The 144,179-nt window shown below is 37.9% G+C and overlaps 1 protein-coding gene across 1 annotated transcript; it reads right to left on the bottom strand.

The window, feature by feature from the left end:
• Positions 1–43,766: 43,766 nt before the first annotated feature.
• On the bottom strand, positions 43,767–142,413 carry LOC136874518 (centrosomal protein POC5). Its single transcript, XM_068227823.1, has 6 exons — positions 142,255–142,413; positions 136,209–136,475; positions 109,606–109,785; positions 76,115–76,272; positions 44,337–44,458; positions 43,767–44,210 (listed from the first exon to the last, which is right to left on the bottom strand). Exons 1-6 carry the CDS (start codon positions 142,411–142,413, stop codon positions 43,954–43,956), a joined length of 1,143 nt encoding a protein of 380 aa, XP_068083924.1. The 3' UTR covers positions 43,767–43,953.
• Positions 142,414–144,179: the final 1,766 nt, after the last annotated feature.

The raw sequence follows: 144,179 nt of genomic DNA, 5'->3' as shown, positions 1-144,179 counted from the left end.
CTATGTGGCACTTCAAAAAAACAAAGTTCCAATGTGTAGAAATAACAAAGTTTCAATGTGCCAAAATATTAAAGTCCCAACACGACACTCGAAGAAAATAAAGTTCCAACGTGTCGAAATATTAAAGTCCCAACACGACACTCGAAGAAAATAAAGTTCCGATGACAATATTCCAGTATGTCACCTTAAGAAAATAATAAAATCTTGTCGCGACACTTGGCGAAAATAACTAAGTTCCAATGAGACGCTCCAGGAAAAAACAAAGTTCTTATATGGCACTTTAAGAAAATATCAAAGTCCAATCACGACACACACAAAAAAACAAAGTTCCATACGATGCCCGCAGAAAATAAAGTCCCATTCAGGCACTTCAAGAATATGATAAAGTGCTGATACAACACTTTGAGAAAATACCGAACTTGGATTTCGCAGACTGTCCACTAGAAGTTCGACACACACAATACTTTTCTCCTGTCACTCGTGTCACAGAGACGGCGGAGTGACAGACACTGAATTCGTAGGTCGGGTGGTCCTCCTTTTATACACGTTCGCATGGAAGTGTCTAGAGCTCGGGTACTGTCTACTCTTATAACTTCTATAATACTCGGTGGATTTTCTTGAAATCTTAACAGATGATGTCCATTGTAAAGGCTTTTAAGATGGCAGTGTCAAAATAGCGATAAAGTAGCTCAAAATGTACTTTTGAGGATGAGCTGGAACATTACCATATATGGTAGCGGATAGCTGGCTTACGGCGGCCACGTCACTCGCTGGGTACGTCTCTGCGTTCGGCGGGCTGCCTACCTTCCACCTCGCGCGAAGTTCAACAAACATACTTCGGACTTCTCTCGTAGCGGCGTTCCTGGTACAATATATTGGAGGGTATTTGGTAAGAGTTGTCGAAGACCACATGCCATGCCAAGAGTGTGTTGATAAAATAAGTACAGTAGTATCCAGAGTCCATCTCAACTAACGTCATTAATAAAAATCAAAGACAGAGGTGGTCTCACGTCTCAGGTATCCAAAGCCAAGTTTCGTTTCACTGCTGATGAAACTGGGGCAAGTAAGGGACGAAATGTTATCGGTAACACTGTGGAGTCCAAAAATAGCACAAACATTAACCGAAATACTGTTGCCACGTGTTGCTAAAAATCCTGTACTACAGTGTGGAAAAACTGATTATCCTGAGGAACTAAGCGGAATAATACTGCAGACGTTTCTGCGCCCCTCTGTCACTAACTACTCTAATGACATGACAGATGAGTATCGCCGAGAATAATTCTCGAGAAGAAAAACAATTTATGAGAAGAAAATATCAAGAAAATGGTTAAAGTCGTTCCTTTTCACTGAAAATCTACGGTGCGGTAGTAAAAATATCTAGTGCAGACCTTATATCCTTTTAAATGCCAGACATAAATTTCGACAGTTATATGTGTTATCTGAAATGAAAATCCACAGCTGAATTGAACTCCTAGGGGTAAAAGGTGAACATTTATTATTTTCTACTTCATTCTGCTCAGTAACGTATATAATATACAGGAAGTATAGTGTAGAGGTAAATTTGTGCAGGTTTTAACTCCCGTTAGCAATGCTATTGAGTGCTGATGTGAGGTATAGATAGGGAAAGATAGGAGGTTCGGTGGTATACTAGCGCTGCAGTGGTCAAGACGCGCACTGTCAGGCGGACACTGTTTCTGAAGAGAACAGGCTTTGTTTCCCTTGTAGGCTAAGGTCCGAATAATGGTTGGATACTCAGAATACACAACCATAAATGATGCGGTTCCGGCTCAAAAGTCTATAAGGAAAGGTAAGGGATGGGATCTACTGTTTTAAGTAGAATCCGTATCAATAGAACGTTACTTCCCATTTTACAAATATGTTTCATGCATCGACTGCGATTCAAGCCTGGGCCGTCCTGATGAGAAGATAGAACCATTGGAACTGAGTTATCACGCCCGCCAATTACAAAAGAGTTACCCGCACTTTTGATGGTACCATTTGAGGTTCTAACAAGTCCCCGGACATTTGACGAAATATATAGGCCTACCTATCGAACTTAGGCATGCATCCGCGATTGTCTTGCTACTGTAAGAATAAAGAAACGTTTTCATAACTTACCGAGGATGTACATAGCATTGGCTTCTCAGTGACAAAACGGTCCCTCTTCAAAAAAAGTTACTTATATGGCACAAAATGAGGAACTAACCTGCAGCTCACAATCCTGTCACAGTCTTCCCAACGCTGCAACTTAAACACAGCACATCTCTCAACCACAGTACAACCCGAGGATCCCTAGGACATTATTGTTTCCTGGAACCGATATGCAAAAGCTGACACGATATTGTAAGCTTGCAACTGTTTCTGTCCGTCGCCCCCGTTATCTCGTTGGTCACGTTTTGGCCCCCTACTGAGTAATCCCTTGATAATTGCCCCTTTATTCATGTCTTGACATTTTTCAACACACGGTTACATTCTCAATAGTGAGACCTCTGTAGGGAAATATCCCCGCGCATCACAATCCTAAGTGTCTTCCTTTCATTCAAGCAGTACAAATATGGAGAATTTGTATGGCCCTATTGAACCCTGCTAGTAGATTCTTGTCGCTACGTTAAATTAACATTTCGGCGTACGTTTTTAAGTTTTAAGTTGTTGCCCCCCTGGGCCCCCCTGGGCCCCCCTTGGCTACGCCAGTGATTGAATCCTTTTTGCTAGACCTTTAAAAGGTCTCAAAATTTGGTGAAATGTGATCAAAATCATGATATTAAAGGAAATGATGAGGCTACTGTCAGAAATCCCTATGTGATATGGAAATACGGAAAGCAGATTTGAACTCCCTCCCGTAGGTACCACCACCTTGACGAAGGCAATATGCCATTGCCGGCTTGCATGCTCAAATGACCCTTAGAGCTATGCCAGCGGGAGCTACGGCTCCTGGTAGGGCCACCCAAGCTGGACAGCTCTAAAAGCAATGGGCCAGACTAAGAACAGTACCCTGGTCCTCCAGGTTGGGGGTTGCGCGTGGGGTCAACAACCCTACCCAGGAAAAAAACTCTAGTTACGAAACCAAAGAACAAAGGAAACCGGACGGATGTAATGGATAAACAACCCTGGCAACGGAAACGGCGTATGAATTGGTATTTTGCGACATGGAATATAAGAACGCTGAAAAAACCTGGAGGATTATTGAACCTGAAGAATGAAATGAAGAAATATTATGTGATGGTGGTAGCAATACAAGAGGTAAAATGGAATGGAAGTGGAGTACTTGCAATTGGGACACACACTTTGTTCTATTGCTGTGAAAACAGAGGATACGGAGGTACAGGGTTCCTTATTGATAATGCATATAAGAGTGTAATATTGAAATTTAAGCCCGTTTATGAGAGAATTTGTGTTCTACGAATAAAAGCCCGCGTCTTCAATATATCTTTCATATGTATATATGCAACAACAGAAGAAGCAGAGTCAGCAGAGAAGGATATCTTTTATGAACAACTGGAACTAGAATTAGCACTAGTGGCAAACCATGACGTTCAATTGGTTATGGGGGACTTTAACGTCCAGAGAAATTGCTTACAGGAAAACAACTAGTAATGATAATTTGCATGAGGTTTCGAACGATAATGGTATAAGGTTGATTGATATTGCTACGGGTAATAACATGCTTATTAAAAGCACATGGATGCAAAGGAAGAATATAACGAAAGTAACACGATGCTCCCCTGATGGGATCACAAACAGCCAAATTGATCATGTGCTTATACATTGATAGCTGTCGAGGTGCAGATGGAGATGGTGATCATTATCAATCAATCAACCAATACCGATCTGCATTTAGGGCAGTCGCCCAGGTGGCAGATTCCCTATCTGTTGTTTTCTTAGCCTTTTTCTAAATGATTTAAAAGAAATTGGATATTTATTGAACGTCTCCCTTGGTAAGTTATTCCAATCCCTAACTCCCCTTCCTATAAATGAATATTTGCCACAATTTTTCCTCTTGAATTCCAACTTTATCTTCATATTGTGATCTTTCCTACTTTTATAAACGCCACACAAACTTATTCGTCTACTAATGTCATTCCACGCCATCTCTCGGCTGACAGCTCGGAACATACCACTTAGTCGAGCAGCTCTCCTTCTTTCTCTCAGTTCCTCCCATCCCAAACTTTGGAACATTTTTGTAACGCTACTCTTTTGTCGGAAATCACCCAGAACAAATCGAGCTGCTTTTCTTTGGATTTTTTCCAGTTCTAGAATCAGGTAATCCTGGTGAGGGTCCCATACACTGGAACCATACTCTAGTTGGGGTCTTACCAGAGACTTATATGCCCTCTCCTTTACATCCTTACTACAACCCCTAAACACCCTCATAACCATGTGCAGAGATCTGTACCCATCATTTACAATCCCATTTATGTGATTACCCCAATGAAGATCTTTCCTTATATTAACACCTAGATACCGGTACTTACAATGATCCCCACAGGGAACATTCACCCCCATCAAAACAGTAATTAAAACTGAGAGGACTTTTCCTATTTGTGAAACTCACAACCTGACTTTTAACCCCGTTTATCAACATACCATTGCCTGCTGTCCATCTCACAACATTTTCGAGGTCACGTTGCAGTTGCTCACAATCTTGTAACTTATTCATTACTCTATAGAGAATAACATCATCCGCAAAAAGCCTTACCTCCGATTCCACTCCTGTACTCATATCATTTATATATATAAGAAAATATAGAGGTCCGATAATACTGCCGTGAGGAATTCCCCTCTTAATTATTACAGGGTCAGATAAAGCTTCACCTACTCTAATTCTCTGAGATCTATTTTCTAGAAATATAGCAACCTATTAAATCACTCTTTTGTCTAGTCCAATTGCACTCATTTTTGCCAGTAGTCTCCCATGATCCACCCTATCAAATGCCTTACACAGGTAAATCGCGATACAGTCCATTTGACCTCCAGAATCCAAGATATCTGCTATATCTTGCTGGAATCCTACAAGTTGAGCTTCAGTGGAATAACCTTTCCTAAAACCGAACTGCCTTCTATCGAACCAGTTATTCATTTTACAAACTTGTCTAATATAATCAGAAAGAATGCCTTCCCAAAGCTTACATACAATGCACGTCAAACTTACTGGCCTGTAATTTTCAGCTTTATGTCTATCACCCTTTCCTTTATACACAGGGCTTACTATAGCAACTCTCCATTCATCTGCTATAGCTCCTCTGACCAAACAATAATCAAATAAGTACTTCAGATATGGTACTATATCCCAACGAATTGTCTTTAGTATATCCCCAGAAATCTGACCAATTCCAGCCGCTTTTCTAGTTTTCAACTTTTGTATCTTATTGTAAATGTCATTGTTATCATATGTAAATTTTAATACTTCTTTGGCCTTAGTCTCCTCCTCTATCTCGACATTATCCTTGTAACCAACAATCTTTACATACTGTTGAATGAATACTTCTGCTTATTGAAGATCCTCACATACACACTCTCCTTGTTCATTAATTATTCCTGGAATGTCCTTCTTGGAACCTGTTTCTGCCTTCCATTTTTCACTAAAATTTGTATGACTGCCAATTATGCTTGCCATCATGTTATCCTTAGCTGCCTTCTTTGCTAGATTCAATTTTCTAGTAAGTTCCTTCAGTTTCTCCTTACTTCCACAGCCATTTCTAACTCTATTCCTTTCCAGTCTGCGCCTCATTCTTAGTCTCTTTATTTCTAACGAGGGTCCTTACCATTCCTTACCACCCTTAAAGGTACAAACCTGTTTTCGCATTCCTCAACAATTTCTTTAAACCCATCCCAAAGTCTGTTTACATTTTTATTTACCGTTTTCCACCGATCATAGTTACTTTTTAGAAACTGCCTCATGCCTGCTTAATCAGCCATATGGTACTGCCTAATAGTCCTACTTTTAAGACGTTCCTTTCTATCACATTTATTTTTAACTACCACAAAAACAGCTTCATGATCACTAATACCATCTATTACTTCAGTTTCCCTATAGAGCTCGTCTGGTTTTATCAGCACCACATCCAGGATATTTTCCCTCTGGTTGGTTCCATCACTTTCTGAATCAGCTGTCCTTCCCATATTAACTTATTTGCCATTTGTTGGTCATGATTCCTGTCGTTGGCCTTTCCTTCCCAATTGACATCCGGCAAATTCAGAACTCCTGCAACAATCACATTTCTTTCCATGTCGTTTCTCACATAGCCGACTATCCTATCAAATAATTCCGAATCCACGACAGTGCTACCCTTTCCCGGTCTGCACACTCCAAATATATAAAGTTGCCTATTATCTTTAGAAATGAGCCTTACACCTAGAATTTCATGTGTCTCATCTTTAACTTTTTCGTAGCTTACAAATTCTTCTTACACCAGAATGAATACCCCCCTCCCACCATTCCTATCCTATCTCTACGAAACACACTCCAGTGCCGTGAGAAAATTTCTGCATCCATTATATCATTTTTCAGCCATGATTCAACTCCTATTACAATATCTGGTATATATATATCTATTAAATTAATTATATTCCTTTCTTTACAATACTTATACAGTTTAACACTAACAATTTTATGTCATCCCTACTTGATTTCCTGTTTCCTGTTCCCTTATCCCCGCTCCCTAGGCCACCCGGTTTCCCTGAATGTACCTCCCTATTACACTTCCAAACAAATTTCCTAACTTATACATACCACTGCGGTTTAAGTGAAGGCCATCTGAGCGCAGATCCCTATCTCCTACCCACCCATTAGGATCTGGAAATTTCACTCCCAGTTTCCCACATACCCACATCCCCAATCACCCTCCAGTTAGTATCCCTCCTACACAGTATTCCACTAACAACAATCTCCGCTTTCTTAAACTTCATCCGTGCTGCATTTACCAGATCCCACACATTTCCAACTATGTTGGTACTTATATCAGCTTGCCTTACGTTGTTGGTACCAACGTGAAAGACTACCACCTTCTCCTTCCCCTCCTCCCTCTTTTACTTTCCTCAACATCTACCTCAACCTAATTCCTGGATAACTTTCTACCCTGGTTCCCTTTCTTCCACACACTTTCCCCACGCGTCTAACGATGGAATCCCCCATGACCAGAGCCTCAACCCTACCCACCTCATTTGATCCCCTCCCCTCCTGGTCAGCCCTATCTTTCCTGATAGCTGCAGAATCTACTTCCTCCTCCCTTTTCTCCTTCCCATGACCCTGTTCCACCTGTCTTTTCCTATCCTCTACTCTACATTTCCCTTTCTACGTTTTCCCTTCCTCCTACTTCCACACATCTCAGCAACAGTTCCCTGTCCCTCATCTTCCCTCTGTTGTTCTACCTGGAGTGACTCGTACCGATTTCTCACAGACACCTGTCTTGAATTCTGATCCTGAATAGAGCCCTTAGTCTGCAATCTCCTTCCCCTTAGAACATTTGACCACCTGTCTTCTACAACTCGCCCCTTTCCTTCCCCTCCCTCTTGTACACCTACTGTAACCTGTACATTATTTGAGGGAGTCCTATCTTCCTTCCTGTCTTCTGTGAGAATCCTAATTATCTCCCTCAAACTCTCCAACTCCTCCCTCATACCCCTCAATGTGTCGTATGTACGACATCGTAACTGACGTAAAACCTTCAATTATTTTTAATATATTTGAATTATAGTTTATTTAATGCTAAATTATCTTTTACTAAGTGTTAAACATGACTAGCATATGGTTTCTCTGTAAATATGTAGTATAAAATTGTATAACCTCAAATACGTATTGTATAACCTAAAAATCTATAGAGTCGAAAGCTGTAGGAAATTCCATAATGTTCGTATATTAGACTTATTGTACTATATTTGGCATGTCTGAAGGGTTCTGGAAACTTACAGTAAGGTTTTATTATCCAGATACATGTAGAGACATTACAAATGTTGTAGATATTTCCATGTGTGTTATTAAATAGGAAACGATCGTTCGAGTACCCATTCGACTAGCTGGTCGATGGACGTTTCGAGTGTGTTTCATTAGAGTGTTGTAACAAGACCGACTACAATATATCAGACCGTAATATCAAAACCAAGATGGTGGACGTCGTGGGCGCAGTAGCTGCTTACTGATGAAGGTTAGGGTAGCACGCAATAACTTCATTTCGACGATAAACCAACTCACGATTTTCGGAGATGTCGGAATTTAGTGCCGCAGGAGTTGTTTTACCTGCCAGTAAATTTACCGACACGAGGCTGACGTATTTGAGCACCTTCAAATACTACCGAACTGAGCCGGAATCAAACCCGCCAAGTTGGGGTCAGAAGGCCAGAGCTTCAACCGTCTGAGCCACTCAGCCCAGCGTCACATTAAATTATTGTGTTGATACCACTGAAAGAGCTACACAATATCTGGTTCAATCAGCCAGGAATTACGAAAAGATCACGTACATATTTTGCAAACGGTGGTAGGTAATTTAACATGATAAATGTAACATCATAGGGAAAATCACTGTTGCACCGATGAAAACGCTTCGCAAACAAGTACTCATCACATATAAACAACTAGAATCAGACATATTCCGCTAGAATAGATGGACAACCCCACAGCAAAAGAGAACAATAAGCTGATTATTTCGAAATTTCACTTAGTCAAATAACGTTTTCTCTTAGATTACACTTCGCTGGATAGATGGAAATACATGATAAAACTGTTAAAATAATATTTATAACATCATTTGGAATGTTTAAAAATAATTTAAGGTTCGAAATTCCTCAATTTATTCACTCTCATAAGAACTATGAAACATAACGTGTTGCCTTAGTTTCGAAGTGGTGTACAATTTCTAATGTTCAGCACTCGATGAAAATGAAGTACACCCGAAATGATTATGCCAGCCCAATGAACAGCCTCGGTGATGTTAAGCCTTCCTTACTGGAAACTCTTAAATCATATGTTGACATATGATATAGTAGCACTTCAAACCATGATGGTAAACTTAGAAATGAAGCGTTCAGACACTAAAGATATATTAGGATTTTCCCCATTGAAGAACATGAGTAAAACAACTCTATTGACTCTAAACAATGATGTCTTTAACCAACATGGACGAGCTACAATTTGGTGTAGACTGCTTTATAACAGCATGAATCGGAAGGTATTGGTACAATAAAACCCCTGAGTTAGAAACAAAGCTAATCCCTGCAAGTCCCCCCTGTGGGTGGGGGCGGTAGAATAACACCCACGGTATCCCCTGCCTGTTGTAAGAGGCGACTAAAAGGGGACCCAGGGGCTCTGAACTTTGGAGCGTGGGTTGGCGATCACGGGTCCCTCAGCTGAGTCCTGGCATTGCTTCCACTTGTGCTAGGCTCCTCACTTTCATCTATCCTATCCGACCTCCCTTGGTCAACACGTGTTCCTTTCAGACCGCAACGGTATTATGTATGGATTCCTAGGGAGTCTTTAATTTTCATGCCTTTCGTGGCCCTTGTCTTCCTTTGGCCGATATCTTCATTCTTCGAAGTGTCGGACCCCTTCCATTTTTCTCTATGATTAGTGTTATATAGAGGATGGTTGCCTAGTTGTACTTCCTCTTAAAACAATAATCACCACCACCACCACCACCACCTTAGCGAACTTAAGAATGGATGTATGAGAGGTATTGCCATAGTTCGATTTAAATCCGGTTCACAACATGATCAAAACATACATATTCTCACATGACTGCGTATAATTACAGATCTTAGCGACCACTGACCCATATAAATACACTCGCACACTTATATTCTACATAGAAACTAATACCTATCGTCAACTTACATGAAATTACTCCGACTGAATAAGAAAATAAAAACGAATAGGCTCACCATTATCGGTTGGAAAGAGATCTTCCCTAACCACAAATTTTGGTTACACACATAGCCTACGATAGTTTGGTCTTTGACTTCCAAATTTTCCCGGTGAATATTCCTTATCCATTTCTGCTGTAGAGATCTATCTTCAGGGAATTTAAAAGCTTCAGCAACGGTATAATTAGATCTACAACCGCGAACGCAGCAGGAACGACCCATTTTGTGCTATGTTACAGCACGGCAATATAAACACTATTATACATTAAAAATACCATCACATAAACTTCTAATAAAACACCATACTGATAAACCGTTATAGATTACTATTTTACCAAACATATACTTTATACTTCAATAACTCGATCAAAATAACACTCTTTAACAGAATGTAAACACAGATATGAACCAACCACATGTCTCAAAAGCTCGCCCACGAAGTCGCCATTTTCCTCCCAATCGATAGTAACATTAAGGTCTGATATATTGTAGTCGGTCTTGTTACAACCAACTCGCCCCTTTCCTTAACCTCCCTCTTGTACACCTACTGTAACCTGTACATTATTTGAGGGACCAAGACCGACTACAATATATCAGACCTTAATGTTACTATCGATTGGGAGGAAAATGGCGACTTCGTGGGCGAGCTTTTGAGACATGTGGTTGGTTCATATCTGTGTTTACATTCTGTTAAAGAGTGTTATTTTGATCGAGTTATTGAAGTATAAAGTATATGTTTGGTAAAATAGTAATCTATAACGGTTTATCAGTATGGTGTTTTGTTAGAAGTTTATGTGATGGTATTTTTAATGTATAATAGTGTTTATATTGCCGTGCTGTAACATAGCACAAAATGGGTCGTTCCTGCTGCGTTCGCGGTTGTAGATCTAATTATACCGTTGCTGAAGCTTTTAAATTCCCTGAAGATAGATCTCTACAGCAGAAATGGATAAGGAATATTCACCGGGAAAATTTGGAAGTCAAAGACCAAACTATCGTAGGCTATGTGTGTAACCAAAATTTGTGGTTAGGGAAGATCTCTTTCCAACCGATAATGGTGAGCCTATTCGTTTTTATTTTCTTATTCAGTCGGAGTAATTTCATGTAAGTTGACGATAGGTATTAGTTTCTATGTAGAATATAAGTGTGCGAGTGTATTTATATGGGTCAGTGGTCGCTAAGATCTGTAATTATACGCAGTCATGTGAGAATATGTATGTTTTGATCATGTTGTGAACCGGATTTAAATCGAACTATGGCAATACCTCTCATACATCCATTCTTAAGTTCGCTAAGGTGGTGGTGGTGGTGGTGGTGGTGATTATTGTTTTAAGAGGAAGTACAACTAGGCAACCATCCTCTATATAACACTAATCATAGAGAAAAATGGAAGGGGTCCGACACTTCGAAGAATGAAGATATCGGCCAAAGGAAGACAAGGGCCACGAAAGGCATGAAAATTAAAGACTCCCTAGGAATCCATACATAATACCGTTGCGGTCTGAAAGGAACACGTGTTGACCAAGGGAGGTCGGATAGGATAGATGAAAGTGAGGAGCCTAGCACAAGTGGAAGCAATGCCAGGACTCAGCTGAGGGACCCGTGATCGCCAACCCACGCTCCAAAGTTCAGAGCCCCTGGGTCCCCTTTTAGTCGCCTCTTACAACAGGCAGGGGATACCGTGGGTGTTATTCTACCGCCCCCACCCACAGGGGGGACTTGCAGGGATTAGCTTTGTTTCTAACTCAGGGGTTTTATTGTACCAATACCTTCCGATTCATGCTGTTATAAAGCAGTCTACACCAAATTGTAGCTCGTCCATGTTGGTTAAAGACATCATTGTTTAGAGTCAATAGAGTTGTTTTACTCATGTTCTTCAATGGGGAAAATCCTAATATATCTTTAGTGTCTGAACGCTTCATTTCTAAGTTTACCATCATGGTTTGAAGTGCTACTATATCATATGTCAACATATGATTTAAGAGTTTCCAGTAAGGAAGGCTTAACATCACCGGGGCTGTTCATTGGGCTGGCATAATCATTTCGGGTGTACTTCATTTTCATCGAGTGCTGAACATTAGAAATTGTACACCACTTCGAAACTAAGGCAACACGTTATGTTTCATAGTTCTTATGAGAGTGAATAAATTGAGGAATTTCGAACCTTAAATTATTTTTAAACATTCCAAATGATGTTATAAATATTATTTTAACAGTTTTATCGTGTATTTCCATCTATTCAGCGAAGTGTGATCTAAGAGAAAACGTTATTTGACTAAGTGAAATTTCGAAATAATCAGCTTATTGTTCTCTTTTGCTGTGGGGTTGTCCATCTATTCTAGCAGAATATGTCTGATTCTAGTTGTTTATATGTGATGAGTACTTGTTCGCGAAGCGTTTTCATCGGTGCAACAGTGATTTTCCCTATGATGTTACATTTATCATGTTAAATTACCTACCACCGTTTGCAAAATATGTACGTGATCTTTTCGTAATTTCTGGCTGATTGAACCAGATATTGTGTAGCTCTTTCAGTGGTATCAACACAATAATTTAATGTGACGCTGGGCTGAGTGGCTCAGACGGTTGAAGCTCTGGCCTTCTGACCCCAACTTGGCGGGTTTGATTCCGGCTCAGTTCGGTAGTATTTGAAGGTGCTCAAATACGTCAGCCTCGTGTCGGTAAATTTACTGGCAGGTAAAACAACTCCTGCGGCACTAAATTCCGACATCTCCGAAAATCGTGAGTTGGTTTATCGTCGAAATGAAGTTATTGCGTGCTACCCTAACCTTCATCAGTAAGCAGCTACTGCGCCCACGACGTCCACCATCTTGGTTTTGATATTACGGTCTGATATATTGTAGTCGGTCTTGGTTGTAAGAACTCTTCCAGAAGTCGATCATTTTAGATGGTTGGTCGAGTAGTATAAATATCGAGCTGTCAGTCAGTGAAAGCAGTTCTCAGTTCTAAGTTCGCATATCTTGGTTCTTCGGACTCAGGCAAGTGATGCACTGGGAGTGACTGTTGGGCTCCGAGGTGGAGTCAGTCAGATCCGTTGCCTACGTTATAATACAAGGCCTGGAAATAGAGCCCGTAAAACGCCATGGAAGTGGTTGCACTGAAGTTCAATGCCGGGCCGCTAGGATCGCTTACTTGCCCCCTGTCTACCAGGCTCGCGCCTTTAAACGTGTTCATTAACTGAGTTGGTGGTGAGTGTATTATGTATTTGTCTGATGTTGAGCATTCGCAGTTCCAGTCATGGTTTATTCACGAGAAATTAAAGGTAGTGGAATTTCGTTTCACAAGTTTCTAGTGAATGTTCAATGTTGGAAACATTATACAGAGGAAGTATTACGCATGAGATACGGCTTCAAGCTGATCGAAGTAGGCCTCTGTTCCTAATGTTTGATCGGAGTTACGTCATACGAATCGGACGATCCCAAAATTTGTCACTGGACATTTTTAAAACTATGCTACCGTGACCGGCAATCATTTGAGAGGCATCTTCAAACTCAGAAATCTTAAATCAGGAAACCAACGAGGAAAATAATTTGCCCAACAAATTTCACGAAAATGAATGTAGCAAGAGCTAAAAATATTGTATTTTTCCCTGAAACAATCTCAGGTTTGAAAAGTATGAAGGTGGTTTTGTCCCGAGAGCATAAAATACAGTTTAAAATAAGCCATTTGTTTTATGGAGCATTTTATTAAATTGTTCAATGCACATAACGTCTGCAACATTTTACATGGGACATATTCAGGAACGAGAACAAACGAGCATCTTTTAACCGGGCGAGTTGGTCGTACGGTTAGGGGCGCGCGGCTGTGAGCTTGCATCCGGGAGATAGTGGGTTCGAATCCCACTGTCGGCAGCCCTGAAGGTGGTTTTCCGTGGTTTCCCATTTTGACACCAGGGAAATGCTGGGGCTGTACCTTAATTAAGGCACCGGCCGCTTCCTTCCAACACCTAGGCCTTTCCTATCCCATCGCCGCCATAATACCTATCTGTGTCGGTGCGATGTAAAGTCACTAGCAAAAAAAAAAAGCATCTTTTAGTACTGAAGATGAACTCCTCAGTTGGTTAATTCATGATTTCCTGTCATATATTAAGAAATTTAAAATGCATTCAGAGAAAGTAAAAAAGAATCATGAGAGAAATGTATCAGGTATAGATCTTGACTGCCCAGTCCACTGTGGCCTGCGTAAAATACCTCATAAGTATACATTTGCATTATGCATTGACGAGGAACCTAACGAGCTATGACATCGAGCTCTTCTTCAGTTATCTAAGACGCAAAGCGGAATACAATGACATTATGGTTCGTGTGACAAAAGAAAAAAACAGACTGTAAAGGCTGTTTAGAACATATCTGTTCTCCAGCTACTCAAAGTCCAACATTGTGTCTTATTCTTTCTCAAGATCGAGGAGCCCTCAGATACCGAAAATCATCGTCTGTGGCATTTCTGCAGTGAACGACGGAATTTGTCACTTCCGCTACGCAGTACTTGTCCCGAAGAGAGTTACTAAAAGGTGTACGTTTATTTTTTCGAAAGACATGTTCAACACTGTGGCATTTCTGCAGTGAACGACGGAATTTGTCACTTTCGCTACGCAGTACTTGTCCCAAAGAGAGTTACTAAAAGGTGTACGCGTATTTTTTCGAAAGATATGTTCAACAGTGAAATTAAGTGTGGAAAGTGTAAAGGCGACAAACCACCTCTTTTTCTACTATGAAAATTTCTGAGACCTCTGTTAGACAACATTGTTTTGAGCCACTCAAGTAGAAGAGAGAAAGTTTTGAAACTTGATAAGAAGCCCCTCAGAAGGAAAGTTTTGAAATTTCAATGACATATCCAAGCCAATGCAGCACCGCTCTATAAATAAAGTACTGTCAATACTCGCAAAAACATCCAGTTCTTTTTATTTGGGATATACTTTACTTATTGACATATACGGCCATGCGAATACAAGGGGGCAAGACCGCGATCCTAGCGGCTGAATGGTGAACTAGGAAGCAACCCGTTTCCACGAGTGCATTTCAAGGCCTTGTATTATAGCGTAGGCAACGGTCAGATCATTGGACTCAAGTAAGTGAGGCCGTTGCCTACGTAGGCTTATCAGAATCGACTTCAGGGTAGCCTACTCCGCTATTGGATGTTGTATATAGCGTCATTTGCTACTGTGTAAAATTGTGTGTTGTGACGTACAGTGTAAATAAAATAATTTGTATAAGGAAGTGAACGTGTTCTCGTGTTATATTTATTTACGTCAAATAAAATCGCATCGTAGAACGTTAAATGCCTCGCCACACCCACAGTTCGTACACTCGCGCTCCTTAGCCATTCTTTGCGGAAAAAATGAAAATAAAAATAAAATAACTTATTTGCAAAAAATAAATGAACGGAAGGATATATTGTCTGGGATAGTACCGGTACTCAAAGATCACTCTACAATAAGGTAATTAATATACGACTACACTACACAACTAGTTAGTCGTACACTATTTTTTATTCTACAACCCCTAACAGGATAAAAACTGCTGTTAATTACTGAATATCGAAAGTAATACACAAGAACTACACAATTCCAAACTGCAATTAAGCCTATCCTAATTACAACAACAGAATTTTAGTAAGAGTTTCTACCCACGCTCTAATAGATACACACGAATATAGCAGGCAAGATACGGCACTACACCAGTGCTACACAAATATTTTACAATAATAAAATAAGCACACTAAATTCTAATAGGATATTACTCGTATACTACTGTACAGTACACTACAGTAATTTTTAAACTACTTTCAGATGTATCTTAATTACGATACCGGTACCTTATGTCACTACTAAGCACAAACAGAAATGAAATTTGGAAGAACTACCTACTGTACTCAAAGATTACCAACAAAGCTAAATGCTTTTGACAAATTATTATTAATACTACCCACGCTCTAATAGATACACACGAATATAGCAGGCAAGATACGGCACTATCTAAATGTACCGGTACTGTATACTACAATGTATCTACACTACAATTTTCAGCTGAAGTGTGGTTATATGAACTTTTACCGCTGGTGGATTAGTATTATTTTCCCTACTACGCGGGACGGAGAATAAAAGTGTCCTTAAATGCTGAGAATAAGAGGTTGTCTACTATAATTTTTGTCAAAACCACGCCGGGTGTTTGAAGTGCAATATTATTGGGATATAGGAATTTGATTATTAACTTTTACTCGATGAATAAACGAAGGTGGAAAGTACAAAGTATGCAGGGAACTAAGACTACAAATTATCGGAATAATTAATCAGCTGACTTTGTATTTATTTACACTACTATCATGTGCATGTAGCAACAATCGTCAACAATCCAAAAACTGTTAAGTACCGTAATTATCCAGTGAAATTACCGTGAATTCTCTTTAACTTAACTTTAAATCGATGTTTACAGGTTTATCGTGTTATTTAATGTAATAAATTATTACCTTTGTGATAGGTAGTTTGAACGGATATGTGTACGAAATATCGGAAAAGTAGCGGCGGAAATTACAATGAGTTACAACACCTTATGATAATCTGCCTTTAAGTATAATACTAACGAACCTACAGATATTTAAAAATATTGTTTTAAAAGTTAGGTATCTTGTAAGAGTCAAATACAAACAAAGGATAGCCAGCTACAGAGAGATTAAGAGAGTTGTTATACCCAGGTTTGATGATGCTAAGTTAAGAAAGGATGAAAAAATAGCACGTCAATATGCAATGGTTTTGACAAATGAAATGGAAGATTGGGCAGGAGAGAGTACTGAAGTAAGATGGCAAACGGTTAAAGGTATAATATACAAAATGGCTGAAACTGTTTTGGGCAGAAAGAAACAATCAAGGATTCAGCACTGGTTTGATGAAGATTGTAGGAAGAAGATTGAAGAAAGGAACGAGGCAAGAAAGAGAATGTTACAGAGAAGAACAAGAACTACTGTAGAAGAATACAGAGAGAAGAGAAACGAAGCGGACAAGGAATGTAGGAAGAAAAAGAGAGAGATTTTGATAAACAGTGGACTGAAGAAATAGAAGAGGGAAAGACTGCTCAGGAAACTAGACAGTTTTATACACTGACTGACAGTGACAATGCAACACCAAGGAGGAGTGGTTCGAAAGGGATGAAAGTTGGGGAAAAAAACAGAGACGGCACGGACGAATAATTGATGTTTATTTCAAACCGATATGCAGGTTACACAATGCGCACGGCATCGACTCAGCAGGATGTAGGACCACCGCGAGCGGCGATGCACGCAGAAACACGTCGAGGTACAGAGTCAATAAGAGTGCGGATGGTGTCCTGAGGGATGGTTCTCCATTCTCTGTCAACCATTTGCCACAGTTGGTCGTCCGTACGAGGCTGGGGCAGAGTTTGCAAACGGCGTCCAATGAGATCCCACACGTGTTCGATTGGTGAGAGATCCGGAGAGTACGCTGGCCACGGAAGCATCTGTACACCTCGTAGAGCCTGTTGGGAGATGCGAGCAGTGTGTGGGCGGGCATTATCCTGCTGAAACAGAGCATTGGGCAGCCCCTGAAGGTACGGGAGTGCCACCGGCCGCAGCACATGCTGCACGTAGCGGTGGGCATTTAATGTGCCTTGAATACGCACTAGAGGTGACGCGGAATCATACGCAATAGCGCCCCAAACCATGATGCCGCGTTGTCTAGCGGTAGGGCGCTCCACAGTTACTGCCGGATTTGACCTTTCTCCACGCCGACGCCACACTCGTCTGCGGTGACTATCACTGACAGAACAGAAGCGTGACTCATCGGAGAACACGACATTCCGCCATTCCCTCATCCAAGTCGCTCTAGCCCGGCACCATGCCAGGCGTGCACGTCTATGCTGTGGAGTCAATGGTAGTCTTCTGAGCGGACGCCGGGAGTGCAGGCCTCCTTCAACCAATCGACGGGAAATTGTTCTGGTCGATATTGGAACAGCCAGGGTGTCTTGCACATGCTGAAGAATGGCGGTTGACGTGGCATGCGGGGCTGCCACCGCTTGGCGGCGGATGCACCGATCCTCGCGTGCTGACGTCACTCGGGCTGCGCCTGGACCCCTCGCACGTGCCACATGTCCCTGCGCCAACCATCTTCGCCACAGGCGCTGCACCGTGGACACATCCCTATGGGTATCGGCTGCAATTTGATGAAGCGACCAACCTGCCCTTCTCAGTCCGATCACCATACCCCTCGTAAAGTCGTCTGTCTGCTGGAAATGCCTCCGTTGACGGCGGCCTGGCATTCTTAGCTATACACGTGTCCTGTGGCACATGACAACACGTTCTACAATGACTGTCGGCTGAGAAATCACGGTACAAAGTGGGCCATTCGCCAACGCCGTGTCCCATTTATCGCTCGCTACGTGCGCAGCACAGCGGCGCATTTCACATCATGAGCATACCTCAGTGACGTCAGTCTACCCTGCAATTGGCATAAAGTTCTGACCACTCCTTCTTGGTGTTGCATTTGCTCTGTCAGTCAGTGTATAAGGGTAAAAGATATAAAGAAAGGATTTCAACCCAGAGCAGTTTTCTGTAAAGATAAGGGGTGAACTCTGATTGGAGGTAAAGATCAGAAAGATGGGTGGAGTATTTTAGTGAACTGCTGAATAAGGAGTCATGATTTGAAGGTGAGGTCGAAGATGTGCAGACAGAAGAGAGTGGGCATGAACAAAGTAGAGAAGAAGTGGACCTGGAATCAATCAAGGAACCTTCATTGCGAGAAGTTAAAGATGGAATCAATGCTCTTAAAAGCAATAAGACACCAGGAGAAGACAACATTACCACAAAAATGATAAAATATAGAGGTGAGAAACTAACAAGGTGGTTGCATGAAATTATGGTAGAGATATGGCAAAAGGAAAAAATTCCAGAGCAATGGAATATAGCATTAATCTGCCCTATACTTAAGATACATGATAAAGCAAACTGTGGGAATTATAGAGGAATAGCACTGCTATGTATTGCTTATAAAATCTTAGCAAAAATCATAGCTGGAAGGCTGAGACCAAACGTTGAAGAATATCTAGGAGATTACCAGTGCGGCTTCAGAATTAACAGACCTACTACGGACCAGATTTTTACTATCAGACAGATCCTTGAAAAATGTTACGAGTATAACATTGATGTTCATCAGCTGTTTATTGATTTTAAACAAGCATATGATAGTATCAGAAGGGATCAGTTATGGAAGGCAATGAAAGAGCAGGAATACCTAACAAACTGACAAGATTGGTCCAAATGACTCTAGCGACTACAGTATGTAAAGTAAAGTTTGAGGGTACTTTATCTAAAGATTTTGAAGTTAACCAAAGATTATGACAGGGTGATGTACTCTCCACCCTTCTGTTTAACATTGCTTTGGAGAGGATACCGGTAATGTGAATAATACAAGGGAGCAACCCGGGTGGAACATTGTTTAATTGAGTGACACAAGACCTTGCATATGAAGATGATATTAATTTGCTATCCAGGAGGAAACTGAATCTGGAAGAGAAGTTGAGAAAACTAGGGGAAAATGGGACTGATGGTTAATCAGTCAAAAACTAAGTACATACTAATGTCTAGGAAAAAGTATAATGAGGCAGAAAAGTATGTGAATTTAAATGGGAAAGAATATTAACCCTGCAAAAGCTTTAAATATCTAGGGTCAGTGGTAGCTGAAAACAATGATATGAAGGAAGAAATACATCTAGGATAGCAGCTGGTAATAGGAGTTACTTTGCCTTAGGCAAGGTATTTAAAGCAAGGAATCTTAGTAGGAATCTGAAGCTGACTGTTTATTACACAGTATTGAGACCTGTGGTGATGTATGGTGTGGAGACTTGGACTATGACACAAGGTGATGAGGAGATGCTATGGAGATGGGAAAGGAAGATACTTAGGAAAGTTTATGGACCAATAAAGAATGGTGGACTCTGGCGAATCAGAAATAATAAGGAAATCAGAGAGCTGTACAATAAACCAAATATAGTAGCAGAAATAAAGAGTAGTAGATTGCAATGGTTGGGACATGTAGAAAGAATGAGAGAGAACAGGACAGTAAAGAAAGTCTTTGATGGGAAACTAGAAGGACGTCGTATGGGAGTTAGAAGATGGAGAACCAGACCAGTCAACAGAGAAGAGTGGAAGGAGATTGTCCAGGAGGCCAAGGCCCTACAGGGGCTGTAGTGCGAAGGAGTAAGTAAGTAAGATTTGAACTCAACACACCTAAGTTAGGTCTTCTACTGGAGGAAAAAGAAAATATTATTTTTCAGGCTAGTATTGTTGCTCTTTTCTATTTGATTTAGTTAGCTTCATCATGATAACTCATCCATCTAAATCTAGCTCACTCAAATTAGCTCAACCTGTGCTACTATCTATTACTATGAGTTTGGACTTGTAGATTGAATTCTAGACCATATTCTTTACCTTTTCAATTATTGTTGATAGCTCTTCTTCACTACATCTAAGAAAAGCCGTGTCATCAGCAAAGCACAAGTTGGTACTTTTTATCCCATTGATTGAGATGCCTCCTGCTCCAATCACTGCAGATGTTAAGTTGAAGGGACAGAATGCCTCCCTGCTTGACACACCGAGATACACTAAAGAAGTCTGAGAACTCATGGTAAATTTTTACAACAGAGGTGCTACATTCATATTTAGTGTTCATCAGTGATATCCCTTTGTGGGTCAGTGGTAGAGTGTCAGCCTCTGGATCCCAAGATCATGGGCTCAAACCAAGCAAAAGTAGTCTAAGTTTAGAGAGATAGGTTGTTGCACTTCTGGCTTACTCCATACAATTTAAAGAACTTCCTAAAATGGAACACCCCCCCTTGCACGTTCAGGGAAAGTTATATAAATGATTTAAAATGTTTAACTTCCATCAGTTTATAAACAGGCATGGCAGTTAGTGAGAACAATATTTCTAATCAGCTAGAAGGTACGTGATGATTGTTCTATGACAGAAGAAACCATGGGGACATTTTCCAATTTCCATTACACCAACGTAAAGAAACAAAGTCCTTCCAGGCCTTGTAAAGTGTGTAAAGCCCATGAAACTAGAGCAGAAGTCTACTGGCTTTGCCAAAAACATGGTGTTGCACTTCATTTGGAGAGATGCTTCAAAACTACTCCCCTGTGTTTCACTGTTAGGAGCTGAATCACACTTAATGAACATTGAATCACTGTAATGTAAATGTGTCGCATTTTAATTTATAGCCAATATATTATGTTATTTCATTTTCCAAGAAATATATATACCGTATATATATTTTTTGCTATTTGCTTTACGTCGCACCAACACAGATATGTCTTACGGTGATGATGCGATAGGAAAGGCCTAGGAATGGGAAGGAAGCGGCCGTGGCCTTAATTAAGATACAGCCCCAGCATTTGCCTGGTGTGAAAATGGGAAGCCACGGAAAACCATCTTCAGGGCTGCTGACAGTGGGGTTCGAACCCACTATCTCCCAATTACTGGATACTGGCCGCACTTAAGCAACTGCAACTATCGAGCTTGGTTTTTCCATGAAATTAATGGGAATTTTCTTGAGTTTGCTTGTTAATAATCTATTAAGTTTCCTATAGGTTAAAACAAACCTTACAGAAATGATTGATCAAACACGAGAAATTAATAGGAGTTTTCGGAGTATGCTTGTGAATAATCTATTAAGGTTTAAATAGGTTAAAACAAATTAATGAATGTAGGTTTTCGCAGCTCGTATTAAAATGAATAAATATGATTAACTGGATTAAAGCCACATATCCATATATATAAAATAAGAGTTTTGTCTGTACATTGCTCAGAATTTGAAAAGAATGGTATTTCTGTATCGGTCATGTCCATAGTAACAAGAAAATGTACTTTTTACTTTTCCGTAATTTCTGTCTGTCTATGTCTGTCTGTCTGTCTGTCTGTATGTACACGCATCACGAGAAAACGGCTGAAGAGAATTTAATGAAAATCGGTATGTAAAGTCTGGGGATGAGCCGCTACAATCTAGTCTATAAATTATTTTATTCACGCTGAGTGAAATGGTAGTTTAGGGGAAGGCCTTAAATTTAATTATCCAATATTTATATTATTAGCAGTCCTATTGATAAATACTATATAACTAAAGTTATATAGAATTCAATTTCCAGTCATTTATGTCTTATACATTTTTACCGTACCAGCTCTGATAACACAGATATTAATGAATTTGTATTTTTGTTGCTAAGTCCATATCAACGCCGAGCCATGAGAAAATGGGTTAACAGAATTTAATGAAAACTGCTATATAGAGTCGGAGATAAGATACTACAGTCTAGGCTGTAAATAATTTTATTTTCCCCGCGATGAAATGGTAGTTTAGGGGAAGGCTCCTAAAATTTAATTTTAAATACCGGTACCTATGTTGTTGGTGTTATCAAAAAGTACTACATTACAAAAGTTATGGACAATACAATTCCCGATCATTTATGTTTCATTCAGTTTTACTGTACCGACTATGATAAGAGTGGTATTTCAGAAGGCTTACAATATCCAAAGCGCTTAACACTGATCAACAATTACTTTCCATTGACCATTGTTTGTTGTGATGTTCTCCGTTTCTTATGGTGCCGCTCAACTCCGATAGATGGGATTACTACTGCATACTGTGTATAACAGCCTGATTGAACACTGGCAGGAAATAGCTGGGGAGTTGGGAAACTTTCTTCTTTAGCATGCCCCATTCCACCGGTTCATACATTTTCTGATACTGCAGGTACGTAACACACTGGTTCATCATAGGATTCACCAGTATCCAGTAATCGGGAGATAGTGGGTTCGAGCCCCACTGTCGGCAGCCCTGAAAATGGTTTTCCGTGGTTTCCCATTTTCACACCAGGCAAATGCCGGGACTGTACCTTAATTAAGGCCACGGCCGCTTCCTTCCACTTCCTAGGCATTTCTTAACCCATTGTTGCCATAAGGCATATCTGTATCGATGCGACGTAAAGCAAAACAAAAAAAAAAAGCATCATAGCATTCGAGCTATTCAATCCCTACTCTGAGGCACTGATTGGAATGAGTAATGTGCATATTTAACGGAATAATGACAGAGGAGTGTTCATGGCAGTCTGCGACCCGGTTGTTCCAGCTCTGGAACTTTGGACTGTTAGATTGGCACCATAGTACTGTTCGTTGAAAGTGAGAAAGTGTGCGGTTTTTCATTTGATCGAGTATTTTATATAACATTGCTTTCAATCACTACATTCCTACTGACGTTTTTGTAATGACCTAATTCAGTTAGGAAAACCACCAAGTCAGTCTTTCTGAGAATCCCATAGTGAAGCACGGGTACATCAGCTAGTCTATATATATATAAAATAAGAGTTTTGTCTGTACATGGCTCAGAATTTGAAAAGAATGGTATTTCTGTATCGGTCATGTCCACAGTAAAAAGGAAATGCACTTTTAACTTTTCTGTCATTTCTGTCTGTCCGTCCGTCTGTCTGTCTGTCTGTCTGTCTGTCTGTATGTATATATGTATGTATGTATGTATGTATGCATGTACACGCATCACAAGAAAACGGCTGAAGAGAATGTAATGAAAATTGGTATGTAAAGTCGGGGGATGGGCCACTACTATCTAGGCAATAAATCATTTTATTCACGCCGAGTGAAATGGTAGTTTAGGGGAAGGCCTAAAATTTAATTCTAAAATATTTATATTATTAGTGGTCCTATCAATAAATAGACTACTACATAACTAAAGTTATATAGAATTAAATTTCCCATCTTTTATATCTTATATATATTTTTACCGTACCAGCTATGATAACACAGATATTCATGAATTTGTATTTTTGTTGCCAAGTCTATATCAATGCCGAGCCACAAGAAAATGGATTAACAGAATTTCATGAAAACTGGTATATAGATTCAGGGAATAGCAGTCTAAGCTATAAACAATTTTATTCACCCTGGATAAATTGTAGTTTAGGGGAAGGAGCATAAAATGTAATATTTAAATACCTATGATATTGGTTCTATCGAAGTTATAGAGAATGCAATTTTTTATTATTTATGTTTTATTCAGTTTTACCATACCGACTATGATAAGAGTGGTATTTCAGAGTCGGAAGAAAACTAAATGTGAAGGCCTACAATATTGAAAAATGCATAACATTGATTAACAATAACATTACTTTGTCCATTGTTTGTTGTGAAGTTCTTCGTCTCTTATGCTGCCACTCAACTCCGATAGATGGTATTACTGCTGCAAAGCGAGTATAACAACCTGACTGAATATTGGCAGACCGGGCGACTTGGCCGTGCGCGTAGAGGCGCGCGGCTGTGAGCTTGCATCCGGGAGATAGTAGGTTCGAATCCCACTATTGGCAGCCCTGAAGATGGTTTTCCGTGTTTTCCCATTTTCACACCAGGCAAATGCTGGGGCTGTACCTTAATTAAGGCCACGGCTGCTTCCTTCCAACTCCTAGGCCTTTCTTATCCCATTGTCGCCATAAGACCTATCTGTGTCGGTGCGACGTAAAGCCCCTAGCAAAAAAAAAATATATATTGGCAGGAAATAGCTGGGGAGTTAGAAAACTTGCTTCTTTACCATGCCATTCCTCTGGTTAATACATTTTCTGATACTGCTGGTACGTAACACACTGGTTCATCATAGTATTCCAGCTATTCAATCCCCACTCTGACGCACTGTTTTGAATGAGCAGTGTGCAGAGGCTCACTTAGAAGTAGTAGTATGACCTGGTCTACAATTACAATTTAGGCCTATTCAAAATTAAAGTACCACAATTCAGTTCACTAAGTAACTCAAAATTCAACCCTGAAAAGAGCCGTTTCTTAAGAAAAAATTCTTCTCTTCACTTTTATTAAATTCTACATTCATTTCATTCCAAATTAGCAGCAAAGATGAGGTTTCTCCTCTGGCTTGGAGGAAAAATTTGCCTCCAAGTCAGATAGATTTTTCCGCCGCCAGTGTAGTAAATTGAGATTTTCCAATTCATTGGCACTCCTAGGACACAGATTAGTAAAAGGGCATAGTTTTTGCCCTGGGACTCTCCACTATTCGACACCCCCCTCCGAAAAAAGACGAAGAGTGTTCACAGATTGCAGCTGTCTGCTGCTTGGTCATTCCAGCTCTGGAACTTTGGACTGTTAGATCAGCAGCGTAGTACTGTTCATTCATAAAAAGTGAGAAAATGTGTGGTTTTTCATTTGATCGAGTATTTCATATGAAAGCATTGCTTTTAATCACGCCATTCCTACTGATGTCATTGTGATCTATGTTCATTTCAGTTGGAAAAATCACTAAGACAGTCTTTCTGAGGATGTAAAAATGCAGGTGGAGAGTGAGTGTTTGCCATTCTAATGAAAACTCCCCAACCTGATTGTGACTGATAGTAGGCAAGCGGGCCTACAATTACGAAGAAAATTCCCTGACCAAGTCTTCATATGAGAAAAGACATTTGGTGACTTCCCCATCGTGTTTCTAGGGTAAAGTTAAGAGCTATGCAATTTAATACAATCTTGCTCACAGGATGTACACTACTTAACCTAGAATTCTGTATACAATGTAGAATTCCATAGTAAAGCACGAGTACATCAGCTAGTTTAATACTAAAACAAAGCCAAGCTTTCCACCAAATTACATTGGCCTTCATCAGGGCATGTGAAGGTCTGCTTCTGATGTGATTGTAGAAATTCTTCAAAGAAGGTGGATGTCACGACCATACTACCCATGGTTCCCCCACTAACTGGACTCGGGTATCATTGTGCTGTGCTGTGTTGGGATTGAAGTCACTGATTCACCGCTCTCTGTCGACAGTTTCTGGAGTGCGTCGCGCTTTGCCATGATAGTGTTATGCATGTATTTATGGAGTACAGGTCTCCATGTATTTGATAGTTTGAAGCTTTCTTCCCCGTTGAAGTTATTTGGGTGCAGCTCTATCTCTATGGCTTCCCTCACAAGTTAATCATATTTATTTATTTATTTTAATAAAATGAGCCACGAAAACTACATTCCTTAATTAGTAACCTCTATGGAAATGATATATACTTGAAGATTAGCATGTCCGGTGAACTGAGAAAGAAAATATCTAAGTCAATCAACAGACTAGCCTCCTTGAAGAGATGCCATGACAGTGACATGATACCTTCATGGATCAAGATTAAACATAATCTGCAAACAACTGGAGCCAAGAAGATTGTGGTGGAAGCCAGACGTTTGCTACAAAATCAAATTCTAAAATCCAGGAGGGATTTACACAATTACACTCGTTCTTTTCATTGAGATTAACATTAAGTTGCGTACTGAACTGAGTGGTGACTCTGAAACATTTTATACAAAGAACATAGACGGAGAACGGTTAGAGAATGTAGAACAGTTTACATATCTGGGTAGCATTATTAACGGAAGTAATGAAATCAACCCTGAAATTAATAGCGGACTAAGTAAAAGTACAACATTTTATCATCAAGTCAGAGAGCTTTTATGGGATGACAAAGTACCCAAGAGAACAAAATTAACATTATAAAAACAGTAATTCATACCAATTGTAACATACACACTAGGAACGCTGGTAACTAATAAGAGTCAAGATAGTAAGATCCAAGCAGTAGAAATGAAATTTTTGAGAACATCGGTTTAAAAGACAAGAAGACAAAATATTAAAATCAGAGAAGAGCTAAATATAGGACTGTTAGTACAGAACATACAGAAAGCAAGACTGAGATGGTTCAGACATGTAAAAAAATGGAAAAGGAATGGGTAGCAAGAAGGGAATTGGAAAGAGAAGTTAAGGGAAAGAGACCATTTGGAAGACCGAGAAGAAGATGGATAGATCAGATTTGGAAGGACATTAGAGAAGCTGGATTGGATGTGGCAGAAGTAATGGAGCAGCAAATGTGGAAGGACAGAAAGGAGTGGAGGAGGTTTGTTAACCACACCCGGGTGACTTGAGTGGGACATTGATGATGATGATGACTGAACATTAGGCAATGATAGACAGGATAACATATAGGCAGACCAAACATGTAAAAGAGTATACCACAGCAACTCAAGAAAAGAAATTTCAGAGAATGGTCCAGTGTAAAACACCGGAATTAGATTATAACAAGGTCATGGAAATGTGTGATAAAGTACTAAACCAGAACTCAATATCAGTGCTAAAGAAAGGTTTCAACTTCTGTGTGGTGCGGAGAAGAATCTCAGTAGAGAAGATTGTCTCCAGGGTAGAGTGTGCCATCAGAGATTTACCACTAAACAAGGCGGAAGAAATTCGTCAAGATACATCTTACGTGTCGAAAAAAGCAAAGCCACCATGTCAAAAATGGAAAAAAAGTAAATTTAAAGAAGCTGATGTGTTTTGCAAAGATGATAGCATAATTGTAATTCCAGCTGACAAGGGTAAGGTTTCAATCATCATGAATACAACTGATTATGAAACAAAAATGAACAACCTACTAGAAGAAGAAACATATAAAAGTAAGGAATCCCACAAAAAAATTAATACACAAGTCACTCGACTTGTTAAGAGCTCAAAACTTCCAGAACACTTGAAGAAGATCATACTAAATTCAGAACCAGTACCTCCAGTCATTTATGGCCTCCCAAAAATCACAGGAATGATGTGCAACCAAGACTAGTCATGAGTAACATTGATTCTGCGACCCATGAGTTAGTCCGTTATATTTCAGCACTATAAAGAAATGAATTGACACGAGGGTCCATCTTTTCAATACAATATATCAAGTAAATTATATTACATCAGTTTTAGGACTAGTTTCACCCACTTAGTGACCATCTTCAGCCAAATAAAAATTAAACAGATCAAATGATAAATAAAACATATGTATACGAGACAAAGACAATGTTGCAGCAATAATTATAACATTAATAATAATGGCGTGAGGCCTCCGAAGAGACCTCGTGTAGGTCTTTTGAGTTGACGCCGTATAGGCGACCTGTGCATCTATGAGGATTGGGCCCTACCTGTGATGAATTCTAATGATGAAGACGGCACACTACCCAGTCCCCGAGCCATCGGAATTAACCAATAAAGGTTAAAATCTCCGACCCAGCCGAGAATCAAACCCGGCACCCTATGGACCTGGGCCTCCGAGGATGACAGCTAATAACACTAACTGTTACGCTACGGAGGCAGACATTATAACATTAAAATACATATAATAACAAAAATTATGGTTGTTATCGTCTTGTCATAATATGATGTCTTTAAGTTGAGTTAGGACCTCAGACAAAGAAGTAAATCTCTATAGTGAAATGTACAGTATATCTAATGTCAGATGAAGAACAAATACTGGCATGCTGGAGGAAGCAGGCAGGTAATGTAAACTAAGGAGTTGTTACCTGCAGCGTAAGGAAGGAATACTTTTTTCTTTTTTCTCTAGTCCTGGTTTGTACTATCCCTGTTAGGCTCCTTGATCTTCACAGCTCATGCATGCTATGTCTCCTGATGTATAGCCATTTTTCTTCATTGATGTTGTCATTTCTCTTAATGCACTCAAGCAGTTATCAGCATCTGCGACGTGCTTGTTCCCTATCCACTCCTTTGTTTACATGGCCTGCCTGCTTCTTCCAGCATGTCAGTGTTTGTTCTAGATCAGACATTAGATATACTGTACATTTCACTATAGAGATTTACTTCTTTGCCTGAGGTCCTAACTCAACTTAAAGACATCATATTATGACAAGAAGGTCACAACCATAATTTTTGTTATTATATGTATTTTGTTATAATTATTCCTGCAATATTGTCTTTCTCTTGTATACATATGTTTTAGTTATCACATGATCTGTTTAATTTTTATCTGGCTGAAGATGACCACTAAGTGGCTGAAACTAGTTCCAAGACTGATGTAATATTATTTACTTGATATATGATATTGAAAAGGTGGACCCTCATGTCAATTTATTTCTTATAATTGCACTTATGGAACGAAAGTAAAATTTATAGCTTATAAATATTTCATCACTGTTACAGCCAGAAATAGGGAAGACAGAACATCATGTTAGGGATTCGAAACACTTCTTGCAGAAGTTACATTTGCTACGGGTGGACAAAGGTAACATCCTGGTAAGCTTTAATGTTACCTTACTTTTTACTAACATACCAGTACAAGAAATGCTTGCTTACATCAGACAGTACATGTCTGAGGACTTGACCAATCTGGCAGCAGTTTTTTTAAATCCACTTACATCCACTTACATCCACTACAAAGGGGATTATTATGAACAAACAGAAGGAGCAGCAATGGGGTCACCTCTATCACCAGTGGCTGTAAACATTTTTATTGAACACTTTGAGTCTGCTACATTAACTCCACTGCCACTGAAATCTAAGTGCTTCTATCGTTAAGTAGATGACACATATGACACATACTTGGTCTGGCCACATGGAAGAGAAACATTAACTGAAATTTTGGAGCACCTAAATTCCATTTATAGGAAGATCAAGTTCACAATAGGAATAGAAAATGAAGGAAATTACCTTTTCTTTTCTTGATGTGCTAGTGTACAAGAAGAATGATGTTACACTAGGCGGTGCAAAGTACAAGAAACCTGCAGAAACCTGCACATTCTGAAAGATAGCTTCAAAAGTCCTCACACCACCACCCCTGCCAAAAAACAGCTCTCCTTCTTACGTTATTTACTAGAGTGAATAACGTTGCAGACGCTGATAACCACTCAAGTGCATTAAGAGAATTGACAACATCCATGAAGAAAAATGGCTATATATCAGGAGATATAGCATGCACGAGCTGTGAAGATCAAGGAGCCTAACAGGGATAGTATAAACCAGGACTACAGAAAAAAGTATTCCTTCCTTATGCAGCCGGTATCATCATCATCATCATGAATTCCTTCCAGCGAGCCAGGTAGGATGTTTTTGAATGATGTGTCTCCATTTATAATGGTCTTTGTGTGTTTCTTCTCTCTCTAGGGCATTTCATGTTTCTCCTCTGTTCCCTTATTTGGTCTAACCACCTTTCTCTAGAGCATCCAATAGGTCTTCGTCCCGGAACGATCTTTTCAAAATACTTCTTTGGAGTTCAAGTCACCTGCATCCACTAAACATGCCCTAGCCACTTCAACCTTGCAACACTCAGCCTTTCTTCCATGGTCAGAGTGACCTGGAGGTCTCTTCATATCTGATCATTCCTGGTTCTATCCTTCCTTGTTTTCTGTACAGCTGAGTTAAGGAACTTCATTTCACAAGCTTGCAGTTGACTTACTTCTCTTTCATGTATGATGCAACTCTCCAGACTATATGTCATGATTGGCAGGAGATAATTCTTCTGTCTCTAGGGCATCCCATGTTTCTCCTCTGTTCCCTTATTTGCTCTAACCACCTTTCTCTAGAGCGTCCAATAGGTCTTTGTCCCAGAACGATCTTTTCAAAATACTATACTTCTTTGGAGTTCAAGTCACCTGCATCCGCTTAACGTGCCCTAGCCACTTCAACCTTGCAATACTCAGCCTTTCTTCCATGGTCAGAGTGACATGGAGGTCTCTTCATATCTGATCCTTTTTGCACCCTGCTGAACACGTAGTTCTTGGCACTTCCAGCATTTGATATTGTACTCCCAGATATTTAAAGGTATTCACACTTTCAATCTTCTCTTCCTTGAGGGTGAGGTTACAAGGTGTATTTGTCCTGCTAACTTTCGTTACCACTGTTTAGCTCTTTCTCACAGTTAACTATATATAAACTTATATATATATAAAATAAGAGTTTTGTCTGTACATTGCTCAGAATTTGAAAAAAATGGTATTTTTGTACCAGTCGTATTCACAGAAACAAAGAAATGCACTAATTAAGTGTGTGTGTGTGTGTGTCTGTCTGTCTGTCTGTCTGTCTGTCTGTCTGTCTGTCTGTCTGTCTGTCTGTCTGTCTGTCTGCCTGCCTGCCTGCCTGTCTGTCTGTCTGTCTGCCTGTATGTATGTATGTATGTATGTATGTATGTATGTATGTATGTATGTATGTATGTATGTATGTATGTATGTATGTATGTATGTATGTATGTACGTATGTACGTATGTATGGGCATCATGAGGAAATGGCTGAAGAGAATTTAATGAGGGACTACAATCTAGGCTATAAATAATTTTATTCACGCTGAGTGAAATGGTAGTTTAGAGGAAGGCCTAAAGTTTAATTCTTGAATATCTATGTTACTAGTGGTCCTATCAATAAATACTACAGAACTAAAGTTAATGAAAATTGGTATGTAAAGTCTGGGAATAAGGCACTGCAGTCTCAGCTATAAATAATTTTATACACGATGCATGAAATGGTAGTTTAGAGGAAGGGGTCTAAAATGTAATTTTTAAATACCTATGTCATTGGTCCTATCAAAAAGTAGCTACTACATAAGAAAAGTTATAGAGAATACAATTTCCAATCATTTATGCCTTAATACTGATTTACCATACCGACTATAACAGAATTCATGAATTTAGACTTTTGTTGCTTAGTCCACATCAACGCTGAGAACTGCTAACATGGAATTATTGTTTAGTCATATTAACTGGCGATAGTTCTTGTCATAATTCTCTTAAGGTTTAAAACCGCATGGACATTGGTCCATAGGGACAAGGACAATTATGAAGATGACTATAAAAATGAAAATAAATCGTGAAGGAACAATCCCTTGAAGAATAAAACAAGAGGGAGTCATGAAGGAAGGAAGAGCTCTCTTTACATTTGATGCCCTAGTATCACAGAGTCGGAAGAAAACTAAATGTGAAGACCTTCAACATCGAAAGCTCATAAAACTGATCAACAATAACATTATGATGACCATTGTTTGTTGTGATGTGTTTTGTCTCTTCTCTTGCCACTCATCTCCTATAGATGGGATTACTGCTGCTGCATCCTGAGTAAAACAGCCTGCATGAATATTGGCGTGAAGTAGCTAGGGAGTTAGATAACTTTGTTTTTTTTTGGCATGCCATTCCCCTGGTTCGTAAATTTTCTGATATCTATTGGTACGTAACACACAGTTCATCATTTCAACTATTTGATCCCTACTCTAAGGTGCTGATAGGGATGAGCAGTATGCAAACTTAATGGAATATGGCAGAGGAGCATTCACGGCTGTCTGCGGCCTGCTCATTCCGTAGCGAAGCACTGGCCCGTCAGCTAGTATTCTTTAAACTTGGTGTTCCAAAGATCCAATCTCCTCTGAACATCTCTCTCAGTTTCTACGTGGCAGGTATAACAGACGGAATAGGGCGCATTCTAAGGAAGTACAATATAATTCCAGTTTTCAGCACGGACCGGAAGCTCAAATCCCTGTTTTGACCAGTCAAAGAAAAACACCAGGCATCTATGAAGTTCCATGTGGTTGTGTTCGCTCATATATTGGCATAACAAAAAGGCTTGTTACCACCAGGGTGAAAGAACACACCAGGTCAGTCAAGAAGGTTACTCTTTCATTCTCTAAAGAAAATGCTATAAGCCAGTTGGCCATAGCAGAACACTTCTACAATACAGACAATCAAATCCTCTTCGAGCAGGCGAGGGTTACTGCACCTGTAAAAGACTTCTGTGCTTTACTTGTGAGGGAAGCCATAGAGATAGAGCTGTGCCCAAATAACTTCAACAGGGAAGACGGCTTCAAGTTATCAAGTACATGGAGACCTGTACTCCATAAATACATGTATAATACCATCATGGCACAGCAAGACGTGCTCCAGAAACTGTCAACAGAGGTCAGTGAATTGGTGACTTCATTGTCAACCATCACAGCACACCGCAATGATACGTGAGTCCAGTCAGTGGGGGTGTGTGGATAGTATGGTCGTGACTTCCACGTTCTTTGAAGAATTTCTATGACCACTGTTAGAAAGAGACCTTCACATGCCCTCATGAAGGCCAATATAATTTGGTGGAAAGCTTGGTTTTGTTTAAGTAATAAATAAGTGGTTTTAATGCATTTAATCATATTTATTTATTTAGGTTAAAACAAACCTTACTGACCGGTCCCAAGTCCGGAATGAGAAAGGAGGAGGGTTTGCTGGTCTGGCACCCAGCTGTAAAATTGCCAACGCCGAGTGTTGGGCGGCGGGAAATAACCTGACTCCCTAAGGGGGCCAACGGCTTCGTGCGAATGAGCCCCTTTGGGTGGGGTGATGGTCCCCACAGTGGAGGAAATGCCACTGGAATCCATTATGCAGCGTCTGTTCTCCAGGTTAGGGGCGGCTGCACAAGGCGTCTGTACTCCAGAGGAGCGGCCTCATTATCACCTCACTGGATCACATCCAGAGTTGTAATTCGGGACCTAGTCCCACACAGGTGACACCTTGACAGTCAACCATGGAAGGTCTTTTAAGGAATACTCCACCGGCTGAACCAAGAGTTCAGAGAAGGCAGCATTCGGATACGGTGGGCTGCCACCTGAAAGATACCGTGAAGTCGGAGGCACGGAAATACCCCAGTACTACATACACGAATGAGACAAAATCAAGAATCAAACCAAAGCAGATAACATACTTCTCTACACACAACATAAACTCACTCATGCAAACCGGTAAACTAAAAGTGATCACCGACATAATGGACCAACACAAAATTCTTATCATGGGATTACAGGAAATTAGAAACACTGACCAGGATGCCTTGGAATCTCAAGGGTACAGACTTTATAAAGGTATACCCGGGAAGAGAGTGATGAAGAATGTCCCACAATTTGGAACAGGATTTTTGGTCAGCCTTAAAATAATAAACTCAGTTCAAGAATTCAGATCACAGTCTCCACGACTCTCAACGCTCACCTTAAAGGCATCTAATAAAATCTATACTATAATAAATGCCCATGCTCCCACTAATGATAAAAACAACTCCTCAAAAGACCAGGAGGAAACAGGAGAATTTTGGGACCTATTGGACCAGACCATAGATAACATCCCCAAACACCATATAAAATTATTAATAGGCGACTTCAACGCTCAACTAGGCAGAGAAAGAAAATACCGTGACATCATCGGAAAATGGCCAGCACACAAGAAAACAAATAAAAATGGAGAGAGACTAGTTGACCTGTGTAGAAACCATAATTTAATCTCAAAATCTACATGTTTTAAGAGGAAACCTCAAAAACTCAAAACATGGAAACACCCTGACTACACTAAAGGAGAATGGCAACTGGACCACGTCTGCATGGACAAATACCACCACAAAGAGATCTATAACGTCAAAGTCCTCCGAGGAATAGACACAGGTTCAGATCACTACGTAGTTAAAATTAAAATTAAACTCACTCCCCAGAGGAGACAACAAAAGCAAGCCCTTAAAACTAAAAGAAAAATAGATCCTACCCAGCTAATCAACAACAAAAATTACCAGAAAGCAACTGAAAAAATAAAAATCACAGACAAACTTGAAGACTTAGTACACAACCTTAAACAAATTGCAGAAGACCTAGCTCCAATTAAACCACGTAAAAAACACCAATGGTGGAACAGTGAATGTGATGAAACAGTGGAGAAAAGACATCAGGCATGGCTATTACATCAGTCCCAAAAGACAGAAATATCCTATCAAAAGCTAGTAAAACAGAGAAAAGAAACTACCCAAGTCTTAAGAAGAATAAAAAGACAACATCATAAGGACACCCTGCAGTTAATTGAAGAACAGTTCAGTAAAACTAAATCAAGGGACTACTACAAAACCTTCAGAAAGCAGCTCCAAAAATATGAACCCCCGACCCTACTGATGAAGGATGAAGATGGTAAGCTGGCCCATAACAATAAAGACAATGCAGAAATTCTGGCTAAACATTTCAACAAGCTTTTAAATTGTGAGGAACCTACAGAACTCCTTCATTTGGACACCAACACCCCGATAAAAACATCACCAGAAAACATCAATCCCCCCACAATAAAGGAAGTCTACCAAGCTCTGAATAAATTAAAAAACTACAAAGCGCCAGGAGAAGATCAGACCTTTGCGGAAATCTGGAAATATGCAGGAACCTCAGCAAAAGTTGCCCTCCATCAACAACTTGTCTCTATCTGGATTAAAGAAGAACTACCAGAACACTGGACAACAGCCCTCATTCATCCTCTGCACAAAAAAGGGGACAAAACCGACCCTAATAACTACAGGGGAATCTCTCTCCTAGACATAACATACAAAATATTTTCAATAATCATCCTTAATAGGATAAGTTTACAACTTGAGAAAGAACTAGGAGAATATCAAGGAGGTTTCAGACCCTGGAGGAGCTGTCCTGATCAGATCATGAGTCTTAAGTTGATAATGGACTATAACAGGAGAAGAAACAGAGATATGGTGATAACATTTGTAGATTTCAAGAAAGCTTATGATTGCATCCATAGAGAATCTCTGTTTAAAATTTTAAGGCACCTTGGACTACACCCCAAATTAATAAACATGATAAAATTGACTCTCACCAATACCAAGTCAAAAGTGAAGTTTAGGGGGGAAACATCAGAGACATTTGAAATTAAAACTGGACTACGGCAGGGAGATGGGCTCTCACCACTATTATTTAACTGTACTCTAGAAATGGTAATGAGGGAATGGTTTAGAAAATGTCCCCCCAAAATAAAGATTGGCCGAAAAATCAAAACAAATTGCCTGGGTTTTGCTGACGATTTAGCATTACTAGCAGTGGACATAAAAGAAGCAAAAACCCAGATATCAGAACTTCAAAACATTGCAAATAAAATTGGCCTCAAAATATCATTTGAAAAAACAGAAATTATGCCCCAAAAACCAACACAGCTAAAAGAAGTCACCATAAATGGTAATAAAATCAAAATAGTAACTCAGTTTAAATATCTTGGAGAAGTAATAACACATAACTTAAATGAAAAAATCTCAATCCGAGTAAGAACAAATAGATTAGCTAAAGCACAAAAATTAACATGGGATATCTACAAAAAGAAATGTCTATCAATAAATACAAAAATAAAACACTACAACACAGTTATAAAACCGGAAGCTACATATGCAGCAGAAACACTCTTTTACCTGAATAAACAATCAAAGACTGACAGACTTCAGAAAATTGAAAGGAGGATTGGAAGAACCTGTATCAACAAAAAATATCAGAAAGATGGACAGTGGCGGTTAATACCTAACAAAGTCGTGTACAAAGAGCTAGAACCCATTACAGATACTATGCGTAAGAGGAGACTGGGATTCTTTGGACATATCATGAGGATGCAGGACTCGAGACTTCTGAAACAACTAGTACAACACAATCTCGTCTCAAAAAATACCACAACAGGATGTAAATGGATCAGAGAAGTAAGAGAGGATCTGAAGGAAATAGGCCTTACAACAGAAGACACCAAAAATAAGATAAAATTGAATACAAAACTCAAGAATACAAACCTCCGCTTTACCCTTACACAAAACAAACCAACAACACGCACATTTTCAACTGAGGAAAGGGCACGAAGATCGGAGCGTCTGAAGAAGTACTGGGAGGACCGCAAAGCCCGAACAATCCCTTCAAAGAGACCTGAACGACGGACTGACTAACGTGATCCTATGTGGTCATAAAAGAAGAAGAAGAAGAAACCTTACTGAAGACTGATCAGACACAAGACCAATTATAACCTGGTATCTTGGCCACTTTGTTCGCAATAGAGCAAGCTGAACCTAGTACACACAAATGGTGTTTAATTCATCAAGATAATGTGAGAGGTTTTCATCACTCATGGAATATTACTCAACAGTGGCTAGGGTGCCTTACATCATTCACCAAATACATTGTACCATCTGGACTTATATTAGTTATAATCTATAATGGAAAATCATTTGAACATTTTTAACATTGTTATCAAAGACACTTGGATATATTCATTATATCCACGTCAGCTCATTAAAATGCAGACTTTTTCACCCGGGAGATGTTGCGTTCAATCCTTGAACATGAAAGGTCGCACTGGGTGTTTCAGACCAGGATAATTCAAATGGTGCATTACTGTAATGTACTGATTTTTCAACCAATCTGTACCTAATGTTTGTTATGAATAATTTGTTAATATTTTGGGAGTTGTTTTTATTGTTATAATTTTATTTTACAGAGAAACCATTTGTTTTCTTCTGGCAAACTTTTAGCAATTTCTTTCACACACATATGAGCTTAAATTTGAGTTGTCAAAGAATTTTAATTACGAGAACATTGTATCAGCTACCCATATTGTAACAATAATACACAAATAACTGTAACGATAACACAAAAGATATGTCATATGGCATGTGCACACAAGTTCTTATAGCCATACTTATTCACTTTTGGGACCACTTCCCCTTGCACACACTACATAACTTGAAACTATGTTCTCTTTACAGATGTACATCTGATACATGCAGCACAGTGTTTTGGTATTCTGGTGTTTGCGCCAATCACATAATGCAGAATGGCCAACCCCATTTTGCTGCCTCAATGGTGTGGGTTTTTCACATTCCACATTGGGTGCCTCCTGCTTGTTGGATTCCATTAGAATGCTGTATATTCTCATCTTCATGTCACTGGATAAGCAGTTAACTGTTTCTCAATATTGCAGGCACTGAACACACCTGTATGTACACTATGTGATCAAAACTATCCGGACACCCCCAAAAACATATGTTTTTCATCTTAGGTGCATTGTGGTGCCACCTACTGCCAGCTATTTCACATCAGCGACCTCAGTAGTCATTAGACATCGTGAGAGAGCAGATTAGGGCGCTCCACAGAACTCACGGACTTCGAACGTGGTCAGGTGATTGCGTGTCACTTGTGTCAGAAGTCTGTACGCAAGATTTCCACACTCCTAAACATCCCTAGGTCCAATGTTTCTTATATGATAGTGAAGTGAAAACGTGAAGGGACATGTACAGCACGAAAGCACACAGGCTGACCTCGTCTGTTGACTGACAGAGGCTGACAACAGTTGAAGAGGGTCAAGCGTAATAGGCTGGCATCTATTCAAACTATCACACAGGAATTCCAAACTGCATCAGGATCCACTCCAAGTACTATGACAGTTCGGTGAGAAAACTTGGATTTCATGATCAAGCGGCTTCCCATAAGCCACACATCACGCACAGGCCTACATTGATGTTTTAAGCACCTTCTTGATTACCATTGTTGAAGAGCACTTCGGGGATGTCGATTGCATCTTTCAACACGATCAAGCACCTGTTCATAACGCACGGCCTGTGGCGGAGTGGTTACACGACAATAACATTCCTGTAATGGACTGGCCTGCACAGTGTCCCGACCTGAATCCTATAGAACACCTTTGGGATGTTTTGGAACGCTGACTTCGTGCCAGGCCTCACCGACCGACATCGCTACCTCTCCTCAGTGCAGCACTCCGTGAAGAATGGGCTGCCATTCCCCGAGCAACCTTCCAGCACCTGATTGAACGTATGCCTGCGAGAGTGAAAGCTGTCATCAAGGCTAACGGTGGGCCAACACCATATTGAATTCCAGCATTACCGATGGAGGGCACCACGAACTTGTACGTCATGTTCAGCCAGGTGTTCGGATACATTTGATCACATAGTGTATGTTGGGTATTCAGCCCGAAGGCTGGTCTGATCCTCCACAGGTCCACCAAAGGCTATCATAGGCAGCCTAGGCACTGAAGAGGCATACTAGGTAAATAAGGAGTGAGGTAGTATCCCGTTGGTTTCCTCACCGAACCAGAAGTTGCTTTTACATATCAGTCTTGCAAGCCCGCTGAAATTCATGCACCAACCGACCCTATGAGTGACATTTTGCTGATGATGATGCTTGTTGTTTTAAGGTGCCTAACATCGAAGGTCATCGGCCCCTAGAGTGACATTTTCACACCATTCATAACAGGGACTGGCTGCATAAGGAATGGTATTACTAGCATTACACATACCTCAGTCACTTTCATATTATCAAAGCCAAGGTTGAGACTGAGACAGGTCAATGAAAGTAACAAATTTATTCTAGCCCATACCAGAAGACATAGTGCAGTGTAAACACTACATCTTGCCAGCAAAGGCTCATATCATTGATATATATAAGAAAACCTAAAGGTCCAATAATACTGTCTTGAGGAATTCCCTTCTTAATTATTACAGGAGCAAATAAAGCTTCACCTACTCTACTTAATTCTCTTTCTATTTTCTAGAAATATAACAACCCATTCAATCACTCTTTTTTCTAGTCCAATAGCACTCATTTTTGCCAGTAGTCTCCCAAGATCTACCCTATCAAATGCCTTAGATTGGCAGCACAACAGGTCAAATCACCAGACAGACATACACATCTGCAGTCAGAATGTGTGGGGTAACCATGAGAGTGCTCCTGCTTACAACTTTTATTATAATTTGGGTCCACCTTATTCAGTACATAAAAATTGTTGCATAGATTTAATTACAACATATATTTCAATAGTGCTAGTTTCGATGCCCTTCTGCATCATCATCAGCTGATAAAAGTTTGTAGAAAAATTGAGTCATGTAAGTTCATCAACATCAAATTGATCAAAATTTAAAACCATATTAACAACATGAAACTGTGTTAAAAATATCATCATCATCATCATTTCCCTTTATCCAGCTGTAGCCGGGTAGGGGCAAATATGGTTCCTCTCCACTTTCTTCGGTCTTTCCACCACTCCTCCTCCAACACTGTGTCCCAGTCCAGGTTTCTTTCTATAATGCTGCGTTGGATGGTATCCTTCCATCTCAATCGTGGTCGTCCACGGCCTCTCCTTCCTTGGATTTGCATTTCCATCACCTTTTTTGGCATTCTTTTGTCGCTCATTCGCTTTATACTGTCTCTAATTTCATATTTTCTACAAGTCCAAGACTTGCGAGTCTTATGCCATAAACTGATAAAAACATATGCAAACCGGTTTACTCACTTATGATATAAAGTAAATTTAAAAGAACAACAAATTAAAATAGAATAGTCTTGACGCACCATGTGTTTAATTTATTGCACTTCTTAAAACTTGACATTCCTCAGTTGCCCCTCCCACCTTCCCCTACTTCCCCTCTTCAATCCCAGCCAACCTTGGACACTTGATTTTAATCAGAACACTGCTTGCTGTGCTTCATTGCGCTTCACATGGACAGCGACCTTTTGAGGTGAGTCAGGTAAAATCAATTATGTTATAAGATGCAATTTTATATCTTGTCTTTTCAGTGAAGTGATAGTTTATTACATTCTTATATTACAGGTTGCAATGAACTGGGAATGATGTTTTTGATAACTACTCAAAGGACTTATTGCTCGTTTTCACTCATGAGGATTGCTCCATTAAAGGGACACTGTAGTTTTTATTGAACTATTTCTACTACGATACTAAGTCAAGTTTTAAGAAGTGCAATAAATTAAGCACATGGTGCGTCAAGACTATTCTATTTAAAATTGTTGTTCTTTTAAATCTACTTTATATCATAAGTGAGCAAACCGGTTTGCATATGTTTTTATCAGTTTATGGCATAAGACTCGCAAGTCTTGGACTTGTAGAAAATATGAAATTAGAGACAGTATATTTTTAACACGGTTTCATGTTGTTAATATGGTTTTATATTTTGATCAATTCGACGTTGATAAACTTATATGACTGTCAATTTTTGTACAAACTTCTATCAGCTGATGATGACCCAGAAGGGCGTCGAAACTAGTACTGATTGAAATATATGTTGTAATTAAATCTACGCAACAATTTTCATGTACTGAATATGGTGGACCCAAATTATAATAAAAGTTGTAATCTTGGTTAAATATGGACAAACAATGAAGTTTATTAATTTAACTTTAAGTGCTCCTGCTGTCATAGGAAATTGCTCCCTAGACCAGAACTCCTGGTGCAGGCCCAGTGTGTCGACGCTGCAGACAGGTGGAATGCAGGTGCTAACCTGGCCTCCTTCTAAATAACACAAGGCCATCACTGGCACCAAGGCAGAACCAGCTTTCATCAGAAAATACACTGGAGCTCCACTCCATCCTCTAATGAGCTCTCGCTTGACACCACTGAGGTTGCAGACGGTGGTGTTTTGGGGTAAGTGGAATACATGCCGCAGAGCATCTGACTCGGAGCTGTCCTTCAGGTAACTAATTTCAAACGGTTTGTTGTGTCACTGTGATGCCAACCGCTGCTCAAATTGCTGCTGCAGACGCAGACTACTGCACCACAGCCATATGCTGAATACGGCGGTCCTCCCTCTCAGTGATGCCACAGGGATGTCCGGAGCATGGTCTTCTTGACAGCATACCTTCTCGTGACCACTGCTGCCAGCACACATGCACAGTGGGGACATTACTGCCAAGCCGTTCTGCAATAGCGCGGAAGGAAAATCCACCTACACATAGCCCTATTATAATGCCTCATTCAACCACAGTGAGCTGTTGATACTGGTCTCTTCATTGTCGTAAAGACATTATTGACCCACTCACAGTCACTCTGTCCAGTCTCACAGGTAACTAATGCTCTCACACAGTACAGCCTGTATTTAAAGCAAACCTAATGTGCAACGTCATGGGGCCGCTACTAGTGCATGCTAATGCGATTTGTGGGAAATGTGAATCAACGTCATCTCTCAGATGTATAAACACACCTACCAACGTTTGTTAATCTAGCACAACCCCTTCTTGGTGTTTGGATAATTTTTTTCTGCCAGTGTATTCTGGGTGTTGTATTACATCCAAACTATGCACCAAGTCATTACATATGAGGGTCGAATCAAGGTCATGGCAACTACTTTTTTTCTCGAGACAACACGGAAAATCTAAGATATGCATTTGGAAATATAGGGCATGTACTTATACATAGTGCCTGAAGAGAAATTCTGACTTCAGGAGATTCTTGTAGGAAAGTGACAGAACACAGGCCATTGGTAAACATTGCTTTATTATGGTACAGACAGCAAATACACAAGACTATAAAGGACAGGTCTCCACTGGTTATAGACCTTCGAAATAATCACCCAAGGTTCCCACTGTGTGTTGCCAGTGGTGGGGCAAGTGCTGAATACCATTCGCTGCATGTGTATCGCTAACGTGTGACACCTCTCTCCTACCTCGCCACTGTTCTGTAGGGCATGGCATGCACACCTAATGCTTCCTGCAGCTCTGCATGGCATTGGCATGCATTTCTGCTGCGCAGAACTGCTATTTTAATATACAATCGTTGTTCCTGCTTGTTGACTTCAATTTCGTGATGCTCTCACTCACACACTGAACTTGGGGACATGCTTACAGTAGACCCACACTGTTGTTTACATACACCATCTAGTGGCATCATACGCAAGTACATATTATACATTTCCAAATGCATATCTTAGATTTTCCGTGTTGTCTCCTGTTCGCGAGGAAAAAAAAAGTTGCTATGACTTGACCTATGTACTTGCCCATCCATTGATTTCTTTGAGTTGTATTGTGATCACTAAAGTTCAAACTATCTTCACTTTCACTGTCATTTTTCACTGAACTCATCATCTGCATCCTGTTGTTCTAAATGAAACAATTTTCTTTGTATCGTCTCTTGTTCACAGACTGTCCAAGAGCTTCTTAATTCTCTCATCTTCACTGGAATCCATCATAAAATGGCAAAATCGACAGGTCATGTGAGGTGTAAATGACCAGGCCAGAAATAAAACATTTGTATCTCAAATTCCCACACAACAATAGTGGCAAGCTGGAGAAATGTACTTCTGAAATTATCCCCTATAACTAGATGAAGTATGGTGGGGAGGGAATGCTGCGATCAAGAATGAGGACACTGTTTGGAATTTCCTGTACCACAGGTATTTAGATTGATCAATAAAGGTGACATGAATAATACTAACTTGGTCTATAAGACCACTACATAAACTCTACCATGTTAAAATTACCAGAATAATACAGTGAAGCAAGGAAAGATGTGTAATACTGTATATAACAACTTACCTCAGCAATATTGGTACAGTGGTTTAGAATGATGTAATTTGATATTAGAGTTTCATCATTCAGAGAGTCTACCTCAGCAATATTGCTACAGTGGTTTAGAATGATGTAATTTGATATTACAGTTTCATCATTCAGAGAGTCTGACTCATTGGCTGAATGGTTAGCGTACTGGCCTTCAGTTCAGAGTGTCCCGGGTTCGACTCCCGGCCGGGTCGGGGATTTTAACCTTCATTGGTTGATTCCATTGGCCTGGGGGCTGGGTGTTTATGATGACCCAACATCCCTGCAACTCACACACCACACATAACCCTATCCTCCACCACAATAACACGCAGTTACCTACACATGGCATATATTTCCCACCCTCATCAGAGGGTCTGCCTTACAAGGGCTGCACTCGGCTAGAAATAGCCGAACAAAATTAATTATCATTCAGAGAGAAAAAAGAGCTCAATGTGATGCTGTGCTATACACTAACAAGAGGTTTGGAGAGGGTAGATGGAATGCCAAAATGAGCGACTAAAGGCTATCTTATATTTGGGCTTAAGTGTGCCCTGGACTTACGAATATAGTGGTGAGGAAAATGGGTAAAGGTGGGTCATCTAAAATAAGACAAATATTTATCAAAAGAAACATTATGGTGTTGGTGTGTAAGGACATCTGGAGGGAAGAGTAAAGTTGTATGTACTTCTATGCTTACTCACCTGAGTCATCAGAGGAATTCACTTGCTGATTGGTACAGTATAGTGATTGTCTTCTGAAAACATCAATGTTTTCCTAATATTGTTTCTGGCATACTGACATTACTTTTTAATAATTATTACATTTCAAATTTACCTCATTACCATACTTCATATCACAGCAAATGCTCAGTACTTCCTTTTTTTTTTTTCTAAAATGTAGCTATCTTTCAAGAAAATTCTGGAAAGTTACAACATATCATATTTTAATGAGACATAACAGAGACTGTCATTTTTTTTAACATCGTACAGCAGATTGTCAGAAATTCTATTTGTATAAGATATGTCAACATAATACCATTTCTTAAATATCATGATGTGTGCCCAATCAGACTGAATGATTAATGAAACAAGATGGCTATTTTAAATTTTCCATAATATTGTTCACCAAAATCTCAGTAATTAAAGTGAAATTCATGTTTTATTGCTGTGATGGTTATTGCTTGGATTCTGGAAGGTTTTCTTCTTAGTACTTATGACTGCTGGCTTGCGAGGTACTTTTGTTACGTTTGCTGATGTTGACTTATTGTGTTCATGACGGTTTGAGAGGAAGATTGGATCAGAAATTTGACTGCGTTGCCCAAATCTGTTCGGGTTGGGCTGTCCTGCTGAACTGTAGATGATTGTTTCTACGTTGGCAGGGTCTGGGACTGTCAGCGACTCCCGTGTTCCTGTGGATATTGCAAAACACTGACATATGCTTGCATCAGAAAAATACAACACAAATGAGAGCATTCCTTTATCATTTTTAATCTTTTCTCAACAAAATCAACTTAAATACTTTTGGTTCAAAGTACCTGGAGGTATCTCTGGAGATTCCATCATAACGACTAATCCTTTAGCTGCTGGTTCTGCAGGTGGTTCAGGATCAACTCTGTTCGCTGTCTTGTTCACTGTAGCTGCCTGGTTCTGCTGTAAACTAACAAATTTGAATGAGAAGCAATATGTAAATGGGTTAACCTTAACCTGAGTAAATTTTTATGTCTGTTCTTTTCTAGGAACAGTTTAAGGGTGACGGTGAAATTACTGAGTAACTTTCTCATCAAGGAACTAGTAGAAAATAATTAAGAAAGCAGTATGTTAATATATTTTCTCACAAGTGAAGCAGACCTCTGTTATAAAGAAGAGTCTCAACCCTGATTACTGAACCACTTAACAATGTCATAATGGTAACTTATTATTGTACTTTTTATTTTTTTTACCTGTGTTCAATTTTCATGTACCGTGCTGTACTATACATATGAGAACTTGCAACAGCCTTAGTTCTACTGACTAGTCCATCATTGTTGGTCATAATGGTGGGCTTTAATGTGCTATTTACTTCATGCACTTCATTGCAATCTTTAATTATGCAGCGGACAAAGGCAGTGGACACTCTAATCCGGAACATTAGATAGTCAAGAGTAACATTTGTAAACTGTTAGAATCTGCTATTTACAAACAACTGAAGCAAGATCCTCATCTCATGTATTCTTCAGCAAACTAGGGAACTGGTGAAGACATCATAACTTACAGCAAATTCCTCAAGCACCATGGAAGTAGTACCGACCTCACCACCACTATAAAAAGAGCCCAGCAGTTATGTACAGCCAAGGAACCATGGGACTTTTCCCCAGCTTTGGGGTTTATTGCTTTCTTTGTTGGAAGACATATATAGGAATTAACAAGCTCATTATTAACACCAGAATAAAGGAACACAGGTATCTTTGTCATCAGAACCAACCTGACAAATCTACTGTAGAGCAGAATTTGGTCAACAATCTGGACCATAACTTAAAATTTCATGAAACTGAAGTTCTGGCAACCACCTACCAGTTATATGGTTTATATGGAGAGGTTATTCCAATCCCTAATTCCTCTTCCTACAAACAAATATTTGCCTCAATTTCTCCTCTTAAATTCCAACTTTATATGTGTTCATATTATGATCTTTCCTACTTTAAAAAATTCCATTCAAAGTTATTCATCTACTAATGTCATTCCACACCATCTCTCCACTGACAGTTCAGAACATATCACTTAATCGAGCAGCTCATCTCACTTCCAAGTCTTCCCAGCCTCAGGTTTGCAACATTTTTACAACACTACTCTTTTCTTGGAAATCTCAGAGAACAAATCATGCTACTTTCCTTTGTATCTCTTCCACTTCTTGTATGACGTTATTACAGTAACAATATAAATAATTTGGGCTCTGACTCTATTCGAGAAGCAGTATAATTAAATTACGTGTCTGTATGGCACGGCTAATCTTAAATGCTAAGGCGCATGAAACATTTGTCTTCATTGTCTCCTGCATATCGTCATTGAGTTATTCAGAAACATTTCTCAGTGTTGCCTGTATTTGTTGCATATGAGACGGCAAAGCAAATTCTGACAACATCTATTCATGAACGGTATAACTAGTCTTGTGTACGGACTCTTATCTCCTGAGCGCATGATTGCTAGACACTACCGTTCTCGCATGGGCTACTTGGGAAAGGGATTGTCTCCTGTTGGAACTCATCATATGTGGACATTTTGAAGCCATGTCTCTGTCTCTATCTTCTAATATGAAGGACCATCCGACTGGCGTTGGATAAGATGTAGTATGATATTCAGTTTAGGGATTAAATGATTTTATTTCTGAAAATTTAAATGTAATCTTAGTATGTAAGAAAATTTTTAATTCGTTTAAACTTTCCTTTCTGGGTGTTACCAGTGCATAGGTCGATACTGGTAAGTTACCTTGGGTTTCTCGCTATGGATGTAAGTAATCATTTTATGATATTTCTTCTGGTCATGTAATATTGCTTTTATTTGTCATTTAATTTATTGTGTGTGCTCCTTGTGGTGAGATTTCTGGGGCGGTATTCTCTTTCTGTACACCGTTTGTGCGCCTTGTTTGTACCATATAAATGATATGCCTATTGTTGACCGGTAACTGTGGAATTCCCTTTGGCTTTTCCAAATTTTATTTTCCCCTCTCACACATCTATTTATTCTGCTCATTTGGTGTATGAGCTTGTATTATTTCCTTGATGCGTGTGTTGTTGCTATTTAAATTTTATTGCGGCTTGTTGCTATGGTAATCCTTGCCCGGTGTTTGTGTTCATTTTGTCATTCCGTTTGAGTTTATTGAGATTAATTACGTTGGTTTCGACTCCGTATTGACTGTGTGTTGACCTATGCACTGCGTAATCACTCATTGTCACAGTTTACCCTACTTTATTTATTTTAATTTTTTAGCCAACATAGGATTACTTCGTCAGGTTTATGGAGGTTTTTCTTCTTTTTGTCAGCCCAATATTATTTCCTCCTTTCTGAACATAATTTTCTTTCTGCTTCTGGAATCGCTCTTCCTATTCTCTACTTGTTGATTTTTGTTTGTAGTCTAGTGTGTTTATTTTTCAATATTTTGAGCGTATTGGTTTTGTATTTTAAATCTTCTATTGTAATATGCAACTCTCTCATGTCTTCTTTAAGTTCTGTAATCCATCTAATATTATTCTTACTCTTACTCTTACTCTTCCATAATTTTTTTATTATTTTTTCTACTGATACTACTTTCTGGTGACCGTATTAGATGGCCTAAGAATGATATTTGTTTCTTTTTCATTGTCCTAGTCACAGGTTCTATTTCTTTATAAACTGTCTCATTGGAAGCTAGTCTCCGGACTCCATTTACGTGATAATTTTTATTTAAACAGGTCCTCACTATTCTTCTTTCTGACTTGAGTACTCTATCTATTGCAACTGTGTTTGTTGTTTTGAATAATGTTTCACTTGCATATGTAATTTGTGGCTGGGTGACTGTTTTGTAGTGTTTCAATTTGGTTGCTATTGAGAGACACTTTTTATTATATGTATTCTTGGTAACATGCTGTGCTGTAATCAGTTTATCTATTCTATTTTGCCATGCTGGTTTCTCGTTCAGGTTATATGTGATTATTTCACCTAAATATTAAAATTATTCTACAATTTTTATTTCTTGGTCTCCCAGCTTAATTTTGTTTGCAAATGGAAGCATAATTCTGTTTTTTTTTTCAAATGAAATTTTCATACCAATATTTTGAGCTATTTCCTGTAAAGATTTTATTTGTTGTTTTGTTTCTTGAATATCATTGGCCAGAAGAGCTAGATCATCAACAAATCCTAGACAGTTCAAAAGTATGTTATCCTTCTGGGTTCCAATTTTTATATTTTTCAAGTTGTTCTTGTACCATTCCCTCATAACATACTCTAGATCATAGTTAAAAAGAGCAGGTGACAATCTGTCACCCTGTCTTAAATCAGTTGTTACTAAAAGTGGTTCAGAAAGTTCTCCTCTGGACTTAATTTCCCTACTTACTTATGTAGTAGTAGTAGTAGTAGTAGCAGCAGCAGCAGCAGTAGTAGTAGTAGTACCAAACCAAACCCTTGAAGGGCCTTGGCCTACCAAGCGACCGCTGCTCAGCCTGAAGGCCTGCAGATTGCGAGGTGTCACGTGGTCAGCACGAAGAATCCCCTCGGCCATTATTCTTGGCTTTCTAGACCGGGTAGTAGTAGTAGTAGTAGTAATAGTTGTTTTCATAAATGTTAAGTTCATTTTGGTAATTATTTCTAAAATATCTTAGGTTTATATGGTTTGATTATCACTATTGTTCATTAGTTTATGTTTCATAAGTTCTTATTTACCCTTATTATTTTAAAACAATCATTTACTTAAAATTTTATGTCAACCATAAATATTACTTTCCATAAGTAAATAAAATTAAATTGCATGTCTACATATTATTCATTTATTTATACTTCACAATAAGTTGGTTTATTTCTAGATTATATTTAATAACGTAATATTCGAAAGTGGCAGTTCTTTCAAAAATTATATTATTTCGTTGGGGGTTTTGGACAGTCCTTGGTGGCAATGGCGGCTCGTGGCTGTAAAGTATGGTGAAGAGCTATTACCCATTCGGTTTCGAGCGACAGATTTAGAAACTTCTTTCTTTCCTTCTTTCTTTCTTTCTTAATCTGCTTACCCTCCAGGGTTGGTTTTTCCCTCGGACTCAGTGAGGGATTCCACCTCTACTGCCTCAAGGACAGTGTCCTGGAGCTTCAGACTCTGGGTCGGGAGATAAAACTGGGGAGGATGACCAGTACCTTGCCAGGTGGCCTCACCTGCTATGCTGAAAAGGGGCCTTGGTGGGGAATGGGAAGATTGGAAGGGATAAACAAGGAAGAGGGAAGGAAGCGGCCGTGGCCTTAAGTTAGGTACCATCCCGGCATTTACCTGGAGGAGAAGTGGGAAACCACGGAAAACCACTTCCAGGATGGCTGAGGTGGGAATCGAGCCCACCTCTACTCAGTTCATATCCCGAGGCTGAGTGGACCCCGTTCCAGCCCTCGTACCACTTTTCAAATTTTGTGGCAGAGATGGGAATTGAACCCTAATTACACTAACCACTACACTACAGAGGAGGACAAGATTTAGGAACTACGTGTTGTTTTTGGTTGTTTTGTACTCGTACCTCGTACCTGTGACTGGCGGAGGGTCCAGCACGTGACCATGATTTATTGAATTTAATGTTTCGTCATGACCATGAAAAGCTAGTTCTTGCTTACTTAAATAGAGTACTGCATCAATTACCAACTGAAGGAAAAGCCTATTTAAATGTACATTTTCACTGAACTGTACAATTACAATATACAGTTTGGCATTTTCCTTCAGGACATCAGAGATCGTATTTTGGTTTGTTTCCAATGTCTTGAAATCTAGCTGCCATATTTTATGTTCTGCAGAGTCTGAGTGCTTATGTAAAGAACATGTTATGTTCAAAAGGGCTGAAAATCCTTTTTTTATTCCAAACGTTATTTTTATTGATAAAAGGCAAGCAGGCCCAACAAAACAACTTCTGTAGAGTTGGAGAGGAGCACAACCATGGAAATTCCTTAAACCATGATCGTTTGAAACTAAGATTGTAAGATTTACCGGAATGTTTCACTTCTTTTGTAGCACAAACTTGCAGTGATTCAGTAGGGCGATCAAAATGTAGAACTTCATTCTGATCTTCGTTTCTCCAACATGAAAATTGTGTTTATAATAAAATGCATACTATGTCATAAATAGGATACATATTTAAATAAAACAGCACAACACTACGAATGAACCACGATGCGTAAGTACTCGTACTTCACACAGGATGACGCAGGGAAGACGAAACATTCCGCTCTTCCGACAACTTCACTAGCACATTCCGCTATGTGGAAAGTACGCGGGTGACGTCACGGTTGTCATGGCAACCGCCAAGGCCAGGCGCTAGGAGGGAGCACTTGGGAGGAAGAGTCAGCTGCGGAATCTCTCGTCTTCACTCAGTCTCACGCGCCATACTGTGGCCGACAGCCAGAGCTTTCGTGAGTTCCCCTGGTTCTCATCAGGTGATGAGGTGCTCCAAATGGCGTACAATAAAATATTTTCTTTCCGTAAAACCAACAAATGTCATAAGAAAAATAAATTTAAGTAATTCATTATGGTAAAAATAAGTGGTGAAGTGGCACTTCACCTACTTCACCTGAAAAGCCGCCCCTGCTTGGTGGAAGGTTTCTAACGTTTGCTATCCTTATCTTTCCTTCACATTGTTGTATTATCTTATCACTGCCTTGCCCAATTATGTAACTGTGTCATTGTTGTTCTTATATTGGGATTTCTTCTTGTTCTTGCATGGCATTGCTGATGTTAGGATTGATTGTTTCGGTCTTGATGGGAGATCGTGTTTGACTCTTGGTGTATGTTGATGCATTGGGTTACTGGACCTGCCGTGTTCTCTATTTCACTGACTATGAATATTAATTTAGTTGATTTGTTATCCATTGGATTTTATGTGAGATTTATGTTTTAATTATTTGCGTCTGATCTTTTTTATATCTTGGGCTGGCTGTGTGTTAAATATTTTAGGGACGTAAATTTCGTGTGATGATTTATGGAACTATGCTTCCGACCATATTTCTGGTGTATGATTCCTTCCCTGGGGATTGTTAAAAGCCACTCGCAGTTATCCTACATTTCACTCCTCATAAAATTTGTATTAAATTAATGAATTGTCAAACCTTGTTAAGTCAAAGTTAGGTAGTGGTGCACATTTTTGTTAATAGAGTAGATTTATTTTAAATTACTATATTTATTTTAATTTCATTCATCTATTTATTAATTTTGCAAGATTTTATATTATTACTGTTCTGTTTGCTCATATTTTAAAATTGTCCTTATTTTACAATACAATTTTAAGGTTTCCAAATTTTATTTAATGTAGATTTTTAAAAAAATTGAGACATATGGAATATGTCTCTGTCAAGATGGTGTAAAATATTATAGTAGAATATTTTATTTGTATTCCCTTTATCTATCTCAATTTGGAAATGTAACTACTAGATTGTAAATTATTATTATTATTGTTCTGTGATATTTCGTAGTGTTCTGGAAAATTTTGTCACGCGGCCTTTCAGAATGGGGTGTGTCAGCCCCTGTCGATTCTAGAAGCATGTCTTTACTAATTTTGGAAGATGGGAAAGTTCGCAATTAGAGTTAGATCATGTTCTAGAATATTGTGAAAACATTGCGACGTGATAAAGGGTTTTAATTGGTGGATCTGGGTGGCGATAGGAAAACTCCTGTGCTCTGATTGGTCACTCGGTGGTCACACCAGGGCCAGCCTTGCCTTCTTAAGAGAGTGAGACAAGATATCGTGGTCTTTCATTTTCTCGTCAGTCCAGTGATCAGACGCACGTCCTCCCTCCTGGGATGGGCTACCTTGGGGTAAGCACTGTTGGTTTCAGTTCCACCTTAATTTATATTTGAATCATTTGTTTCAGAAACGACACTTCTCCAACGTACCAAATTGTTCAGAAAACAGGAAAAACTGTCCGTATTGTGTCATATCTATCCTTCCGATATTTATTATGCTTATTCTACTGTTGAAATGACTATGATAGATAGGTTTTTTGTATGAATTAGTCCAATACGTTCCTTTACAGACTTTGTTGAAAATGGTGGAGATGTGCTGTTTCTGCAACAAACACCATTAATGAGAATATAAGGAAGTGTAACATTGATTTTAACGTCATTTCAATTACAAAAGAACTTTATTAAATAAAGTACAAATTTTGTACTGAGGAAATACAGTGTTTAAACCCATTATTTAATAGTTATTTGTAAGACTTACTTATTTGCACATATTATGATTACACCACATTGTATAGAAAAATAAACAGAAGAATACTCCTTTTATGTCCCTTTCCAAAGTTCGTAAAACAAAACAACACAATATAATACAAGTAACATGTAAGTCTCTTATCTTTGAACAATGCTTCTCACTTCTATTGCGCTGATGTTGTCCATGTAAACAGTTCATTATAAAACTCATGGTGTTCTTCTGGTATGTAAGATTCCAACTTCTTTATGTCTGCTAATTTCTTTTCATTCAATGGAACAAAGCCTTGTGGATAAGCAAGTCTAGTTGGTAACACAGGGAGACAGGTTGCAGAAATAAGCAACTTGAAAGTATGAACGCGCAGTCCATCAATACAGTATTTTCCTAAGACATGATTTGCCTCATACTGAAACTCCATAAATTGATTTATATGAAACGCGACTTTTGCATCTCTTTTCACACCTCTTCCTAGTGATTCAAGTGAAGTAAAAACAACACCTCTCCAGGATAAATGTTCTTTCTGCACAAAACGAAAACTTTCATTCGTGATTGACAGGCAGAGATATATGATAGAAATGATTTTTCTGCACAAAATGGTAGCCCTTCGTGCATTAATCATGGCGGTATTAATAACTCATATAGTGTCAAAAAGTGGAGAAGTGCTGTTTCTGCAACAAACGATTCATTTAATGTTCGCTTGCATTTTCACATAGGAGTTTACCCTACTCGCCCAGACTTGCCACTCAATTACTCAGATGCCTTAGTTTTTCAGTTGGGCCTTCCTGTTTGCTTTGGAGGAATTCCCCTTTTCTTTAGTTTTGCAAAACATGTAATTTGTTGATTAATTTAATTTCCCTCGGGGTTTGCCTCTAGTAACTCCGTATTACTTGATGCATGCTAGTCTTTCCTCTGTCCCGCATCAGAAGTGTTATTGGTATGGGAGCAAGTTGAACTGGCCTCTGCGCAAAGTCTAAATATTTCTGATTTCCTCTTATTTCCATTATGTGGCGCGATTATCAGAAAGCACATTAACTTTCATTTAATATTGTATTTGTATCCTGTGGTTCCTCTTAGGCTCAAAATTATATTGTAGTAGTTGCAATTACTTTAAGATATCTTTAGTTAACCTCTTGGCCTAAGAGGAAAGCTCTCGGCAACTACATCTAATTTGTATTTTGGAAATTGCATTACTAGATTGTTTGGATAGATGGATTTTGTTCCGAATTTTCTTTGTAATGTTTATTTTGGAAAATAATATTGTGAATCAAGGGATCACCGTTGATTTTTCTGGAAACCCGCAGCCTTCATATCCCAATGGCCCTGGTAGGTTTCCCCGACCCGCTCCACATTCCTTTATCTTAGTCGTCACATTGCCCAAGCTGATGTTCATTTATTTATACTGGCGCAGTTCATCTGATGTTTTATTTGGTGCTAAGGTTTTAAGGTGCCGTTTAATTTAAATTTTCCCCTTTTCTTAACTGTGTATTATGTAACCACTGGGTCGGGAGATAAAACTGGGGAGGATGACCAGTACCTTGCCCAGGCGGCCTCACCTGCTATGCTGAACAGGGGCCTTGGTGGGGGATGGGAAGATTGGAAGGGATAAATAAGGAAGAGGGAAGGAAGCGGCCGTGGCCTTAAGTTAGGTACCATCCCGGCATTTGCGAGAGACTATTTGAATCGATCCGCGAGCCGCTCCTAGTGACAGTGTTTAAACCCTTAATATTTACTGTATATTGTGAACGTGTGGTTGAGTGTTACTTTATTCACATTGGTAGCGGTAAAGAAATACTGACCAGAACAGAAATATGTGTGTTGCTGTTATACAGGAACTAGCTTCAAGAAGATGGCATCGCCTATAGAAGAGAGAAGATTCGATCCACGTGTTGAAATCCTGATGATCATGGAGTAGATACTCATAACAGCGGGGATGTGACCCGCTACAGATGTCCTGAGAGTTGCCAAGATAAAACACATGTATTATATTTAAATGGCATGCTGTGTGAATTACAATTAATACTAGTGAGGCTTAGATTAGGGATTTTCTTTAGTATAATTTCAGCCGGATGGCATGTGTTCATTTTATAGTTGTGTTATTGTAAATACGGACAGGTCAGGTTTGCATGCTTTCTTTTTCTTTCTTTTACTTTATAATTAGCTAGATGGGATAATGAGGGAAATGATAGATTTTATTTTGATTTTGTGTGATTTATGTATGTTATTTAGCTTAAGGTTATTCCTGTGTTTTTGTTTGATAGAAATAGGAGGATTAGATAGCTGAAATCATCAATGTCCTGAGTTACACACACGCAAGTCAAGACTAAATTTTATTAATTTATATTCAGAGATTAGTGACAGATAGGATGCTTGCTGGATGCATTACAGGTGCTGTGAGACGTGCAGGGCTGAATGTGCACCATTGATTACAATAGGTTCTTATAATATGGGTTGGAAACTGTTTTGAACAATGATTAGACAGGGAATAAAACCCTGATTTGTAATGGAAAGGGCTGATGAAATTACAGGATATACATGAGAATTTAGTGCATGCTGAAATATATATATGAAGTCAATGATGCGGGCAGTGTGCATGCCTAGAAATGTTATGAGAAATATGTGAAACAAGAATAGGCCTGTGATTTTATTATGGAATATTATTGAGAATCAGAATTGCCGTGAAGTAAATGTCAGGCCCAGTGATTATTACATGTGTGATGAGAAATATAGTATGTATATATAGTAGCATGCTGGCAATGTATACGTTTTGCATATGAATCTCCAAACAGTTGTTGAAATATTAGCTCGCTATGAAGGTCAGCTTATCAGCTGAAGTCATAACGTAGTTGTGAAGCGATAAGCAATTTCTGTGATATAATCTTGTCAAAACAGTGACCAATTTCCAAGAGTAGTCTTGAGTTTTAACATTCTTTTCAGCTGATTGTCAAGCAGGAAATCTGTAACTGATGAAGGGCGCTACCCTGCGCGCCGATGTAGCAATATGAGCGGAATGCTTGCCCGTTGCTTTCCATGTGTTTATTGAATTATATTGTTTGTTTCCCTTACAGGATTGTGTCTTTATGTGATTCCATCGTGATTTTGGTTTGTTGTCTTGTTGATTAATGAGGAACTGCCCAAGAACTGAGTTCATGGTTAAGGTTAATCTAGTTCCGACTAGATCTTTTGGTGAACCGCGTTTCATGTCGAGTCAGTGTAGTTTTGTAAGTTTTCCACCCACCTGATCCAATGCAAATACTTTGGTTATTTTAGCTTGTTTTGATTATTGTAAATATAGCGTAGGGAAATGCCACAAGTATTTTTCATATTTCATATAGTCATCGTCACACTTCATCCAAATTTAGATTACGTTTAAATGCACTTATCGCGGCAACTTTCCTGAAAATAAACCAATCCATATAATTGTGATTCTTACAATGTTGTTACTCCATGTGAACAGGAACGTTGAACTATAACGTTGATCCATAATGAAACTTCACAGTATTTAATTTTGTAATTGGAATTTTCATTTTCTCTTTTATTTTGTTTTGCATGGTTAATGTTTATTTTCCATATTTCCTTGGTTGAATTTTATTTTATTTCAATGCCAGTTTCAAGTCGTTTGGTAATTTGATTTTTAGTTTGTGAATTGTAGTATAGTTCTGGTTATTTTATGCAATAAACCTATCTTACCCCATATCAGTGTTTCTCATTCAAGATAAACCTCCATTATTCCTGTCATGATACTCAGAGATAAGTTTTAAATTTCAACCTTAGTGTACAATATCTGATGATCGTTTTGAGATTTTGGATCTGTTCGGCTGTTGACCGACATTTTCTGAACCCTCCTTGGTATTAACCTATTTGATGTTCGACTGGTACTTCCTAACACTCCAGGATGGCAAATGATAGAATTTTGTAAGTCACGGGTAGCAAAGATATTCCTCTGTAGTCGTTGATGTTCTTCATGCTGCCTTTTTTGTGTAATGGATGGATCAAAGCTATTTTTCAATCTTTAGGTAGGGTCTCCTTGCTCCAAATTTCTTCTATTTGCTTTTGCAAGATATCAAGTGATTCCTCCGGGACATATTTCTGCTACCACTGAGTCTTCCCCCGGCGCTTTGTTGTTTTTAAGATGGGCAATGTGGCGCTTGATTTCATCTCTGTCGATTGGTTTTGAATCTGGATACCTGAGTAAGGGTTCCTTGGTCTCAATGGGGCTTTGCGGTTTAGAGCAATTAAGTAACTTTTTGAAGTAGCCTGCCAGAATGCTACAATTTTCTTCATTTGACGTTGCCAGTGTGCCTTCCTTTCACTCAAAGCATAGAGATAGTGGTTTATAACCAGTGAGTTTGCGTTTGAAGGCTCTGTAGTACTCTCTGCTTTCATTCATCCTGAAGTTTTAGTCTATCTTCTCAATGAGAGATTTTTCGTATTTATGTTTCTCAGTTCTGAACACCCTCGCTGCTTGGGCACGTTGGGTTTTGTAGATTTCCCAATCATTTTCTGATTTTGTAGAGTAGTATTGTTTCCACACATTGAGTCTTTCTTTGAAGACCGATTCGCAGGTATCACTCCACCAGGCATGCCTTTTGCGTATCTTGATTTCTGCAACGCCTTTAGCAGCCTCAACAAGGAGACATTTGGTGTTGTTAAAGTCAAAGTCAAAGTCATTTGGTCTAACCTTCTCCTAGAATTCCTCGACCCTTTGACAAAGTGCATCGTTGTCAAAGTGTTTGATCTGTTTGGTTGTCTTCCTTGTGTTTGCAGGAATTGGTTTGAATTTGATCAGAGACATATAGTGATCTGAGGTCACGCTGATACCTTTCTTTACTTTGACATTCATCATCTCAAAGCTGTTTCTCCTGAAGACTGTAACGTGATTTATTTGGAACTCTCCGAGAGTTTGGACGGAAGATCGCCAAGTCATCTGCTTTCTGGGTATATGGCAAAAGGGGGTCGATATGACCTGCAGGTTGTGATTTTTGCAAATGGACACCAGTCTTTTGCCGTTGGGATTGGTTCTTTTGTGAGCAGGGTAATTTCCTACAACTTTCCTGTACTACTGTTCACGACCTAGTTGGGCATTGAAGTCACCCAAAAGAAGCTTGATATGGTGTTTGGGAATTTTGTTTAATTTTTCATCCAGTAGGTCCCAGAAATCATCAACTTCATCTGGATCAGGCTTGTTCTTATTGTTTGTAGGAGCATGTGCATTAACTAGGGCATAGGTTTTGTTCACACATTTAATGAAATGGAAATGGCGTATGGCTTTTAGTGCCGGGAGTGTCCGAGGACATGTTCGGCTCGCCAGGTGCAGGTCTTTTGATTTGAAGCCCGCAGGCGACCTGCACGTCGTGATCAGGATGAAATGATGATGAAGATGACACATGCACGCAGCACCCATCCAAGCGAAATTAACCAATGATGGTTAAAATTTCCAACCCTGCCAGGAATCGAACCCGGGACCCCTGTGACCAAAAGCCAGCACGCTAACCATTTAGCCATGGAACCGCATTTAATTGTTAGTATAGACAATCTATCATTCACAGGTTCGAAATCTGCAACTGATTTAAGGATCTTGGTTCTAACAGAAACATGGTTCCAAGCATCACAGATCCATTGGGGATTCCTTTTTGTGCTTTGCTCTTGAAAAATTGGTAACCTTTGAATTAAAAAAATTATCTGGGTACTTTGTTTCTTGTAGGGCCATTATGGATATCTGATTTTCGTGAAGAGCTTTGGTGAGGGTTTTCAGCTTGCCAGTTTGTGTAAGTGAATTATCATCATCATCATCATCATTATTATTATTATTATTATTATTATTATTATTATTGAGAGGAAGTTGGATGAAAACCAGTGTGGTTTCAGACCACAGAGAGGCTGTCAGGATCAGATTTTTAATATGCGCCAGGTAATTGAAAATTGCTTCGAGAGGAAAAGGCAGTTGTGATTATGTTTCGTAGATCTAGAGAAAGCATATGACAGGGTACTGAGGGAAAAGATGTTCACTATACTGGGGGACTATGGAATTAAAGGTAGATTATTAAAATCAATCAAAGGCATTTATGAAATTGGGCTTCAGTGAGAATTGATGGTAGAATGAGTTCTTGGTTCAGGGTACTTACAGGGGTTAGACAAGGCTGTAATCTTTCACCTTTGCTGTTCGTAATTTACATGGATCATCTGCTGAAAGGTATAAAATGGCAGGGAGGGATTCAGTTAGGTGGAAATGTAGTAAGCAGTTTGGCCTATGCTGACGACTTGGTAATAATAATAATAATAATCGTATGGCCTCAGCTACCGTTTGCAGACATTTCGAATTGACGCCATCTGGCTGTCTGCTCGTCAATTTCGACGTTCCGGTTTACTCTGTCTGCCATCCGCTAGATGGCAGACAGAGTAAACCGGATCTCTCTTGGGCGTCTATGGCTGAGATTTTAATTAATTTTGTCGGGTAAATACCAAATGTATCACCAGAGATCTTTTACATGCCGACATCGTACGACATGGAGTGTCGAAAGGACTTTTTCCGCCCTTCAAAAATCCGACTACCTCTGCCGGGTTTGAACCCGCTATCTTGGGATCCGGAGGCTGACACTCTACCACGGATCCACAGAGGCAGCTGACGACTTGGTCTTAATGGCAGACTGTGCCAAAAGCCTGCAGTCTAATATCTTGGAATTTGAAAATAGGTGCAATGAGTTTGATATGAAAATTAGCCTCTCGAAGACTAAATTAATGTCAGTAGGTAATAAATTCAATAGAATTGAATGTCAGATTGGTGATACAAAGCTAGAACAGGTCGATAATTTCAAGTATTTAGGTTGTGTGTTTTCCCAGGATGGTAATATAGTAAGTGAGCTCAGTAAGTGCAGTGAGCTCGCAGTTGCGATCAGCAGTATTCTGTAAGAAGGAAGTCAGCTCCCAGACGAAACTATCTTTACATCGGTCTGTTTTCAGACCAACTTTGCTTTATGGGAGCGAAAGCTGGGTGGACTCAGGATATCTTATTCATAAGTTAGAAGTAACAGACATGAAAGTAGCAAGAATGATTGTTAGTACAAACAGGTGGGAACAATGGCAGGAGGGTACTTGGAATGACGAGATAAAGGCTAATTTAGGAATGAACTCGATGGATGAAGCTGTACGCATAAACCGGCTTCGGTGGTGGGTCATGTGAGGTGAATGGAGGAGGATAGGTTACCTAGGAGAATAATGGACTCTGCTATGGAGGGTAAGAGAAGTAGAGGGAGACCAAGACGACGATGGTTAGACTCGGTTTCTAATGATTTAAAGATGTATAGAACTAAATGAGGCCACAACACTAGTTGCAAATCGAGGATTGTGGCGACGTTTAGTAAATTCACAGAGGCTTGCAGACTGAACACTGAAAGGCATAGCAGTCTATAATGATAATGTATGTATGTATGTATGTATGTATGTATGTATGTATGTATGTATGTATGTATGTATGTATGTATGTATGTATGTTGTTGTTGTTGTTGTTGTTGTTGTCGTTGTTATTATTATGGCGATGTGAAGATTTTGACTCCCCGCACTACCTTGAAAATTCAGGACATTGACACTATCACCACTGCTTTAGATGTAGAGGAAGCTGTAAGACAGGATCTTCAGAATTTCAAAGGAGAACTGAAAGTCTCAATTAATAATCCAAACAGCAAAGGGCAAAAACTTGCTATTATTGAGATAGAAGATAAGGAGGCTCAGAAACTTTTAGAAATTGGTAAAATTAAAATAGGATGGTTGAATTGTAGAATTTGAAAAAGGATCATGGTATCTCGCTGCTTTTGATGTCTTTCATATGGGCACCATGCACAAAACTGCAAAGGTGCGGATAGAAGCAAACTTTATTTTAAGTGCAGAGAGGCCGGGCATAGGCGGTAGGTTGCAAAGCAAATCCACGATGCATAATTTGCACATACATTAACATCGACGAAGCTAATCAAAGTCATGTTCTTGGCTCAAGAGCCTGCACATTGTTTCATGAAGCTCTTGAAAAGGCTAAAACTGGTAGTAAATAATGAGGTTCAGGTACTCTTTGTCCTTGGGCAACCTGAAGCTGTTGTAGGAAGATTGTATAAAATGACTAACAATTTTATGTCATCCTTATTTGACTTCCAGCTCCCTGTACTCTCATCATCGCTCCCTAGTCCACGCTGTTTCCCTTTTTCTTCAAACAAACCTCTTAACTTATACATAACCCAGCAGTTCAAGTGAAGGCCATCTGAGTGCAAATCCCTATCTCTTATCCTCCCATTAGCATCTACACATCTCTCTCCCATTTTCCCGCATCCCCACTCCATAGCCTCATTTAAATCCCTAGTCACCCTCCAGTCAGTATCCCTCCTGCACTGTATCGCATTGATAACAATCTCTGCTTCTGCAAAACTTCTCCTGCATTGTCATTATACAAATCCCACACATCCCCAACTGTGTTAGTACCTATTCCTGCTTGCCTTACATTATTGTCAGCTAATACTGTTTAATGGCGAAACATGAAATCTTGAAATTTGGAAAACACTATGTCACTGGCAGTTAAATCCTCTTCAAAAATGTCAAGTCTGAAGTCTTCTGCTGACAAAATACTGGTTATTTGACATACTATGTGATATCCTTTTATCCAATATAAACTTTATTTCCTGTCTGACAGTGTCTCCAGTCTTACCTTTTACACTGTATACAATCTTCAGCATTCCTGACTAACTCTATGGGCTTGTCCAATGCCATGGCACTTTCTTCTAGGCAGGTTATGGTTTCTGGCAAAAATTAAAAATTTTATTTTATACAAGCCAATTTACAGTACCTTCCATTTGAGGATCAGAATACAGGTCTTGTACACTCCCAATCTGCCCTATCAAAGCTATTCACTACTTCCCTAACTATCTGAAAAATGTCACAACGGTATATGCATGCAGTCAACTAGGTACCCCAGCATGTTAAAACTGGTGCTAGGGGCAAAGGGGCCTTGCCTTTGAAATACTTAGTTCGAGACAGTCCTTGGAGAAATTCCTTCTTTACTGTGGAAACTAGTCAACCTACTTCTGAAAATTTTGATCTGACCTCTTCTACATCTCAATGAAAAGCATGGGCCAGACAAGTAACATGCACCATCTTATATAAAACTAGCTGTAGTACCCGGTGTTGCCCGGATAGTTTCTGAGTATTTACCTTTGAAGATTTGCATTACCAGTTAGTTCTGTGTGAAGTGAATTTTTATAGAATTCCTTTTTGAGTTGCAGATTGATATGTTATGATTTATTATGCAGTTTTAGAATTATTTAGATGTGTTTGATTTCAGGTTTTAGATTATTTAATTTTCGAGTAAAACTTCGTCCTTATGGAAGCTCGAATCGACTGGGGAGTATTTGATCCCATCAAAAATTAATAAGTGATAACTATATGTATTTAGCCATCGCACTATAGATACGATGTACATGATTTCAACTGTCAATGAGACTGTCCCCCTCTCGCTCCCCACCCCTAAGAGATAAAAAAAATCTGGATTGTCACCATTCATCTCAGTGACCCCGAAAATTGTAGATTCAACACTGTTTTTGATTATTTTTATATCTCACCTCAACCTCACCCCAAAGGGGGCTGAACATGAACTTTAAAAAATTTGGAGTGTCACTTTTAATTTCAGCAACCATGAAAACTATGGATTTGATACTATTCTAGATTATTTTTATACCACCCCCCTTGCCCCCTGCCCATAAGGGTGCTAGGGGTGTCTTACCCCCACACGGTTTGTCTCCTGATACTAATTGATAAGTGTATCAAGTTTGGTAAAATTGCTCCAGTGTTTAGGAGGAGATGTGTCATTTACACACCCACGCACACACATACATACATTTTTATATATAGTAAGAAGATGAAAATAAGATTTTTATATATAGTTTTTCGATTATTTTTATGTCTCACCCCCTTCGCCCCCCACTTGTACTTGTAAAAAATCCGGAATATTACTATTCATTTCAGAGACCCTGAAATCTATGGATTCAAAACTGTTTTTAATTATTTCTATATCTCACCCCCCTTTGCTCCCCACGTAAAAGGGGGCTGAACTTGGACTTTAAAAAACTCTGGAGTATTACTTTTCAACTCAGCAACACTGAAAACGATGAATTCGACACTATTCTCGATTTTTATAACTAACCCTCCTGACCCCCCCCCTCCCTGAAGGGTGCTAGGGATGGCTCGTCTTCCGATAGCAAGTAATATGTGTACCAAGTTTGGTTGAAATTGTGCCAGTGGTTTAGAAGGAGATGTGCCATTTACACATACAGTACACACATACATCCATTTTTATATATACAGTAGTAAGATTTTTATACTTCACCCCCTTCCCATCCCTGCCCAGAGGAGTCCTATGAGTTCCTTACACAACAGTATAATTTTTCCAGATAGTAACTCTTATGTGTACCAAATTTGGTTGGCAGCTATGCCCAAACGTACATGCATAATCTCGCTGCTCTAGAATCCTGGTGCTGACGTTGCCATGGTTATGGCAGTTCATTTCTTTTATCCGATTCCTAGAGCAGGGGTAGTGTCGTGCCAATATCTCCATAATGGTTGGTTTTAGGGCCTTAAAACATCGTTTTCGGGCCCATAGGGCTTACCGAGTTTTGTTCTTTGCATCAAGAGGATTAAATTGAACTTTGTCTCGTCCTAATACAACAAATTTGATATTTTGCCTATATTAGCCTATTCTTTTATATCTCCCCCCCGTGACCCCCACCTCGAATTGTTTTGAAAATAAAATACAGCCCATGTTACTCACTGGCAATGCAGCTTTCTATAGGTGAACACATTTTTAAAATCGGTTCAGTAGTTTTTGAGTCTATCCATTACAAACAAACATACAAATTTTTCCTCTTTATAATATTAGTATAGATGATTTGACAGATTTTGCTGCCTTACCCACATGAGGTACTGCATCTGTTAGGAAGAGGAGCACACTCTCATGTTGTAAACCACTAGGCCATATTAAACACATGGATTTATCAAACAGTTTGCATGTATGAGTGTGGTTAACCACTTCCAAAACCTCCGAGGTTAGAAGAAAAGTTTGTCCACGACTATTAGTTTCTAGGGTCCCTATCACTACATTACTTACATAACATCCCTCTGAATATGTAATCTTGTCACTTGATACATAGTTTACTCCCATGACACATTCACGCATTCAGATTAATATATCTTGGTTACAATTTGATAGGTAGTTTTATGCAATGTTGATTCACCTGGAATAGTAAGACCGGTGTGCTACTCAAGGAAATCACTTAATTTAGGACTGCTTAGTTTTCCTAGTGGATTATTTGCTCTAATGAACACTTTACATAATTCTTTATAAAAGTAAGATTACTTGTTACTTGTCCACCTCCATAGGGAAATGGTAAGCATTATTAGCTGCCATCCTCGGCACCTGGGTTTGGTTCCCGGTACTGTCAGAAAGTTAAGAATGGTAGGAGGACTGGTATGTGCTTGAAATGGCACATGTAGATCACCTTCATTGCAGGTGTGCCTGAAAATAGCTGAGGACACGAGTTTACTTTACTTGATATTTTATGTCGAAGCAGGTTTTTTTAACAGTACTTGGGACACTTTCCTTTCTTTCACATTTTCAAGATGTAACAACATTTTATCTTGCCCATCTTGTTGTTGCTGTACAGTGAACCGGTAATCTGCAGCTACTTTAATTTTGCACACTTTACAGAACAATACAGTTCCATTAGTTGAGAATATGTACTGTTTTAAAAGTAGACTGTTTTTTTGGCATTTCAATTGCACTGCACAACAAAACATCACACACCTGCAAAACAAACAAAAAACAAAAAACACACACTCTCTCTCTCTCTCTGTCTCTCTCGTAACTAGCTGAGTGAACATGCACTACTGCATCAGAACTAACAACAATTCGAAACTCCACACAACCATATGGCGCAGAGGGTTTTACCCAAGGTTCTTTCCTGAAACTGGTGCAATCCACTCATGCACATGAAGAAATTGGAGACACAAACTGTACACAAAAATTCGTAAAGGACAAGAAAGATTAAAACTGCTGTGTTGATAAGAAGATACTATAAAATGACTATACTATACTATAAAAAAGATTTTAAAATGTACAATTGACCATATCATCATCCTTTTCCATCAACCAACTTCCACTATATATATATATATATACTAGCAAGGTACCCGTGCTTCGCTATGGTATTATACTGAAATTTATAATTGAATGCTTAACGTTTTATATATAATCAGCCGCATTTCGTGATCGGACTCATTTTCTGAGAGAATCCGCCAAAATTCGTGATCTGACTTGTCCTCTGAGAGATTACTGCAAAGTTCCTCCCATTTTGCAATATTTCTTTCCAGCAATCGATTTAATTCTGTAATATCTTCAGTTTCTGAGATATATGTATCCTCATTAAAGGCATTCAACCCATTATTCACCCTTTTACACCCCTCTTATTGGGATTTACAGAAAACAAAAAGTACGTGTTCCTTTATATTTAAAGGAGATTCTAAATACCAATTTTTACAGCTGTAAACTTTTAAAGTTTTAAGATGTAGACACACTCATTTTAAAATTTCACCCTCCTTTTCACCCCCGTTATTTGGATTTTCCAAAAATGAAAAGATACCTGTTTCTTTATTTTTAAACTAGATCCCTAATACCAATTTTCGGGCCTGTAATATCTTCAGGTTCTGAAATATAAGTAGCTTCATTAAAGGCATTCAACCCTTTTCTCACACTTTTCCACCCTTGCTGTTGGGATTTTCCGAAAACAAAAAAATATGTGTTTCTTTATTTTTAAAGGAGATTCTAAATACCAATTTTTACATCTATAAACCTTAAAAGTTTTGAGACATAGATACACTCATATTGAAAATTCACCCCCTTTTCACCCCCCCCCCATTAATTGGATTTTAAAAAAACAACAAAATACGGGTTTCTTTATTTTTAAAGGAGATCCCAAACACCAGTTTTCAGGTCTGTAATATCTTCAGGTTATGAAACATAAGTAGCCTCATTAAAGGCATTCAACCCTTTTTCACCCTTTTCCACTCTTCCTATTGGGAATTTCTGAAAACAAAAAAATATGTGTTTCTTTATTTTTAAAGGAGAGTCTGAATACCAATTTTTACATCCATGAACTTTAAAAGTTTTGAGATATAGATACACTCATTTTAAAAATTCATCCCCTTTTCACCCCCCCCAATTAATTGGATTTTCCAGGAACAAAAAATACGTGTTTCTTTATTTTTAAAGGAGGTCCCAAACACCAATTTTCATGTCTGTAATATCTTCAGTTTCTGAGATATAAGTATCCTCATTAAAGGCATTCAACCCCTTATTCACCCCTCCTATTGGGATTTTCCGAAAACAAACAAATACGTGTTTCTTTATTTTTAATGAAGATTCTAAATACCAACTTTTACATCTGTCAACTTTAAAAGTTTTAAAAATTCACCCCCCTTTTCACCCTTCCATTAATTGGATTTTCCAAAAACAAAAAATATGTTGTCCCCTTCAAATTTGGCCTACAATAACCATTTATTGTATTTGCGTGTGTAAGACTTTATTTCATCAGCGCGGACGATATTCTCCAGCCTTGTATAACAGAGACAGCTCCCAGCAGGTCATAAACCGGTCGTATTGGCAGGGAGAAATGTACTGATTTTTCTCGGCGGAGTGATCAGCTGGCCACGTGACACAATGAAGGGAGCGAGCCAAGGTCACCAAGACACGCGGCCTTTACACATGTGAGATCTCAAGCAGAAGTAATTTCTAGAAATGAACGCTAGACGTCGACCAATTACGGACCATTATAGTGCCACACCCCTTTCCCTTGATGTGCATAAAAACCCGTGTTTCCGGAAGAAACGCTCTCTACTGCTCTGCTGCTACGCTGATACTCTACTGTTCTGATACTCTGCTGTTTTGTACTAAGATACTCTGCTGTTCGTCTCTCTGCTGCGGACTTAGGCGTGCTGTGAACTTCGAAGTGATATCTACTGTCTACTTCAAGATGCTTATTTCTTAAAGCAATTACCTAACAGTAAAACCAGCCATCCACCGTTTATAATTGAATCAACGAGCTCGGCAGATTTCTTCGCCATAAGTTACGTATTTTTCTATCATTAATTTCATCGCGCGTGTGTGTGGAGCATATTTTAAAACTGTTTGTTAGTTTCAGCCTCTACTCAACGAGAAGAGAGAAGAAATCGCCACGTATTGGAACGAGTGTCTCAACCCTCAAGATGCTGTCATATTGCGAAGAGGAGCCTGCAACGACTTTATTTGGAATACTGGTGCTACAATGACCTGCTAAAAATGTAGGCAATCTTCGTCATGGGGAGATAGCGACACCGGGCAGTTAACTGACCACATGTTCCAGACCATCGGCAAAGATCCAGTTACATCATGCATTTAAGTACACTTTAATAATGTTTATCTGTTCATCTTTGTAGACACAATGCTTTCTTATTCATTAATGGTAATATTTCTTCTAGTTTTGCAGTAGATTTGAATATTTTCACTCTTCTTTCCGATGGAAGATGGTAGTTTTTGTCATTCATGTGTGTATGATTTTGATCTATATTAGTTTAGCTAGAACGTGTGTGTGTCTTCTATGATTATTCTAGCTGGCCCATTTAATAGTCTAGAGTGCTTAAAAATCATTGTCCTTACCGATAATTAACAATTTAATTTTTTGAAAAATATTTTTTCGGATGTCGTGTGGGACAGATTTACGGCATGTTGTGTTACGCCGGATTTCTATGTAAAATGTTCTTCATGTGTGACTTAAGGCATGTTAGTGTCATCTGACATATTGTCGAATTTCAGTTTCCACGAATTTTAGATCTCGCACATCTAATAATAATAATAATAATAATAATAATAATAATAATAATAATAATAATAATAATAATAATAATAATGAATTTTCATCTCGGGCAAAATAAATGGATAAGGGTCATGAGTTTAAATATTGCTTAATTGTGTGTGTATAATGTTAATGTGTGCTCAATTAGAATGAATATGGGCCTGGAATATGGCAGATTCTCGTCGGATCATTTATTATATTTATTGACTTGTGGATGGATTATTACTGTACGTTTGTGGCTTGTGAATCCATTTATTGAGTTTTATTTGGAGAATACATTTGTGGAACGTAATTTCTTCAAGTGGAGCACGTGTTAATCGGTAGATGTGTTGCTGAGTAATAATAATGTCGTGACTCATGAACCATTAAGGCGAATGCTTATGTTTGACCTGTTCTATGTGCATTTCTGTAGTCGACAATTTCTTCAGGCATCAACCGCCGATATTACCATGAACAACGTTGTTAATTTCATCTTCTTTTATTAAGTGATGATCTAGACTTCATCATATTTCTGAGGGACGTAAATAATTTTTCTTTGTCCGATACCGTCATCGAGAGATTTCCAATATTTAGGATTAAAAATCAAAATTTAAAATTCAAAGGCTAGAATTCGCTGTAAATAGTGTGAATAATTCTCGTGTGCCTTAGTGTGAATGCTATGTGTGTGAATGATATTATTTCAGTGCATTGTAATATTTTCTTTGACCATGATTTTTGGCCAGACCATGTGTTCGCTACGTCGAGTCTTGATTATCAGCGTCGTGTTTGTGATGGCATAACTTTTTGAAATTTAAACCTTGAATGAATTTTATTGGTTATTTAAGTTAAGAAAAGTCCAGAGTATCACATGGTAAAGAATAGGGAAGGATCATTTCCGTGGACTCGGTTCACCATTTAAAATTGTAAAGCTGGCGATGTTAAAAATTTTCTCAGGAAGTGTCAAATATTAAAGAGTAACTTTTCGTTTGTAAGACGAAGTATTAGAGGAAGATTGAGAGGAATAATTATCGTACAGGCACAATGGTGCAAAATTTGAGCCCAATGGAGACATTTTTGAATAATATTTTGATAAGATTTTGGTTTAATTAGTTTTTTCCATTTTATTGAAATGACGCTTTATTCAACATCCTAACGAAGGAATAATTTATTTAAAATAGATGTTTAGATGAATGAATATGGTTATTTGACATCCAAGATAAAAGGAAATCAGATTAATTTCACTTTCATTTAACATGTCAAGAATAATTCATTATTGAGAGGAGGTCCTCCTACAAAATAAATTTTTATTTTGTTATTATATCATTGAGCCAGAATTAGGCTAATCTAGATGTATATTTTCCAGAATAATGTCAACCAACATAAAGGAAATTTGGTACAGAAAAAGGAACTGGCAGAGAAGAATAATTTTTATTTTATCAAGATTATTAATTAAATTTTGTTTTTGTCAAATGTGTTAGTTCACAATAAATGTCAAAACATGTTGTTTTACATTTTTGTGTTATTGTCGCTAGTCCTTGTCTTTTTCCCTGCCTTCGAAAATAAGTAAAGCCAGACAACGAACGGTCCACCCTCGGGACTCTCGTTCTCCGGCTGAACTATGCCCGGTAAGAAGGGGACAACGTGTTTCTTTATTTTTAAAAGAGATCAAAAGTACCAATTTTCAGGTCTGTAATATCTTCAGTTTCTGAGATATAAGAACCGGTATCCTGATTAAAGGCATTCAACCCCTTTTTCACCCCTCCTATTGGGATTTTCTGAAAACAAAAAATATGTATTTCCTTATTTTTAAAGAAGATTCTAAATACCAATTTTTACATCTGTAAACTTTTAAAGTTTTGAGATATAGATATACTAATTTTAAAATTTCACCCCCTTATTGTCGGAATATCCAAAAATCCTCTCTTAGCCAGCACCTACATCTTAATATGAATATATCCCCAAAATTTCATTTCTTTATGTCCAGTAGTTTGGCTCGGCGATGATGAATGAGTCAATCAGTCAGTCAGGACATGTTCTTTTATCTATATATATAAAATAACTTGTCCTGACTGACTGACTGAGTCATTCATCATCGCCAAGCCAAAACTACTGGACATAAAGAAATGAAATTTTGAGGATACATTTATATTACAATGTCGGTGCTTGCAAAGGAAGGATTTTTGGATATTCCATCGCTAAGAAGGTGAAAAGGGGGGTGAATTTTTAAAATAAGTGTATCTAGCCTATATCATAAAACTTTAAAAGTTTACAGATGTAAAAAGTGGTATTTAGAATCTCTTTTAAAAATAAAGAAACTCATATACTTTTGTTTTCAGAAAATCTCACTAGGAGGGATGAAAAAAGGTGAAAAAGGGGTTGAATGCCTTTAATGAGAATACTTCTATCTCAGAAACTGAAGATATTACAGACCTGAAAATTGGTGTTTGGAATCTCCTTTAAAAATAAACACTTTTTGTTTTTGTTTTTGGAAACTCCAATTAATGGGGGTTAAACAGGAGTGACAAATGTGGTGAATTTTTAGAAATTTTTAAAATGAGTGTATCTATATCTCAAAACTTTAAAAGTTTACAGATGTAAAAATTGGTATTTAGAATCTCCTTTAAAAATAAAGAAACATAGTTTTTTTTGGAAAATCCCACTAGGAGGGGTGGAAAAGGGTTGAATGCTTTTAATGAGGATACTTATATCTCAGAAACTGAAGATATTACAGACCTGAAAATTTGTATTTGGAATCTCCTTTAAAAATAAAGAAACACATTTTTTTGTTTTGGAAAATCCAATTAATGGCTGTTAAACAGGAGTGACAAATGGGATGAATTTTCAGAGAGACTATATCTACAGTATATCTCAGAAACATAAAATGTTACAGACCTAAAAGTTGGTATTTGGAATCTCCTGTAAAAGTAAAGAAACACAGGTCATTTGTTTTTGGAAACTCCACTTAAGGGGAACTAAAAAGTGGATAAATTTTAAAATGAGCATGTCTACAGTTTATCTTAAAAATTTAACATGTTGCAGAAGTGGAAAATGGTATTTTTAATCTCTATTAAAAATAAAGAAACATTTGTTTTATGTTTTTGGAAAAAGCACTTGGGTGGGGCGTGAAAATGACTGAAAATGGGGTTGAATTATTTTCATTAGGGTACTCATATCTCAAAAACTGAAGATGTTACAGAAATGAAAAGTGGTATTTGGAATCTACTTTAAAAATAAAGAAATACGTATTTTTTGTTTTCGGAAATCCACTTAAAGCGGGCGGGGTGGGGGGAATGGAAAAATTAGTTTAATTATTTCTATGAAGATACAATTATCTCAAAATCAAAAGATATTGCAGACATGAAAATTGGTATTTGGTATCTGCTTTAAAAGTAAAGATATATGTATTCCTTTGATTTCAGAAAATCCAATGAAAGGGGGGTGAAAGAATTGAAAAATTAATTGAATTAATTGTATGAGGATACTTCCATATAATAAAAATTAAAGTTGTTACACACGTGAAAATTGGTATTTGGATCTCCTTTAAAAACAAAGAAAATCATCTTGGGGGCGGGGGTGAAAACGTGTTGAATTCCTTTTATGAGGACACACATCTCAAAACCTGAAGATGTTACAGTCAAAACAATTGGTATATTTAGAAGATCCTTTACTAATAGAGAAACAAGTATTATTTTTCCAGAAAATTTACTTAACTTTGGGGAATGTGAAGGGAAGTGAATAAAGTGAATTGTGTTTATGGGGTTACTTATATCTCAAAACTGAAGGTAACAGACATGAATATTGGTACTTGGAATCTACTTTAAACATAAAGAAACACGCCTTCTTGGTGGGGGGGAGATAAATCAACTTAACAGTGGTAGGGTGAAAAAGGAGTTGAGACCAATTTATTTTACTGTGCATAATGTACTTGAATATGATCATAAACCAATCATTTTTAATCTTTCCTTGGTTCATTTTTAAGAGCCATCTTTTCCTTTGGGAACTTTAAGTTAGATTACAGTAGATTCTCGTGGCATATAAATAAAAATTTCAACACATTTGAAATAAACAATAGGAATGATATTTACCGTGCAATTGTTCACCTCTATAATAAGATCAGTAAAACACGGAAGTATATCATTCGTATCGCCAGAAATATCATGCACTTGCCTACGCACGACAATGGTGCTGGTCAAATCTCTATAGAACACTTTCCCGCCTTGTCAATACTTTACATATTTTATTATATTTAATTACCGTACAAATCAATTATATTACTAAATGGCAAAATGAATGTTAAATTTAGACATGAAGAAACATTTTATTCTCCTTAGATGTAAATAAGGACGTAAAATTAACATATAGTGATTAATTTAATAGATTTTATTTTTTATGATTTGAAAATTCTAGTTTAAAGTCTTTAACAAATGATACAGTAAAGGAGTGAAAGGTGAAACACAGACAAATATTGTAACAATTTCAGGTTTTATATATAATTGTTCTATTTGTACCAATGCACCAAGTCCAAAGATTAATTAATGTTTGGCACCGCTGAAGAAGAAAGTAGTTGGCTCTTGAAACATGTACGGTAGATAAATATAATAAAATATGTAAAGTATTGACAAGGCGGGAAAGTTTTCTATAGAGATTTGAATATAAGTCAATACGGACCAACATGGTGAAAATAATCAATTCTGAGCATGCCAGCCAGGCTAGAAAATTAATGAATAAATTTAAAAACAAATAGCCAAAATATCTAAGGACTTGAAATTTCTAAAGAATTGTCTAGCAAATAAGTTAATTCCAAACATTTTAAGTTGGTAGAGAGGAGGGGCATTTTGCAGACATGAGAGGATGACTCAGTTGAAAGTGAATCAGGTATGGTTAAAATGTGAAATTAGGTTCTTATATATTTAAAAAAGTCGTCTGAACCAGGACTTATATAACCTTCATCTGCAGATTACGAAAGATGTTTCGGGTCTAGTATGGGATGAGATAGAAGATAATTATAGAGAATTCATTGTATTTCATTCTCAAAAAGATGCAGGATACATTAGATAGAAAACTCTAATTACTGAAGGGGCGAAAAGAGGAGAAAGGAAGTGATAAAGACGACAATAAGAGATCGAATAATAAGGAAATTAATTTCTGTCCTCCAGTTAAGAAGTTAACAGATACAGAGTTTAGCATGGAAGAAATGGCAATATTAGAAACGGGGCCACAGTATAATTGGATGAAAATTTGTAATGATGATAATAATAATAATAATAATAATAATAATAATAATAATAATAATAATGATAATAAAAGGGAAATAGTGGAGATAGTAGCAGAGGTAGAACAGGTCATATCCAAAGTGGATGGTGAGGAACAAGAAGCAACAAGGCATGAAGTAGGAAAAATACTGTCCGAGATAATAGAGTACAAACATAAAGAAGCAATCATAATGAATAAGAAAATTAAAGCATTGAAAGGAAAAATTGAAAACAATAACATTACAGTAACCAAAGCAAATTAAGGTAATACGATCGTTCTAATGAATAAAAAAGAATATTTCAGAGGAGTTTCTAAGGGATGGCAAGTTCATTTTAATTAAGAAAGATCCGACGAACATAGTTCAAAAGAATAATAAAAGATGTTGAAAGAAGTAGCATTAGTTTTGGACTCAAAGGATGCGAATAGTCTAATAAATATGAACCTGGGAATACCCACCATGAGAGCATTGCCCAAAATCCATAAACAAGACATTCCCAAAAGACCGATAGTAAACTACAGAAATAGTCCAACGTACGGATTAGCCAAATTTATACAAGTATTCTTAAGAAAGCATTTTAAATTCACAACGGAGGCAATAGTCAGTAATACAAGCGATTTTTGTAATAGAACAAGGTATATTGACATGGAGGAAAATTACACAATTCATAGTCTCGATGTTAAAGACATGTAATCCAACATCCTCATCTTTAAAACAATAAATATTGTTATAAGGAACTTAACAGAGCATAGTGGTTTAAGTAAAATAGAGATTGAAAAATTTATAAAGTTGTTAGAATACATATTAGAGAACAATTATTTCGGATTTAACAACAAAATATTCAAACAGGAAAAGGGGTTGGCTATGGGTTCCCCGGCGTCGGGTATTCTGGCAAATATTTACATGGACTATTTGGAATCAAATAAAATAATTGAGAAAATTAAAGGATTAATCAAATGGTTGAGATATGTGGACGATGTTTTCATTATTATAGATGAAAAATAATTAAGTACAGTAGAAGTATTAAGACAGGTGAACGAAATAGACAAAGATATCAAATTCACAATGGAATCAGAGGAAGGAGAATTGCTGGACTACTTAGACATCAAAATAACGTGAAATGGTAGGAAATTAGAGTACCAGGCTTATAGAAAAGAACTGACCACTAGCACTATTATTAGGAAGGACTCCAACCATCCAGGCCAGCAGAAGAAGGCAACATTTTACAGTATGATCAGTAGGGCCCATAAATTTTCCTTAAAAAGACAAGCTTTCGAAAAAGAGATGACTATCATATACGAGATCGCGAAGAGAAATGGATATACGAAGAAATATGTAGATAAAATAAAGAACAAGTTAATAAATAAACAGAGATCAACCTTGGAAAAAGAAAAGAAAGAAAGAAAGAAAGGAAGAATGTAGCAGTAATAACATTCCATAACAGACACTCATACAGAATAATAAAGATCTTCAAAAAAGGGCATTGACGTTGCGTTTAAGACAAACAACAATAATAAGAGAATTTTATTTAATTTGCGTAAGGTAAATAGATCCGATAAGTTCAATAAATCAGGAGTATATTGCATCAAGTGCCAAAGTTGTGGAAAAAAATATATTGGACAATCAGAGAGGAGTTTGGAGACGAGATACAAGGAGCATGTGAATGCAGGAAGATATGTTCTTCATTAATGTTTCCGTATTGAACTGAGATCAACGATAAGATAACTATTAGGTTCAACCTTTTCAATACTAATTAGGTACGTGTTTATGTTATATTATTATTATACATGTTGTGAATAGTGAGTTACAGATTATATCTTTACTTATGTATTGTGATTCATTTTTATGGCTGATGATGGCATTATATATGTTGAGCCCGGTCCCAACGTTGAATAAAAGGTATTTGTAACATAAACACATACCTAATTAGTATTGAAAAGGTTGAACCTAAAAGATATCTTATCGTTGAATGCAGTAAGACACAAAAGGTTCTCAGCATGGATGAACAAATGGAAGAATACAATCATAATTTTATGGAAAGAGACAAAGATATGGAACTACTGCACACGACAACAAAAGGAAAATGAATGGACACTCTAGAGGAAATAAGTATATATACTGATCAGAGAATAATGAAAATAACTTAAATGAACCACTGAATGAAGAAACTGCAATGTACAGATTGGCATACAATCATATAAGGAAGAAGGAGAGAAAGAGAGAACGAAATAAATAGTTCCGGTCATAAGCACGCTCCCCCTCCCTCTCCTACATTACATAACCAGCAGCGCACCTGATAAGGTCATTGACAGCAGAGAGCAAGAACATGTTTGTTTATTCAGACTAGTGCAATAATATTTCGTTCATGGTTAAATTTGGCAACCAGTCAAACTGAAGTAAGTAAATACAATTCTCTAATCATCTGAGATATCGTCCTTTTCATAAACACGTCACTAAAGGTTGGTTTGTTGGTTGTTTATTTAAAGGAATTTGACGGTTAAAAAGTGGCTAGCATGTTCATCACATAACCAGCAGCATAGTAGCAGCTCATCCCGTAAGGTCATCGACAGCAAGGAGGACATATTGTTTGGTTCAGACCAATGTTACATCACTTTAATTTGTGGATAAATTAGATGAAATGAAGAATTGGACGGGATTAAGAGGAGGATATTCTAATTCATGTGAGGTCTCAGAATTATAGCAAACTTAAGGAAAGAAGAAAAAAGAAGAGAGCAGAAAATATTTTAAGAGAGTGACTAACTTTATAGGTGTTATTTATTATTTTACGAATTGGCTATTTATTATTTTATGATTTTAAGATAGTGACTAACTTTATAGGTGTTATTTATTATTTTATGAATATATTGGAAACTTTTATTTTAAAGGGTTCTACTAAATGGCAAAGTAAATGTTAAATTTAGACATGAAGAAACATTTTATTCTTTTTAGATGTAAATAAGGACATAAAATTAACATACAGTATAGTGATTAATTTAATAGATTTTATTATTTATGATTTGAAAATTCTAGTTTAAAGTCTGTAACAAATGACATAGTAAGTAAGTGAAAGGTGAAACACAGAGACATATTGTAACAATTTCAAGATTTATATATAATTGTTCTATTTGTACCAACGCACCAAGTCCAAAGATTAATTAATGTTTGGTACCGCTGAAGAAGAGAGTAGTTGGCTCTCGAAACATGTACGGTAATTAAATAGAATAAAATATGTAAAGTACTGACAAGGCAGGAAAGTGTTCTATAGAGATTTGATTATAAGTCTATACAGACCAACATGCTGAAAATAATCAATGGTGCTGGTCGCATTGTCAGCAATGATAATGGCCAAGTAGCAGTCTTGCATCTTGCTGCAGGGTCCAGAGCATCAATAATAATAATAATAATAATAATAATAATAATAATAATAATAATAATAATAATAATGTTCTGTACTGTCGTCAAAATGTGCGGACCCCGCTGGAAATGGGTCCTGGCCGGGTAATGACTAAGAATGACTATGAATGCAGTCCGGCCGCGGGTTCAGTACCGTCAAGGCACCCAAGACAACACCACACCAGATCTCCTCAAGGATTTGATCCATATTAAAAATGCTTACAGGAAAAGATGGCAAAGATTTAGAGACCCAAGTGACCGGGCGGAATACCTGAACCTAGCCCGGAAAGTACGAAATCGATTGCTAGAAAGAAAGATTGAAAATGGGAGGAACTTTTCTGTAATATCTCAGAAAACAAGTCAGATAGCGAATTTTGGTGGATTCCCTCAGAAAACGAGTCAGATCACGAATTTTGGCAAATTATATATAAAACGTTAAGCATTCAATTATAAATTTCAGTATAATACTATAGCGAAGCCCAGGTATTTTGCTAGTATCTGATAAAAATATGTATAGAAGTATGAACATAAAATTATGTATAAAAGTATGAACATTCAAGGAAGACCTAAAATGCACCTAAATATATTTTTAAAAAGGACTTTATTCTAGAAAGTGCAGGGAAAATGCATTTTGATGGCCTTTAAAAACCCTGTATATATTATATATATTAACATATTATTGCATAGTATACTTAACTGCCACTAAACATTGTCTCTGAGAAAAGATGACTTTTTATCAAAATCTGGCTCCAGTTACAAAATATTAAAAGCACATGGTAATTTACTCAAAACAACTTCAATATGACAATATAAATTAATTAAAACTAGAAATAACATGCTATATTTAAGTTGGCAATTAGAGAAAAGGAAATTTTCCTTACTCGAGTTCAGGATTGTTGACCTTGAGCACCTTCAGGGCCTCCATATTTAGTGAGCACAGTCCCCTCATGATGGCTTGCTGCACTGCTGACTCATATTCGCCTTTGTCATTTTGTAGCATGGCCTTCTCTTGCTTTAGTCGCTCCATTTCATACTCCAGCTGTGCATGGTATAATACAAATCCAGTATTTAAATGTATTGGAAAGGGAGCAAACAAGTGTACGTATATCTTCTATGTGCGTTACTAGGTTTCTATCTTTGATGCATATTCATACAAAAATTATTTTTATTTACTTTTAAAGGGAGGAAAAGGCTGTTCTTTATATATTATTCTTATTTCAGATATTATAAATTATATTCTGTGGTTGAAGTCAGTAAGCAATATTGCCACTGGTTAAAAAAGGTTACCAATGTTCTGTAACTGGAATTAGTTTGTGCCAGTAAGTAGAACGTAATAATCCATCCCCACCACCAAGCAATTCAAACCAATTTTCTACTTATGATTTTCATGCTATCCTGTCAAGATTATGTTTTTCAGTTTATTTTTGTGATTGTAATTGTACATTACAACATATTTTTAATAATTCTTCCTAAAACATTAATTTCAATTTTAATTTAATTTAAACTAACTTTATTTACAGGAAGAATGTTCCTTACATTTGAAATGTTCTAATGTAATAGCTTCTCAGGAAGTATATAAAATCCAAGGAGAATTATTCACATATATAATGTAATAATTTTACAGAGGTGTGAAAATTATTAGAATAATTTGAAAATTTTGAATAAAATGACATTTATTCATTGATATTTTCCTTCCAATTGAAATTAATCACATATTTAGTATTTGGTATGCATGCCCTTTGATTGAAGGACAGATTCAGTGCGATTCGTCATGTTTTCTACAAGTTTTTTGCAGGAATCTTTGATTTCCTTATCATGGTGCCATATATTAATGAGTGTATGACACATCTTGGTTGTAATGCTGCTTTTCTTCAGTTTTCTTTTCACACTGTCCCAGAGATTCTCAATAGGGTTTTAGATCTGAGCTATTGCCAGGCCAAGGAAGAGTTTTTACTTTGTTTTCACTTAAAAACTTCGTCACAGACTATGCTTTATGGCAAGTAGCACCATCGTGCATGAATACAAAGTAACCATTGGGAAACCACTCTCTCATTTGCGGCAATAATCTTCTTTCAAGTACTGTTTAATAATGATGCTGGTTCATCATACCCTCTACAATGTACAGATGTCCTGTAACATGAACTGACATAACACTCCAGACCATAATCTGGGTGGGATGCTTGACAGTTTGTGCAATGCATTGGGGCAAGTACTCTTCATCAGTGCTTCTCTACTTTCTTCTGTTATTGCAAACACTGATTCGTCGGAAAAACATACCTGAAAAATTAAAAACATATCTAATACCATACACACTTCAGTATAATGAAAATTAAATGAATAAGTTGCTTGCAAAAGGAATTTCATCCATTCGTGTTAAATTTGGTGTTATCTTACTTCAGAATACCATATTACAATACAGGTTCTTTGACAGGTATTATTCTAAGTAACGAATACTAATTTTATAATACCCTTCTCCAGTCATCTCCGAATCGTTTTCTGACGTCTTTTGCCCAGGAAAGTCTCTTCTTTGCCATTGCAGGCGTGATCTTAGCCTTCTTTCATGGATGGCGTACAGGGAGACCAGCAGAAATTAGTTTTCGACAAACAGTCGAATCGCAGATATCTACTCCGCAGTTCTCCAAACTCGGTTTCAAATCTCCGCTAGTGACTCTTCTATTTTTCTTTGCCATTTGAAGTAATTTTCTTTCAGTCCTAGGACTGAATTTATTTTTCCTTCCGCATTTTCCTACGCGAGAGTTTGCATATACGGAACCAGAATTTAAAGACTTCTTCACTCTACACAGAGATGTGTCTGAAATTGGTAATCTATCAGCTATTTCTCCTTGTGTGTAATGTTTTTCATTCAGAAGACACTTGACCAAAGCCACTTTTCTTGGAGAAAGGTCACTATTCTTGCCCATTGTCAAAAACACACACACAAAATTAACAATGTTAATAGTTCGATAAAAACCACTAAATTATAATGAGTTAGGCATTGAAATCAGCTGGGAATGGTCAGAATTTTTTTGGTGGTGGAGATGAATTATCACATTCTACTTACCAGTAGTTGCTTCCTCGATTGGCATTTTTATTTAAATATATTGTATATGCACACATTTTTACAGAGGAATGATTACTGTAACATACTGGACGCAAATTGGTAGTTCTCTCTGTAATATGTGGTGGGACGGAGAACTGAAACTATGGGAAATATAAATTTAATTTTTTTTATTTAACATGTCTGAAGGATTTCATTTTTGTTTGTAATATTTTGTATTGTAAGAAAGGAAGAAATAAGATCTCTGGACTCTGTTGGAATCCTTTTGATGTAATTGGAACATGTTTGTAATAATCTTTTTTTAAATAAGGAAACATCAAGATATATTGAACAGTATGAATATTGCAAGATGCAAAAGTGATTTGAAGTGATTTTTGTATGTACATTTTATGTAATTCTGTATGTCAAAATTGTAATCTGACGTAAAATTTTGTAAGGTGCTTTATTTTGAAGAATCCTAAACCATACGTGTGGTTACCGATGTTGAAACAGGTGATGTAATTTCTCTCGCGTCAGTAGGCCAGGAAATGACCATATATGGTCATGCAATTGTATTGGCAAACGAGCATCTAGTGGAAATTTTTCTTTTTGGTTAATTGTGATCGGCCCATTTCCGGTCTTCTGCCGGCTTTGGGAAAATGATGCGTGTGATCGGCGTCATTTACATCCGACCGCCCTAGTGAGCACTCGCGCTCGAGGGTTTCCCTCGGGAACTCCTGTTCTTATTGATGAGTGCCATTGCTATTTTCATGCTATTCTCAATGTTTTCTGATTTCATTGGATTTAATTTAACTCCTTTTGCTTTTCGGTAATTTCTCGCTTAATAAAATGTTTAAAGTTTTGTTTTAACGTGTCCGAGTTTGCCCTATATTCTCGTAGGTTGTAACTTCAAGTCTTATACCTGCATTTTAACTGACAAGCCTTGTGTAATTCTAGATACGTTTAACTTGTGTTTTACTAAGTGTTTTAAGCATCCTGATTATGTTTTCGCTTTGGTTAGCCAACCTGTATCTGTCGTCGAGTCAAGCATCAGTTGCTATGTAATTTAACTTGCTTTTTATAAAACTTTCTTTGTTATTTTAATATAGTTGAGCAAGAGGGTGTTTCTTGTAAGTCTTTTCTCCCCCATAACGTTATACCTTCCCATGGACCTCATAGGGTTCCTGCACCTTCCACAATCCTCCTTAGTTGTCATTTTTAGGCCTGTAAGTGTTCCCTTGTATATGATTTAATTTTGCGTATTTAGAAGTTTTCCGCCATGTTTCCAAGTTTTGACATGAAATATTCACCGTCACTGTGTTATTTTATGATTTCCCTATCCATATTATTAAGTGTCAATATTATCATTTTCTATTCTTTGTTTTTTATTATTATTATTGTAAGCTGTGGTGGGACAGTGTATGTAAGCTGCGGTGGGACAGTGAACTGGAACTGGATGTTGTGTGTTGCAAGAAGTTAGAGTTTGGAAATGTAAATTTTTTTTTAAAATTTAACGTAACTGAAGGATTTTATTTTGTTTGTAATATTTTGAGAAATGAAGAAATAGGAACTCTGGACTTTGCTGGAATATTTGTATATGTAGCTGAAGTATGTGTGTAATAATTTTTCTTTCAGGCAATAGGCAAGAAATGTTGAACTGTATGAACATTGCGAGATGAAGAAGTATTTCGATTCAAAAATTATGTAACTAGTAAAATGTAATTTAAGAAAACCTCAAGATTGGATTGTTAACATTGCAAGAGTGTTAAAGTGATCGGTATATCATGCTGTAATTGGTGACATTTAAAAAATGTAAAGGTGCTTTAATTTGGAACAGCCTATACCGTACGCGCGGTTAGGGATGTTGAGATAAGTGATGTAATTTATCTAGCGTCTGTAGCCCGGAAATCACCATATATGGTCATGCGAATGTATTGGCGAACGAGAATCTAGTGGAAATTGTTTCTTATTGGTTGATTGTAATCGAGCCATATCCGGTCTTCTTGCCGGCTTTGGAAAAACGATGCGTTTGTTCGGCGTCATTTTCAATCCGACCGCCCTAGCGAGCGTTCGCGCTCGAGGGCTACCCTCGGGAACTCCTGCCTTTCCGAAGTAAGTGTTATTTCAGTGCTATTTTCATGTTATTTTCAATGTTTTCTGATTTCGTTTAATTTAATTTAATTCCTTTGCGTTTCGGTATTTTCTTGGTTAATGTGATTTTCAAAGTTTTAATATTCAACGTGTCTTGAGTTTGCCCTAGATTTTCGCTTTCGTAATTTAAAGTCTTTCTCCTGTCTTTTAATCAACTATCCTTTCATTTGTGTTTTGGTTTCGTAATCATTCCGTTAGTCAAATGTGTAAAGATTCTGCTGCTCTGTTATGTAATTTAGTCTTGTAATTTTGGTTGTTTGTTATTTTTAATAGAATTGAGCTAGAGGGTGTTTCATGTAAGTCTTTTCTCCCCATAACGTTATACGTTCCTTAGACGTCGTAGGGTTTTCCAGCAGCTTCCACATCCTGTCTTAGTTGTCATTTTAGGCCTGTAAGTGTTTTCTATATTTGCTTTAATTTTGCGTATTTAAAAGATACTAGTCACGCTTCTATGTTTTGATGTCAATACACCGCCACTGCGTTATTTACAACTATTTCCTTAGTCATATTATTAAGTATTATATTATTTACTACTGGTATTTTATTATTATTTATTTGTATACGCGCTCCGAAATAGCGGTTACAATTGGTAGCAGAGCGTGGTTATGTAAGGAGCGAAGGCTTACAATGATCATTCTCGGGTAACTGTTATAAAAATTAATTTTAAATCTTAAGTTTGAATATCGGTTGTAAGTGTTCCGTGTGTATTCGTAATTCCTGGTTCTTTTTTTTCATGATTCTTGCGCGAGTTCGTCTTACCACGTGTTTTTCGTTACGCGATGTGCAGTTTTGTGTTGTGTTTCTCTTGTAATTAGTTAATTAACGGTTGGAGGAAGTGGTGCGTCACTATTTGTAACAAGTTTCTTTTGGTTTCGTTAATTTTAATAAATTTTCTTGTGTGGCAAGGTTTCGCTTGACCACGTGTTTTGTAGTAAAGTGATATTTCACATTTCGTGTGCTGTGTTCGCTTTCCAAAATCTTCTTTGATAAATTTCAATATGTTTGATTATGTCTAGCTTTCTTCCATTTGTGTTCCGATTGTAACATTTGTGTAATTTCCGGTTGTTTTAAATTGCGTCGTGATATCGTGCTAAGTTTTGTCTCGATACTGTAATTGGTACTGTACTCCCGTGGTTGAATTCATGTTTATCTTTTGAACAGCTGAAGTGTGTTGAAAACAGCTGAGCGTTTGACCCACTGCGGAGTGCACACCCTACATCCTAAGTTATCGAGTGTCGCGTTCTGCTTGTTTCCCTTCTAGACCACGTAAATTGTAGTGTGAATTGTCAGAGTGATCATTGTGTTCTGGTTAAATTTTAGCACGGAGTTGCCTTAGTTTTTCTGCCTTTTCTCGTTCGGTAAATTTTCGGCAACAATTTTGAGGTTATGTTGTAAAGTTTCGTATATTTCTTCGAGTGTTTTCCTGTTCGTAAATCTCGTGTTTCGGTAAATTATTTTCTGAATTTTGTTTCTTGTCGCCTGGTATGTTATATTTGGTACTATTCTACGAGTGTGATCTTCTAAAGTAATATTTACGTCATGTTGTAGCTCAGTATAAACTTAAATTTCCGATCATGTTGTGTTGTTTTTGGTCTTTTGCTGGATCTGGGTTCATTTTCAAGTAGGTATGGGACTATTTTGGTGATTGTTTCCCAACTAGCTGCTAAAATTCGAAAGTTTCCTACTTTGTCTCGTGCTCTTCCATCGTGTGTCTGTTTCCTTGTTACGTATATTCCTATACTTGGAGGGTCTACGTTAATTGTGAGTCCCGTAGGGTAAAACGTGCTCACCATATTATTAGACCAGCGTCGAGGCTGAGGCCCATTTTGGGCAAATTTGACGGGTTACTGATCTGCACTTGTGCTCGTGACATGTTCGAAATCTAGTGTATCTTGTATGAGATTCCTCGTAATCTTTTTCTTGGTATTAGGTGCCTAGATGGAAAATGATGTCCCTTGTTATTGTAGAATGATTACTAGGAAGATTTTCTACAAATGTTCATTTCGGTGTTCTTATGCTGAGCTATAAATTGTTGTTTAATTCATAGTAGGTCCAGGTAGTCATGATTTTCCTCTCTGTTATTTTCTATTTGTCAGTTGCAAATTTTGAAGGTATCGTGATTTAGCTAAGCCACTCAGTTAATTTTTCTGCTTGTTTTGTCTTGTTCGATTTTATCGGTGTTAAAAATTTCTTGCATTACGTATTCGTGTCTTCTAAATTTAAGTACTCAATTTGTAGAAGTATGGGATTCTGCAGACTGAGTACGATTCTAAATTTGTAGCTGAGCTGTATCTGTCCTACGATTTTCGCATATTGTGTGTGTGGATTGGGTGCCTTGGGTAGGCATGTGTATGTGTGTACTGAGACTTACGGCTTAAAGTGCTGAGAGGCCATTCCTCTTCTAGAAGTACAACATTGGCCCTAAGAGTCTCATTGTCGTGTGATAAGTTCAAGGGTACTTGAGGTCATGTTCTGATGTTCTGTCCTTTTTCTATTGTGAGTATTACTTGATGTGTCATCGCACGGGTGTTTTTGTGTGTGTGTGTATGCGTACCGTGTTCTTGTGATGTGAGATGAAGTCAGTATTGAGGTCGTCCGTGCCCTTTACCATTCGTTGGTTATGCTGATTCAGGGATCGTCGCACTTGTTTTCGTAGTTTGATGTTGCCTGTGTGTATGTAGGACAGATAAGCTTGGTAATCTTGGGTGTCGTGCGGTTATCTGGTAATCTCTTGTATGAAGGTTGTACTTTTACCTTTTTATTTCTTATATCAGTGAGTTGGATGTCTGCACGTGCACTCTTGCATCGCTTTTGTTTTTCATTTTTGAGTTCCTGTTGGTAAATGTAATATGATTTTGATATGATATTCCTGGCTTAATTTCGCCTTAATTTGACTGGTGTGACTCGTAATACATAATGTGAGTTTATCAATGTAAAAATGTTATGTGTACATGATATGGTAATAAATAGTGACTTGCTAACCTCAATTCATTGAAGGTGGTTGCAAGCCAACGTAATTTAGTACTTATGTCCCTGTTTTGAGTTCCCTTGCAACATTTTAAATTCTTCCTTTTATTTGGTTGTTTTTCTTAAGGTGGGGTAATTAAGAATGCACACGGTAACTTAATTTGCTAGTTATAAGGAATTAGTTGTAAGCAAATTTTAATTAATTGGTGCGCACCATTTTTCGGGTTCAGTAGTTAGTAATTTAGTTAAGTCACCTTAGTTGTAATGGGAAGGGTCATTTATGATCATGCTAGGTGTATTTTAGGATGTATGTTGGGTAGAATTAAGATTTTCATAACTAGGGATGGTCAAAATTTTGGGTACTAGGGTAAACTCTGGCAGATTTTCTTTTAATTGTTTAACTTATCCCAAATTCTGAAATAACACTTGCCAAGGGGGCTGGGGTATCCCAGAACTATAAGAGGGACCTCCCGAAGGAGTTTTGTTATTGTTACTAAAGTAAAAACAAAAAACCCACCCTCGAAACTCAAGGTCCATCTTAAAGTCATTAATAGTTCGGGCCAGTGGCCTAAGTTCTTCAGTTCCAAGTTTCTGCTGTGTTTGTTTATGTTCCAGTGACTGCTATATCACGGACTCTGTCCAACCTGGGGTGTCTGTTTGGAGCCTGCAACGCACCTATTGGAATTGGAAGGTGGTTCTGATGGCGGCAGTCTGCAGTGCTGCGCCAATAACCTTCGCCTGTTTTGGGCCAGTTCAGTAAGCTGGTGGGCTGTGGTGAGGCTACAAGTGAGCTATGGTTGGACTGCAATATGGATATGCTCGCAACGGCCGCGGTCAGCGCCTTCGTTTGACAGCGATACCAACGCTCTACTTGTTTTTGCCTGTATGGACGTTCCTGAAGAGAACGATGATAAGAAATTGTGGTGTGGTGCAATTTTGGCGTTGTGGAAATCTTCAGATCTCCGTTTAATCCTCCCTTTTAAGTGCATTTAAATTTGTTATTTTTTTATTATTTTATTTTTGTCGAGCAGAGCTCGACTTTGCGAGGAGGAGTAAGGGAACTCCTGCCTTTCCGAAGTAAATGTTATTTCAGTGCTATTTTCATGTTATTTTCAATGTTTTCTGATTTCGTTTAATTTAATTTAATTCCTTTGCGTTTCGGTATTTTCTTGGTTAATGTGATTTTCAAAGTTTTAATATTCAACGTGTCTTGAGTTTGCCCTAGATTTTCGCTTTCGTAATTTAAAGTCTTTCTCCTGTCTTTTAATCAACTATCCTTTCATTTGTGTTTTGGTTTCGTAATCATTCCGTTAGTCAAATGTGTAAAGTTTCTGCTGCTCTGTTATGTAATTTAGTCTCTTGTAATTTTGGTTGTTTGTTATTTTTAATAGAATTGAGCTAGAGGGTGTTTCATGTAAGTCTTTTCTCCCCATAACGTTATACGTTCCTTAGACGTCGTAGGGTTTTCCAGCAGCTTCCACATCCTGTCTTAGTTGTCATTTTAGGCCTGTAAGTGTTTTCTATATTTGCTTTAATTTTACGTATTTAAAAGATACTAGTCACGCTTCTATGTTTTGATGTCAATACACCGCCACTGCGTTATTTACAACTATTTCCTTAGTCATATTATTAAGTATTATATTATTTACTACTGGTATTTTATTATTATTTATTTGTATACGCGCTCCGAAATAGCGGTCACAATTGCAGTACACACACACACACACACATATGCGCCTACCCATACACATACAAAAACCAATTGTGACCGCTGTTTCGGAGCGCGTATACAAATAAATAATAATAATAATAATAATAATAATAATAATAATAATAATAATAATAATAATAATAATATACCAGTAGTAAATAATATAATACTTAATAATATGACTAAGGAAATAGTTGTAAATAACGCAGTGGCGGTGTATTGACATCAAAACATAGAAGCGTGACTAGTATCTTTTAAATACGCAAAATTAAAGCAAATATAGAAAACACTTACAGGCCTAAAATGACAACTAAGACAGGATGTGGAAGCTGCTGGAAAACCTTACGACGTCTAAGGAACGTATAACGTTATGGGGAGAAAAGACTTACATGAAACACCCTCTAGCTCAATTCTATTAAAAATAACAAATAACCAAAATTACAAGAGACTAAATTACATAACAGAGCAGCAGAAACTTTACACATTTGACTAACGGAATGATTACGAAACCAAAACACAAATGAAAGGATAGTTGATTAAAAGACAGGAGAAAGACTTTAAATTACGAAAGCGAAAATCTAGGGCAAACTCAAGACACGTTGAATATTAAAACTTTGAAAATCACATTAACCAAGAAAATGCCGAAACGCAAAGGAATTAAATTAAATTAAACGAAATCAGAAAACATTGAAAATAACATGAAAATAGCACTGAAATAACACTTACTTCGGAAAGGCAGGAGTTCCCCGAAGGTAGCCCTCGAGCGCGAACACTCGCTAGGGCGGTCGGATGGAAAATGACGCCGAGCAAACGCATCATTTTTCCAAAGCCGCCAAGGAGACCGGATATGGCTCGATTACAATCAACCAATAAGAAACAATTTCCACTAGATTCTCGTTCGCCAATACATTCGCATGACCATATATGGTGATTTCCGGGCTACAGACGCTAGATAAATTACATCACTTATCTCAACATCCCTAACCGCGTATGCGGTATAGGCTGTTCCAAATTAAAGCACCTTTACATTTTTTAAATGTCACCAATTACAGCATGATATACCGATCACTTTAACACTCTTGCAATGTTAACAATCCAATCTTGAGGTTTTCTTAAATTACATTTTCCTAGCGTTGAACGCCATGTGTTTTCTTTCGTCAGAGGTCAGCACAATCAGACTGCTACAGCCCCAGTGGAAGGGGGACAGAGTCACGCGCCCAAATACTTTAATATGATAATACCGGACAGCTTGCTGTTTTCAGTGAGAAAGTCGATAGTGCTGCTACCTACATGGCTTGGTGTGACCAACTCTTCAATAACATATTGTCATCGTACTGCCCAAGAACGAGTATATGGTAAGGAGCTTCAAGATCTGCGACTTGGCAGACCGATCGCAAAGGACAGCAAGTTGAAGTCTCTACATCCCTTTGTAGATGCAAACCAGATGCTTAGGGTGGGCGGCAGATTGGAACAATCGCAAGCTCCGTACAGCCAGAAACATCCCATCATCCTACCACCTAATCATCATGTGACCAGGTTGTTAGTAATGTGTGAGCACATGCGACTTCTGCATGCTGGACCCCAAATTTTGCTTGCAACCATTAGACAACGATATTGGATACCTAATGGTAAGTCTGTCATTAGGCACATAACACACAAGTGTCTCCCTTGCTACAAGTTGAAGGCAAGTACATCAACTCAACTCGTGGGCCAGCTCCCACACCACAGGGTAGAACCCAACAGACCATTTTTGAACTGCGGAGTTGACTATGGGGGTCCACTTTACATTAAGCAAGGGACTCGTAAGAGCAAAACAAAGCTAAAATGTTATATTGCTCTATTCATCTGCATGGCTACCAAGGCAATCCATCTTGAACTTGTCTCTGACCTGTCTATTGATGCGTTCCTAGCTGCTCTGCGTAGATTTACATCGCGTCGGGGTATCTGCCAGAATATCTACAGTGACAATGGAAGTACCTTCGTGGGAGCAAGAAACGAGCTATGGGAGCTTCACACCCTTTTCAGATCTCAAATACATCAGAGGAAGGTGTATGACTTCACATTTCAATGCGGAATCCAGTGGCATTTTATTCCACCGCATGCCCCTCATTTTGGTGGGCTGTGGGAGGCTGGCATAAAGTCTACTAAGTCCCATTTGAAGAAGGTTGCAGGAAATCTTGTACTGACTTTTGAAGAAATGTCCACGTTGTTAGTTCAGATTGAGGCATGCCTGAATTCGAGACCAATAACCAAATTGTCTGATAATCCTGATGACTATTCATTCCTGACTCCCGGTCACTTCCTGATTGGAGAACCTCTCACAACCATCCCAGAGCCAGATTTACTTACAGTTTCAGGTTCTCGTCTGTCCAGGTGGCAACTACTTCAGCGTTGCAGACAGTACTTCTGGAAGCGATGGTCAAGGGACTATCTATGTCAACTCCAGCAGCGGACTAAGTGGTCAGCAGGAAGGGTCGACCTTCAACCCGGAACTCTGGTACTTCTCAAGGAAGACAACTTGCCACCTCTCGTGTGGCAGACAGGGATCGTGGTAGATACGCACGCAGGTGCTGACAGCTTGGTGGGAGTTGCCACTATTCGCACAACCAAGGGGACCTTCAAACGGCCAATTGCAAAACTTTGTGTCTTCCCAGAAGAGGTTGAAACTGTATATAGTGAAAAAGTGTAATTAGTGAAAAGGTGTAATCTTTTATATGCTAAAACTTTGGTTTTTTCATTTGACTTTTTCAGTGTGAGTGCTAATTTTTATTGTTCTTAATAATATTTATGTTTGTAATTTATATATAAATTAGGTGGGCGGTATGTTGAACGCCATGTGTTTTCTTTCGTCAGAGGTCAGCACAATCAGACTGCTACAGCCCCAGTGGAGGGGGACAGAGTCACGCGCCTCACCGGCGTCAGTGAGTTCCGAGACTTGGACGAGCGTGGGTAACAGTATTGTGTTTGTGCGCTACAACATGGACCACGGCGTCCTAATGTATATTTTGTACAGTCTAAATAGTAAGCAACTCTAAAACGAGACCGAACAACTAGTTACATAATTTTTGAATCGAAATACTTCTTGCATCTCGCAATGTTCATACAGTTCAACATTTCCTGCCTATTGCCTGAAAGAAAAATTATTACACACATACTTCAGCTACATAAACAAATATCCAGCAAAGTCCAGAGTTCCTATTTCTTCATTTCTCAAAATATTACAAACAAAATAAAATCCTTCAGTTATGTTAAATTTAAAAAAAAAAACTTTTACATTTCCAAACTTTAACTTCTTGCAACACACAACATCCAGTTCACTGTCCCACCACAGCTTACAATTATTATTATTATTATTATTATTATTATTATTATTATTATTATTATTATTATGATCATCATCATCATCATCATCCCAATTACGGTTACAGTCTCAATCACTTAGCACTGCATCTTTCACAAAATTTTCCACTTCAGATTACCTTCTTTAAATTTGATTTTCTTTCTAGAAGTGTTTTATAAAGTGATGGTTTTCATCTTAACTCTTAAGCATATGCACCAAATTTCAGAACTCAAACACAGGCAGCATAACACCTCATATTTTACCTCTCTATAAAATAGACATCTTATATTAAGTGGGTGTTTTAGAATATTGTATGTAAATATAACTTACTGTTAGCTATAATCAAACCATATGCTTTGAAATATTTCTACGGTCATATTTATTAACTAAAACATGCACAACTTCCAAAAAAAAATTCAATTTCTTACATATTAATTGAAATGTCAAAAAGTGATCTTCAGGCATGAACAAGAAAGAAAACGAAAGCAGCCATATAACATAGAACAGCTTCAGAAACAGAGAGCAAAATGAATGAAACATGTGGGTGGAGAGGAAGAAGGAACACAGCAAGATTTGAAGCATTGATTTAACGTGCTCTGTAAAGTGGTATTTGATTGAATTAATTAATTAATTGAAAATGACTAGGATGTCCTAATAATATATCAGAAATGGGTTTTAAAGCTCCTTTTTTATAAGAGGATGATAGTTAATGAAAATTGTAGCAGTTAATGTATATATCAATTCTAGAAAATACTAACACTAACTTTAACAATTACAAATACAGGGAGCATAATTTTAGACTTCATAGCAGAGAACTAAGGCATAGGAACACAGAGAAGCAGTGACAGTGAGAGCAGTGCCCACAATGACAAGTGGGCTTAGTCTCGAAGAAGCGGCATTATTATGCTTAGAGAAACCAAACAAAACTGAACTCACCAGCTATATACATGCTCAGAATAAATAAATAAATAAATAAATAAATAAATAAATAAATAAATAAATCTGAACTCACCAGTATCTAAAGAAAATGCTGAAAGTCATATCCTGGAGCTGCGATGCAAGCTTCACATCTTATGAGATTTCAAAACACGCTTTGCAGTTTATGAACACTAATGGAAAGCACAGTGTCCCTAATTTTGATTTTTAATTCTTCTGCAGTTCCAGAATTATTCTTGTAAACTTTTCTTTCAGAGTTCCCCATAGATAATATTTGCATTTGCTTATATCTGGCAACAAAGGGACCCTAGGCCTTTACTGATGATCTGATCATCATCGAACAATTCCTGCAACAGCCGCATTGAGCTATGCATTGTATGGGTTGCTGCACCATCCTGCTGGAAATGGGCGTACCTTTTTCCTTCTTCAGTCATTTCAGCAAAAAATGTTTCGAGAATGCTATGGATATATTTTGGTTGGAAATAATTGTGTCATGAAAAAATATCTGACCGATAATTTGTCGGGCACTAATAGTGTGCCACACAACCACTTCCACATCATGCAGAGGTCTCAGCTGTTAAAATGTGCGGATTCTCTGTATCCCAGATCCTATTGTTCTGTGAACTAACATATCCAGTCAAATGAAACCATGTTTTGTCACTCATAAAAAGGAAGTTTGGATCCTATTCTTTGAACAAAAACCCCATGGCACTACAGCTCTGATGGGCCTTGGCCTACCAAGCAACTGCTGCTCAGCCTGAAGACCTACAGGCTACAAAGTGATGCATGGTCAGTGCGACGAATCCTCTCAGTCATTGTTTTTGGTTTTCAAGATCGGGATTACCATCTCGCCATCAGATAGCTCCTCAATTGTAATCATGTAGACTGAGTGGACCTTGAACCAACCCTCAGGACAAGGCAAAAATCCCTGACCTGGCCAGCAATTTAACTGTGGTTTCCGGGTGAGTGGCAGGCATGCTACATCCAGACTGTGGGGCTGGACACTATTCATTAGCTAATTACAAAATCTTATTCTTGCAATGAAATCTGTAGGCTACATGCTATGGACTGAAGGAGTCCAATAAGATCTTATAAGTACAAAGGGCATTAGGAAAGTTTTGCAATACCCAAAAACGGTTGGCTGGACACCCCTGTTATGGTGAGGGATAAAAAGAGGGGTGAAAACCAGTCCAGAAGACAGCAAGGTGCGACCTTCACACCAGTTGTTACCAAGCAGTGAGACTGAAAGCAAGTTAAGATGTCAGTGTGGTCTAAAGGTGAAAATTGCGCAATTATCCACCACAATTTTGCTTGTGGATTAAGTGTTGACCAGTGCCTGGAGGAAATGACTCCTTTGCTGGGGGAAGACTGTCCACATCGGACAACAATTTTCCACTGGTACAAAGAGTTCCAGAGGGGAAATTTTGGCATTGAAGATGATCCTCATTCTGGGCGACCGTCTGAATCAGTGACTGAGGAAAACATTGAAGCTGTGAGGAAAATGTTGCAGCAAGAGAGGCGGTTGACATATCGGCAGGAAGAAGAGACCCTCCACATCCCCGCACCAGCTGTTCATTCAATTCTACACGACCATCTCCATCTTAGAAAGGTTTGTTCCCTTTGGGTGCCCCATTGACTTTCAGAGGAACAAAGGGCACATCGAGTGAAATGGTGCCAAAAAATACTAAAGGCACATCGAGTGAAATGGTGCCAAAAAAATTCTAAAACAGTTTGAAAATGGGACTTCGCGTAACGTGAATAGCATCGTTACAGGTGACGAAACTTGGCTTTATTATTATGATATCCCAACAAAATTCCAGAACAAGCTGTGGCTGTTTGAAGATGAGGGTGCTGTGACTGTGCGAAAGTCAAGGTCAGTGAAAAAGGGATGATTGCAGTATTCTTCACTAAACAGGGCATACTGACTTGGGTTGTGCTAGAAACACAAAGGACAGTTACTGCGAAGTGGTACAGTGAGACTTGTCTGCCTCAGATCATCCAGGCTCTCAATCAGCTCTGTCCAAGGTCACGGCTCATCACTTGGCTCTTGCATCACGACAATGCTCCAGCACATCGTGCTAATGTAACAATGGATTTTCTTGCCAGATCAGGGTTGACTGTGCTTGATCACCCTCGATACAATCCTGATCTTGCCCTATGTGACTTCGCACTCTTCCCAGAAGTGAAGATGAAGCTGAAAGGGCGGCATTTTGCATCCAATGAGGAGCTTCTGGCAGCATGGGATCAGAAGTGTGAAAATGTAACCGAAGAAAAGTGGCAGAATTGGTTCAGTGACTGGTTTCGACATATGGAGAAAAGTATTGAGTGTGGTGGAAATTATTTTGGAAAAGTGTAAAGCGTTCACTCACATTGCAAAACTTTCCTAGTGCCCTTTGTAATTATTTTGTTGCATTATGTGCTGACTAATGTGAAATACTAGTTTCCTGATCTACTCACCGAAGCGACTTATGTGGACTAACTTGCAGTCTTGCCCGTATATCTTCTAACCTCTCCTGTGTAAGAACTGATCTCCTTCACCGTTTTATCTTATTAGTTATGGAACCAGTACTATGTCACTTATGAATGAGTTGTTGTACATAACGTTTTGATGGTACTGTAGAACTGGAAAACTGTCTAAGGAATTTTCAAAGGTACCTATTTAATGGGTTCTTCTTCTTCTTGTGCAAATAATACTTGGCCAAAAATATACTCTGTGCTGAAGAGTATTTAACCATCACAATAATAACCTCACAACACACTTTAAAACTCTAATAGTTACTAATGAACTGTTACGTCAGCTGTCAAGACTTCTTATCATGCCATACTTGAAACAAGCCATATGGTGCATGCCAAGATTGACACATTTATAAACATATAAAATTCTTTGTTACTGAATTAAAATTTATAATATCCATATTCATCCCTTCCACTTACTCAGTTCTAGCCAGGTCAGAGCATCTATGGCACTTCTCCATCTTCAACTCTCTTTCCACCATTCCTCTTCCATAATTTTGTCCCAGTCCAGGTTTCTTCCTCTTGCAACCTGTTTACTGAATTGATCCTCCTAGTCCTACGTCTCCCTCCTGCTCTTTTCCCCTCAAACTTCTCTTCATCATCTGCTATGGTATTCTTTTCTCTTCCATCTCTTTACATGTCCAAATCACCTTAATTTACTCCTATCATTTCTCTCATTTAAGTTTTCCATTCTGACCTCTTTTCTCACATCTTCATTTCTCATTCTCTCTTTCCCTGTCTTTCCTATCATACTTCTTAGGTATTTCATTTTGCTGGCTTGAATTCTACCCTCATCCCTCCTCGTCACTGTCCAGATCTCAGCTGCATAAGTCTCTCTTTACACTTCCTTGGTACTTCCTTATCCCAGACAGATTCTTTATACTCTGGTAGAATGCACTGCCCTATTGCACCCTCTTGCAAATCTCCACATCCAGCCTTGCATTTTGCATTAATTCACTCCCTAGGTATTCAAAACTGTCAACAATTTCAAAGCTTTGACCACACTTTTCACAGTGCCTTTCTATTGTCATTCTCCTCTTAACATCACCATGGTCTTGCTTTTCTCTGCATTTTCATACCATACTTCTCAATTTTCTTGTTCAGTACATCAATTTATTCTTGTACTTCTTTGCTGTTTGTTTCTCAGATCACAATATCATCTGCAAATAGTAATAACTTCATCTATTCCAATATGCTTCCTTTGTCTCCTTTACAATTTCATGCATAACCATTAGAAACAAATGAGGTGACAGTACACTTCCCTGTCTTAGTCCAGTGTCATTTCTACATCATTCCGTCATTCCAACAAAGTCTGTATGCTGCTGATGTATTTGTTGTACATTACTTGCACTGTCCAGCTCCATGGCTAAATGGTTAGCGTGCTGGCCTTTGGTCACAGGGGTCCCGGGTTCGATTCCCGGCAGGGTTGGGAATTTTAACAATAATTGGTTAATTTCGCTGACATAGGGTCTGGGTGTATGTGTTGTCTTCCTCATCATTTCATTCTCATCATGACATGCAGGTCGCCTACGGGAGTCAAATCAAAAGATCTGCATCTTGCTAGCCGAACTTGTTCTCGGACACTCCCGGCACTAAAAGCCATAGGCCATTTCATTTTCACTTGTACTTACTGGCACCATTTGTACAGTTTGTAATACCCAGTCCCATTTTGAACATGGTTTCCCAGACCTTCCCCTGGGAACACTATCATGCATTTGTTAGATCTATGTAGGTCATGACAAGTATATTTACATTTTCAAATTCTTTCTCATCATGCTGAAGACTGGCTCTACTGTAGATGTTCCACTTCTACAGCCATACTGTTCCTTTTGCAACTCTCCTACCTTTCTTTTCATTCTCCTCTCTAATATCCTTTCCAGTATTTTTACCTCTTGTGATAAGAGTGCGATTCCTCTTAAGTTATCACACACGTTTTTATCCTCCTCCTTAAAGACAGGTATTATTATTCCTTTTCCCCAGTCTTCTGTCACACATTTCTGTTTCCATATGCACTTTAACCCCTTCAGTGCCAGAAATGTTAGGTTTGTCCAGAGGAAATTATATACTTGTACGAAACAATGAATGAATGGCAGTTATTAAGGGAATATGATGCTAATACACACACATAATCTTCACTGGTTATTAACAACTTACTTTACTATTCATTTAGATCTTTTTACCTTTCTTTTGATGTTTTATTAGTATTTTGTGTGTAGTGTATTGTAACATATACATATTTATTTCCAGCTTTTTCATTATTCACATGAACAAAACTATTTTTGCTTTACGATGTGTACTTGTTTCATTCCTGCATCAACTACTTCTCTGTGGTAACGTTAAGATTACACATTTCCTAATTGCTTTTGGGGGAAGTCCTACGCTAACTGTACACAAGAGCTTAAGTGGGGTGACGAGTACAATTATACACAACTCCTGCTGGAGTAAACAAACAAGAATGAAACATAGATTGAAACCACATAAAACAAAATCATATCTCAGCAAATGTCACACTAACAAAACATAGAAAACTCATATGTTGTCTTATTTTTACATGCCAATAAACATATAACATAATTCCGATGAATTCTAAATTTCCCACAGAAATTTACAACCTGTCTAACACAATTAAAGAACTCCTGTTACCCTTGGCCTACTGAATGAGTTCACTGCTGACTTCTTCATACTGGCTCTCGCTTATGTAACATAAGTCCGGAAGCCACTGCTTGTTTCCCAAGATCAAGTCTAACTTGCTTTATTATTCTAAATGACATGTCAGTGTTCCACAATATTTACACAGGTCCTCTAGTCTGCAAGTCTCAAATTCCTTCCCATATCTTCTGCTCATTAATGGCTAAGCAATTCAAACTGCCTGTTCACAACTAACATGGGCTTTGCTAACAAAGTCAATAGTTTCGATGATGATGCTTGGTGTTTAAAGGGGCCTAACATCTAGGTCATCGGCCCCTAATGGTACAACATGAGATGAAATGTAATGAAAAATTAAAAGTCCAAAATCCTCTGATGATCAGAATTCAAAACATGAGGACAAAGAAGGAATGGATGGAAATGAATTTAAAACAATCAGTGGATTTGACCCGCAAGGCCTCACATTCACAGAAACTGATGTAAGACAAGAGTATTACTGACCAAGGGACTGCTTCTATAGCATATTACTGAATCGATGCTGCTTGTAGCCTAAAGGGGTCCAAAATCCAAGTTGTCCGCCCCTCATAATAGTACTTATCGCTAGGAAACTAGAACCATGGTATTTGTCATGTTGCGGTACTCATCAAAAGTAGTGTAGACTTGCAGTATTCCACACAGTATGGTACTACACAAAGGTAATGAAATTCTCACATGCAATACAGACCTATGGTGTTTTGCACATTGTGGCACCATTTACAGGCAATGCAAGAATATGGTGTTCATCATAGAAGTGTACTAACCACAGGGACTCATACTATCCCATGGTGTTCCTCATAGAGTGGTTACTAATCATAGGCAAGCCAGAACCTTGGTGTTGCCCACCCATAGTGTGGCTCATATACTGGTACTAATCACAGGTACTGTAAAAGCAGGAAGCACACTCTGTTGCTACTAATCACAAACCTATTTTGTACCTAACTTAGTGGTACTACGCGCAAGTAAAAGCGACCCATGGTGTTCCCCGTGTGGTGGTACTTGTTACAAGTAGTCTCATGGTTCTAATTCAATGATGAGTTCACTGCTGACTTCTTCATACTTGGTTGCCCCTTTTAGTCACCTCTTATGACAGGCAGGGGATACCATGGGTGTATTCTTCGTCTGCGTCCCCCACCCACAAAGGGCGCCAATAGTTTCACCCGTATTTAAGTTCCATCTTTCAAGTTAAGCGTTTTCGAACTTCGTTTCAAAAGAATCCAAAGTTCCCGGACACTTCAACCTGTCTCCAAAACTCCAAAATGCAGTCATTTTAGACACCGCAGTTACCATACCTGCGACACAATAACTCGCAAGGGACTCATGCCTTCGAAAATACAACTTATGACTGACAATTGGTAACTGATGGCTGACAAGTAACAACTGACTATTGCCAGCCAACTGATGCTCTTCTCCTTTCCATTCCAATATTTATTATCTCCTCTTTCCTGGTCACTTCATGCTTGTATGGGGCTCTGAGTTCCACTTGTTCCAATCACTTTGAAATATTAAGGTGACGCTATTATTCCATTGGGTTACTTTCATGCATCTATTTCGTTCTCTTCAAATTTTTCGATATTGAATGTTCGCACCAATCAGCTTGGGTCACGTCTACTGTAGCCTCAAACCAGGCCTTCAAAACAAGAACTGTTGATATTTCTATTGTCTCAAAATATAACTCTGGTGAGGTTATCTAGGCTTGAAACCAACAGCTACTGTACCTTTCTCTTCCAAATACAAAAGGCCTTGTTTTACAATCCTCCCAGATAGCTGCACCATGCATATCTGGTCATGTTTCTACATTTCTTACAGAGTAAAATAAAATTATGAGGGCACCCAATCCAATGTATTTGTATTAATTCCATTAATTTAGCATATTAATTTACATGAGCACTGAATAAGGGATCAACACCCATTGTAGTGTAACAGATCCAACAGCTTTTATCATTTCCACACCAATTTCATCTATCTCTGGTGCCTTCCCCACCTTCATTTTACGGACTGTTAATTCCACCTCTAACATTGTTATATCATCTTCTTCTGTTGAGCCATCACTCCATATTACTTTCGTTTTCCATGCACAATTACTCACATTCAGGAGTTCATCAAAATACTTCTTTCATCTTCTCTTTATTTCTTATGGAGGTGTTATCAACTCTACTTTCCTTTTAGATCAGCTTTGTATAAACTCTCTCTTTCCTATTACTTTGTATAATTCCATATAGCCTTCTTTTACTGCTAGCTCCATCTGTTTCCATCATTTTTGTAACTTTCATACTACACTGACTGACAAAACAGTTGAAGCACCCAGAAGAAACGATCAGATGTCAATGTAACATCGTACATGTACACATCATCGGCGTTTATGTAAATGATTAGAGCTGCAATACTCTGTGACAGGTAGGACGGCCACAAGAGTGCATTAGTGTTGTTTGTATTCAATGTTATTACCTGACCTGGTAGGGTATGTAAGGGGTGTGAACAGCATCAGATGGTGAGTTATCACTATGAAGGACACAGAGATGCACGTACTTGTGTAAAACAGCATTATCAGCACCTGACAAAGTTTGAAAGGGGCTTTACTTTGGGTCTCCTTTGGCTGACTGATTGAATTGGGCAATATCTAGATTTGTGGGGCATGATTTTGGACTGCATGGGAACATGAGGGCAGGGATGCTCACTCGTCTTCACGGTTGTGGTCAACCAATTCTGATCACTACAAGTGATGATCGCCATATTGTGCACCAAACACATCGTACCCGCTTCACATCTGCGCCTGCCATCTGAAAACAAGTATTGGACCCCCTGCAACATTCTGTCATACTGCACCATTGGTCAGAGACTAGCAGCAGCTGGACTAGGGAATTACCATCCCATAGGATATAAACTTCGTAGTTCTGATCCGTATTGAATTGTAATCATGATACTAATTATTACATTAATGTTGTAATGGTCTACCTTTCAATACTATAATATGCAATATTTTGAATTACAAGCTAGGGACTAGTGGCCTGGGCTGGCCATCTTCAGCCTTAATGTAAAACATCTAATAACTAAACGAATGTAAACACACAATTGACATAAAACAAGTGAATAAATATACAATTGACATTAAAACTGCGATGAACTTATGAGTAAATTTGACAAATAAATTAGGCTCTAAATTCTTAGCATCTTGAGTATCTTCATCATCCAGACTTTCATGTACTAATATTCATAGAACTGTTAGTTCCATCACTGCCAATCATTACAATTTCAATTGTAAAACGGGAACTGGTAAATGTTGATTCTGTAGTCAATCACCAAAACTACTTGAGTGATGTTAGCCGTATGCAAGTCACTGGATGCTGCTAGATGGAGTTTCAACATCAATCAACGTAATAAAATGAAATGCTCTCATCGTGCTTGTTAAAATCAAGCTGAAATGTTGTTGGACACTGTCAGGATGGCACATGAAGATAAGGTTAAAACAGATACATTGTGGCTGGTATAAATTTGCAATTCATTGTGGTGTCCAAGAAGTTAACCTGAATAAATGATAGGTAAAATTATATAACATTAAGTTAATGAATTGAAGGAGAGAGTGTGTTAGTTAGATGGCATAGATTATATGAGACTTACCTCACATTGCAGCATGTGGTGTATGGCCTATTGTTGTGTGTGCCTCATACTAACGGTTATGCGATTCAAAGGAGAAGGAAGGGGCGGGCATGGAGGGAGAGGTGGGGCAAGGGCAGAGAGGTGAGGCAAGGCAAGAGGTCGTGAAAGGAGAGGGGCAGTGGAGGGGAAGGGGGAGAATTAAAGTGGGGCTGAAGGATGTGGGAAAAATGATGGCTGCTGAGGAAAGGTGCTGTGAATATTATGAAAAACTGAATTATGACTTGTTGGTCTGACGTTTCTAAACATGGGAATTAGAAGGTCAAAAAGGATATTCTTAATGACATTTCAGAAAAACCAAATATTATTGGACCTTTATGTTTTCTTATATTATATAAATGATATGAGTAAAGAAGTGGAATCAGAGGTAAGGCTTTTTGCAGATGATGTTATTCTGTACAGAGTAATAAATAAGTTACAAGATTGTGAGCAACTGCAACGTGACCTCGATAATGTTATGGGATGGACAGCAGGCAATGGTATGTTGATAAACAGGGTTAAAAGTCAGGTTGTATGTTTCACAAATAGGAAAAGTCCTCTCAGTTTTAATTACTGTGTTGATGGGGTGAAAGTTCCTCTTGGGGATCATTGTAAGTATCTAGGTATTAATATAAGGAAAGATCTCCATTGGGGTAATCACATAAATGGGATTGTAAATAAAGGGTACAGATCTCTGCACATGGTTATGAGGGTGTTTAGGGGTTGTAGTAAGGATGTAAAGGAGAGGGCATATAAGTCTCTGGTAAGACCCCAAGCAGAGTATGATTCCAGTGTATGCGACCCTCACCAGGATTACCTGATTCAAGAACTAGAAAAAAAATCCAAAGAAAAGCAGCTCGATTTGTTCTAGGTGATTTCTGACAAAAGAGTAGCATTACAAAAATGTTGCAAAGTTTGGGCTGGGAAGAACTGGGAGAAAGAAGACGAGCTGCTCGACTAAGTGGTATGTTAAAGTCAAAGAAATATAATTCCACCTATTCAATACATAAAGAGTGATTTTAATTAAGAAATAAATTTTATGAAGTAAATTATAGGGACATATTTTGCCCTTTCTTTAAGGGCATCTTCAACCTTAATCTCAAACCCGAAAGATAATAAATCAGGATCCTGATTGTTCTTAGTTGTAGTTTTTAAGATAAATTACAAATTATAAAAATGAAGATGATGTAGGTACATGCGTAAAAAATGAGCAAGAGGGATGTCAGAAGTTAAGATATTCTTATAATAAAGCCTTTATAAAGCCTTACAAACAGTCATTTATATACTTTTATGAATGTTCTTGTCTAAAAATGTGGTAACAAGTTGCATATTAGCAGTTCTACAAGAACACAATTATTGCTGCGTTGAATTTTGTTAAATGGTGCCCTGTATTGGTTGAGGGCGTAAGAAAAAAGTTTGGAATCTAAACAGTTCAATCTTTAGAATAATGACGAAGAAAAATTTTACTGATTATGCCAAGTGGAGTTTAAATAAAGTTTAAAGCTAGTTTGTTGTTAATCTTTTGTGATGAGACAATTCTGCCGCTCTACCAAATTACGCTGTAGGATCGAGGGAAGTGCTTGATAGTAAGTAGCCACAACTATAAACTTATATGAGAACACAGTTAATTCTACTAAAAGTTGCCCTGTAAAGGTTGAGGGTGTAAGAAATCAAATTAGAGCTTAAACAGTTTGATCTTTAGAATAATGACGAAGAAAAGTATTTCTGATCACTCCAAGTGGAGTTTAAAATAAAAAATAAAAGTTCTAAGGAAAAAAAAAGCGTGTAAATTCACTTACCCCTTACATCAGGAAGATATACCCATATGTCCAATCATCAATTGCAGAAATAGTCCGGCATATAAAACCTCAAAATATATCCACAACTTTCTCAAAAACATTACATTTTTAACAATAAATCCCCAATTAAATATTCAGTAGATTTTTGTAATACTTTAAAAAAATTCACCTTATTACCCAACCACATTATGTGCTCTTTTGATATTACTAACATGTATTCTAATGTACCAGTTAAAGAAACTGTAAATATTATCAAAGACAACCTCTCAAAACATAGTAAACTTAGCAAGCTTGATTTAGAAGACTTCTTAAGAATCATAATCTTTGTTTTGAAAAACAACTAGTTTACTTTTAATGGTAAAATTTACCATCAAGATGGCCTAGCTATGGGAGATCCCTTATCTGGCATCTTAGCAGACATCTATTTAGATTCTTTACAACATAAAATTTCAACTAATGTAAAAGACTTTAACTTGTGGCTTCGGTACATAGATGACACGTTCGTAATTATTAATAAAGAACTCAATAACAGTAATGATATTTTAATTCTTTTAAACAACCTAGACCAAAATATTAAATTTACTACAGATGAAATCAACAGATCCTTAAATTTCCTACATATCACAGTAATACATAATAATGATAACTCTGACTTCCAAATTTATAGAAAACCTACTCACACCCCAACAACAATAAAAAATAAGTCATTACATCCCAACTCCCATAAACCAGCTACCTTTCACAGCTTAATTTACAGGGCCATAAAAATCCCTCTATCACCTAAAAACCTAAAAGCAGAACTCAATTATATAAAAGATTTAGCAAAAAATTGGTATAAACTAGAAACAATTAACTGTTTAATCAACAAGATCAAACACAAATTAACAACAAAACTCATCCCTGACAGACCCAAAAAAAACACAAGTTTATTACTTTCACTTAAAACAATCCAGATATTTACCAGGTCTCGAACTCCATAAAAAACCAAAACAAACACATGCATAGCCTTTAGCTAACCAGAAATTATTCTTCAATCACAACACAGTCAATTCAAACAGCAACATTTATTCAGGTTCAGGCATATAGAGGCTCGCTTGCAGATAATGTGGCACCTCATACATTGGACAAACAGACCAAAGTTTTCACACTAGGTACTTGGAACATTTTAATGCCATCAAACACAACAAGTTTTCAACTATGAGTTCCCACATGAAAGAAATAGGACATCATTTCACAACTATAGATCAAGACCTCACAATTATTAGAAAAAATAGGCAAACGGAAATTCATGAATGAATTAGAAAACATCTATATATTTTTAGACCGATACTATAACAAAAATCTAAACCCCAATGATATAACTGAAGTAAAAAACCTATTATACGAAATATTACCAAAATGATTGCAATCACTAAATTTAAAACAATACAACATTCTAAATAATCTTAAATTATCACCTTCCAAGACCCCTACTATTTTAAAAAACACAACTCCTACCCTGTCTGTCCCCGCAAACCCACCGCAACCAATAACACATAAACTTAACGCCCTGCCTAATCCCCCACCTCCACCACACCTACCTCCCCTAATTTCACATTTTTATAACAACACCAGAAGCACAAGTGTCAGTCATTTCAACGCTAGCATAGCTACTGATTAACACTATAACAGCCGAAAAGATAAATTAAATTACATACGTTTTTTTCTTTAACTCACCTTAACATTAACCAATCAGCATCATAATTGATAAAGGGGTAAGTGAATTTACACACACATCGTTTTTTCTTTGAACTCACCTTTCCTTCAGTTTCATTCCTTAATACGTAACTCTCCTCTTGTTTCAGACTTTAAACCATATTTCCCTTTCGACTCTCTATATAAGAAGCCACAGTCGCACCTTCCAGCTAATATAAACACAGCTACTGACCATCGAGCACTCTTCCTCACTCGTACGTGCTTTAAGAAGACTACAGACTTACCTCATCACACGAGATTAACAACAAACTAAAAACTTTAAATTTTATTTTAAACTCCACTTGGAGTAATCAGAAATACTTCTCTTTGTCATTATCCTAAAGATCAAACTGTTTAAGCTCTAATTTGATTTCTTACGCCCTCAACCTTTACAGGGCGCCTTTTGTAGAATTAACTGTGTTCTCATATAAGTTTATAGTTGTGGCTACTTACTATCAAGCATTTCCCTCGCTCCTACAGTGAAAATTGGGAGGGCGGTAGAATTGTCTCATCACAAAAATTAACTACAAACTAGCTTTAAACTTTATTTAAACTCCTTGGAGTAATCAGTAACTTTTTTTTTGGTCATTATTTCTAAAGATTGAATTGTTTAGGCTCCAAACTTATTTCTTACTACCCACCGCAACCAATAACACTTAATGCCCCGCCTAATCCCCCACCTCCACCAGGATATAAGTATCCTCATTAAAGGCATTCAACCCCTTTTTCACCCTTCCTATTGGGATTTTCCAAAAACAAAAAAATACATTTCTTTATTTTTAAAGGAGATTCTACATGCCAATTTTTACAACTGTAAAATCACAGTTGTGAAATATAGATACACTCATTTTAAAAATTCACCCCCCTTTTCACCCTTCCATTAAATGGATTTTCCAAAAACAAAAAATATGTGTTTCTTTATTTTTAAAGGAGATCCCAAATACCAATGTTCAGGTCTGTAATATCTTCAGTTTCTGAGATATAAGTACCCTCATTAAAGGCATTCAACCCCTTTTTCACCCCTCCTATTGGGATTTTTCTGAAAACAAAAAAATACACATTTCCTTATTTTTAAAGAAGATTCTAAATACCAATTTTTACATCTGTAAACTTTTAATGTTTTGAGATATAGATATACTCATTTTAAAATTTCACCCCCCTTTCCACCCCCTTAGTGACAGAATATCCAAAAATCCTCTCTTAGCGAGTACCTACATGTTAATATGAATGTATCCCCAAACTTTCATTTCTTTATGTCCAGTAGTTTTGGCTCAGCGATGATGAATCAGTCAGTCAGGACAAGTTATCTATATAATTATATAAAATAAGAGTTTTGTCTGTACATTGCTCAGAATTTGAAAAGAATGGTATTTCTGTATCGGTCATGTCCACAGTAACAAGGAGATGCAGTTTTTACTTTTCCGTAATGTCTGTCTGTCTGTTCACGCATCACGAGAAAACGGGTGAAGAGAATTTTATGAAAATCGGTATGTAAAGTCGGCGAATGAGCCCCTACAATCTAGGCTATAAATCATTTTATTTACGTTGAGTAAAATGGTAGTTTAGGGGAAGGCTTAAAATTTCATTATCAAATATTTATGTTACTAGTTTTATAGATTTACTAGTTGACAAACTTTTTTTATAAGCATTTCTTTTGTTGGAAATAACTTTTTCAATTTATTCATCCCAGATTCTTAAACTTTTTTCCTCTGCTATTTTTTCTTAACTCCCAAACTCTTAAAAGCAGATTGCTTTAAAATTGAACACAAATTAGACCACTCCATTTCCACGTTGTCACTAACTGGTGTCATCTGTGTAAGATTCTGTTCTGGTACAGCCATTTTATACTAGGACCTCTTAATAGGTTAACCTCGTAAGAAGTTTTAATTTCTTGTGTTGTTTGTTTGTTTCTAGGCCTCAGACGAATAGGTGCTACTAATAGATAGTGATCAGTTTCCAATTCAGGGCCTCGATAGACTCTTGTATCCAAGACTAAATCTGCCCAATTTACCATTACAAATTATATAATCTATAATTGATTTCTGATTTTGTGCAGACCACGTGTACTTGTGGCTGTCCTTGTATGGGAACATTGTGTTCATCATCTCTAACTGATTGAAGACAGTGAAATCTATTAATTTTGTTACATTGTTATTACGGGTTGTTTCTCCATGGATTCCAATGTGATTCTGAATTTTCTCATTACCATCTCTGGCATTGAAGTCTCCTAGTAATAGTAGCATATTCTTTTGTTAATTTTATTGACTATCTTTTGCAGACCATTATAGAACCCATCACTTTCTTTTGAATTGCCCTCCACTGGAGCGTATACCTCTATAACTGTAAGATAACCCCTGGATAGTTTTAGTCTTAATTGGATAATACTTGTATTCCAAAAAGTGTAGCTATCAATTGTTGATCTTAAACTTAATGCCCTGCCTAATCCCCCACCTCCACTACACCCACCTCCCCTAATCTCACATCATTAGAACACCACAAGCACAAGTGTCAGTCATTTCAACTTTACCATAGCAAATGATTAACACTATAACATTCAAAAAGATAAACGAAATTACATACAATATTTTTCTTTAATTCACCTTTACGTTAACCAATTAAAATCATAATTGATAAAGGGCTAAGTGAATTTACACACATCGTTTTTTCTTAGAACTCACCTTTCCTTCAGTTTCATTCCTTAATACGTAAATGTCCTTTTTGACTCTCTACATAAGAAGCCACAGTCTCTCCTTCCAGCTAATATAAACACAGCTAATTACCATCGAGCACACTTCCTCACTCGTACGTGCTTTAAGAAGACTACAGACTTATCTCATCACACAAGATTAACAATAAACTAACAACTTTAAAATTTTTATTTTAAACTCCACTTGGAGTGATCAGAAATACTTTCCTTCATCATTATTCTAAAGATCAAACTTTTTAAGCTCTAATTTGGTTTCTTACATTCTCAATCTTTACAGGGCGCCTTTTAGTAGAATTAACTGTGTTCTCATAAAACTTTATAGTTGTGGCTAGTTGCTATGAAGCATTTCCCTTGCTCCTACAGCATAATTTAGGAAAGCGGCAGAATTGTCTCATCACGAAAGATTAACTACAAACTAGCTTTAAAATTTATTTAAACTCCACTTGGAGTAATCAGTAATATTTTTCTTCATCATTATTCTAAAGATTGAACTGTTTAGACTCCAAACGTTTTCTTACACCCCCAACCAATACAGGGTGCCGTTTAACAAGATTCGACGCAGCAATAATTGTGTTCTTATAGAACTGCTAATATGCAATTTGTTACCACATGTTTAGACAAGTACATTCATAAAAGTATATAAATTATGACTGTTTGTAAGACTTTATTATAAGAATATCTTAACTACTGTCATCCCTCTCACTCCTCTTTTGTGCATGTACCTACATCATCTTCACTTTTATAATTTGTAATTTATCTTAAAAAACTACAATTAAGAACAATCAGGATCTTGATTTATTATCTTTCAGGTTTGAGATTAAGGTTGAAGATGCCCTTAAAAAAAGGGCAAAACATGTTCCTATAATTTACTTCATAAGATTTAATTCTTAATTAAAATCACTCTTTATGTATTGAATAGGTGGAATTAAATAAACATTAATATTTCTTTGACTTTAATGTACAATTCAATATGGACCAAAATATAACGTGTAAGTGGTATGTTCCGAGCTGTCAGCGGAGAGATGGCGTGGAATGACATTAGTAGACGAATAAGTTTGAGTGGAGTCTTTAAAAGTAGAAAATATCACAATGTGAAGATAAAGTTGGAATTCAAGAGGACAAATTGGGGCAAATATTCATTTATAGGAAGGGGAGTTAGGGATTGAAATAACTTACCAAGGGAGATGTTCAATAAATTTCCAATTTCTTTGAAATCATTCAAGAAAAGGCTAGGAAAACAACAGACAGGGAATCTGCCATGTGAGCGACTGCTATAAATGCAGATCAGTATTGACTGATTTGATTGATTGAACCATCTTATCTGGAATCTTCTACCATTTGAGGTAAAATTGCTTCCTCTTCCTCACTTCCTCTGCGCAGTAAAGAAAATGTATATAGAAACCCATATGTGATCTACATAACTTGTATAAATTAGAATTGCAAGAAAGATGGGTGTAAGTACAGTCAAATGTAGGCGAATGTGTATGCGTGCGTGTGTGGGAGTGGTTGTGAATGAGTGTGTTTACCGGGATATGAGTGAGAGTATAACTAGCTGGGTCTTCTTACTCTAATATGTATAGAATAAATCAAGATAATTATTATTCTAAGAGTACAGTGTTTGGAGTGTAAATATGTAAATTAAAAACTGTTGACAACATATAAATATATTCAGTAGAGCATGTGTACATATACATGTGGGGATGGAGGTACTTCCGTGCATGTGCAGCTTGCCCTTTCTCCATCTACTACCCCTAAATTGTACAAGGAAAAATAAATAAATAATAATAATAACCATTGTTTCACGTATTGGTAGTGAACAACATACTGATTCGACTGGTGCAAGGATGGCTAGAGATTTTGTAACAGTACACAAGTACGACCTCTGGATTTTAGGTTAGAAAATGTTTGTAAATGATGATCTCCCAATTTTAGGTTAGGAAATTTCTGTAAAATTATTTGTAATATACAGTAGTGAATAACTTGGGGAGGGGGGGTGGGGGGGACTGGTTATAGCTAAAGTTAATATTAGATAAGGAGCCTGTTTTCATGAAGATGTCTGCCTTTTCATTTCCAGAGAACCAATGTATGCTTGGATCCAGGAAAGACAGATGTGAGTTTGTGCTTGTCATTGATTTAGTTCAATGCAGCCTGCGAATCACTGAGTATTTGAGTACTTCTGTTGTTGTTTTCACACCACTCCACAACAGGTTTGATGGCCCATAGTTTGGCTTGAAATAATGAGCAACTGGATGAAAATTTATACTGGGCTGAAAACACTTTGCTGTTATTCTTGTAGACCACAAATCCACATTGCACTTTGTCAGATTCAGCACTGTTAGGTGTGCAAGAGCTATCAGTGTGAATGTAGTAGTCATGGTTGAGTGAGCAGCTAGTGCAAATGTAGTCTTGAGGCCCCAGACACTAGGATGACAGGATTCCAAGAAGTAACAGTTTTTCTCCACAGTGGTTTGAGAATTTGTCCAGGAGATGTTCTGTTTTTTGTCATTAATGTAAGTTTGGCTATACTGATGGCAGATAAGAACAGGGGCTCTGTTCCAGTGATGACAAGTGCTGGTTGTACAGACAATGTGCAATAGGCATGAGAAATTTGAAGGACGGTTTCTGTCTGAATCTGCAGAAAAATTTTCCTTAGCAAATTGCTTGTCGAGTGTAGAATAAAATGACGAAGCACAATACAGTATTAATGGAATGAAGGCTGTGTAGTATATAATAGAGAATACTTCTTAGATTAGCTCCCACAATGACTTGCATGCAGCAGTGATGTCTTGAAGAAATTTATTGGATTCAAGCTTTAATTTATTGAAATATGGCCCAAAAGTTAAGTATCTGTCCAGCAGGACTCCCAGATAAAAAAAAGTTGATCTTCTAGTGAGATTTCCTGTCTGTTCATTGTGAGTTGTGTCATAATCCTCTTGTGACAGCTATGGCCTAGGTTTTCAGGGAATTAAATTGCATCTTGATATTGGAACCCTAGTTGAATAGAATATCTAATGACGTGTTCACTCGAGTACATAAGCAACAATCTTGCAGTCTGTTGGAAGAGGTACTCTTAAGAATTTCATCATATAAGATATTCCAAAATCCTGATCTACAGGATCTACAGGAAGATCCCTGGGGGGGATCCTTTGTTGATGTATTTAGTTAAAAATGCTGTTCCAATTTGAAGTTTCACTTTTCTGGTTTGGTATACATCACAAGAGCGTATTGCTGTTCCTTTAGCTGATAAAGAATGTTTTGCCACCAGGTGTTGTCAGATGCCCCAGTCACATCCGAAGATATTAATATGCCTATCTTTTGCCTTGAGAAGATGTCTTGAATCCATTCAGTCGCACGGGGAACAGCATCTTTGGTAGATTTTTATGAGGTAAAGCCATTCTGAAATTGGGATAACAGACCATGACAACGCATGTGGTACATAACTTAGTTGATTATTAGCTTCTCCAGAATCTTTTCTAAAACTATCAGGAAGCATATAGGTCTGAAAGACTTTGCTGTTATCTTTGTTAAGGTGCTTTCTTTAGAAGTATGCAATTTTCCATGAGGTAAGAAAATGGTTCAGATATAGGAATAAGCATGCAAGACAGAAGGGGACATTTTTATTATAATGGCCAACATCCAATGATCTCTGTGGCCCTATTAGTGATACAGTGCACAGCATGAACTCTCTCTAACAACTTAAATACAAAAAAATGGAAATGGCGTATGACTTTTAGTGCCGGAAGTATCCAAGGACATGTTCGGCTTGCCAGGTGCAGGTCTTTTGATTTGACACCCGTAGGCGACCTGCGCGTCGTGATGAGGAAGAAAATTATGATGAGGACGGCACTACACCCAGCCCCAGTACCAGTGAAATTAACCAATGATGGTTAAAATTCAAACCTGGGAATCGAACCCGGGGTCCCTGTGACCAAAGGCCAGCATGCTATCTATTTAGCCATGGAGCCTGGAAACTTGAATTCAATTGTACTTGTAGTTTCATAACCATGGCAACAGACAGAATGACAAATAGAATCAAACAGAATAAGTGAATCAGTTAGTAAGAAGTAAATTCTCCAAGGAATGCAAGCCCTTTCTAACACCTTGCAGAGTCACGGGGTTTCTCTCTCTCTCTCTCTCTCTCTCTCTATCTCCTTTTCTTTTTTTGTTGACAATTAGCTTTACGTCACACCATCACAGATAGGTCTTGTGGCGATGATGGGATAGGATAGGCCTAGGAGTGGGAAGGAAGCGGTGATGGCCTAAATTAAGTTTTGCCTGGTGTGAAAATGAGAAACCATGGTAAACCATCTTCAGGGCTACCGACAGTAGGATTCAAACCCACTATCTCCCAGATGCAAGCTCAAAGTTGCGTGCCCTTAACGTGATTTCTCCTACTACAAATTACCCCCTCTCGAAGTACATCAGTCAGCAAACTAAATGCATCTCCGAGTTATATACACGTGGTAATGCTTTATTTAAAATCTTCCTGCTTCTCCTTAGTGTCCTTATGCTAACGTAACTATTTGCCTGATGGGGTCATGTGCAACCTTGTCCTCAGGCAGTGGATATTCCGATGATTGTCCACACTACAGTATTTCCTATTAATAACTACCTTTCACAACTACATGCCAGATTCTAAATTACTTACTTACAGTTTAAAATATTACGTTGTTCAACAAATCTCACTGTATATAAAAAAAAATTACTCTTAATTCTAATAAACATATATGATCAATCCTAATATGATATAATACATTGTTAATGAAATGAAATGGTGTGGGCAATAAATAGATAATAGCAAAAATCAATGCCAAAATTGAATACAGGATATAATGATATTTAATAATAAATTATGATAAGGAATGTTTGAAACTGAGTAGTTACAATTATGTGATTTTGGCCATTCCAGAAAAGTCAATGAAGGTGGATAAGACAAGCTTTGGAATGGACCACCTCATACAGATGCATGTTGTACAGTGGGTAAGCATAAGAGAGGGTCTTGGACACTAACTTCAACACAAGTAAAGGCATTCATTATCTATCTATCTATCTATCTATCTATCTATCTATTTATCTATCTGTCTAAAATATCAGAATTGCCATGCTGAAAATAATTAGTACCAACCTGTCTGTTGAAACAATCATTGTAGGAATCAGTTACCTGTTCACGAGCATCATGAAAGCGTTCCCGCAATTGGCAGCACATTTCTTCTGCTCGTGCTGCACATGCTGCTTCCCATCGGTTGCGACTTGTCTGTTCTGCCAATTTCCTCCAACCTACAAATGCTCTGAGTAATAACCTGCGGCGGTACATGTGAGAGGCTGCATGTTCTTGGAACTTCTGCATGGAAAACAAAGGGGTTCTCAAAAATTAACTAAGAGTAAGTATAAGAAGGGCAGATCACATGAAAATGGAACAGAGGCCACAGAATAAATTTGTCAAGATTTATTTCAAATATAATCTCTAAAGTTACACAAGCACTTGTCCCACTGTTTCACCAAGCAGTGAATACCCTGGTCGTAGAACTTGTTTTAGCTTAGATTGGAACCAGTTGTAAATCATTGTCCACGAGTTCATTGTGCGCGGAGAAGAGCCAATTCTCCGATGCCTTTATCATTATAGCCCTGATCTATCGCCATGCAACATCTATATCTTCGGTCCGTTGAAAAAATTTGAGGGTTAGCACTTTTACTTCAACAATGAACTTCTCACAATCAAGCCAGAAATCAATTCCGGGACTGCAAAATACCACAAAAAGCAAAAACAGCCCTGTACCACACTTACTTCGTACTGATTCTCACATATGGTTTAGAGGCATGTACTCTACTAAACAATGACTATGGCAGAATTCAGGCAACATAAATAAGATTCATTAGAACTATGAATCAAACTACTTGAAAGGACAAAATCAGGAATGAAGTAAACGGGATGATAGCTGGCATTGAGGTGCCTATTACCAGTGTTGTAAAGTGTAGATTTCAGTGGTATGGGCACATTATAAGAATGAAGAGCGAGAGACTTGCCAGACAGTACTTTAAACTTACTGTCCATGGTAAGAGACGAAGGGGAAGGCCAAGGAAATGGTGGATAGACACAGTAAAGTCAGATGTGGAGGAGAGAGGTCTTGAATGGGAAGATGTCCTGGAACAGAAGGTATATGCAAACAGGAAGAGACAGCGAGCGCTTGTACACCACACCTGGAAAACTGGAATTGGAAAATGATGATGATTATGATGATGAATGAAGCCGTGGATAATGTTTGCAACTGGTTCCGATCTCAGCCAAAGGAGTTCTATGAACAGAGTAATCATGGTGAAACAATGAAACAAGTGCTTGTACAATTTTGGAGATTAGTTCTAAAATAAGGCTTGTCAATTCCATTATGTAGTTCCTGTTCTGTTTTCATTTAATCCACCTTTATCCAACAAGAATACAAATATTAAAATAGGTTGAGAATGAGTATAATCAGAGAGGGAGAGAAAATTGATCATTGTTGTTCCTTGTATTTGTCTCCTTCAATATAAACATCAGAACCTTGTTCTAACAGACATGGTAATTCAATGCATGTTGTTAATGAAGATGGATAATTAATAGAACACTTAAAATGAAAAATGTTTATCATAAAATCTGTCAACATCAATTTGTTCATAACAGCCTTGACTTCAAACCATTCCCAGGTCTCACCGCTGGAGAGCTTGTTATTTTGGCAATCAATCTAGAGCAATTCTTACAAAATTTAACTCAAAATGTTGCTAGCAGTACAATGCTATCAAAATCCCACTATGTTCCATTATGCAAGCAACAATTGCAACATAAACCAATTAAATACAAAGAATATCTTTCACCACACAATTACCTTCACGTCGAATCGACACAGATACGTCTTATGGCGATGATGGGGTAGGAAAAACCTAGGAGTGGGAATGAAGCAGCCAAGGCCTTAATTAAGGTACAGCCGTCAGCATTTACCTGGTGAAAAAATCGGAAACAACGGAAAACCAACTTCACGGCTGCAGATAGTGGGGTTCAAACCCACGATCTTCCAGATGCAAGCTCACAGATGTGCGCCCCGAGCCGCACGGCCAACTTGCCCAGTAGAGACAGAATATTTTTCACAATGAGGTGAAAAACAAAAATTATGTTCTCACTTTTAAAGGAGACTGTAAATACCAATTTTTGCATCTCTAACCTTTTCAGTTTTTGAGATATAAGCATCTTCATAAAAATAATTCTCACGTCCTTCTTCAGTTCTTCACCTGCCCTCCCCCCAACTGCTTTAGTGAACTTTCCAAAAACAAAAAACAAATGTGTTTTCCTCCTTAAGTGGATTTTTAAAAGTACGAGGTTCTTTATTTTTGAAGGAGATTGCAAATACCAATTTAAATGTCTGTAACATCTTCAATATTTTTAGATATATTCTTATAAAAATTCAACCCCTTTTTCAGTCCTTTTTACCCCTTTTCTTAAAACAAAGAAATGTTTATTTTTAAACGAGATTTCAAATACCAATTTTTACGTCCATAACATATGCAGTTTTCTTCAAGGCACTCCCAAGCAAGAAAAAAAAACATGGGCATCTCCTAACACATTGCTGGGGAAGTTTCAGATTGACCATGTTGCTATTATGACCAGAAACCAAAGGGAAATCTTGAACGTCAAGGTAAGAAAAAGCTTAAACATAGATTCGGACCACTACTTCTCAGAGATTAAAGTAAGATTCCAACCAAATAAACCCAAACGAAGAATCAAGAGGAAGCTTAGAATGATACAGATACTCTGAAACAAAACAGAGACATACTGTGAAAAATTGTTGAAGCTGAATATGAACAGTTGGGAAGAGATCAAAATGTCAATGTTTAAAGCAGCTGAAGGTTTGGGGAATCCAGTGAGGAAACGAAAACACAGGTGATGGAATGAAAAGTGTGATGAAGCTTTGGACAGAAGACTACAAGCATGGAGGAGGTGGCAATCCAACAAAACCGAGGAGAGATGGGAAACTTTCAGGGAAGGGAGGAAGAAAACAGCTAAGATCCTACGATCAGAGAAAAGAAATTATGACAGAAGTAGGTTGGATAAGATAGAAGATGATTTTTGAAAGAACAACACTTGAGCATTTTACAAAACCTTCAGAGAGGAACTACAGGGTTACCAGCCATCAAGTTTGTGTTTCAAGCGGGAGGATGGTAGTGTAGTAACAAACAACAAAGAAAAATGTCAATTTCTTGCAGATTACTTCAAAATGTTGCTGAATTGTGCAGAACCTGTGGAAAGACTGGATTTGAAAAATCTATTGCAGGATAACCAAGATTTCAAGCCACCGAGTCTAGAAGAGATCAAGGAAATAATAAATGACCTTAAAAACAACAAAGCACCAGGTGAGGATGGAATTATTGCAGAAATGTGGAAGTTCGGAGGAGAAACTGCAGCAAAAGCAATCCACGCCATCATAGGATAAATCTGGAGAGATGAAAAGATCCCCAATGATTGGAAGTGTGCTCTTATGTACCCACTTCACAAGAAAGGTCTACAGATGAACATCAATAACTATGGAGGCATCTCTTTACTCCCAATAACATATAAGATACTTTCTAAAGTACTAATGAGAAGAGTTGAAGAACAAGCAGACCATCTCATTGGTGAGTACAAAGCTGGTTTTCGAAAAGGAAGATTATGCACAGGACAAATATTTTAACCTGAAGAGCATTCTTACGGTAGAATAAGAGCTTTGAGAAGCCAGAACAACCTCGTAATATTTGTTGATTTTAAGAAAGCATATAATTCAATTGACAGGCAGACTCTATTTAACGTCCTAGAGGAATTCGGAATTGACAGGAAAACAGGAGTGTTAATAAAACTAACCCTGACAGAAACTTTCTCAAAAGTCAAATTCGTTGGTGAAATTTCTGAACCATTTGAAATAAAAATGGGAGTCAGACAAGGAGACTGCCTATCACCAATTCTCTTTAACACTGTTCTAAAATAATATCATTAGGACCTGGGAAAAAGCCTTGGAAGTGAAAGGAATAAGGGGAATGCATTTAGGGAGGAAAGGACAGAACTTAAAAATTAAGTGTTTGGCTTTCACAGATGATCTTGCCCTCTTGGCTCACAACCGAGAAAATGCCCAAATTATGCTGAATACTCTACATGAGATTGCTGAGAAAACGAGTCTCAAAGTCTCATATGAGAAGATGGAATACGTGGAATATAGACATCAAGGGGAGAGACACTTAGAAGTAAAGCATGGGACTGTAAAAAGAACTGAGAAATGTAAATATCTAGGGGAATGGATAGAATCTAACGGATTGGATAAAGAGGTGAATAGGGCAAGAATTAGAAAACTAGAATAGTTTACAGGTTAACCCAGAACAGATACAACAAAAGAACAATATCTTACAAGGTGAAACTTAGACACTACAGCACAGTGGTAAAGCCAGAGAGTCTCTACGCTTCAGAGAGCTTGACAATGAATAAAAAGGGTGAGCTTCAAGATTTAAAAAAAAAAAAGGAGAGGAGAATCTTAAGGAAAATTTTAGGACCACAGTAAAATGCTGATGGGGCATGGAGGAATAGAAAAAATGATCTCTACAAATACACTGAAAAAAATCACTGTCACCATGCGAAAGCGAAGGCTAAAATTTTATGGGCATCTAGAAAGAATGGATGAGAAACAGCTAACTAAGAAAATATTAAAGTACATCACTGGACTGAAAGCTTCAACAAAGTGGGTAGAAGAGGTAAAAAGAGATGCAATAGAAAGTGGACTTACAATGGGTATGATTCACAACAGAAAAGAATTTAGAAGCCGAGTGGACAGCATCAAAACATTCCAGGAAAACCCACCAAAATATAGACCCAGATTGGTCATATGTGAGAAAGAAAGGAAGGCCAGAAGTGAAAGGATGAAGAGATTCTGGGAGGAGGAGAAGAAGAAGAAGAAGCCTTAAGTTCATTGTGGTCCATAGGTGGCCAAATTCAGACACAAGAAGAATATTCAGTTTTTGAGATATAACTATCCCAATTAAAGGATTCAATGCCATTTTCAGTCCTTTTCACCCCTTTCAAATCCCCCCCCCCTCCCTGACTGCAAAGCTAAGTGAATTTTCCTAAAACCAAATAATACATGTTTCTTTATTTTTTAAAGGCGATTCCACGTACCAATTTTTATGTCTGCAACATGTTAAGATTATGATATGCTACTTTTTAAAATTCACACCTTTTCATTAATTTCACTGCCCCTCCCCCTCCTTAAAAGGTTTTTCTGAGCACAAAAAAAAATGTGTGTTTCTTTATTTTTGAAGGAAATTTCATGTACCAATGTTCACACCTGTAACATCTTCAGTTTTTGAGATGTAAGTATCCTCATAAAAATGACTAAAGCCCCTTTTCAATTATTTTTACCCCCCTTAAGTGGATTTTCCAAAAACAAAAAATACATTTTTCTTTATGTTGAAAGGAAATTCTAAATACCAATTTTCACATCTTTAAACCATTTAGTTTTTGAGATAAAGATATACCCATTTTAAAAATTCATCCCCCTTTTCTCCACCTAAGCAACAGGATCACAATTAAATTAATAATAATATATTATGGTTTCAATACAATATTCAATACAATAACACTTAGTAATGCGAGGTTACATCACAAGTCGATCACAAATGGTACGGGTTTCGACCCCAGATCTGGGACATCATCAGCCGATCGTTCAAATGGAAGAGGAAAAAAGCAATGCACAGATGAATAACAAGTAACGTAGATGAGATTTTATCTTCATTTTTAAAAGTGTTAAATCTTTAAACTCAAATTCGATTTTCCATGCTTTGCATAGTACCCATCCACATCTTTTACCCTCATTACCTCATCCCTCTGCCCCACCTTAAATTCACTCCCCTTTCCTCCTTTCCCTCTTTCTCCTTCCCCTGTTCCTTTCTCTTTCCGCGCTCTTACACATTTCCAAATTCAGCCCCTCACTGTATCGTGCTGTGCAATGTGAGTTATATATTATATTTTTCTCGATCAATTCATTGCCTTTAAAATCTTTCCTTCACCTAAATTGGTTTTTATTACTCTCATTATGTCTTTCTATTTCCGCATCAAACTGGGAATTAAAATCAACCATGGTTCAGAACAATTCGACCAAATTGATCTCTTCGCCACCTCAAGAACTACTTGAGCATTTATCTTAAAGACACCTTTGTTTGTCAACTGTGATTCTCAGTTGTTCTAACACTGCACTCTGTTTTACTTCTCTTCACAATGGTGTTTAATTTAAACTTTTCTGCACAACAAGACAACTAGCTATTTGCATCTTAATATATCAAAATTACGATTATAAGATTTAACATTGAGCTATTTATCCATCTTCAGATTAAGATTTTAAAGACATTTAAAACCTACACTCACGTGTTATATACCTCCACATGAACTTTCTTCTTGCAAGAACCTTTATTTCTTCTACATTACTTATTATTCATCTGTTCATTGCTTTTATCTTGTACCTGTAACAATCAGCTGATGATGACCCAGATCTGGGGTCGAAACCGGTACCATTTGTGATCGACTTGTGATGTAACCTCGCATTACTAAGTATTATTGTATTGAATAGGTGGAACCATAATATATTATTATTAATTTAATTGCAATCTCAGTTCAATTTGGACCGAAAATGAAATTCTTTTCTTTCAATTAGCGACAGGATATCAAAAATTCTTCCTTATAGCGCACCTACATTGTAATATGAACATTTCCCCAAAATTTAATTTCTTTATGTCCAGTGGTTTTGGCTCGGCGATGATAAATCATTTAAATTTAATAATTTCATTTTAAGTCTGTATTGAACCAAGAATAATAGATAAGAAAAATTAAAAATCCACCTTTCAGTCAGTCAGTCAGTCAGGACATGTTATTTTATATATATCTATATATATATATATATATAGATTATTAATTCATGATTATTATTATTATTATTACTTTTTTTTTTTTTTTGCTAGGGGCTTTACATCGCACCGACACAGATAGGTCTTATGGCAACGATGGGATAGGAAAGGCCTAGGAGTTGGAAGGAAGCGGCCGTGGCCTTAATTAAGGTACGGCCCCAGCATTTGCCTGGTGTAAAAATGGGAAACCACGGAAAACCATGTTCAGGGCTGCCGATAGTGGGATTCGAACCTACTATCTCCCGGATGCAAGCTCACAGCCGCGCGCCTCTACGCGCATGACCAACTTGCCCGGTAATTGATGATTATTAAAGTTTTTAATTTATTTATTCATTCTGACACCAATATGTGTTTGCCAAAGGACACAGAATAGCTCACAAGTTTTTTTGAAATAACTGAATTTCTGGTTTCACAAAAAAAAAGAATTTACGAATATAAACATCATTATCAATGTTATTTTAAATGTTGCTGGAAGGAAATTAAATACGTATTATAAATTTCATACAAATATTTATGCATTATTGCCACTGTTATATGTTCAGTCCTCAGCCTTAAGGCAGGTTGGATCTGCAACAGGTCTACCATTAGGAGAATTTTATATTTGTGGTAACAATTTTGTCTTCCATATTTTGGTTCAGTTTGTATGTTTGCTGCAGTTTGACAAAATTTCTGGGGATGGTCCCCCTAGCACCCTGATGTAACAAGAATCACCCATGGGATGGATAAGGACATCGTGATGTACATGTATGCCGATGACATTGTCATAGGAGGGCCAATCCTACAAAATGTCCAAGGTACGTTGTTTCAAGTTTCATTAAAATATCTGGACCAAAAGTGCCTTGTGTCCCTTGAAAACAGATGTACAACTTGTTTGCTAGTCTGCCTGCCATTGATAAAGCCACATCAATTGTGTAGCTGTGGGTAGAGCTATGTACAGACTGCAACACACTACCGTAAAACGGGGTACCTTCGGCCACTTTCTTGCATATTTTAAAAATTAAAATGTGAAATATTCCCTTTAATTTTCTGAAAAACATAATATAAGTTGTGTGAGGTTTGTCTTCATTTTTAAATATGAACAAAATTCTAATTGTTATTCAATAATGAATTATGATTATTGAAAGAGTGGCTGGAGTTACCTCATGTGTTGGGGTAACTTCAGCCGCCATATAAATAACTCAAGAAACAAAGTTTTCTTCAATGTAGTGTTACTTCGGCCACTGTGAATGTTTTTTAAAAACTTGCAGAACACCCCGTATCAACAAATCACAAACAAATTAAAACAATTTGTGGTGAAACAGATGTATAGTGATCAAATTCACATTTTCCCCAAAGATGACACTATTTTATTTAGCCTAAGCGTACAAGCATTGTATGATATTACAAATTACATGTTGTATTGTATAAATATTTGTAATGGTACAAAAGATAATAAATAAAACGTACGAAAATCATAAAGCCCAATTGTATGGACAGGAAAGGAGGTCGGAAGAAAAGCAATCTTGTAGACTATCCTCATAATACACTATCTTCTAAATTAGAAAATATCTGGGCCATCAATCAAGTTCTTAAATGTGTATCATCCATGTCAATTGATATCCGTCTACTTATCATTGAAAATGGGAACCGTTTTTCCCCTCCCTGTAGGGATAAACTTCGCCGTTTATTGTTATTGTGCCTTTATTAACCTCTTCTAAAGTGTTCTTGAAGTAAACCCCTGGCTGCATAATGTTTTCCTGTATGTTCTTGGGATGGCCAAAGTTACCCCGGAAGAGAACAACTTTTATCACAAAACTATTCCCTGAAAAACCTATTTGAATAAAATGTATCAAATTGTGTTGATCAGTTACCAGACATACTTATCATTGAAAATGGAAACCATCTTTCCCCTCCCTGTCGGGATAAACTTCCCCGTTTATTGTTACCCCGGAAGAGGACAACTTTTATCACAAAACTATTCCCTGAAAAACCTATTTGAATAAAATGCATCAAATTGTGTTGATCAGTTACCAGATGTACTTACATTTACACCCCATAAACTACTGGAATGGAGAATCGAATGCTGGGGCTAGGGAACGGTTTGTTTTCTGCTGTTACCAGACCAGACAATAGTCGGGGCTGCAAAAAAAAATTGATTGACTCAACAATGAGCCCGCCAATGTTCCTTGGACTACCAAGTGTTCATAGAGCATTCTATTGTGTGTGCATTTTAGTTGTTGCAATTGGTTCATCTTTTTCACTAGAAGACGCAGGAGAAAATAAGTGTTGCTATTCGTCAGTGGCTGAAGTTACCCCACTTTATGGCACCTGTAGTTTTCTCTCCTCTGTAGGACAGTGTTGATGCTGAAGATATTTCATACTGGAATTGACTCTGGTCAATGTTCCAAACATTACCTTTCTCCACACCCTCCTCTGTTATAAACATGTTCACTGTGCCTTCTGACGTATAATATTATCGTCTTCCATGTCTTCTATAGACAAGAAATGTGTTTTTCCATGTCTTTACGTGAGACAAATGTAGTAATATGCCTGGACGAAATGCCATATTCAGCCTTGAGATGGTCGATAAAGGAAATGGAAGCTTTAAAATTCACCAAGCCAACCATTTTAGCCCCTTCTAGTGCCATGTCTGCAGATGCCAATAGTGAACTGTAGATCCATACCTCCTTGCATCATCAAATTGCGATATTACATACTCTTTTATAGTTTGTAACTGCGACAGTCTGTTTCCTTTGAAATGAACACCTGCTCCCCATTTCGTAGACATATAATTTAGAATTAATGTGCAATTTGATTTACTTTTGATGTACTTATAGCGCTTCATTAGTTTGCTATAGGAACTGAAGCCACAACTGTAATAATCCTCATAAATGTTCTCTAGTACGCTGTCATCAATATCTCAGAGATGAGTTCAATACGGAAACAACAATGAAGCTTATATCTTTGAATTGTCAATATCTTTTAATACAATGGACCTCGTCTTTTTGGGTGGAGAGAGTTCGTACTCACTTTGACTTGACTGTTCCTGTTGCTATGGAGATGAATGTCATGTACTGCTTGAAGAGCCACCTTCAGGTTCAGGTTCAGGTTCCTCCTGTCCTTCAAAATCTGTATATCTATCCAGTATAACATCACATATTTCTGTGTCATCGCCATTATATTCCTGAATTATTATGTTATATAATATATCCGCGAACTCCATATCCTCGGCCCCGATGTCATTTCCATATTCAGCACGTCGGAACTTGGTCCCTAATATTTGGACCACATGCGTAGGATTAATTCTTTTCATGATATCACTGCACTGTACACAGTATACACATAACTCACTTGCGAACACTCCAAGAGACAAATACGTACTGCAGCTATACCACTCACGCAACTGGAGCACTGGTTAGTGTAGCTACACTATGCCACCGTCTGGTGGCACTAGCAGACAAGTACGGAGTTTTACATGGAAATGAAGCACACCATTGTTTTGTTTATGACTACTTGTTATTCTAAGCATGGTTTTGTGTGGTTCTGAGCGTTCGAGGTCAAAGGTGTCCCTTGTAAGTGGGAACACAAAAAATATACAGATGTGCTGAATGACCTTAAAAAGCAGACGTATATTGGAATACATCTATGAATACCAGAGAAATTGGCTAGAACACCTAAACAGGATGGACAGAAGCAAGATGCCCTAAGCAGTCATAAACTACTGCCCCGGTGGGAAGAGATCTCTGCGACGCCCCAGGAAGAGGTGGGGTGAAAATGCAAATCTTTTATATAGACCGTAACAGTTCTTCTATAGTGTAACCTGACGAACCCCGGTCAGATATTATTATTATTATTATTATTATTATTATTATTATTATTATTATTATTATTATTATTATTATTATTATTATTTATTCATGTGTATATTTCAATTATGTGTGTATTTAGCCGTCGCGGCTTAGTAAATCTTTTTGGAACTCTCATTATTGTATATAATCTCGATATTTATTTGGGACTAGCATGTTTAGTTCACTCAGTTTATCTCCTGGTTGTGTACCTACGTGACAATTCTCCGAGTGGATGTTTATGTGTTGACGGAGCTGAGGTAGATAAATTCCCGGAACTGGGCTATTTTAAGATGCTGTTGTGTTGGCTCGTCCTACTGTGGTGCAAGCACACGTCAGTAGTCGGGAAGTTGCAGCTTGCAGTGTGCAGAGGTGATACTTGTGGTAATCAGAGAAGTGTTTGGTACGAGTTGAGGGAAGAGGTCCCATGCCATGTTGGGAGTTTTTGGAGATCTTCAGTTGACAGAACCAGGAAGAGTGATGCTGGAGTGGGACAATATTCTATGGTTAAGAATATCTACATGAGGTAACGTGTTGGGCCGTTCCAAAATACAGTATATCAACGCTATCAGCAAAAGGGAGTCCATTTTCGAAAAAGTCATGACTGCGTGTGTATAATATGCGTTTCAGGATAAACTGAGTTCCTATAGAGAGAGAGAGTTACTTCATAATATAGAGACATTAATTATTCATATTAATATTCTGTTTATTTTGCTATATATATATATATATGTTCAAGGGTGTATTACGACGAGCTATGCTCAGATTTTAAGATATATTCTGGTTTAATTGATTAAGTAAAGTTGTGTGATATTAAGATATATTCTGTTTAATTTTATGGGTGGGGGAAAGTACCAGATGGACTCCTTTTCCAATATTATTTTCCAGGTATCAGTGATTCAGATCTCCTTGTTACAAGGCAACGACCCTGGAAAATGAGTCTCAACAGCCGGCAAATTTTAAGAATTATTTATTTGTATATTTATGGCTCCCAAATTCCATTAGTCATTATCAGTTTATATTTATTTAATAGAAAGATTTCAATGTCACTAGCAACGTGGGGCAAGACTGATCTGAGTCACGATAGGGTATGCACACAGAAATGGTATAGTTGCTCTCAGATTTCATGATATGTACAGTTGTTGTGGAGATTTCTTGTTCTCTGTGGAGTGTATAATATGTCTTGTGGAAATTTTGCGTATGTGGGAGACGCAAGGTGATGAGTTGGACGAGAGAAAATATTAATGTTAAAATTAAGAAATAGGAGTGTGGAAAGGAAAGTGCATATTAATTGTAGTACAGGGGGAGCAAACTATACCGTTGACATGATTAATTCAGAGAGTGAAGCCACAATGGGTGATAATAATTTAAATGTTGTGTTAGATTCGATGGCAACCGGGGACAATGCTTCATCATCTCTATCAGAGCAGAGTAGCGATAATAGTGACCAGCAGCTAGACCAATTAGTTCATATTTTGAGTGAATTTACAAATAAACTTGAAAGTAAACTTAGAGAACAGAATGATGAGTTAACACAGAAACTTGAAAGTAAACTTGAGGATAATAATCAGAAAATGGAAATTAATGTTGCTAAAATTGAAAAACAAGTTCAGGAAATTAGTGATAGGATGGATAATCAAGTAAAGAGGTTAAGTGAGAAAGTCGATTCAGGTATTATTGAGATGAGGAAGGAATTAAACTATCAATGTGTAGAAATTAATGGTAAATTGTCTGAGCATGATAGGCAAAGTGAAGAAATTAGGGGTATATCTGAATCAAATAAAAGTGAATTGAACCGAGTAATTTGTAACGTTGCTAATAATCTTGAAGCCAAACTTATTGAAAATAATTCTAAATGTCAGGATAAAATTTTAGATAACTTTAACAGTATTCACAATGTGATAAGTAAACAAGGTGTAATTGAACATCAGGTCAGAGAGAACGCTAGTCATATTGATGTATGGAAGGCAGATGTATTACAGAGGGTTGACGAAAAGATTCAATCAGTCAGGTCCTCAGGTCATGTTCAGAGTTCTAGCATACAAAGGCATATTATTAAGGAAATTGAGCTGCCTAAGTTTAATGGTAAGCAGTTCAACCCTCTGGAATTTATCAAGGTAGTGGAGAAATGTTTTACTAGGAGCTTGGAAGAAGGTGTGTTAGAGTGGGACTTGGTAGATGATATATTAGCAAGTGCGTTTACGGGTGAAGCTAGGAGTTGGTATGATGTTTATAGAGGTCAGATTAAGGGTTTAAGGGGATTCAGGGAGTTGTTTATGGATAAGTTTTGGGATGAGGAGATTCAGGGTAGGGAAAGAGATAGGATTATGGCTGGGAAGTATAAGGGTAATGAGGGTATTTCTCGTACGGAGTATTTTCTTGTGCATGTGGCTATTAGTCAGAACTTAGAAGAGAGTTTGCCAGAGCAGGATATTGTTAGGAGGATGGCTAGACATTTCAATGAAGATATTCAGTTGGCCATGTGCATCCAGCAGGTTAAGACCATTAAGGGAATGGAAGGGCTGTTGTAACGTTTCGATTCTTTGGGTAGGCAGGTAGGAAATAGGAGTGTGGGGGAAAATAATCACAGGAGAGGAGTAGCATTTGAAAGTAATCGTAGGAATGGGAATGACTATAGCAGAAGGGATCAGGGTAATGGGAATAGGCAGGAAGAAACCAGGATTAATTTCAGGAATCAAGATAGTAGGAATTTTAATTCTAGTAATCAGTCTAGGGATTTGAATGATAGGGGGAGAAGGGATGAGAGAGGTAATAATAGTGGTAATCAGCAGAATCAGAATTTAAACTCCAACGGGATGTCCTAAATAGGTCCTTGATGTGCAAATCCATGTTATCAAGGAGGCTTTTGAGATTGATGTTGGTAAGGATTTGTTGTGTGACCAGGATAGTGCTAAGGAAGGTGGTTCGTCTGAATTATTGATCAACCCAGCTATGGAGGCTACCATATGGGGTGTTAAGGAGAAATTGCTTGTAGACTCGGGGAGTCATAAGTCTTGTGTAAATTTTAAATTTTGTGAGGAAGCTCATCGCAGAGGTGAGATTATTGAGGAGATTCCTGTGAGGAACACATTTATTATCACAGCAGCTGGTGCTAAGAGTAATCGTATTCGTAGTCAGGTTATTGTTCCTATTGAGGTTGGTGGTCAGACCATGTTGCAATGTTGTCTCGTTGTGCCTAATCTGGTATATTCCGTTATACTGGGGAATGACTGGCTATCTGAAACCAAGTGTGTGATTGACTATGATACTGCTGTTTTGAAATTTCTTGTTGGTGAAGAACGTAAACCGATTAAGCTTAATTATCAGGTGGATAGGAGTAGTTTTGTGCTTCATTGTAGTCATATTCAGGTTATTGAGGAAATTGTTGAGGATGAAGTCGATGTTAAAGTTAATAGTGCAAGTATCAGAATTAATGACAGTATGGTATCGGAAAGTCAGGAGTTGGTCAGTGAGGTGGAGAAAGCGGTGCGACAGACATGCCCGGAGGAGCAGCAGAAGAGGGAACTTTTGAATGTTTTGATGGAGAACAAGGAGGTGTTCTCTGGTGAATTAGGGTGTACTACTGTGTACGAACACTCATTTGATATTTTAGATAGGTCTAGTTTTAATAGTCCTAGATATCCGATTCCTCATGCTCATGCTCAGGCAGTACAGGAAGTGATACATAATATGCTTACAGGTAAGATTATTGAGCCTTCCTGTAGCAAGTACGTTAATCCTTTGGTTGTTATTGGCAAGAAGGATGGGTCTGTGAGACTGTGTTTAGATGCTAGGCTTATGAACCGTCGGATAGCTGAGGATCAGCAGAGGCCTGAGAATATTGAGAGTTTAGTTCAGAGATTTGAAGGTTGTCATTGGTTTACTGCGGTTGACTTGCGTAGTAGTTTCTGGCAGGTACCATTACGGGTGGAGGACTGGCCTTTTACTGCTTTTCTCTATAAGAACAGGTTATTTCAATTCACCAGAATTCCTTTCAGAACCAAGACGTCATCAGGGCTTATTAGAGCCCTATCTATTGCACTAGGGTCGGACACAGAGGAATTCACTACGTGTTACATTGACGACTTGGTCCTTGCATCTCATACATTTTCAGAACACATGACACACTTACGGAGTGGTTTTACAAAATTAAGGGAAGCGGGCTTCACTTTGAAGCTATCTAAATCTAATTTCGCAACGCATCAAATTAGTTTTCTGGGGCACACCATCAATCGGAACGGGGTCACACCACAGGGGGAGAAACTGAACAGCATCTTCAATGCTAGCACCCCACGCAATGCGAAGCAGTTAAGGTCCTTTTTAGGTCTCTGCAATTATTTCAGGCGCTTTGTAATCAGATACTCTTGTTTAACTGAACGTTTCCGCGAGTTATTAGTAAAGAATGCAAAATAGAGATGGAACCATGACCTCAATGAGGCATTTAAGCGCCTGAAAAGTGGATTCCGCCAAGCTGTCACGCTGAAATTTCCATGTACTGAGAAGCCTTATATTGTAATGACGGACACATCTAATTCAGGTATAGCTGGTGCTCTCTGTCAGCGTGATGAACAAGGTAATCTAGGCATTGTTTCCCTGGCAAGTCGAGGACTTAGCACAGTGGAACTGCGGTATACTATGAGCGAACAGGAACTTTTAGCGATTGTTTATTCTTTAGAGAAATTCCGCATTTACATTTTAGGCCATTCTTTTGAGATCCATACAGATCATAATGCTCTTGTCTTTATGAAAACGTGTAAGTTAACCTCCAACAGGATGTCACGCTGGATTCTGGCGATACAGGAGTATGACCCTAAAGTTGTTCATGTTAAGGGTACTGATAATGTGTTAGCTGACTATTTGAGTCGGAATATTTCTGTGACAGCTGATGAGGTCAGCACTGATTTTAGTGAGAATATCTTGGTATGTGCTGATAAGTATGACGAATGTAGAGAGGAGAGAAGGAAACTCTCGAAGATGAAATTGGAACAGGGACAGGATGAGGAGTTGTGTGATATTTTATCTGAGTTAGAGGCTGCTGAGCCTGACACTATTGTGGAAAAAGGGAATATGAGGTATAAACTTCTGAGTGGTTTAGTAGCTCGCATATGTCATAAGGATGTATGGAGGGTTGTAGTGCCTCAAGCCTTGCGGAAAGACATGATTTGGTATTTCCATAAGGAATTAGGTCACTTTGGTGCGGAGAAGGTGTTATGTGCAATTCAGTATCACTTTGTGTGGCACAATATGGGTAGACAAGTCCGTCAGACTTTGGCTACTTGCGATGTGTGTCAGAAGTGTAAACACCCAAATAGGTATATGCACGGGCCGAGGCAGGCTGTGATAACCGAGGATATAGGTGAGTTACTGTGTGTGGATGTCTATGGACCATTGGTTAAGTCTAGGTATGGCTACCGATATATATTTGTAATACTTGAATCGTTCTCTAAATTTGTTAAATTATACCCACTTCGGAAGGCTTCTGCTAGAGGATGTGCCAATGCAGTGAGTAAGTATTGCGAGGAATTCGGTAACTCTAGGAGGATCCTATCCGATCACGGCTCACATTTCACTTCGAACATCTGGAAGAAGACTCTACAGGATAGAGGTATTCAGGTAACATATTCGTCTATAAGGTTTCCTTGTGGAAACATGTCTGAGAGAGTCATGAGGGAACTTGGACGGATGTTTAGGACCTATGTAAGTCATAATCATAACTCTTGGTATGAACATTTAAGTAGGATGGAAAATTGGCTCAATGTCACAAGACATGAGAGTACTGGTCTTACACCCATTGAGGTGCACTTTGGGAGAAAGCCTGATTTTGAGTTGGCCAAGATATTGAGGTTGGAGAGCGTGGAGGAGGTTCCTCAGGACATATTTGTACAGCTTGCTAGGGAGAAGCTGGTTAAGTCTGGTCAGAAACGTGCTAGGATAGTTCAGAATAGGTGCTCTGATAGTTTAGAGGTAGGAGATGAAGTATTGTTGCAAGTGCCTCACCCATCTAACGCTGAGGATAAGACCATGTCTAAGTTTTTTCAATTGTGTAAGGGTCCTTTTATTGTTGCGAGAGGGATAGGGAGGTGTGCATATTCCTTAACTGATGCTAATAGGAAATGTATTGGAACTTATAATGTGTTCAAATTGAGGAGATACCATCGGGATCCCTAATGTTGTATATTGTATATTTGATGGGTATTTTGAGGAGCTGTCCTTGGGCCATCAGCCACCTGATTTGTGTTGTTTTGCCAACATTTGCATCTGTTGGAAAACAAAGGGGGAGTATTGTAACCTGACAAACCCCGGCCAGATATTATTATTATTATTATTATTATTATTATTATTATTATTATTATTATTATTATTTATTCATGTGTATATTTCAATTATGTGTGTATTTAGCCGTCGCAGCTTAGTAACTCTTTTTGGAACTCTCATTATTGTATATAATCTCGATATTTATTTGGGACTAGCGTGTTTAGTACACTCAGTTTATCTCCTGGTTGTGTACCTACGTGACGATGCTCCGAGTGGATGTTTACATGTTGACGGAGCTGAGGTAGAGAAATTCCCGGAACTGGGCTATTTTAAGATGCTGTTGTGTTGGCTTGGGCTAGTGTGGTGCAAGCACACGTCAGTAGTCGGAAGTTGCAGCTTGCAGTGTGCAGAGGTGATACTTGTGGTAATCAGAGAAGTGTTTGGTACGAGTTGAGGGAAGAGGTCCCATGCCATGTTGGGAGTTTTTGGAGATCTTCAGTTGACGGAACCAGGAAGAGTGATGCTGGAGTGGGACAATATTCTATGGTTAAGAGTATCTACATGAGGTAACGTGTTGGGCCATTCCAAAATACAGTATATCAACGCTATCAGCAAAAGGGAGTCCATTTTTGAAAAAGTCATGACTGCGTGTGTATAATATGCGTTTTGGGATAAACTGAGTTCCTATAGAGAGAGAGTTACTTCATAATATAGAGACATTAATTATTCATATTAATATTCTGTTTATTTTGCTATATATATATATATATATATGTTCAAGGGTGTATTACGACGAGCTATGCTCAGATTTTAAGATATATTCTGGTTTAATTGATTAAGTAAAGTTGTGTGATATTAAGATATATTCTGTTTAATTTTATGGGTGGGGGAAAGTACCAGATGGACTCCTTTTCCAATATTATTTTCCAGGTATCAGTGATTCAGATCTCCTTGTTACAAGGCAACAACCCTGGAAAATGAGTCTCAACAGCCGGCAAATTTTAAGAATTATTTATTTGTATATTTATGGCTCCCAAATTCCATTAGTCATTATCAGTTTATATTTATTTAATAGAAAGATTTCAATAGGACTAATACATGAAAGGATGATGATGATGATGATGATGATGATGATGATGATAATACACCATTTTTATATATTGAAGAATAGAAGAACAGCTAGCTCCAGAGCTGGGTGATTACCAAAGAGGTTGCAGGAAAGAATGGTCATGTGTGGAGCAGATTATGAATCTGAAATTTGTCATTTCATATCTTAAACTAAGGAGTAAGCCTTTCGTAGTAACGTTCATTGACTGTAAGAAGGCCTATGATTCAATTGACAAACTACCTTAATTCAGATCTTAAAGGAATTTGGCTTGGACAGTAAAACAAGAGCGATCATCCAACAGACTCTCACCAACACCATCTTAAAAGTCAAGTTCAGAGGAAAGACTTCAGATGCCTTTGAAATACGGACAGGAGTTAGGCAGCGAGATGGTCTCTCACCTCTGTTGTTCAAATGTGTTCTTGAGAAAGTGATCCATGAATAGCGCAGAGAAATGGGTTATGAAAGAGTCGAAGGCGGAGTCAGACTAGGCCATAAGAACAAGAACCTTTCAATTGACTGTCTAGCATTTTCAGACGATCTTGCGGTTTTCGCTGATATCCTTGGATATGGCCATGAAGCACATCAACCAGCTTCAAAAACAAGCTGCAAAGGTGGGCCTCCAGATCTCCTTTGAGAAAACAAAATTAATTACAAACATCAAACTAGAAGGGACTCACGAAAAAGTCAAGCGGATTGAAAAATTTCAGTATCTTGGTGAATGGATAGAACCTAACGTGTCCGAAAAAGAAGCCTTTGCATCACGCATGAATAAAATTGAAATGGCTTACCACCTGACCAAAAATGTCTACAACAAAAGATCTATATCTCTGAATGCAAAAATCAAACACTCTTGCACTGTCATCCGGCTAAAGGCTCTATATGCAGCGGAATGTCACACCATGAACAAAAAAAGGAATGATGGAGAAACTGGAGGCTCAGGAAAGGGAGATTTTGAGGAAAATCTTAGGTCTGGTCAAAGACAATGGCAAGTTTAGGAGACAGCACAACTAGGAGTTGTACTCGCATGTGGAGAAAATAACCAATGTGATGCAGAAAAGGAGGATTACTTTTTATGGACACATGGCCCGAATGAAGTCAACACGGTTGACCAACTACATTTTCACTTTCCTCCAAGAGAAAAAGGTAAAGGGGGTATGGTTCAGTGAGGTACAGAAAGATCTGCAGGAGACTGGGATCTCATTTGAAGATATCTAGGAGCGCGACTCACTTAAGAAAAAACTCTAAGAACATCACAGTTTCCAACCAAAGCTGAAGCTGAAAACTGGAAAGACATGGACGAAAGAGCGAAAGGAGCAACACCATCTATGAATGAAGGAATACTGGACCAACATTAAAGCTCAAAGGAAACAGTTGAAATGACATGGTCCTTAGTTGGCCAAACCAAAACAATAATAATAATAGATGGGATTTATAGGCACTAAAACTAGCCAAAATAGGCACATGAATAGGCATATTTGTAAAAAGTAGGAAACAAAAATAGGCATAAAAATGTTACTTATAATTTAATGTATACACAATGACCGTGGAAGGAATTTACAACTAGCAACTTTTCAATATTTTCAGGAAACAATCACGTTCTAATACCAAGCAGAATGTTTATATAAATCTGGTCTCTCAACATCATATGAAATGAAATGGCGTATGGCTTTTAGTGCCGGGAGTGTCCGAGGACATGTTCGGCTCGCCAGATGCAGGTCTTTTTATTTGACTCCCGTAGGCGACCTGCGCGTCGTGATGAGGATGAAGTGATGATGACGACGACGACACATACACCCAACCCCCGTGCCAGTGAAATTAACCAATTAAGGTTAAAATTCCCGACCCTACCGGGAATCGAACCCGGGACCCCTGTGACCAATGGCCAGCACGCTAACCATTTAGCCATGGAGCCGGACTCAACATCATATGAAGTGATGGGACAAAACTTCAATGATACCGACTTCAACTTACTCCACCTACATCACCCCGTAGCACAATGGCTACATTCGCCATCTCTTTCCTCCCTGAATTTTTTGCAAGACCTATTTCCCTGACAGTGGCTACTTTCTTAGATGTTTGCTCAAGACTTCCCCTCCTAACTTCTTCTACAATCCCAATAGACTAAAAAGGAGGTATGCCACTCTTCTCCACCTCTGTCCCACTAAATACTTTTACGGTTTTCAGAGACACCGAGGTGCCAGAATTTTGTTCCGTGGGAGTTCTCCCAGCAGAATGCTGAAGTTTGCCTTCAGGAACGTCAAATCTGATTGAACCGATGGGCATGACATGGTCTTCTGCAGCGCTGATGCACACCAGATGATTTTGTTTGTGTATTTTCTTTTAAAAAATCTTTAAATGCTTGATGCTCCAGTGTTTGCAGTGGGATTTTTTTTTTTTTTTTGCTAGTTGCTTTATGTCGCACCGACACAGATAGGTCTTATAGCGACGGATGGGACAGGGAAGGGCTAGGAGTGGGAAGGAAGCGGCCATGGCCTTAATTAAGGTACAGCCCCAGCATTTGCCTGGTGTGAAAATGGGAAACCACGGAAAACCATTTTCAGGGCTGCCGACAGTGGGGTTCGAACCTACTATCTCCCGAATACTGGATACTGGCCGCACTTAAGCGACTGCAGCTATCGAACTCGGTTGCAGTGGGATTGTCTCCCACAACTGCAGTATACAGATCTGAAATAAATTGCTGCTGTTCGCTGTTCAGAGGGTGCGTTGATACAGTCTTCTGCATTCAGTTCAGAGCTATCGCTGTAGTTTTGTGCTGATCTACATTATGTGGTATTTTCTTCAATTTGATCTGAAAAATAACAACATTGACTTAAGTGACAATGTTCCTATGTCCTAAATTTCCATTACTGAGCGAGTTGGTCGTGCATTAGGGGTGGCCAGCTGTGAGCTTGTATCCAGGAGATAGTGGGATCGAACCCCACTGTCGGCAGCCCTGAAAATGGTTGTCCATGATTTCCCATTTTCCCACCAGGCAAATGCTGGGGCTGTACCAAAAAAATTAAATCCACGGCCACTTCCTTCCTACTCCTAGCCCTTTCCTATCCCATCGTCGCCATAAGACATATCTGTGTCTGTGCGACGTAAAGCAAATAATTAAAAAATATTAAAAATCTACTTCTATTGTTGGGCTAATTGACATTAATGGTTAGCATACATCATGTACCTGTCTCATATAGTGGACTGAGTGGCTCAGGCAGTTAAGGTGCTGGCTTTCTGAGCCCAAGTTGGCAGGTTCAATCCTGGCTCAGTCCGGTGGTATTTGAAGGTGCTCAAATACTTCAGCCCCATGTCGGTAGATTTACTGGCACATAAAAGAACTCCTGCAGGACAAAATTCCAGCACCTCGGCATATCCAAAAACCATACAAGTAGTTAGCGGGACGTAAAACCATTAATATTAATTATTGTCACACACAACAAGAGAAATACAATGAGAGGATAATGTTTCCAGAAGTATTAAGCTATAAAGTGGGAGTACGGGAATCACTTCATAATTTACATGGAAATATGTTCTAAAGGATTTTACAGATGTAATTTGGCAGTACTCTATAGAGTTCTCTAGAGCCTAAACACAGCGTTGGTGAAAGTTACTTACAAATTGTTTAAAAGGGAGTTTTCACACAGGAAGTGGATTACAGTTCTAATACCAATTTTTAATTTTCATCCACTCTGTGACAAAAGACCGCTGTTGATTGTCTCGAGGTAACATTCTACCTCCTTGTCCAGACATTAATTTTTACTTAAATTTTAGTGATATAAATTTCTGGAAGTTCACTGCTTATATAGCATTTCAGCAAAACAACTTGCCACAAAAAATTAATAGGCCTATAAATGCTACAAAGAAAAGCAATTGTAGTCTTCAATCACAAAAGGATTAAAGGGACAAATTAACTTATCTCCTTACAACAAACTTGGCAGAAGCCTACCCTTCCAGTAAGTTGGGAACTCTAATGATCCACTGCTTCAGCCAGTAGGACATGGAAGATTTTCCTTTATGCATTACCAAACACACTTCTTCAAAGTACAGTAGATCTCAATATAATCTTAAGACAATGCATCACAACAATTTGCAGAGAGGTAGGAGATATGGGTATGAGTCTTAGGAGGTGGTAGTGGTTGAAGGCTTCGAGGTGAAATTGTTCCTTGTTTTTTTCTGATGGAAATTCCCCATGTGTTATCTTCTCGTTGTCAATTGATGGGTCGGTGGGAGAGTAAAGTGCTTTAACTCTAGATATGCTATTTTTGAATTAAATTAATTTTAAAGTTTGAGGCGTTCCCTAAAATTACCAGTATATATCAATAATTCCCTTTTGGTGGTTTAGTGGTGCTTGAGGCACCAAAATTTTTATATTAAAATATTTGGATGCCAGCCTTCATTTAAAATATGTTTACTCTTATAAGCATTATTATTATTGGTATTATTGCAAATGTTTATATTTATGTGTTTTTTTCCTAGGACACATTTCAAAACAATGAAAATACAATAGCAGTAGGATTATATTTATAAAAAAAAATTTAAACTTGTTTGGTGATCAAAAACTATATGTATAGAGGGATTGGATTTTCAGACACGATATGTGAACGATGTTTATGTTATAATAAATAAGAGACTCACCGATAGTAAATTTTCTTTCAAAATACACAGAAAATCCACTTTCACACCTACCACTATCAGGAACAACTCGTTACACCCTGAGGCACAAAAAAGATCAGCAAATTATAGTTACGTTAACAGAGTGTTCAGTATACCATTGTCTAAATCAGAAAGGGATAAAGAACTATTGTTTATCTGAACAAGCCCTATTGAATGGTTTCAACAATAACATGATGGATAAAAAAATTAATAAATTTTTGGAGAAGCGACAATCTAAATTAGCAACCGAACCTAGTAAAACTGATAAATACATCAAATTTACATATAATACTCCAAACATACATGTAATAACAAATTTATTTAAGAGAAAAAATTTCAAAACTGCATTTTCTACCAATGACAACATGAAAGAGAATATTTTCAACCATGATACAGTAAATCACTCTGCAAAAGATACATTTTTTGATTCGGGAATATATAAACTTATGCTTTGAGTGCAAGAATACATACATAGGACAATCCAGCTGCAAATTTAAAGTAAGATATTTAGTACATGTGAATGCTGAAAAACATAGAAGATTCTCAGCTATGGGAACACACATGACTACCACAGGTCATAAATTTACCAACATAGAACAAGACCCTCACAATCATATAAAAATTTAAAAAGGACAGCTTAATGAACACATATGAAGATCTGTACATTCATCTAGACACACTGGTAAAGTAAAATGATAACCTTAATGAGGCTATAGAGTATAAGAACCTGTTATATGATCAAATTCTGGTGTACTTGAAAATACTTGAAAAAGATCATGAAAAAAGAATTGGAATCCCTCCACCTCCAGATAACCCTATGATGTGTTCCTCCCTCTTTGAAGCAGAAGGTAACAACAAGGAAGTTAATGACACACCAATATCCCCTGCTCTTCCACCTCCTCAAGTACGTGAATAAGAAGAACACATCACTAGTACACCAGACACAAGACCATAAAAAAGACAAGAGATACTGTTCAAGAGGAAAGCAGGTTTAAAAAGAATTGACAACTAGGAATTAGTGATATTATCATCTCCAATAGTAATAAGAGCCACATTATGAAACCTAGATTTCTTCATTTTGACAATTACTAAAAAAATGTATAATTTTTAATTTATAAATTGGCTTATTTTTACCTGAACTTTTTATGAAAAGAGTATTCATCAGGACATATTCTCTATGGACTATTGTACAAGTGTTTCCTTGATAACTGCTTTCAATTGTAAAAAAAGAATGTATATATTTTCTCATGAGTATTTTGTTTTTAATGTTGTCATTTAATCTTCTTATGCTATTTTTAAGACACTTTCTCTCAAAGCAGTGATACTTTGTCAATATAAGAATTTTTCATCTAAACAGTGTTATGTGGCTGAAGATGTTAATAATATATGAAATATGTACCACTTATAACCAATAAGTTGCCTTAAGCAACTAATGTATCGACAAGGTGGAAAATAAAAAAAATACTTAGTTGTGAATCTGTTAAAGTGCGGTACGGACCATGAGGTTGATTTTATGTAACTTAACAGTTTATGTAACGACCCCACAAGTGTGGGAAAAGCAGTAGAAAAGAAGAAAAGACTATACAATAAAACTTTCACTACAGGAACAATATTACACATGCATTACAATTAAACAGAAGTACGGCGTGATTATAAAATTAAGTCATTTAGTATTTGGCTACAGACTGAGAAACTAACAGACACTATAGAGACTGCCAGACTGACGAATGCACTCGGCAAGCAGGTGAATCATATGTCAGTGTCCATGACCTTGACAAAAAAAATATACCCCTGCTACCCTTCCTCACAGCACATGCAAAGTCTCCACTACTTGCTGTGGCTCTATACAAATTGGTTAGCCACGACAAACAATATTTTGTGCGTATTTCTGCTAAACATTTTGTTAATGAAACATGAAAACCTACAACCTGTTTTCCAGTCATTGACCGAGTCAAGGATGGAATGAATGAACCCCCATCTTGTGGTGAGGATAGGAATTGTGCCGGCTGCCCGAGGCCTATCGCAATCCTCTGGGGCAATGATTGATGATTGACAGATGAAATGAAATGATATATTGGAGAGTGTTGCTGGAATGAAAGATGGCAGGGAAAACCGGAGTACCCGGAGGAAAACCTGTCCCACCTCCACTTTGTCCAGCACAAATCTCACATGGAATGACAGTGATTTGAACCATGGAACCCAGCGGTGAGAGGCCGACATGCTGCCGCCTGAGCCAAGGAGGCTTAAACATTTTGTTAATAATTAAAGAAAATAAAGTAAAGATTTAGCTGATAAGACAACAGTACTTGTACAACTTTTTTTTTTTTTTAATACTTCCAATAATTCCTAGTTTCAGCCATATGAAATGGATTAGAAAAGTAATGTTTTCTTCATAAAGTGGGGGGGAGGAGGGAGCGGGGAGGGGCCGCTACTGCACAGGTTGAATGGAATTGATAATATCTGTAACTTAGGAGACAGATATGTTTTCATAATAGTATACACTTAGTTCAGTTTAAGCCAGTGATATAAAGTAGTTGTTGTTGTTTCTATTTTATCATTTTATATTTAACAGAGCTCTCTTATTTTACAGCAGTGTATGATTATTTGAGGTAAACATGTTGTCTGCACCCAAAGCTAAACCTGTGGTTTACTCATATTCTTTTGCATCTGAAACTGTTTCTGAATACACTTCTTGGACAGTTGCACTTGTAGGGAGACCTGATAGAAGAGATGGAAAACCTTACACATAAACTTTAGTAAATAAAGCAAGCCTTTATTCTTCGAGAAAGAGACTGGTAAAGCTGCGTTGTATGCCTTGAGTGGTGTAAGTGTACTGGCTCTTTCCCTCCTTAATAAACGTACTTATTAAAATGTCCCCTCACCAAGGGTAGTCTTGTAGAAGAGAATGCCCAATTTATACTGCATGAAATGTAGCCACTTGACTACCCTCCAGTTTAGCTGGTCACCATCGTTATTAACCCATCAATGTTGCAGAGGGCCTTCCAACAGTGAGGCAAAGTCAAGGAACTAATTTTCCTGCATTTCTTTGACTATGAAAGGCTTCTTCTTTGCATCCTGTCTCATCATCTGTGCCCAGTCATACATGTGTTCAATATTACCTTCAAACCTTTTCTCGCATTTTTCTCTAATACTATGATCAGTATTATTTTCGATAAGTGTATGACCAGGCACCAGGAATTTGTGGTCAATAGTCTCAAGGATGGCTGAATACTTGTACGGCAGCCATGAAGATGGCTACGACATGACTGTTTTTATTTTGACCAACACATGTATCGGAAAACATTGTTACATGCTTGACTTCTGCCTTGACATGAATCATTACGAAATCATACAGAGATGAACTCCTATGGAGATGGAGATCATGCTCTATACGCATGCATAAAATACCCTTTAGAGTGGTGAAAATAATTTTAATCACAACCTGCTGGAGATAATGCTTTTTACACACTCATAACCATTATTTTAATGAATCAACACAGAAAACATGTCATAACTTTGATTATATTTGAGATTGGAGTTAGCATGGACTCGCATTCCTCCAAGACATACTTGAGAACTCAATATCAGCCAAATGTGAAGTTAACGCATATTACCCACCCACCCAACTGCCATTTATTTCAGCCACACTAGCTAGAATATAATGCATTGGAAAAAAGTAACTTCTTTTTAAAGACTGTCAAAAGGCATTAAATAGGCAATTATACTCCAAATAGGCATTTATAGGCACAATAAAATAACTGGGTTTATAACTAAAAAGAGTCTAAAATGAATTTATATTTTAAAAGCCTATGTTTTTGTACACAAGAATAAAATAAGCAAATAGGTAAATACTCATCCCTAAATTAATCATCATCACAAATAGAAGAAGAATTACACTGACTGCTGTATATCCTGAGTACAATTTCTGATAAACCTGTAAGACATGTTTGTTTCTTCTGGATATCACCTGAAATCATATTTTACCTCATGATTGATGATCTGTTCCTCAACACGTTGCTCCCCATAACGCCTCAGGGAATCCATTTTGCTCTTTTCCTTTGCTAGTGTCTGTGTGAGACTATCCACCAACTTATCTTTAGCTGCAGCTACCTTATTCTGACTTTCAACCAGGGCTCGCAACTCAGCTATTTCACGTTCTAAGGCCTGGGATTCCTTACGACTGTTCTGTTCTTCTGCCAGGAATTGGGCATTATGCTGTTGCAGTCTAATTGTGAGATCATGGAAAATGTTCTGTGCAGTACCAACCAAAAAAAGAAAAGAAAAAAAGATATATTTAGAAAAGAAATTGTATATAGTAAAGTATTATGTTGCAAACTATACAATAATAGGTGCTAATTATCATTTTAAGCCTTTAAATATTGTAGGTGCAGTAGGGGAAGTCCATGTAAGTTGGATCTGCGTGTAATTTGGACCTGCGTGTAATTTGGATCGATACTATTTTTGGTATTTGCAAGTTTGGTCACCCACTGTCTGAGGAAAGGTCAGCAAGACAGCCGAGGGTAGCTTTCTTTCTGGAAGTTGAGTTTTGCTAATGGACTTCAGGTTGAAGGGTGAAGAGGAAAACATTCTTAATACTCACATTCCTTAAAAGTTTATGTGGTTACAAGTAAGTGTACTGTGAACTAGTTATATCAGCCAAGAGGGTGTTTAGTTTTAATAAGTACTGATGAAATATCTACGTAAGTTTTAACATAGATTCATTCATAAATTTTAAATATAAGATGTCCGGGTTAAGGTATAATAATATAACATTTAATAACTTGAGAAATAATGGAGATATTTATTGGTGGTTTGTTTCTACAACTAGGGTAACTCAAAAGGTTTTCTGTGTTTGCTTGCGGTGGCAGTGATACCATACGCGCATGCGCGTAACTACATTGTTTATGAGAAGTGCGCCAGTAACCATGTGGACTCCACAACAGAAGGTGTTCTGTGTGCTTTCGCTCGCAGAGATAAAATTCATTATACCAGTACAACGTAGATTTTGGCGTGAGTATGGACTGTTACCAACTGATGATGTTCCCACTTAGGTAACAATCATGAAATGGTACAGGCGCCTTCGAGAATATGGGACTATGCTGTTGATGTCGGGCCACCACGCCAAGCACGCAGTTTCAGAGGCTACTGTTAATTTAATCCGTGAGTCCTTCAAGCGGAGCCCTCGTAAGTCAGTTCGACAAGCGTAGGCAGTTACAGTTACCTCGTTCGACAGTACACGATGTCGTCCATAAAAGGTTGCACCTACAGGTTACAAACTGTAGCTTCGTCTGAAAATCAAACCTCAGGACAGGCCGCTACAGAAGGCATTCACGGAGACAATTCTGGCAAAAATTTATGGAAACGTGGCATTCGTCGATTCGGTCTGTTTCTTGGACGAGGCTACATTCCATATTTCCGGCACGGTAAACAAGCACAATTGCTGTATATGGGGATCTGAACCCCCCCCCACATAGTGATAGAGTTGGAAGGGGACTCTCCAAAAGTGAATGTGTGGTGTGGTTTGTTGAAGAACAGGGTTATTGGCCCATTCTTCTTCGCGGAACCTACAGTTAATGGAACACGTTACCTAGACCATGTTGGAGCAGTATGTTGTGCCACAACTTCCTCGTGACGTGATCTTTCAGCAAGATGGTGCACCATGCCATTATGCGGAAGTTGTGAGGGATTTATTGAATCATGAGTTCCCAGATCGCTGGATTGGAAGAGGTAGTCCATCAACTGCTTGGCACCCTACAAGCCCCGACATTACGCCACTTGATTTTTCCTGTGGGGGTTTGTCAAGAATCAAGTGTACCAGACACCAGTTCGTGATCTACCAGAACTGTGTCATTGCATTCGTGTAGCTATTGCAAATGTTAGGCCTACAATGCTGCAGAACACTTGGAGAGAAGTGGAATACCGATTAGATGTCTGTCGCGCCACTAACGGTGTGCATATCAAGGTTTATTAGGTATGTAAACAAACATTTTGAGTTACCCTACTTGAAGAAACAAACCACAAGTAAATATCTCCACTACTTCTCAAGTTATTAAATTTTATATTATCATACCTTTAACCTGGACACCTTGTACCTTGCATATTATTTAGCTTTTGATTAAATCTTTGCATGTTGTGTAATTTGGACTGCCCGAGAGTGTGTTATTTGGACCATTCAAATAATTGTAATCATTATGTTTCTTCATACTTTTACTGGTGATTTTAAAAGATGTTCTTTTATCATTTGATGCTGGCCCCACGGTGTAGTAGAAGCGTGCCTGCCCCTTACCCAGAGGCCCCAGGTTCTGTTCCTGGCCAGGTCAGGAATTTGTAACTGGATCTGAAGACTGGATAGAGATCCACTCACCCTACATGATTTCAACTGAGGAGATATCTGACGGTAAGATGGCAGCCCCAGACTAGAAAGCCAAGAAAACTGCCGTGAGGATTCGTCGTGCTGATCCCACAACACCTCTTAATCTGCAGGCATTTGGGCTGAGCAGCAGTCACTTGGTAGACCATGGCTGACATCAACGCTACATGATAAAGAAGAATCTGTTCACTACAGATGCAAATCAAAATCAAAAACTTTTTGCATTGTATGTGACATGTATTAAGTTACATGATGATAGGATTCAGTGCAATAATATTGCAAAAAGTGGGCTCATGAAAACTGCACCAAAATCCAGAATTAATTCCTTTATCATTGTCCTACATGCCAAAAGTGATGACCACAATTCATAGTGTTGTATTTTTTAGCTTAGTATATATATGTATACACTGGATAGTCACCTAATAGAGTGTGGGGCCTCCTCTGGCCCTGCGAACTGCAGTGAGACGCTGTGGAAGTGAGTCGACAAGTCCCTGGTAGTCCTCTGGACGCAGCTGACACCAAATCATTTGCAGAGCGGCCGCCAATGCTGGTCTGTTCGTGGGTGCAGGATCCATGGCACGGAGCCTGCGTTCCAGGACATCCCAGATATGCTCGATAGGGTTCATATCGGGGCTCCTGGGTGGCCATGGCAGTCGTTGGACCTCCGCTGCATGTTCCTGGAACCATTCCTGGGCGACATGGGAGCGATGTGGCAGTGCGTTATCATCTTGAAACACCGCAGAACCGTCTGGGCGCCGGAAGGCCAAAAATGGATGGAGATGGTCTCCGAGCAGCTCAACATACCGCATACCATTCAAAGTCTCTTCCAGAACAACTAGGGGGCCCATTCCACACCAGGCAAATGCACCCCAAACCATAACAGAGACACCAGCGCCCTGGACCACACCTTCGAGGCAGGCGGGATCCATCGCTTCATGTGGTCAGCCCCATACATGGTGCCTCCCATCGGCACGGTGCAGTTGAAATCATGATTCGTCCGACCATATCACGTTACGCCATTGTTCCAGTGTCCATCCCTGGTGACTGGCAACAAATGTGTGTCGTTGTGCCCGATGACGTTGGATTAACAGTGGCACCTGTGTGCGGCGCCGCCTCCCATACCCCATAGAGCCCATGTTCCTACGGATTGTCCACTGGCAGACGTGTCTAGCACGGCCTGTGTTGAATTGAGCCGTGATTTGTTGCACGCTTGCCCGTCTGACACTATTGACAATCCGTCTCAGATGTCGCCGGCCACGGTCATCGAGGGTGGCTGGACGGCCGGTCGTTCGTCTGTTGTGGACAGTGACACCCACATTCAACCATTCACAATACACCCTGGACAGGGTTGATCGTGTAAAGCCGAATTCCTGCACTTCCCATCCGTCGGGCACCAACCACCATACCCTGTTCGAACGGTGTCAGCTCACGACGACATTCCATGTTACACCTGTCACATGCACTGGCACTGCTCACAAGATCTCCTATACAACTGGCGCTGGCACAGGGGGCGTGTGGTGCGCAGACAACACAACTGCGCATCAGTGCTCCGCTATCCCATGACATTTGCTCAGTCAGTGTATATATATATTTCTTTCTTTCTTCCTTAATCCGTTTACCGTCAAGGGTTGCTTTTCCCCTCAGACTCAGCGAGAGATCCCACCTCTCGTTATTTATGAGTTTCATGTCCGTATTGACCGATTACACATATATAGATAAGAAAGAAATTCCACCTTATCAATACTGTTTATTGTAAATATAGACTTACATCAGTACCGGTTTCTACCCTATTTGGTCATCATCAGCTGACATATCATAGTTTTAAATCTATTAGGCATTGGTTTGTATTACTTGTCTAAAGAGATGCTGTCATCCATTAGCACATCCGGATGTCTAATGGGGGTATGAGTTGGATGTGTGTTGTCATTTCATTTGTAAGTTTGTGAAAGTAAATTTTTTTTGAGGTTTAAATATGATTGTAAAAACTTAACCTAAGCTTAAAAACTAATTGTACGTACACATTAAACACATTAAAAACACTAAAAACAGTATATACAACACTTGATGGGTTTAAATGAGTATTTAACTTCACTGAAGGACTTGTAAACTCAGAAACAGAGAACTAGGCCAAATGGCACTATCGGGATTCAAGAAAACCAGAATTTGATAAATATTCTATGAGATTCACTTAGTTCTTCTGTTCATCCAAGTGAGAGTAGAATGTTTTCTAAAGTAGCAATTTTTTTTCCAAAAAACAAACATGTTAACATCATCAACCAATCGGTTCTGAATAGCTTCAAAGATGACCAAATAATGTACATTAACATTGACTCCATAGGGTGTGACAATGTTACTGAGGTTAATAAAGCTGGTTTGTGCAGTGGAACAAGATTGAATCTACGGAAGCCATACCAAAATATTGTTCATGCAGAAGTTCAGATGGGCTCAGCTTCAGGAAGAAAGTGTTGTATTTCAAGAATAGATTTAGCATCTGTAAATGCGGGAATACCATTAGTTCTTAAATCGAGGCAATTTCCTATAAATTTTCTTTCTCTGTCACAATGAATAAGCCACCAGGATAAACTTTAAAGTTCGGATGAATCTCCCCACTCCAGTGTTTTGGACTGTTGTACGTAGATTTTCAAGAGTACTCAGATCCATAGACCTCAAAGTACAACTCCAAGCTACAACTGCACTCAATATGGTTTGTAAGGAAACACTACAATACCTGTTTTGATTCCACTCAAGTGCTGTATAAAACCCGGAAGTGTAACATTTATACATAAAGCAAAGTCACCCCCGTACAGGCCATGGAAGCCCTTGGAGGAGTGGAAGGTAAAGGCTTCCACCATTGTTAACCTCGGCATGTGATGGGGTAGAGTGATTAGCTCTACGCCTGGCCGCCTTTGCTCCCAGGAATTAACCTGGTACTCATTTTTGGTGTAGGCTGAGTGAACCAAAGGGCCATATAACATTTATACATAAGATATAATAATAGTCCATTTAGAATTTCCAATTACTTTATAGATAGTAATTTCAACTGTCGAAGACATGCCTATGTACTAGTTTCATAATAAATACATTAAATAGCATACACATGTTTATATTTAAGGTAATCCATGAGTGAAATTCAAAAGTCCTAAACTATCAAAGCTAAATTTTTCAAATTTATACCAAAGATGTAATACGTATCAGAAGACTGTTTAAAAGTTTTCAATTCAGCAGCTTTAATGGTTCAGAAGATATGGTCAAATTACTTCATTTTTATGAGTTGCCACAGAAAAAGATCCTCGTATTGTAAATTTGATTTTCTCAACTCCATATTTTGACATGTTCACCAAATATGCATTTTTTAAAATTGCCCTTGGTTTTAATGTGTTAATGATAGATAATCCTTTATAATTTTTTTAAATTTATACACTCATAATATTCTCCTTAAATATCAGCACAGAAAGTACTTTAAAAAATAATAGTAACTTTTTTCCAGAAGAAAACTAAGCGCAATTTAAATTCACCACATATATATTATGTGAACTAATGTAGCAAGTTTGAACTGCCTACCTCAAAAACTGTAATGGAAGGGAAATTTTATATACAGGAATGTACTGAAAATTTGTAGTATGATAAAACAGCGATTAAAGATCTGAATGCACTACTCACACTAAAATCCTCCTGGTACATATGTGGGATTTCTTTTTTCTCCTGCTCTCCTGATGCTTTAGCAATCTTCTTCTTTCTATGGTCCTTTCCACTGGTGAAACCTCGCTTCACGCTATGGTGTATCCAACTCTTGTCGCGTTGCACAGAAAAAGTGGGCATAGTGCTTGCAGAGATTAAAGCTCTGCAAGACATTTAAATCACTGCAGGAACTTTAAAAATGGCAGTTGCAGTTTGGCGATGCAATATTTCAATAGATGAAGAAGGCCTGAGGTATTTTATTACGTCGATATCAAAAATTTCAAATTTTTAATCTATTTTCATGAAAATTCACTCATGGGTTACCTTAACAGTCCAAATTACACGATAACAAATTTTAGAACAAAAATTACTTTTAAATAAATCCTAAAGATAATATTAACATTTATTTTGACCAAATCATTTGATACATTGTACTAATCATTGTGTATAAAATTTGAGACATTTTAATTACGATTAATAGAGTTATGGATGTTTAAAGTTAAGTGGTACAAATTACATGGACTTCCCCTACCTACTGTAGTATTCTTGAGTGTTCCATGCGTTTTCACTTCTGCATCATCATTCAAATCCATTGTGGCATCAAGAATTCTACATCATTTGCTCATTACTGAATGGTTCTGCGTCATTACTTCTTCTCTTTTTTTAAAAGATCTTTACAGTTGCTTCAAAATTAATCTGAACACTAGAGTTTCTAAAACTTTTTAAAATTAATGTTCAATCAATCAATCAATCAATCAATCAATCAATCAATCAATCAATCAATCAATCAATCAATCAATCAATCAATCAATCAATCAATCAATCAATCAATCAATCAATCAATCAATCAATTATCTGCATTTAGGGCAATCACCCAGGTGGCAGATTCCTATCAGTTGTTTACCTAGTCTTTTCTTTAATTTCAAAGAATTTGGAAATTTACTGAGCATCTTCCTTCATAAATTATTCCAATCGCTAATTCCTCTTTCTATAAACAAATATTTTCCGTAACCTGTCCTCTTGAATTCCAACATTATCTTCACAATGTGTGCGTACTTTCCTACTCTAAAAACACCACAAACTTATTTGTCTACTAATGTCATTCCACGCCATCTCTCCACTGACAGCTCGTAACATATTGCTTAGTCAAGCAGCTTGTCTCCTTTCTCCCAAGTCTTCCCAAACCCAAACTTCATAACATTTTTGTACACTACTCTTTTGTCAGAAATCAGCCTGAAAAAATCAAGCTGCTTTCTTTGGATTTTTTCCACTTCTCAAATTAAGTAATCCTGATGAGGGCCCTATTCACTGGAACCATACTCTTAATTGTTGTCTTACCAGAGACTTATATGCCTTCTCCTCAACATTCTTACTACAATCCCTAAATACCATCATAATCATAAGAAGAGATCTGTAAACTTTGTTTACAATCCCATTTATGTGATTACGCCAATGAAGATCTTTCCTTTTATTAACATCTAGTTATTTATAGCGATCCCCAGATGGAATTTTCATTCCACCAATGCAGCAATTAAAACTGTGAAACTCATAACCTGACTATTTACCATTTATCATCATACCATTGCCTGCTGTCCATCTCAGAACATTGTTGAGGTCTTTTTGCAGTCACTCACAATCTTTAATTATTTATTACTCTACACAGTATAACATCATCTGCAATGAGCCCTATCTCAGATTCCAGTTCTTTACTCATAACATTTGTACATATAAGACAACAGAACAGTTCAATAATACTGTCTTATAGAATTTCCCTCTTAATTATTAGAGGATCAGATAATGCATCACCTACTCTCTATGAGTTCTATTATCCAGAAATATAGCCACTCATTCAGTCACTCTTTTGTCTAGTCCAGTTGCACTGATTTTTGTCAGTAGTCTAGCAAGCT

The sequence above is a fragment of the Anabrus simplex genome, chromosome 5, assembly GCF_040414725.1.
Source record: "Anabrus simplex isolate iqAnaSimp1 chromosome 5, ASM4041472v1, whole genome shotgun sequence".
Classification (NCBI taxonomy): domain Eukaryota; kingdom Metazoa; phylum Arthropoda; class Insecta; order Orthoptera; family Tettigoniidae; genus Anabrus; species Anabrus simplex.
This window is presented reverse-complemented; position numbering and strand designations above follow the sequence as displayed.

Excerpts from the sequence above, each read along its gene's own strand:
- LOC136874518 (XM_068227823.1), bottom strand. The coding sequence starts at position 142,413 with ATGCCCACTTTTTCTGTGCAACGCGACAAGAGTTGGATACACCATAGC. Across the intron at positions 76,273-109,605 it reads TTCATGATGCTCGTGAACAG|CTGGAGTATGAAATGGAGCG; the intron begins GTAACTGATTCC and ends TACCATGCACAG. Across the intron at positions 44,459-76,114 it reads GTCAACAATCCTGAACTCGA|TTTACAGCAGAACCAGGCAG; the intron begins GTAAGGAAAATT and ends CAAATTTGTTAG.